General features: G+C 45.3%; 2 protein-coding genes and 1 long non-coding RNA gene across 3 annotated transcripts; 2 read left to right on the forward strand and 1 right to left on the reverse strand.

The window, feature by feature from the left end:
• Nucleotides 1–27,624: 27,624 nt before the first annotated feature.
• On the reverse strand, nucleotides 27,625–53,185 carry C3H18orf63 (chromosome 3 C18orf63 homolog). The gene is made up of 12 exons (XM_044244384.1): nucleotides 53,052–53,185; nucleotides 51,297–51,375; nucleotides 48,952–49,008; nucleotides 46,306–46,417; nucleotides 45,669–45,710; nucleotides 44,046–44,122; nucleotides 38,416–38,525; nucleotides 37,490–37,586; nucleotides 37,291–37,376; nucleotides 35,474–35,657; nucleotides 27,870–28,889; nucleotides 27,625–27,693 (listed from the first exon to the last, which is right to left on the reverse strand). Exons 1-12 carry the CDS (start codon nucleotides 53,183–53,185, stop codon nucleotides 27,625–27,627), a joined length of 2,067 nt encoding a protein of 688 aa, XP_044100319.1.
• A 10,927-nt stretch (nucleotides 53,186–64,112) lies between these two features.
• Nucleotides 64,113–101,044, forward strand: LOC122902810 (cytochrome b5). Its single transcript, XM_044242807.1, has 5 exons — nucleotides 64,113–64,357; nucleotides 92,357–92,485; nucleotides 94,909–94,938; nucleotides 98,980–99,014; nucleotides 100,677–101,044. Exons 1-5 carry the CDS (start codon nucleotides 64,229–64,231, stop codon nucleotides 100,756–100,758), a joined length of 405 nt encoding a protein of 134 aa, XP_044098742.1. The 5' UTR covers nucleotides 64,113–64,228; the 3' UTR covers nucleotides 100,759–101,044.
• Nucleotides 101,045–134,421: 33,377 nt separating this feature from the next.
• LOC122901891 lies at nucleotides 134,422–135,803 on the forward strand. Its single transcript, XR_006383702.1, has 3 exons — nucleotides 134,422–135,259; nucleotides 135,332–135,340; nucleotides 135,436–135,803. It is a non-coding gene; the product is annotated as an uncharacterized LOC122901891 (long non-coding RNA).
• The last annotated feature ends 8,070 nt before the right edge of the window (nucleotides 135,804–143,873 follow it).

Below are 143,873 nucleotides of genomic sequence, written 5' to 3' on the forward strand. Positions count from 1 at the left end.
GGGAGCTGATATGGGAGGACCACCTCCTGCCCCCCAGTCACAGGATGGCCCTGCTCCAAACACAGAAAAATGCTTGACACAATAATGACACATTTGGAAATGCAGCTCTAGGCTGACAATTCTCCAGGGCCAAAGAGAAGCGAACTCAAAGCTGCAGCTGAGAACCAGAGTGGAAACTCGGTGGCCTGACAGGCTCTCAGAACTCTGCCTCGTCTGCAGGAAGGAAGGAAGATGAGGCACGGACGCCCTCTCTCTGCTGCCCGGCACCCCCCCCCCCACTCAGCACTGAGTTGGAATTTGACATTCATGGGGAGCCAAAGGCCGTCTCACCTGTGAGTGGGGGTAGGAAACTTCTGCCCGTCTGCCTGGGGATACGGCTCGCAAGCACGCCTCTCCCTCTGGGTCATAGGTGGAAACAGAGTCAGCAGAGGTCTGGGGCACTTGCGGGGGCAGGATCTGAACCACACCATCTGCGAGCTGTGGCAACCCTGAGCTGAGACATTCACCTGTGAACCTGGTCCAGCAATGGTGAAGTCCAGGGAGCCCTGCACTTCTGTCCCTGCTGTGGGGACAGCCCAGGGCAGGTGCAGGGACTGCGTGTGGAAACAGTTCGTGCTGACGTTGACTTCACTGCCAAGCAGCACGCATCATGCAAAGAAACACGGCGCTGCAGGAGAGCAAACGGCTGTAGCGCGGGGGACAAAGCACCTCCCCGGAAGCACGGGGAAAGAACCCTCTGGAAGAGACGTCCGGGCACATATGCTCGAAATCTCAAAACTGAGGAGGCAACGAACGAGCACAGGAGGACCCAGAAAGGAATGAATAAAACTTCTGGGATAGGAAGTAAGGTTATTCTAAAGAGAGCTCAGTAGACGGCAGCACAGTAAGTTAGATGCCACTGAAGAGAGCGCTGCTGACTGGGAGAACATGCTGGGGACGTCCCCTTCCAGCACACACAGCCAGAGAGGCAAGACAGGACAGAGACTCGGAGCAACGTGACAGACCTAATGAAGACCTGCAGCGCACGCCGACAGGCCACGTGGAGGGGTCCTTCAGGAGGAGGGAGTGCACAGAACGGGGAAGGTGAGTTTGAAGAAACAAAGGCTGGGAGTCTTTAGAGTTTAGGGAACACAAGTCTTCAGGACGAAGAAGCCCACAACGTCCCAGCAGGAAAAATAAAAACAACTCCGGTTTTAGACTCACCGTGATGAAACAATGGGATATTAAAATAAAGACCAGCTTCAGAGAGAAGTAACATCCCTTTCAAAGGGGTGACAATTTGACTAAAAACACGTTTCTTGTCAGTAATAATAAATGTCAGTGAGTAATATTGAGAGAAAATCATTGTCAGCTTGGAGTTCTGTCCTCAGCTGTCTTATCGGTCAGGAACAATGGTGAAATAACACGTTCAGTCTGAGACATTGGCCAGGCTCAGCCCTTTCTGAAATAATTACTACAGGGTGTATCCAGCAAGAAGGAGATGGGACTCCTGCAAGACAATGGGACAATTTGTTAAAAAACACAAATTCGGGGAAACTTAAAAACAAGGTGGGACTAAAATAAATTAAAATAATGTGGAAAATGGGAGGCCGTGAGGAATGAACACATTCTGAAGGAGTGGTTTTGTTCCTGAAAATAATGGGAGTTTTAAATAAATTTAATTTTGAATGTGAAGAATGAATTGCAGAAGATTTCACGGAGAACCTTGCTGTGCAGGGAGAGAGAGAGAGTTGCTACTGCTGTGTAAAAAAGTTCCTTGAACGCAGTGGCATGAAAACCAGACATTTTTCTTTGCTCACAGACTCTGGGCATTATGGTCTGGAAAGGCCACAGCAGGCACTGCCCTCCTGCGAGGCAGGAAGACCCACTTCCAAGCTGGCTCCTTCCCTTGCAGTCTGGCGCCCAGTCTGAGCGTGGTCTGAGCCGCTGCACGTGTTCTGCTCGGGGCCTGGCCATCTCGGGGCTGTATCTGGCTCTGAGCAGGAGCGTGCAGATGGTATTTGATCCCAACGTAGAAAGTTCTTGGTCTTCATGGTGCAAGAACATTCTTGTTACTGGTATCCTTTCCATACTGTTCGAAGGAAAACAAAGCAGTCCTAGATAGCAAAACAGAATGTCCTGTTTATACTCACATACGAGTGAGGAGGGGTCGGTACCCTGGGGCTCAGTGCTGTCTCTGCCCTCTCTCCATTGTCTGATCTCAGTTTTCATTCTTGGTCTTCACCACGAGTAGATGCCTGTGCATTTTAAACTCAAGTGGTCTATTTATCTTCTTGATTTGCTCAGTTATTATTTAAGATAAAGCTGTGGATTTATTGCCTGCCTTGGAAAAGAGACAACATGCATGGATGGCATGAAGCCAGGACAGGGAAAATGATGGTGGCATTTCTAGAATGAGACTGTGACGACGTCCATGCATGCTAACTATAGGTTTATGGGTCTTCTGATTGCTCTCTTGGAGGGGAAGGTCCTACACAGAATGAAGCTGGAAAACATGCAGATAGAAGCAAGCCTTTCCACTCATTTTCTGGAAATTGAGAAAACGTGTAGTCAATTGTCTGTGTAATAAAGTGTCCGGGGTTGTTGCAAAATTGACTATTTCACGGTGGAGATCATTCTGTGACCATTCCTTCATGGTTATAATGTGTATTTGATGCGAGGAAAAAGTCCTCAACATGAGTGGACTTCACTTTCTACCTTTAGGAAAAAAATAGAGAAAAGAAAAAGAGGCACAAATTAAATTCTTCTCCAGTTGACTTTTGAATGTGATGATGCAGCAACGTTTAAAAATTGCTGATACAAATGGCCAACAATGTTCAGGTGCGGCTGAACATCCCTGACCACGAGGACGCCAGTGTCAAAACCACAGTGAGGGGGCCCGGCCGGTTCAGCCCGTGGAGCACGCGACTCAGTCTCAGGGGCGTGAGTTTGAGCCCCACGTTGGGCACGAAGCCTCCTTAAAATGCAAAGCCACGCGGTGAGACTCCACTCTACAGCCACTTGGGTGGCCGTCATGGAACACGGTGGAAACCAGCAAGTGTTGGCAGGGATCTGGAGACCCCGGTCGGGCTCACCTGCTGCCGGTGGGCATGCCGACGTGCAGCCGCTGTGGAAGATGGTCTGGCAGCTCCTCAGCGTGTTAGACAGAGTGACCAGATGCCCTGACAATTCCACTCCGGGGTACACACTGAAAAGAACTTATACACGTGTTCAAATACTTGCCCACAGATACTCGTAGCAGCGGGATTCACAATTGTCATGAGGCGGAAACAACGAAAAGGTCCATCAGCAGGTGAACAGATAGAACAGGATGGCTCCCCACACCATGCGGTGTCGCTCGGCCATCAAAGGGAACGAGGCACTGGCACATGCTACCATGAGGATGATCTTTGGAATGTGCTGCAACAAAGAAGCCAGATACCAAAGGCTGCGTGTCATAAAGATGCCTCTTATGGGATGTGTCCAGAGCCGGCAATCCAGGGGGACAGCAAGCGCATCAGTGGGGGGCGTGGGGCAGAGGGAGATGGAGAGTGACTGCTGAACGGGCAGGACTTTTATCCGGGGGTGATGAAAAAGTTTTGGAACTAGGGAGTGGTGACGTACAACGTTCTGAGTATACTGAATGCCAACTAGTTGTACACTCTGGTTCAAAAGGTAAATTTCATGTCATGTGTGTTTTACTATAATAAAAGAATTGCAGACCAGAAAGCAGAGATGCACTATTTTTCCATCACGCCATTCAGAGTAGACAGGCTTCTCAGTTCCCTAGAAGGACTTCTCTGGGGACCGTTGCCTTCCGGCTGGGCTTGGGACACTGCACTACATCGGAATCAGAGGCAGAGATAGTGCTGCTGTGCCTCGGGCCAAACAAAACAGAAAATACAGCCCCAAGTCTCAAAAACAAGAAAAAAAACCAAAGATTTATTTCCTACACATAGAGCCTAATTTTTGGAAGTGAGAGTCCTTTGGTAGCCAGGGTCTGTCACCTCCACTGAGAAGGCTGGTTCCATGTGGGGGCAGAATTTCCAGATGCAGCTGGGAGTGAAAAATGGAAGTTATCCCCTTTTCAGAAGAGCGGCAGCGGTGATGGAGGTGGGGAGAGGATGGGGCAGGCAGCGAGGGCTCCGGACCCTGCAGAGCTGAGCGGAGAAGGCTGCTGGTCACTTCTGACAACCCTGCTGCGGGGCTGGAGCGCTGTGGCAATGGGTCTCCCCTTCTAGGAATGTGCCCGGGAGGAATCACAGCCTGGGGGGTGCGAGTCTGAACAGTGTCGTCATCCTGTTTTCTCTGCTGCAATGCCCCCCCTTCACCTGCAGACTTTTGTTTATGCCTTAAGACTCAATTCCCATGGGAGACCCTGAGAACCCCCTCAGCACTTGCCCAGCCAGAATCCGCCCCACCCGTCCCTATGGCTCCTAGACCTTTCTGTATCTCCTCTCTGCAGCTTTGTGAGGTTGGTAACTCACAGCGATTCTTGCTTTCACTCCACTCCTCCCTTCCGGTCCGAATAAGCGCAGCAGAGACCGCTCCGCTGGTCTGCAGCGGCCATTCTCTTCTTCCTTACTAACAAAATTCTAGTTTTATTAAAAGAGTTGGTGCACTTTTTTGGCCCTTCCCACCATCCTGGTTCCAGCTGCCTACAAAGCTGATGTGACGACGGGCGCTCCAGCAGCTATCTTGGGTAATAAGGTGTTCTTGAGTATGGAAGCCACCGCTTGGAGAGTGAAGGAGAGAACTTCAAGGTCCCTGGATCTTGTCATCAGGGACCTGTCATGGACCATCACGGGCCAGCCTGGGGCTGCTGGTGGACTTCCTTTGCCTGAGAGGGAAATACATATACATGTCATTTAAGCCACTATTATTTTGAATGTTTCTGTTATATGCAGCCCAAATTGAACGCTAAGTGGTACACTTGCATATACTTGCACCCAAATTCTCCCGCATGTTCCAGAAGTGTAGATAAATAATGTTCATTTTACTGACCACTGGAGAAGGATGTTATATTGCAAATGACATGAATTCCTAAAATCCCCATTAAAACACGTCCTTTCTTTCTCCAAGATTCTTTTCCCTACAGCAGCAGTTTCCTCCCTCTTCTTCCCCACTCCCTCCAAATCTCTTAATCGTACCCAACCCTTCTCTTCCCCAACCCACCCTCAAAGTTTTGTCAACCTGCACCCTCTAGCCTAGGCATCTGCTGGGTAAGACAAGACACCACTTGCTCACCAAGAACATCTCCTGGGGCCTCGAGTCATTCTCCCATATTTGCGATGACAGTTACTTACTTCTATCTTTGTAGCCACGTCACTTCCTACCCCCCTTCCTGCTCACAGGGTGGGGTCCATCAGTGTGCAGAACCCCACAGATATCTGTATATCCACACTGCCAGGCAAAGCCCTCGGATGGCAGACTTCTACTCAGTCCACCTGCTCCCCTTTCTTGGGGCCACGCTCGCGACTACAGCCTCCACAGTCAGTAAGTCTGCTGTGTCTTCGTCACGGAAAGAATGGGCTGTTCCAAGTTACACCCTGAGCCACCGCGAGTTCTTCACTCCTCTTGACCCGCACTTGGGGGGCTGTATATCATCTCCTTTTTGGTGTCTTTCTAAATGGGGTGCAGGACAGAAGGACCAACTTCAATTGGCCTATAAGCTACAAATTTTGAAGCTAATGTCCGTCTAGGCTTCATGTGTTTTTGTGGGCTTTGCTCTGTGCTTTCATTGGCTTTATCCCAAGCCTCTTGGGCAATTATTTTTGGCTCATTCAGTGGATGGCTTTAAATCAACTTTTTCTGTTCCAAATGCTTAATATAGGGCTTGTCCACTGCAATGTTCATAGTATTATTGGAAAGTGTCTCTTGTACGTAAATCTTTCTGACCCGAGTCGGTTGCCTCCATGCAGGTGAATTACACACCCTATTTGCCTAGCTGGACAGACAACTCTTTTTAAAAAAATATTTATTTATTTGAGAGAGAGAGAGAGAGAGAGCGGGGAGAGAGGCAGCGGCAGAGGAAAAGAGAATCTCAAGCAGCCTCTCTAATGAGTGAGCAGCCCCGGTGCAGGGACCGACCTCACCGCCCACGGGATCGTGACCTGAGCCGAAACCGAGAGTTGAACACTTAACTGACTGAGCCACCCAGGCGCCCCTCCTCACCCCCGCCCCCCAGCAATTCTAAGTGAGTTCTCCACTGGAGGGGCTGTTTCTCACATCCCATGTTCACAAAGGGGGCAGGGACCAAGAACCTGTACTAGGATTTCCACAATATTCAATCTATCCAGATCTTCGGAGGCCTTCGGAGTCCCTAAAGACGTGTGGTCCACAACGGGAGTGAAGGGGCCCCCTGCACGCCTCGGGGTGGAGAAAACCCTCTGGCAGGGCTGCTCGTACTGCAGACGGGAGCCCTGCTTAATGACACGCCTGCTACGGGTCGGGAGAGACCATCGTGCCCAGGCGCTGACCAGAGTGAGGCTGTGGGGAGCTCGGGCTGCTGTCCCAGTCGGGGGCTGGGGATGAGGGTGTCAGACTGTCCTGGTCAGGGGGTGGGTGTGGGGGATTCAGGCTGCTGTCCCGGTAGGAGCCTGGGTGGGGGGCGACTCTGACTGTTTCACATTTTCTCTCTGATTCCTTCTTTTTCTGCTGCAGCAAATAACCACACACTCTTACACGCTTGAGATGACCCAGATTAACTATCTTACAGTTGTGGAGAAGTCTGACACGGGTCCAGTGTGCTACAAGCAAGGTGCTGGCAGGAATGTGTTCCCCCAGGGGCTCTGGGGGAGAACCCATTTCCTTGCTCTCTCCAGCTTCTAGAGGCCACTCAATTCCTTGGCTTATGGCTCCTTCCTCTTTCTTAAGCCAGAAACGTGCCATCTTCAAATCTCGATTTCCCTCCCCTCTGCCCCATCTCCACTCTCACTGTCCCGCCTCCCTCTTCCCACTAGAAGGACCTTGCACGGGGACCCACTGAATATTCCAAGATAATGTTCCCACCCAAGATTCTTAACTCAATCACGTCTGCAGAACATGCCACACAAGGTAACATACCATAGTTTCTGGGAGTTAGGACCATGGGGCCATCACTGTCTCTCACTCCTCCCTGTGCACTAAGGAGACCCTGGAGGCAATTCCTATGTTGCTTCTTCTAACTTCTGCCCCTTCCACCCCCAAATCCAACATAGGCATGACAGCCAGTGGCTAGATGACGGGTCAGGCCTTGATTGACTAAGTCCAATAAAGAGCTTCTCCTGGCCATTGACTTTCCCCTTACAGAACGAGAGCCCACATCCCTCCCTCTGGCTTATTTTTTAATCTCGATTTCTCTATGATCAACTTCCACCTAATTGTTATGCCTGTGGATTGCATGAGAAAGCTCCAGAGTTTCCAGAGAAAAGGGATGAGAAGGGCTGGTCCCCGAAGAGCCCCGATTCTTCTGACTCTGCTCCCTGAGTACAGCTGTGGGGAGGGAGTGAGGAGGCTCCGTGACGAGGCACGCAGTCGGGAACTGGGTGACTTTAGGCATGGAAATGTGCCCCAGTCTGCTGCCTTTCTCCTCTTTTAGGCTGGTTTCCTTAATAGTTCTCTGCTATTCCCTTGAAAAATAACCTTTACATAACTCTGTGGCTGGAAACACAAGATAAGCCCACTGGTTGTTTAGGAAATGTGAATTTTGAGACTAAAAAAAAAATGGCAACATGTTGCTTAGGGAGCTGGAGATTCTCAAAATGATGTATGTCGACACTATTCTGTCTGAAAGGTGACAGCTTTAAAGCTTAGGAATTTTCTTTAAAAACAAAATCCAACGTGGTTCGTAGTCCCTCTTTTTTACTTTAAAAGCCTCTCCCCCTCCAAATGATTCTGCTTAATCACTTTAAATACAATGAGCAGAGATAGGGGGGTGGGGGTGGGGAACGCCCCGCACCCTGTGGTGCGCAAGGAGCTGGGAGCCAGACATAGCCGGGAGCGAGGACAGAAGCCGGCCTGGGTCGCCGCCGCAGCTGCCTGAAGTTACCTGCGAGCGCCCTGGTCCTGCCCCAGACCCGTGGCATCCGGGGTCCCCACCCCAGCAGACAAGTCCCCACAGGACACGCATGGGCTCTGGCCTGCAGGGGCTGGTGTCATCTTCCGGGCCACCTCCCGGAGCTGAGCTGGAGCTTCAAGAACAGGATCCTTCCTCCTGCCTTTCCCCACCCATGTGGATACATCAAATCCCACAATTAGCAACGCATTCCTTTTACGTGAAGCATTACCTCCCCTTTTTAAAATAGAAGAGACTGAGAAACCCTGTCGCTTACGTGGTGCTCTTCTGGGGACCGGCCAGGGCATCCCTCAGACCAGCAGCTACTTTGACTGCACAACTGAGGAGACAGGGTCACGGCTCCCGCGCACGACACTCCGTGTCATTTGAAAGGATACAACCCTCTAAACAACACTGTCTGAATGTTCTGGAATGAGATGTCCAAGTATGGGGAAGATGGGATTTACCGTGTCCGAGGAAAAGAACACAAGAGATTTGCGCATTCTGCCTGTGCAAGGCTACCGGGGTGAAGGGCTGCCCTCTTCTGTCGCTAGTGGCGTGGACGGCCGCAGAATGTAACCACTTGATGCCGGGCTATAGCCCAGTTTTGTGCTGAGGAAGCACCCCCCCCCCCTAGATTTTACACAGAGGGATGAACCTGGACGGAAGGTCACGAGAATTCCGCTCTCCCTCACATACTCCAAACTCGCTTAACTTGTCTGGAACGGAGCCGCCTGCTCACGGAGAGGTGCTGAGAAATAAACACCTTAAAAACACTTAAACGTGCTTTTTGCAATTGCAGGGTGATCTAAGTCACAAACACTTGTTAATCACTATTTTCCCAGGCTCTTAATTTCTCCAGGTGCCAGAGAAATGCAAGATTAAACTAAACATTAGCAGATACCTTGAGTGCTGCGTTTTGAATGTTGACACATTAACTGTGGTATTTCAAGTTGGGAAATACGAGACCATAATATGTAAATTGGAATCCTAAGATCTCAACCACGCTCTCCCTGGGAACTCTTAAAATAGATGTGAGTAGCGATGTTTCTTGAGAATAAGCCCGGATATCTGGAACTGGGCAAATGTTTTGCAACTCTAACAAGAGAATATGGTGTATGTTAGAGACTTGAAGCATTTTCCTTTCCTGAGCGTTCTCATGGTGTTGGGATCTGTCCCTCATTTTCTGCCAGTGGAGGCTGGAGCCCTGCCCGTTGATCTAGAGGTGAGCGCAAGGTGCTCTGGGATTTAACAGGGCACCTGAGCAGGCCCCTCCCTCCCCAACACCAGCCTATCGTGACATTGTGTAGGTCAGTGTGTTATATTTACATTGTTTTGACTAAAGAATATTTATTCATCGATGAACCACGAGCAATTTGCTGTGCAAAGTTCTTTTCCTTGAACTTTAAAATCTTTTTTTTTTTTTTTTTGCTTACTTGGTTTCCATGTTTTTATTATGAATTCAGCTCAGAATGTTCTGCATCTGTCCAAATCTCCTCTCAAGACACGTGGAGGCACTGATTTCACTCTCTGAGCAGGTCTGAGACCTGTCTGCTCTGTCTAGGTCTGATGGGTGCCTGCAGACCATCAGACACACCTGGGAAGCCCCTTTGCTGGGATACTCCAGGCTCTCCTCATTGCCTTTCTGTCCTGGGTCCCTTATTTCCCGTGTTCCCCATCTTCCACTTTCTTGTTTGGGAGAAGCACATTTTCTAGTAGCTTTCCTAGAAAGCAGCATGGGAATTTAGACCTTGCATGTCTAAAATATCTTGATCTCTCTGAAACGTGGTTGACAGTTTGGCTGGACATAGACTCCTAAATCAGAAATTTAATTTTCCTTCAGAATACTAGTGAATTGATTCCATTGCCTTCTAGTTCCCATGGCTGGGGTGTGACGCTTTTTTTATTCCTGTTGGTGTGTATGTCACCCATTTTTTTTCCTCTGGACATTTGTAGGATTTTTGTTTTGTTTTGCGCTTCCAATATTGCAAAATTTCAGTCATCATGTTGGGTGCTCAGTGAGTCCTTCTAGTCAGGAAACTCATGTCTTGTACTTTCAGAAGTTTTCTTGAATTATTTCTTTGATGATTTCGTCTCTGAGGCCCTGGACAGCACCTCAGCTTCATTCGCACCTGAAATTTGACCCCCGGAGGAATCCGTGTTAGGAGCACCTTGTACACCAGAAGGCCCTCTATCAGTTCTCTGTTGAATGAATGAGTACGGGATAGTGGGGAGCAAGGTTTGAGGGGCTCCCGAGAGGCCCCATGACTGTGGGGGAGGAGGGACTGAGGTACGTGTCTTCCTTCTCCCCTTGCCCTTTCCTTCACAAAGTTACCAAGGGCCCACAAGTCAGCAGCCAGCCTCGAGTGAAGTCTGGAGCCCCGTTAGGGCCTCTCATTGGACCCCAACCTGCCTTCACACCTTCCCTCCCACAGCGTCTCCTCACCGGCCCCACTCGGGTCCGCAAGGGGCTGTCTGTGCCCAAACAGACCTGTAAGCTTCCAACACCCTTCCTCAGCCTGTGCCTCAGGTCTCCCCCAACCAGCCCGGGAGGGACAGTCGTCCCCTACCCTCCTTGAGCACCCCTGTCCGCACCCGCTCACAGGGCTCTGCTACGTGTGCTGTGAGGCAAAGCTGTTTTCCCCATACGGAGGAGGCCGCGTTTTCCTGGGCCTGGGTGACAGGAAACCTGACTCTCGCAGCACTGTCGCCCCAGGAGCTGATGGTCAGGAAGCCCCCGGCCAGGGTCTCTCCCCTCAACACCACCAGCATCTGGGGTGGATGCCTCTGCTGTCAGGGGCTGAGGGAACAGCCTCCACATCATGCCTCTCCAGGAATTTCCACCATTGCTTTCTTAAAAACACATTCTTTCCTGAATTTCTTCTATATAATCATCTTAGAAGAAACTGTGCAGGCTCCCACGATGCAAACTGCCAGATCCACTGAGGGAACAGGTCTGGGCTGCTCAACAGGCCAGTAGAAGCCTCTGGGCTACAAATGCAGACTACAATGAAGAAGTCTGCACTGTGATGTGTGGACAGGGACGTTCAGAGCACGACCTTATTGTAGAAGTCCCCTGTGACGATGGCTGGGGCCCTGATGACTGCAGACAGTTGCCAACTGCTCTGTCCTAATGTGACAGAAGCAAGGCCAGTGGCCTAAGGACAGACCGTCACTCACGGAGAAGCTGAACTGTTGCCCTGGCGCGGCAGCCTCATGGGACATGGAGGTTCCCAGTACTCCTTAGGGACACTTGAGAATGTATGACATCTTCTCTCATTAGGGCTGTGGTTGAGTCAGGACTTCTGGAATCCAAAACCAGAGCCTGGTGGAGAAGTGGAATAAAATGTGAGGGTTCGAACAGAGCTTCTCAAGATGTCCACAGAAACACATGTGATCTTCTCAGATGTGGGACGGATGTGGCTAGAAATTTCCAGTTAAGGAATGTGGGTAGACTTCATGGATTTTAAGACCCCCAAGAAGAAATAACCTTCAACAGAGAATAAAAAGTGCCCTCAAGCTGGTCTCCATTGAAGTTGCTGCAGGCTACCGCATGACTTCTTAACCCTCTTTATGGCCCCTGTTCTATCCCACTTCCGCTGTCCAAGGACAACATTCTGGATAACAGGAAAACAAAAACCAAACAGCTCCTTTTCTCTCTTTAAACACTACTACATTGCCTAGGAGGGGTGACTGAAAGAACTTAGAGGAATTTAAACTACCAACTTCATAATTTCTTCACTTAGTTCTATCAATTGCTCCTTTGTTAGGTCACAAGGCAGGGACCTGTACAGTGTTCCCTGAGGATGACTTTGATGTGATCAAAGAGGAACCCATCTCGGCCATGAGTTCTCTATGGAAACCAGTGTATCAAAACTTAGCAAAATTACAGTGTTGTGAGAACTAAGTTGAATAAGCACTTTCCAGGGCTGTTGTGGTTAGAGGAGCAGAAGATAAAGGCGTTAGGAGCTGGCCTTAGACATCAATAGGCACACCCTCCCCCGCGCCCCCCCACCCTCCCACCCCCCACCCCCGTGTTCAGAGGATGAATTTACATTCTAGCTCCTGAGGGCAGGTGAAGCAGAACCCACAATTCCCAGCTCATGTTCCAGCCCAACACCTGACTCTCTTCCTCACTGAACAATAGTAATAAAAGGTGATGCCCCTGGGGGAGACCAGCTTTCAGGTTGTATGTATATACCTTTATGGAGGAGAGATTGTAATTAAAATTCTAATGTTCCTGCAATATCTTAAGAGATAGGAGTTTGAACTGGTCTTTAAAGCCGAACGTCTATTTCTTCTGGGAAGCCACTCCTTATGGGTAGAGTCCCTCTTCTGGGAAAGAGATGTTTGCAACCCTATGGCTCTGGCTCCAGGGAGGCTAAACTCTGCATAATAATGCAAAGGTTGTAATCATTGTGGTCAGTGTCTCATTTCTGCAGACTGTGATTCTTTAGAGTAATTTTCTTTTCCAAATATGGATTTAGACTACAATGTGCCAATATTTTCTTGTTTGTTTTTGTGGAATTGGTGCATAGCTCTTCACAGGCATTGTTGAGAAAAAATCCACAGGCAAGAAGACATGCATGCCGGCCTGATCTTCTCTTCACTCCAATGTACTGGAGAGAAATCGCTGAAAAAGAAAAAGACAATGAAGTCAGGCAAGGCAAGATGAGGTCAGATAAAAAAGGCAAGGGAATCAACTGGCTTGGAGTGGCACAGTACACAGACTATATCCTGGGCTATAAAACAAGCCTTAGTAAATAAATTAAAAGTGAATGACCACAGTAGCATTAAACTAGAAAACAATGACAGAAAGAGATCTTCAAAAGCCACAAATATTTGGAAATTAAACAATGAGTTTCTAAATAGAATTTGTAAGTATTTTAAGCTGAATAAAGATGAAAACACAATAAGCCAAAATTGTGGGATGCAGCTAAAGCAGGGCTTAGAGCGACTTGCATAGCCCTAAAGGCTTCCACAAGGAGCTGACACCCGAGATCTCAGCTTCCATTAAGCAGTTAACCACTAAGTCCTGGCAGCTCTACTTTGGGGAGATTTCTTAACCAGCTTGTTTCTCCGCGTCATGCGACTGCAGCCCCTACAGGACCCCCATCTCCAGTCCAGCCTTCCTCTGGCCTCAGAATCCAGTCTCTCCTGCCCAGCTTCTCTCGCTGCCCTTTCTGTCTTGTGTTCCAGCCCTGCTCCTTGGAGCAGGTTCTCTGGCTCCTTGGAGTTCTCGTGCCTTCCTCTGGGTCTTCTCACACAGCTGTTTCTCCACCCGGACCACCCGGACCTCCAGTTTACCCCACTAATTCCCACCCACAGAAATACCCTAGCTTGAACTTCCTTTCCTTCCGGAAGCCATGCTCCTGCTATCCCTCCTGTGATGGCGCATAGAGCTTCCTTCGTGGTACGTTTAACGCATCCTCGAAATGGGTTGCCCTATCTCTCTTCCCCGTGGATGGGGGGCCAGCAACCAGCCCTTTATATTTGATATTGCATATCTGGCTTCCAGCATAACTTCTGTGCCTTGTAGATGCCAAAGAAATATTTGAAAATGAATGAAAGCCTACTTTACTGGAAATATGACCACTATGTTTGTGGTTACAGTCTGATGAGGTCCGGGTTTTGGGGTCACAGCTTGCGGTCCACATCAGTGGTTTCCAGGCATCCACTGGCTCTTCCAGCTTGACAACAGCCCTGAATTCTACCTGGGAATCTGCGTGGTTCCCAGGATCCAGATACTCACCCTGGCTCCAGTAATTACTTAAATACCATTAAGAAAGCCGATCTGCTTGTGGCTTCGACTGGTTGAAGCCGCAATTTCTCAATTAAATGAGTTATTGGGATTCCCTAAAAGGCTCCAGGGCCCTCCCGTTTCGTCATCTTCTCATCATGAGGTGACTGGGTGATTGCCCAGTGCTCTAGAAAGAGCAAAAGCAACAACTTGGCACATGTCGGAATGAAACATGCCTAAGGAGATGAAGAGATGAAACAGATACGAATAAAAAGGGAAAACTAATGTGGAATTCATCTAAATTTAAACAGTATCACTCCTTTAATATTTTTGCATGTATCAAGCAAAAGGAAATGGCTGTCTGGCCAAAGGAGAAAACGCTGTGTCCTGCCACGTCTGTTTTTCAAAGTAACGCGACTTACCTTCTTCCTGATGACACAGATAGTTCATGCTCGTCATTAACACTTGGGACATTTTTGAAAGGTATAGATAAAAGAGAGATCACCCAGAACAGGACACGGAGTAACCACCACCAGTAACTCCTTTCAGGAGTTTTTATACAAATGATACAGACGTATATGTTCCTTTTCAACATTCAAATGTAGATCTTTGTATCTCCGTGTGTACGTACATGACTCCAAGAAGCAGCCTGTGCAGCCTCCGTTTTACAGACGTGCTATCACTTACAAGAGACACTTCTATTGCACATGCGGGTGTTTAAGTTTCTGCTGTTGGAAATTGCTCGGCGCTGAGCACGCTGAATACTCCTCTTCACGAGAACCTCTGCTCAAAGCACTGGTCAGCCGGGGTGCCTGGATGGCTCCGTGGGTTAAGCCTCTGCCTTCGGCTTGGGTCATGATCTCAGGGTCCTGGGATCAAGTCCTGTATCGGGCTCTCTGCTCAGCGGGGAGCCTGCTTCCTCCTCTCTCTCTGCCTGCCTCTCTGCCTACTTGTGATCTCTGTCAAATAAATAAATAAAACATTTTTAAAAAATCACAGCTTGGCTTCTCCTGTGCTGGATCCTCTCTTCCCTTCTCAAGCAAGGACACTCCTGTTACCTCAGCGTGGCCGTGCGAACATTCTCTGGGGGCTTCCGTCTTGCGCGGAGTCTCCCTGGCCCCACGCGCTCCCCAGCTGCCCCCCCCTCCGTGCAGCCGCGGACGGTGCTGCCTTAATCCCATGCACCCCTGGGCCTCGCCTCCATCACCTGCCTCTGCTCTGGGCGGGGCGCGCTCCAGCCCTCAGGGAAAACAGCTTTTCAGTCTCTGCATGTTTCTCTGCCCTCTCTGTCCCTGACCTGCGGCACCGTCTCTCTGTCCTCCTCCGGGTGACCTGCGGCACCGTGCCGCAGCGCACGCCTTCCCTCCAGAGATGGTCCCTGCTCCTGGCGCACACCACACCCTGTGTCGGTCCTCCCACTGCCACACCCGTTGCTGGTCTTCTCCTTCGGCTTGTCCGAAACTCTTGGGGGTCACACCTCGGGCCTCTTCCCTTCTACACCTCGCCTGGGTAATCTTACTCTCTCCCAGGACTTTACCAGTGATCTGCTGATGACTGCAAACATGTCTTTCCGGACCAGAATGTTCTCCAGATGCACAGATTAACAGTCCCTGTGATACGTGCCCTGGATGTCCGTTAGGCATCTCAAGCCTAACTGCTAAAACAAAAACATGTATTTTCTCCGTCTCTGCAAAATACCTCCGTCCTTGCCCTCTCCTTCTGCGACTCAGAAACTCCCACAATGGGTCACTGGTTTTTAAAAGCAAAAATGTAGAATTCACGCTAATTTCTCTCTTTTTCTCACCTTCACATCCAACCCACTGTGAGGTTCCTCTGTCTACCTCCGTAATGTTTCTGAGTTCGGTCTGACTCTCCGTCTCTCCGGGTTCTCCGCTCATCCAAAGCCTTCACTGTGCCGTGCCTGCACGACCTGGCAGGCGCTTCACTGCGCTCCAGGCTTTAGGTCTCGTCCGCGTGTGACCCGCTCTCCACACACCCCGCAGCGCGGCCTCCTCGCCGGCCGCCCACCGCACCTGCCATCTGGCCTCTGCTCTCCGCTCCGTGTCCCTCCTCCGGCTCCCCCGCGGGCTCTCGAGCCACCTGGGCAGTCTTGCTTCTCCTCTCCCATGTGCCCTTTCTCACCCCAGGGCCTTTGTGCTTGCTGTTCCCCCTCCTTGGAACATTCTGCTCCCAGTCTCCACAGGACTGCTTCCTTCTTATCACCGGGACTCACCTCACATGTCACTTTACAAGTGAAAGTCGGCTCTCCTTTCACACACCAATTCCAGAGTCGGAGAAACTTGCCCACGTGCAAATCACACACAAAACAAGCGGAGAACAAAGAAAAATGCCAACTGGAAATAATCTGAAGTCCATCAACGGTGGGATGGATGAACTGTGGTATATCCCCACGATGGGATCGTACAGAAGGGAAAGGAATGAACAAGACAAGGGCGCCAGCGTGGCTGGACCTCAAGTCGTGACAGTGAATGAGAGAACAAGTCACAGAAGAATGCACGTGGTGTGGCGTTCACCGACACGACTTCAAATACATTGTGTGGGGATATAGCTACGTATGTGGTAAAACTATGAACAAAAGCAAGAGATTAAAGTAGTCAGGGGGATGGTGACTTTCCTTCCATGGGGGCAGCAAGGGGCACAGAGGGAGCCTCTGAAGTTCAGTAAGGCTGTCCCTTAACGTAGAGAGTAGGATAAGATATTTCATTGTTTATCTTTAATTTGTATATGCATAATTTCTAAGTGCTTTTGAATCCATGGCATTTTTTACAATAAAAAGTTTTTTTTTTTAAAGATGGGACTGTAAAGCAACAGAATCACTTTTCCCTTAGCATTATGATAATAATGCAAACAATGCTACTCTGTGTATCTTGGTTCCCTCACTGTTGAGTTGAAAGAACTGAACGCCTCAGCCAGCATGTCTTTCTGTTCTTACATTCTGTCGTTCAGCACAGAGCAGGCTGGTGGAAGAGACCTCGAGAGGACATCTGGTGTATCTCCATACTTTCCAGAAGAGTTGCCAGTTAATTAACACCAGTCCAGGCAAAAGTGAACAAGTTTGATTCGGAAATCCCACACTCTGTCTTCCCAGGAAGAAATGACACAGCCTTGTTATATAATTAAAAGTCTGAAAATTCGTCCTTCCGACTTACATAGCTGGTTTACACTTTGAGGCCTCGTTTCAAACAAGGGGACAATACAGCCAAAGTTGGAAAGTTTGGGGAGACTAAGTCCAGAAGGGGACGCCCATCGGCTGTGTCACGTGTCCGCACACCCAGACGAGCTCTAACCTCTCCTAGAGCACAGCCTGGTGGGCGCCCGTGAGGAGACCAACTCTGGGCACATGGGCTCTTGGGCCGAAGGACATCTCCGTCAAGCTGACGGCACACAGTGTTCGGTGATCTCTCAAAGGAGAGCCTGCCCGAGTGTCTCCGTGGTCCTGTGGCAGGGACCCCAAAGCCGGCGCGCCCACACAGCTACTTTCTGGCCCCGCGAAGTGCGCTTCTCAGAGCCCCGAGATCGACCCGCGCTGGAAACCAGGCTCGCCAGAGCTCAGTTTAGTCATCGCGTGGCCTGACGGGGTCTAGGCGACCGGGGGTATTGAATTTCCGTCTTCATGTTGTTTTTATTCTCCATTTCGTGTCGCGGTTTCCTTGGGGACCGCAGAGCCAGAGCGGGCAGCGGAGTGATGAAATGCGGTAAATGTGGTCAAGGAGAAGCAGGACGACAAACGGTTCCCCCCGCTTCGTCTCAGCGGCCCCTGGACAGCGAGGCTGACTCTGGTTTGCAAAGTCCCAGACGCGACCCCGGGAGGAGAGAGGCGAGCGGAGGTCCCTGCGGGGGGACACGCAGAGCTCGGTTTTGTGACCCACAAGCGCCGTTTTGCGGACACGCCGTGACCGTCCGGGTCATGACCTTCCGCTGCCACTGACACCAGGTGGCCGAGCTCGCGGGAGGTCGCGGCCGCTTCGGCGCGGCGCCCTGCGTGGGCAGCCCCGGGGCTCGCCAGCCGCTCGGAGGCCCCGCGTGGCCGGGGCGAGGTTGGCGGCAGCTCGGGGACGCCGGGAGGACTCGGGAGGCGTCGGTCATGGCGTCCGAGGGGACAGGCTTTGCGGGTCGCGGAGAGGAGCCCAGGCCGCCTCGGCCCGCGGGGCTCAGCGCCGCGCTGGGAGGGCGTCCGGGGCCCCGGCCGAGCGCGAGGCCCGGGGAGACGCGGGAGGGAAGGCCCGGCCCCCGCGCCGGCTCTCCGAGGGCGGCTCCCAGCGTCCGAGCTGCCCGCGCCGCGGCCGGCCTCCGACCCCCTGCAGACCCCCGAGGGCGGCGACACGCGTCTGCAGGCGGGGCTCGCCGGGAGCGGGAGGCGGAGGGGGGCGGAGAGCGGCTCGCCGAGGGGGCGCGGGGTCGCCAACACCCACGGGCCGGGCGGAGACCGCGTCTCCTAAAGACCCACACGCCACACCCGCACGACCTTGACGGTGGCGACGTGCGGTGTGGCCGGACCCGATGGCGCGCTGCGGGCTCGTCCGTCCCCGGCCAGGTGACCGGGCGCCTCGGCCTCGCTCGGCCCCACGTGGTTCCAAGTCAGGGACAGGGTGTCCTCGCGGACGCGCGGAGGGACGGGGAAGGGCCACGACGACGCTCACGGGTCCCCTGAGAGGAAAGGCCGCGTGCCGGGGTCGCAGGCTTCCCGGGGGGACCCAGGACCGTGAGAAACACGCGTGGTCGCCAACCAGGGACCAAGACCTGGCGCTGTCACCTGCAGCCGGGAGGTCGGGGGTGGCCGAGCCGCAGCCCGGGAAACAGCCGTCCCCACGCCCCGGCCCCGGCCCGCCAGCCCCGCGCCGGCCCCGCACAGCCGCAGACACGCAGCCAGCCCCGCGCCGGCCCCCGCCCGTCCTCCTCCTCCTGTCCCCGGGCCCGCCGCGGCGCAGCCACGTCCTTCGCGCCCGATCCCGCCCGGGGCCGCGGTCCTGGGCGCCCACGGCCGTGCACCAGGCAGACCCCGAAGCTCCGCAGCGTGCAGCGACCCTGAGCGCCGCTCTCTCGTGCTCTGAGTGCCCAGTGCCCAGGCCCCGAGCGGTTTGGCCACGGGAGAGGCCGCCGGGGCCCGAAGCAGCCGGACGGGAGCGTCGGGGCGCATCTCGCAGGTTCCTACGGCCGCTCCTGCGACTCCGCGAGCTGGACACACGCCGCCGACTCTCCCCTCCGACTTGGGAGAGTGACAGCAACTGTAAGTCCTGTCCCCTCAAACCCCATTCCCAAACAATTAGGTTTCTTTTGTTTTGGGGTTTTGGGGGGGCAGGGGTGGGGGCATTTCCCTCCTCTCTTTACAGTTTCCGTGATGCCTTAGGACTTGGCTGTTCCTTAAATAACTGTTCCTATATTCCACAGTGCGGGGACTTATACTGGCCTTTCCAGTTAATAAAGGAATGGTTTTCTAATGCACTGTTGTTCTTTGCATCAAACCCTCAAATACTACCTTAGACTCATATTGGTCACCTGTAGCTGCTATAGGACTTCCCAACCCGTGTTACTCAGCACAAGTCCTCAGCAACCTCATTATGTGAATAAGGCTTGAATAAAACTAAGTCGGAAGCAGAGATTATAGGGTTTTTCCCCCCAGAGCACAGATGAATTGATCTTAAAACTGGGATCCACAAAGTAAAAACCATGCGATATGACTGTAGACCAAAGGTCAATTCACTCTTTCACACTCACCATTTCTAGTTAAAACTCCTCAAAGCATCTGACCTGATTCGACCACTTAGTTGCATGCTATAGGGCCGCTGTTCTGTTGCCCTCTGCCCTTAACCACTCGACCCACGTGCCTCTGCTGGGACTTTGTTTTGAGCCTAGGGTCCTCCTTCTCTGCTGTTCTCTTGCAACCTGCCATCCCTGTATCTCCGCAAGTAGCTCATTCTGAGAGTGCGGGGCACACACCATCCTCGGGAGAATGGTCAGAACGCAGTCCTTACTGTCTACAGCCCCACTTGGCTATCTTACGGTCCCAAAGGAAAGCCCCTTCGGTATTCTACACTGTGTGAAGATAGTTTTCCATTTTTCTCTTTAAAAAACAAAACCCTGTGTAATATAACACACACACGGAAAAGCACATAAATATATAGCTACAGTTTAATGAATAAGTCAATGTCTGTATAACTACCACCAAGGACAAGAAATAGAACAGATATTGCTAGCATCCCGGGAGAACTGCCCTGCCATCTACCTGCCTCAACCATACTCCCTTCTCTCCCTCATGATGTACCATTATGCTGGATTTATAAATAATAATTTCCTTGATTTTCTTTATAATTTTTACATGGTTCTTTTGCTTGATCTGACTTGAGTTCACTGCTTTGATGATAGGTTCATTTACTATAAATTTTGGTAAGAAAACCATATTTTTAAAGCTCCAATTAAATTGTCAATACATTGCTTTTTCTTTTTTCTCCAAAAGGCATATGTAGAGGCATATGTAGGTTGCAGAAACTTTTATCTTGCTTATGTGATTTTTAAGGATTATACGGTTATCTGCAGGGAATTAACACTTATATTAGCAAAGATTTCTTTGTCTAATATATTGCAGCCTTTAAGCAACATTGAGAGGAAGAGTAAGATATTAATTATAGCAAAAATCCTTAAACAACATGGATGAATTTTTTCTGTTTTTGAACTTCACATCTCACTTATCATGTAAGATTCATAATGGTCATTTAGATTGCCTTTGAGCCATTATGAACAGTAGTAGTATAAAACTACTACTGCTGTATAGTATATATACATTATATACATAGTATTATACTACTACTGTATAGTATATATATATATGTATATACATAAATATATATTTTATACTACTACTGTTCATAAGAGCAGCCAGGAAGATCTTTGTAGAATACAATAAAATACTGATGCTTTTTTGGTGTGTGTGTATGTGACTACGAAAATTTTCTCTGGCAGAAAACAGAATAAAAGATACATGCAATATTAAGAAAAATCAATCACGAACATTCCTCCTAAACTCAAAGCTCCTAAACACAAAGCTAAGAAGCAGATGACCAACTGTTTATGAATTTTTCTATTATTGGCAGCAGGTTCTAAAATTTTAAAAAATCAGAGAGGAAAAGCTTAAGATAGAAAAATCCCATGCATCTGATACATTCTCGACAAGTATTTGTTCCTGAAGTGTTTCATCCTCTCGTTCCAGTTCACGAGTGTCCCTTGGATCTCGCCATCCCTCGAACCACAATGCATGGTCCTTCCTCCACAGCCAGACCTCCTGCGGGGACCCCAGCACGTGCTTCCCATGCACCTGACCGTCTCCCCTTTGAACTGGAGACCACAGCCTGCTGTCCCTCAAGTCTCCTCTTGGCCAGTGCGCTGATGCTGGCCTTGCCATCTCCATGCAGTCCTTTCCTTAGCTCTGGGATACCTCACCTCTCTTTCTGACCTTATCTTGGCTGCTCTTCTCTGCACCGTCTCCCTTTCCCCATTCCTTACACACCAATATTGCGTACTCGAAATTGTCATTCATCTTCTCTTCACTCCCTAATGCTCCCATGCATCTTCAACAGTTCTATGTGGATAATATCCCAAACTCAATTTCCCTGAGCTTTAATATAGTCGGTCTATTCTCTCTTTATGGTGGGTCTTTATCTTCTGCTAATGCCACTAACTCAGTTTACGATGGACTGAATCCACCATCTTCTGTTAGATTTTCCCCACCATGACTCCATTTTCTGTATTTTTGAAAGGTGACCTTCTTACAGTGGCTCAAGATTGAAAATCCGGCTTCACCTGTGGCCCTCCCTCCCCACCCAGTTTCCCTGATGGCCACTTCTAGGTCTGTCAGTACTTCTTATTTTCTATTCTCTGCTGCCTGGACTAGGTTTCTGGAAGAGTCTCCCCATGATTTTACTACCCAGCCTAAAACTCTTCTTTACCACTGTGGTCTGGTCTGAAGTCATTCTGGTCCCCATAGGAAGTTCACACTAACCACACGAGAACCCATGTTCACTGTTTCTAAACATGGGTACCTTTTCGTGCCTTTTCTCATTTGATTTCTCTTTGTATTGTCTTTCCACCCATTCCTCCTATGTCCCAAATGTGTCGGGCACAACTATTGTTCAGCCTTCAAAATCCTTGGGTACCCAGCGCCAGTCAGCAAGAGATACAGAAAATTTGTGTCCAGAGTTGTAAGATTACGGACACTGTAGGAAAATATGGTTTTAAGAAGGGGAAAATAAAAGGATAATATTGTTAATGGTGATTAACAACGATTCAGGGAAGTCCACTTATGACATTTCTCGAAAGAGCTGCCTACACTCGTGATTTCCAATTCTCCCTTCTCCCTTCACCCAGTCAGGCTTTTGCCTCCATCACTCCATAGATATGCTCATCATCAATGGCCCCCATGTTGTGAAATGCAACAATCAGTCCCCAGTCCTGCTCCTTTCCATCTTAAGTGAGATATGATCAAGCCAAACACGCTGGAGTCATCTTCAGCCCCTCTTTCTCTCAACCCCTAAGCCAGCGTACGGTGTCCTTCACAACCTGCACAGAATCGACCACTCCTCATCTCTTCCACAGCTGCCATGGCAGCACGCTACTTCCATCTTTGCCTGGATGACTGCACAGCCTCTGGGCTGGTCCCCCTTTTTCCTCTCTCATGCTCTCCTCTAGCCTCAGTCTATTCTCAATGCACCAGTCAGAATGAACCTGTTGAAAATCAAGTCAGACCATGTCACCCCTCTGATCCCAAACCCATCTCACTCAGTGTAAAAGTAACTGTCTTTGCCTTGGCTAACAGGCCCAACATCATCAGATCTGATCTTCTGGTCTCCCTGCTCTGGCTCTTTTTACTCTAGCCACTCCTGGACATACATAGCCTGTTCCTTATGCCTGGAGAGCTCACCTCCTTCACGTCTTTCTCAAGGAAGCCTACCTTAACCATCTCCTTTTCTTTTCTCTATTTTTCCTTTTCATGTACTTGCCATTTTCTAATACATTATATTGTCATGTTTATCATCTGTGTCTCTCAGTGTTCACTGATGTATCCAAGACTAGTGTTCAATGAGATATCTCAAGCACCTACAATGGTGCTCGGCATGTAGTAGATACTAAATAAATACCTGTTGAGCAAAATGAAGAAACTTTTGAGAACAGAAGTTCTGTGACGTGGTGATGACCTAACTAGTTTACATGGACCCAGAAGCAAATGCATGTGAAGAAATGGAACCATAAATGTGAAATAGTTTGGAATTTATCCAAGTCTTTCTATTCCTACAGAACATAAAAATACACCTATCTGAATACCTTTATTTTCATATTTAAAATAAGACACTATGTAGGATACAACATGGACATTTTAAATATCAATACATAATGACCATGACATCTTTAAACAGTTATAAGTACTGGCCATTCTTAAGTATTAGTAAATATAATATATTACCAATTCCAGCATAACACCAGATGATGTACAATTTGAAAAAAAGAGCAAAAACTGGTTAGTGAACTCATTAGTAATAACTGACAAACCCATATATTTCACCTATTTGATACAGTAAATAAATACAAAGAAAATAATATATAATAGTATATAATTTTAGTAAATATAGTAAACAAAAATACTGTGAAATTAAAAATATAAATAGTACACAAAAAGCATTTTTCTATTTCTATGAAGATGATTCTTAGAGCATTAATTCTGGCATATTGCCATAGGTTATTTTTATTTATTTATTTTAGATTTTTATTTATTTGACAGAGAGCTCACAAGTAGGCAGAGAGACAGGCAGAGAGAAAGAGAGAGAGAGAAAGAGAAGCAGGCTCCCTGCTTAGCAGAGAGCCCCATGTGGGGCTCTATCCTAAGACCCTGAGATCATGACCTAGGCCAAAGGCAGAGGCCTAACCCACTGAGCCACCCAGGGGCCCCTGCCATAGGTTTTTAAATGAAATGGCTAATCTTTTAAGGTTCTGCATATAAACAAACATAAAATTATTTATGGTTTAAAAACGTAATGGTTCCAAAACTAGCGTACAATTGGAATATGCAGAATGATTTTGAGGGCAGGGTGGGGGTGGTGTCCATATTGTATATAAATCAATAAAAATTTAAAGAAGTGCAGAATAATTATAATCTTTAAAATGAACCAAAATCTTCATTAATTTTTTCAGTGAGTCTGAGCACAGCAATTTGGCCTGGAACCTCTTCTACACATGAAATAGTAAATAATCAATCTATATGTTCATGTATCTCTATAGCAAATCATATATATATACACACACATATATAATATGTACATATATATCACACATACATATATATCAAAAATACACATGTTACATATATTTTGTGTTAAGCTTTCCTTAAGATAAATATTATAAGATGAAAAATAAACCTACTTTACACCAGAAAATAGACTGATCCTAATAACATAAGCAGGCTTTGCCATGTAGATTAACATTTATGTAACTGAAATATTATCTTATAAATTAGTTTTAGACACTAATGGAGTAGAGGAGGAGCTAGTGAGATTATTTATATAAAGAGTTGGAAGATGCTACACACTAAGCAGTAGATTTATCTTTTTAATTACTTTGCTTAGTCTTATAATAAAGTTAAATCTTTTATTACCAAGGGCATGATGACTGGTCAGTAGCAGGAAGGCAGCTAGGAATGCAGGGAGCAGAGGGAAAGGCTGGTTTCAAGGACATACATACTGTGACGACTGAGTAACCAAATATATCCTTATTCACAGTATTGTCACTGACAAATGTTGTCACCACAGCCTCAAAAACACAATGACATAAATTTTTTTTTACTGCCGTCTACTAGTTCTCTACCATACCAGTTTTAGTATGAGCAAGGCCCACTCAAAAATGGGCTTTAAACTAGCTGTGTTCCCTCTGAAAATGACAATATTTCAAAATAGAAATACTCTGGGAAAAAGAAATACTTACAATAAAAGACATACAGTAAATTAACCAGGTGCAACTTCAAGAGCAAGAATTATATTTACAGGTTTGAAGTGGAGTTTGTATTCACTTTTGCCTTGAATTGCAGTGATTTAGTGAAGTAGCAAAAACAGTGAATCACATTTCAAAAAAATCAAAGTTCAACTTACACTCAGCTCTCTGCTGGGTTTTTAAAAATTTAATGAAGAATTCTTTCAGTAGACGATTAATGAAGATTTTGTATTTCTTTTAAGTATCTTTCAAAAATTACATCACATTTTATAAATTAAACATATAAAAATGTTTTTTGAAAGCCAGAATTAGGTGGGAAACTCTATTTATGTTTCTCTCTTTTTAAAAGCTCAATAATAGGGGCACCTGGCTGGCTCAGTGGGTTCAGCCTCTGCCTTAGGCTTGGGGTCATGATCTCAGGGTCGTAGAATCGAGTCCCACATCGGGCTCTCGCTTGGAAGGGAGTCTGCTTCCTCCTCTCTCTCCCTCTCTGCCTGCCTCTCTGCCTACTTGTGATCTCTCTGTCAAATAAATAAAATCTTTTATAAAAAAAAGTAAAAGCTCAGTAATTCATTTGTAATATAGACCAAAACGTCATTGTTGGCATTTGCTTCACTGCACATATGCCCCTATGTCCTTGCTAGGAGCCCAGACTGGGCTGGCTGGGAACTAGACCACGCAGCCATTGGCAGTTTTGTTATTTCAGTAGCACAGAGCACATACATATGGCTAAACAAATAAATCTTCACGCCTCTATTTTAGTTGTATGACTGAAGGCTCTACGTGTCCTGTGAAATATGTTTTATGTTTACTGAGAGCTTTCTGTCAGTTTGCATGTTAGACTAAAGTAAAATTTAGTGAGTTAGTAAAGATACTATAAATAGGCCAAAAATGTAATGTATATACATACACATATTCTTTTTTTCTTTAAAATTATGCTATCCCTTGTTTGGTAGAGAGCTATACTGAAGTGTTTATGCGTGAGCTGTCTGATGTACTGAATTTGCTTTCAAATAGTATAGTAAAAAAAAGGTGCATCTGTGAGAAATAGAGGTGAAGTAGAGTGGCAAAATAATAATAATTGTTAAAGCTGGGTAATGGCTCCTTAGAGAATCTTTTTACTATCGTCTATATCTTCTAAAGCTTGAAATCTTCAATAATAAAAATAATACATTCAAATAAATCTCCATAAAAATAGTAAGGGCAAAATAAAGTTATTTTCAACTAACAAAACTACTGTATACTTAAGATATTTTTAAAAATGTCTCTTCAAAACCATTTTTTTGTTTTACTAAAAAAAATATTTTTTCATTTATTTATCTGACACAGACAGAGGGAGAGCACAGGCACGAGCAGGCGGATGGGCAGGCAGCAGAGAATCAGACCCCCAGCTGAGTAAGAAGCACAACATGTGGCTCCATCCCAGGACCCTGGGATCATGACCTAAGCTGAAGGCAGCCACTTAACTGAGCCACCCAGATACCCTGTTTAAAACCGTATATACAATATTGTTGCCATAGTGAAAAACTGGAAAGAACTTAAGTGTCAATCAGTAGTGGCAATGCATATAATATACCCACAAACCACGGAATAAATACTAGGCATCCATGAAAACAACAACTGTGAAGTGATAAAGGAGGTTCTACAGCAGGGATGGAGCCTGATGCCATGCTCACAGGTGTGTCTGAATGTCCATCCCTGTTCAGAGTGGTTATCTCTGCAAAGAGGAATTAAAGATTTGTTTTTTTATTTTTTTTACTTTTCTCCTGAAAGGGTTTGTATTACTCAATTTTTTTTACAAAGGTATATTCTAACTTTATATATGACGGAAATTATTTTCTATAACAACATCCATAAATTTTCTCATTATGCTATTCTTTCTAGGTGATGGAATGATATAAAAATTATCCTAAGTCTTAAGTAAATCAAAATGGGAAAGGGTTGTATTTCTAAAAAAACAAAACAAAATAAAACAAAACTATGAAATCTGGAATCAATTTTTAAAAATGAAAATGAGAAATTTTAAGGCAATCTAGCACACACTTTTTTCCTTAGTCACCTATTGAGTGCATAAAAATTTCCTTAGTCACCTATTGAGTGCATTAAAATATACATAAAACATAAGATGCTTAAAAAATAGGAACATAATTAAGTACCTTTTAGTTAACTGAAATCAGGCTGAAATTCTATTACAGAAAGAAACAACATTTATAAGAAAAAAGAAAATGTTTTCTAGTTTGTTCACAGGAATTTGAATTGAAAATAATCCAATAATTCCACACACAAAAAAGTATTTGTTGATATTTTAGTCTCAGAATAAAACAGATGGCAGAATGGAATAAAATGCAATTTCCAGATGCATGGTTTGTGAATTCAGTCCTTCAACTCAGCATTATCAGCTAAATCTCAAGTTTCACTTTAGCCAGCACCGCAGTTTTGTGGAGTAAATTTTAACTTAGTGATTAACCTTTGAAACATCATATAAGGTTAATTATCTTGGGGAGAAGTCCCAAAGGTGCATGTTCTGATGGTTGTGGAATCTTACATCTTTAGGCGGTCTGCTATTGCTATGCCCTCTTTTTAGTCTGACCACAGAGCAGTGTGGGAACCAGCAAGCAGTGGGACCTCTCACCACCTCATCCCTCTGTGGGGGCCTCTACTATATACGCAATTGATTTTGTGTACAGTCCTTATTCAAGTGCTTCACTGTTCCAATATTTCCTATTTCCTTGCTGATGATAAGGCTTCAAGGAATTTAAAAGTATCTCCTTCTTACCAAGAGGTCAGAAATCCCTAAACATGGCAATACCAATTCAGATAATGTAACAAAAAAATAAATCAAAAGGTATCACCTAACTTACCTGGTGGACATTTCCTCCCTTTACATCCATGTTCTAAGCTTTAGGGATGATGACAGCTTTCTGAGTTTTTGATTGTCCACATCAGGTATCTGTATTCAGAATGAAGAATCACACTTGGTTAAACTTAATACTTGCACTTGTGTTAGGGCAAGACCCTCTGGTTCTTATTGTTTCTAGATGATCTGGGGCAAATCATTTAAATATTTATTTAGGTGTCTGAAAGGCCTACAATATGATAAATACCCCAGATTTTTTTTTTTTTTACCTTGTTCCCAGAGAAACTGGACTGTCCATAATGCAGAGTATTGGAATAAAGTCTTTTTGAAGTTTTTGAAGATTCTTGACACAATTTTCTTTTAGACCTATGGGTTGTTTTGCTTATCAGTTTGTGATCATTTACATTAACTTTTATACTTTGATTTACTGATTGTTGCTGTAGTAGTTGGGGATCTTCCATTTCTGTATCTGATTCAAAAATGTGTGGTTGTTTCTTTATTTTTCGTGACTTGTGTCCTTCCCCTAAAATTTGTGTTATATATTTGTTTGTTAAATGTTCTTTTCCATTCACGTGGAACTCAACAGCTCTGTTTATTACACCTGAACTGTTATCTGACATCTGAAATGCTGAACTATCAGACAGGTATTTACTTTCATTTAAACTCACAGTTGATGATTCTTCATTAAGAGGGGGATATTTTACCATATTTTCACAGGACCCAGTGTTTTTTTCTTGTAGTCTAGAAGTATTCTGATTTAAATTTCTAGCATTCATCTGAATATGATGATTAGGTCTTTTTCTAACAGCTGGATCTAAGTTCAGTTTGTCATTTTGCATCATGCTACTTTTAAGTGAAAACAATTTAGATTCTGTAACAACATGCTGTTTTCTTTTCAGGTTGCCAGGTTCTAAGATAATTTTATTCGTTTGTAATGACTGATTCTTGAAAACTGGTATGAATTTTGGGGCAATATTATTCTGGGAGCTAAAATTTGTGCCTTGAACTCGAATCTTCTCTCTGTTGGGCTTTGGTACTTCCAAGTGTATTTGGGGTGCTTTGTCAGACTGGGATTTCTTTCTATTCTGGACAGCTTCTTGCCGGAGGTGCGGAGTTGAGGACACCCCCGGCTTCTCCAGGTGGCTGCCTGAAAGCTCCACCTTGTGGTGCGTGACTACTGAACACGGTCGAAGACGCTCAGCCACAGCAGGTCTTAGGGAAGGGGCCTGAGTCAGTGAGAACTTGAACATCTGTTTAGTGGTCAGATTAGGTGCCTTGACTTTGTTTTCCTGAAAGAACAGAGATTAGGAAATTTTTAAAATGTCAAAATGTTCTTAATGAAAAAGAAAAATATATATAAAATATAAAAATAAGAATATGAAGTAACACTACAATATATAATACAGAAAAAAACACACAAAAACCAATGAGCCTTCTTGAGGAAACATGTGCACTCCTAATGGTTTGCGTCCTTGTTAAGATACAAACCTTTCAAAATATTTTAGATGAAGATATGTTCTACGTCCTATATAAATCCTCTGAAAACTACAGTTAGCTATCCATTGTCATCCAAATAGATCCGTGCTGCTCTCATTCAGAATATCTTTCCCTTTTCTTTATATTCTTTCCCTCAACTTCCTAAGAATATGCTATCAGGTATTTGTCACCAAAAAAATAGTAGTAAAAGGTGGTGTTCTTACTAGCAGGCGTGTTCCACCACCTTACGGAGATACTAGATTCTTTGAGGGCAGGAACCATGATGTATTTATTCTTTTATCCTTCACATTTTTTAAGAGATTTTATTTATTATAGAGAGAGCTCATGAGAGCACAAGTGGGGGGAGGGGCAGAGGGCGAAGCTTCTAAGCAGACTCCCCACTGCCCAAGGCAGGGCTTCATCTCACGACCCTGAGATCATGACTCAGCTGAAACCAAGAGTTGGTTGGTCAACAACGAAGCCACCCAAGCACCCCTATACTTCACATTCTTAAATCGTTCACAATTACTAAAAAATGCTTGCTCCAAGAAATTAAATGAATGGAAGAAGTGGCTGCATCTATACTAGGCCTTTGAGAGTAAGTAGGAGTTTGACTAGAGGACACTGGCTGGCTATGTCTTGATCATTTGTGTTCTCATAGTCTAAAAAAGTGCTGGTACTTGGTAGCAATTCAACAAGAATCTGTCGTACTGACTCAAAGAGTCAGACAACTCAAAGACAGCCAAGTGTTTAGTCTTTTTTTAAAAATTGTGGTGATATAAATAAAACATAAAGTTCCAATTTTGATCATTTTTCAGTATACAATTCAGTGGCATTGAATAAATTCCTTATTGTACTCCTGTTGTGTAACCATCACCATTATAATTTCTACCACTTTTTTTTCATTCCAAACAAACTCTATAATCTTCAACAATTCTAGTTTTCTCTCCTTGCAGACCCTGGGGACCTCTATTCTACTCTCTAGGTCTATGAATTTGCCCTCTCTAGGGCAAGTGGAATTATACAATATTTGTCTTTTTGTGTCTGGCTTATTTCGCTCAGCATGTTTTCAAGGTTCATCCATACTGTAGCAAGGGACAAAATTTCCTTTCTATGCCTTAATAGTATTTCATGATATAGAAATCCTACATTTTTTTGATCCATTCACCCACTGATGGAAGTGTTTATAGTCTTGTAAAATACGTATCTATTGAGTCCTAGAGTCTGTAAAAAAGTGACATGTGACAATAATGTGAAACATGGGATGGAAAGTTCTTTTCTCATCCTCTGACATCAAAAACAGTCACAACTTGAAATAAAATTTTTAAAATTTCTAGAAATATTCTGCAAACCAGAACAATTGGCTTGCCCCTCTCCACTACGGGAGGTTCAGTTACTGAGCAGAGCTGAGAGGTGCAGAGTGTTAGGAGATATGAGTTGGAAATAGGCAAAGAAACAGTGAGTGAGTGATCCAGTTATTACGCAGAACAAATCACACTAAAACTTCGTGATTCAAAACAATAATTAAGTCCTCTCTCTCACAATTCTGGGAGATGATTTGGTTTAGTTCAGAGTCGCTCATGGAGTGGTAGTGAGAAGACCCTGGGGCTGACGTCATTTCCTCACTCATGTGTGATGCTAGATGCTGGTTGTAAACTGGACTAATTTTCGGCGGCCCCTCACGTGGTCTGGGATCCCACAGCATGTGTCCTGAAAAGACAGCTTCCACTTGACCTAGCCATGGAAGTCATGCAGCACCACCCTGTCACAGTCCTGCCCAGACCCAGGAGGAGGGAACACAGACCGTCTACCTTGAAACAGCATGAGTGTTGTCACTGGTCACAAGGGCATGTAGATGGATAATCTTGAAAAATGGGAGTACATGTCAGAAAGCATGCTGCCTCTAGCCAGAACTCACAGCATCTCTCACAATCCGCTGACTTTGCTGTTAGTGTGCAGGATGCAGTTTAGGATCAACTAATCAGACACATACATTATTTGGAAGGAAGAAGTAAGGTAAAGCCACGCTTCTCCAGTTTCTGCTCAAAAGTTCAATTATGAATGCTTTTGGTTTTTCAGTTGCAGAGTTAGCAGAAGCCAAGTATCCAACTCATTGTCTCTGTACGTGTCCAGAAACAGCTTAAGGCACTCATTCTCCTGGGCCAAATTAGGTAAATATACCAAATGCCCTCCCCCGACACAGCCTTTCCCTGCCCACAGATGTGACCATGGGGAGAAGAACAATTCTCAAATTTGAAAGAAATTCTATCTTGAAGAGATGTTTTATCAGAAGTAACTAGGCCATCTTAAAATATTTAGATAGATATTTTTTCCATTTGATGAAAAAAGCCTTCAAGAACTAATCCATTTTTTTGACTCCTGCATTTTACAAACTGTAGTAACTTTTAAATAATGTATCTACTACTTGAGATTCCAAAAGAAAAACTCATTCTAGGTAGATTCACATGAGACTAGAATCACTTGCATTCTGACATAAAACTTACGTAGAATATTGTCTGAAATATGTTTATATTCATACCCTGTTTCATCTTCATCTGTCTCAGAAACATACCTGATGAAAATAACTTCCAAGGGCTTGTTTGGCCCCTTAGCCTGTTGATGTATTATTTACTCATTCTTTCAACTGCTAAAATATAGTAAATAGCCCAAAGGGTGACACCTCTAGGTTTATATTCAAAATTTATAAAAAGACTACATAAAGGACAATGTAAACAGCAGATGAGATCATAAATAATTCATGGAACTTAAAATACTTAAATGGTCAACAAACCAGAGCTTTATGAAGTCATAAATCAACAAAAATCTTATTTTTTACTGTATTATTGCCATTATTCTGCCAGGCCACTGGCAACAGTGGCTAAGTACAAACATCTTACGTAACTTGGTACATTAATATAAATTGTAGAGGAAAACTAAAAGTCCTAACATATATTTAGATATGAATGGATGTCATTTAATGGAGTCCTTGAATTAAGGTAATGGTTAAATAAAACTTGATGACTGATCAAATGTGTTTTATCTATTAAAATCTGGTCCTGTGTATTGCATCACCTGAGTGTTTCTTGATTAAAGTTGAGCCAGAATTCAGTTAAACTTAGATCTAACCACAGGCTTGCAAGAAGTAGGAGGTTTAGAATATGTTAACTGCAAATGACACAACACAGGAAAGCAACAGTCAGATCCAAAATATGGGACATTCTCTAGGCAAAATGCTCTAGTTTTTCCAGCAAATAACAGACATAAATAAAAAAGGGAGGGGGTTGGAATTTTATACGTAAAAGAGACCTAAAAAGGTATAACAACTGAATGAAAATTTGTGAACCTTGCCTGGATTAGGATTTAAACAAATCCTCTAAAATAAATCTTTGAGATAAACTGGGAATTGGAATATGGACTGGTATTAGATGATACTAAGGAATTATGGTAAATAATTTTTAAAATTTACTGTCAGACATGTATACTAAAGTCTTCACAGATGAAAGAACATTGTATCTTGGGTTTCTTTTAAAATACTCCAGTTTACTCCCCACCCAAAAACTGTATCAAAGAAGAGCTAGATGATAGGCATATGAGAGCTTGTTATACGAATTTCTTTTTAATTTTTTAAAAAGTTGGTTAAGCTTTATTAAATAGTCTGTGATCAATTTGTTTTTCACTTTTTAAACTTACGCTTTTTAGACTGCATGAATCTTAGAGCTAACATGTGGTGTAGCAGTAATAGGAACTAACATTTACTGAGAGCTTAGTACTAAGAACCATTTTGGGCATTACCTAACCCTAAACAAAAAATAAAACACCCTGTGAAGCACGTGAAGGATGTGGTGACATGCTGCTCAGATCCCCTCCACAAAAGGGTTGCTGTCCCTACATTTGGGAGCTAGCCCTTGCAGAAACTTACCTTACCTAAGGACATGCCTATCCCTGGGTGGCCCAAATCCAATGACAGATGAAGAAGGGGGTATAAAGGCCTGGCTATTTGGACAATGCAAAACCACCAGGGTGGGCTGTTTTAGCCTTAGAGCTCCTGGGAAGATTGGCCAAAGCTACCTGGTACCTGATTTGCTAATGACTTCTTCTTTTACCCCATCTTCTTCCATCCTTGCCTTCCACAGGTATTCGAAATTCAGTCCCCAATAAACATCATGTGTGCTAGACTCCAGAGTCAGCTTCCTAGAGAGCCCAATTTGTAACAAATGTTATTACCACCACTACCATACCCTGTTTTACAAGGAAACTGAGGCATATGGGGATCAAATAACTTGCCTATGCCTGTGAACGTAGTATGGATTCCTAGAATCGGAGCTCTTACACACAGATCTAAACTTTTCCTAATTTCATGACTAAGAATTTTCCTTTGGGTTTCATTTCTAATTTTGCAATGTATTTAACTGTGTGGCTATGGTTAAATTACTTGGATGCTCTGAGCTTCAATTTCTTCTGCAAAAAGTGGGGAAAAATTCTTTATTCCAAAATGATGAAGATGAAATAATATACATAAAAGAAGCTGGCACCCAGAGGCACTCAATAAAACTGAGTAAGATAACTTCTTATTGTCAGGAGAAATACAAAGACCAGAATTTCCAATTAAGTGTGATTTTATTTTTTTAAAGCTTTTATTTATTAGAGAGAGAGAGGCAGCGAGAGAGTAAACACAAGCAGGAGGAGTGGGAAAGGGAGGCTTCCTGTTGAGCAGGGAGCCCGACATGGGACTCAATCCCATGACCCTGGGATCATGACCTGAGCCAAAGGCAGATGCTTAGCGACTGAGCTACCCAGGTGTCCCAAGTATTATTTTACTTTTAAGAAGCAAATTTGTACAAGTGTATTATCCAGATTCACTAATTCTAAAATGGACATGGGCTATAAATAATAAGTATTTGATAAGTATATCCAATAAAAATGCATTATGCAATGATGTATTTACTTCTAAACTCCTCAGATTTGGACTTGGCCCGTAACTACTAAAAATGTTGTGTCTGGGCAAAATTTTAAGATTCAGTATCATAAGGATATCGATTGGAATTTGTCCGCTCACATTTTTTTTTTTTTTAAGATTCATTTATTCCAGAGAGAGAAAGAGCTAGCGAGCAAGCAAGGGGGAGTGGCAGAGGGAGAGAGAACCTCAAGCAGACTCCTTGATGAGTGCCGAGCCTGATGTGGGGCTCCATCTCACAACGCTGAGATCATGACCTGAGCTGAAATCAAGAATCAGATGCTTAGCCGACTGACCCACCCAGGCACCCCTCACATTCTCTTCTTAGGAAATGGCCTTGCCTATTGGCCCTGATGTCTGTCTAGGCTGCCATGTTTTTACACCATTTAGATGAGGTGTCCTTGACTCAAGGATACCAAATCCACATACTAGCTGGTCAGAGATGATAGATCTAGCCTGGCTTGAAAAGATGAATGGGGCCTATCAGATCCTGGCTCTGGTGAATTTTAGTCGAGGATCATAAAGAGAATAAAGCAATTAGCATAGAAGTAAATGCTGAAAAACTGCCATGATTCATAGCAAGTCAATACCATATGAAAGCTGAAATCATTGGAGCAGTGGAAACTACAATAAACAGAGGACCCAGTCAAGAAAAAAGGTTAGGCAGACACAGAAATATTAATATAATTCATATTACAATTCAAACTGCTCAAATTGTTCAAACTTTTGTCTTTCTCTTTACAAAAACACACAACTATCATTTATAAGAAAGGACACTGTTGAAAATTTCAAATTAAATTCCTTATATTTGCTTCTTTAAAACTTCATGTCCAGTTTTATTATCTGTTCACAAAGAAATCTTATTCTAGTGAGTGTGAAGATACATCAGCATGTTTTCCTTGTCAGTATTGCTTAATTGCTCCTACTCCTTTTTCTAGTAAGATTTTACTTAGCATATCATCTTACAAGGAATAATGCTAATGAATTAATTCAGTTTCTATAAGTGGAACTATACAAAGGCTTTTTGATCAAGCAGACGCAAATGAAGTTGCAGTTCCAAGTTAACTTGGATTTGCACGAGACAAATATTCCCAAACTACTCTATAAGATCATTTATTCATTGAAAAAAATATAATTAACACCTATTTTGTACCAGGCACTTAGCATAAGAAAATGAATATGATCTGTGCCCTCCAGGAGCTCATGCTAAATTAGAAGAGACTAGTAAACTGCTGTAACTGTAATTCCATGATAAATACAAAAAAGACAACAAATGGCAATGATAAATAGTCAAGTTCAATAACAAACAGCATTAGGGAAACACTGAACTGAAAGAAAAGAATTCTCATACAGTGGGTTAGATAATCCCTCACAGAAAGTAAGAGATCCAAGATAAATTCATACTATGTCTTAGAGAGCTCAGTAGGGCATGAAATCTCTTACCTGTACATGCGGCTTCATTAGTTCTTGTGTGTAGTAGCATGGTTTAGTGGTCATCTTTATGGGGAAGCCACAGATATGAGGCAGTTTAGATTTTAAGTCTGAAACGAAACTTTTCAACACACCTTCCAAATCTACCCTTGGAAAGAATTGTATGGGCTGACTTCTGATGCAGCTCAGAGGGTATCTGAGAAATGTTAAAGAACAGTAGAACAGTTTTTGTACTCAAGAGATAGCAATTTCTTTTTTTCTTTCCAAGATTGATTGATTGATTTGAGAGAAAGCATGCACATGCACACACCAGTGTGCGTGCACGTACATGAGAGGGAGGAGCACAGGGAGAGAGAATCTCAAGCAGACTCTGATCTGAGTGCAGAGCCTGCCTCTGGGCTTGATCTCATGACTCAGATCATGACCTGAGCTGAAAGCGAGAGTCAGACGCTTAACCAACTGCACCATCCAGGTGCCCCAAGAGTTAGCAATTTCTATGGAATTAAAAAAGTATTACAATAGTAACTGTTAAAAAAGCACACACAAATAAATCCTATTTGATAAATTAGTTAATTCGTATTTTCCAAAACTTAAAAGTGTTTTATCACAGGGATCTTGATTCATTCTATTTTAACACTCAAAATCAAGACTGCTCATTGTGTCCTTATTATAGAGCTTTCTACATAGACTGGCAGACTAAGACATTCCAAAAATGATTTATAAGAAGGACACTACAACCTTTGGAGATTACAAAAATAAGTGTTGACACGAAACAATAAAGAGGTTGCATCTCCAAAAGCTGTAAAAAAAAATTAATACAAAGAAACAACATATATAGAGTGTATTCAAGCTCCAAAAGCAATCCTTTGAAAAGAGCAGTAAATTTTCTGATGAAAAAAAATTCTTGGAATAATGTCTCTGCATCTAATGAAAGGGAGTAGTTGATCCCTGTCAGCCTCAATTTTATATTAAGATTTGGGTTAGGAAGTGTAGAATGGAGAAAGAGAACACTATGACTCTTCCTTCTTCCAGTTTGAATCAGAGGTCAGAATACAGAGACAGGAATATGATATCAGTACCAGTTACAATCTAAGGGTTTCACCTGAACACTTTCAATTATCATTAACTTATTTAAAATAATAGTAAGACAGATATTTTTTAAAATCATTGGGGTGCATTAAGTACAAGTCAGATCCTCTAAATTTTGCCTGTAAAATTAAATAATCTTGCATAAACAAAAATCTTTGTTAAAAGATTAATTTTTTATATTTGCCCTTTCAATAATATCCAAAATACCACTGGAGGGAGCCCTTGGCTAAGGAGAATCCTAAGATTTTCTTACAGTCTACTAACAATGATGTGAACATGTTTTTTAAAATATTTTATTTATTTAACAGAGAGAGAGAGAGAGCGAGAGAAGGTGGGAGAGGGAGAAGTGGGCTTCCCGCTGAGCACAGAGTGGGACAGGGAGCTTGACCCCAGGATTATGGGATCAACAGAACCCTGGGATCAGGATCTGAGCTGAAGGCAGATAGATTAAGGACTGAGCCACCCAGGCACCCCAACATTTTTCTGTCTAAAGTTCAATTTGTTGCCTAAATTGTTGCAATGATGCTTAAGAGAAAAAAAATAATTATTAAGCTCATTTTCAAAAACAGAAAACGTCTACGGGAAACAAACATTCAAGCAGGGAAAAAAGAAGTAGGGGGAATGCAGTTGCATTCAGACACAGAGAAGGTCGAAAATGATGAGAACATCAAAGCCAGGAGTAAGACTGGATCATGAGGTTGGCAACGGGCTTCTCTTATAAGTGGCATGTAAAAGGATATGTGAAGATCTTTCCTCCTATCATTTTGAAGTAGATGCTGCAGTATATTTTAGTATTTCCACAATCTTCTGGAAGTTTATAGCCATACTAAAAATTAAGAACAAAGCTGAAATTTTCTTAAGAGAAACCTAAACTTAGGTTAAATTATAAGAAGCAAAAATCAAATAGCTTCTAACATAGCACACATTTCTTTTCCTTACCAGGTCATCCCAGTGCATCTGGAAATCTTCATATGAGTGAAAAGGGCAGTCAGGGGGTGTGGTGTGAAGAATACTTATTATTTGTCCCCTTTTCATACTATAAAAAATAAGAGTTGATAAAACATTATGAGCCAATGCTTGGATATAAATTTAACTATGTAATTTAATTTAGAAAATGCTAAAAAAGATTAAGCCACTATTAATACATAAGTAATAAACTAATCATTTGCTCCTAGTTCCAAGTAGGCCATCGTATTAAATCTTAACAGCCAGAATTATTAAGAAAAACTAAACTGAATTAATGCAATGAACCAGTAATAAACACAAAATAATGTTTAGTAAATGCTGCCATGTAGAAGCATGCCTAGTAACTCTTAGACTTTAAGGAAAAGTCTGTTAAGAGTTAAATGAATCAGTCAAATCTTTGTTCCCTACCTTCCTCGTCCCTGCTTTGATGATTAAATTATTGTGCATATTCTGTTAGTTAATTAAAGCTCTTTTTCCTAAGCAGGCTAAAGTTTCATCCCAATAGTCTATTTATATTAATAACAAGCTATTTTTCTCCTAAAGACAGTACAAACTTTAAAAAGTTCCTAAAAAATGATAATGAATCATTAATTATATGCACAAGTTATAAGATTTTACTGATACTATTATAATAGTTGTAATTTCATAATGAGATATCTGGAAATTTTACTTTTATAAAGACTATATTTAACAAAAATGTAAGTGTATAATAAAATTGTTTTAGTAATTTGATACAGGAAATTGATGGCTTTGTACATCTTTTTAAAGTCACAAACCACTTCCAAAAATTCAATTTCAAAAATACCTTCATATTTTTCTATACATCATTGCTGAAGCAAAATGAGACAGAACTAACTCTAACTTTGACCCACCTCAGATGACGCAAATTGAAATCTCACCTTGGCAAAACATAGCACCAGTTGCTCAAAATTGAATGTCCTTCAATGACAGCATTCTTATTACTATCAAAATCCTTTATAATACTCTGAGAAATACCAAATTCTCTCAGCTTTTAATAGAAATAAGATGTAATGTATAAGTAAGACATCAAAAGAATTTGCCAAACAAAAAGAAACACATAAACAGTCAATTACAAAGTAGTTTTAAAGGCTTACTTTAAGTAGGAGGTGCATAACACTTTACATAATGTAATCAATGCTTCAACTTTTCCTGTTTCTCTCTGTACAATATAGCAAGTATTTCATGCTTTCTCTCATTTTCCAACCCTGAACCGCTCTCATACTTTTCAACTGGTTTTCAACTTTTTGATTATGTTTGTAGGAAGCTGAATTCCTTCTAAAGGAAGGTATTTACATTTTGTGACAATAGTGCCTTAATTTTTCTTTAACTGGACAATGATTTTGGGAATTGTTCTTCTATTTGCTCTTTGGAAGTGAGAGCACAGAGCCAATATTCCCCTTCTGTATTCGTTTTCCTTCTCATTGAATGCTTTTCCTCTGGTCCTCAGGTGCCCTATCTGCAGGGTACTTAAGCTTATAGTTTAACAATCCTTTTCCACTTACTGTTTCCTTACCCTGTGGGGCATTTTAATACAGTGAATCAAATATAAAGAGAGACTTCAAGTGAAGTATTAATGTCCTCCCAAGAAGACACTGTGTTACGATCAGAAAGAATGCTCCATAATCCCTCAACCCCTTTTTAACCTATCATCATATGGCTTTTGGGAAATAATGTTCTAACTTCATTCTCTAGTACTGCTTTTCAACAAAACTCCAACTAAGCTGGCCATTTTTTTTAATTGCCTAGACAAGTCATAAATAACAAAACATTTGCTCTAAGCACTGCTCTTACTGTGATTTATCTGAGTTCTATCAATAAGAGCCTTACAGACGTAGAGTTAGACCCATCTCCTCTATGTTCAGTGACTGATCCTTCCCTGAATTCTTACAGCATTTATTGAAACTAATGGAAATGAGGGAGCAAGGCAGAGCAGAAAAACACGAATGCAGAAATAAGAAGATAAGAACTGCTGGCTATGTTTTAAGGTAAGAAAGCTAAGACAGTAAGCGTGAGAAAGGATGCATGACTGTCCGTGCACACGAGATAAATCTTGCCCTGTGATATACTGTGCTTGAGAACAAAGTTGTCCAATGTATGACCTAAGAAAAGGATGGTCATGAAGTGTCGGGTGGCTCAGTCATTTCTTTGGCTGTAGTCATGATCCCAGGGTCTTGGGATCCAGCCCTATCCACGTTGGGCTCTTTGCTCAGTGGGGAGCCTGCTTCTCTCTCTCCCTTTGCCTACAAATCTCCCTGCTTGTGTGCATATGAGCTCTCTCCTCTCTGTCAAATAAAAAAAAAATAAAACCTAAAAAAAGAAAAGGATGGTCAGTGCTGGGAAGGCTGTGAATGTCAGGAAAGACTGACTGCAGGTGAGTGAATAGATTGAGGGAAAACAGAACCTAAAATTGAATTCAGAGAGGGTAGGTATCATGTCCAAATATTCAGTTTGTGGGTTCTCATATACACCCACTTACATAGCTTGAGTTTATATCCTTCTGGATATTTTCAACACTATTCAGAGACTCAAATTGCTGCAGAGATTTTCATCTTAAGTACTAGCACTTAATGTCTATATTGGCTTTCCTCAACATAGATTTTTCTGAAGACTGGCTAACTATCCATACGCCTCAAAAGAAAGTTAACCTCTTACATATATTTACTTAACAAATGTTTATAGTGTGCCCTTTCTGAACAGATCTGCACTAACAAGTTACTCAGTAAATATCCCTTCTTCCTTATAATATCAAGCTAAAGAATTTGGACTTTATTTGCTCTAGGCAATGTTGAGATTAACTAGGGATATTTAGGTTGGGGTCATCTGTTTTAGAAAGAGAACTCTGTTGATACTGTGAAGAAGAATTAGAGAAAAAATAAGGGAAAAAAAGAAGACCAATATGAAAATCATTTTAATAGTTCAGGCAATAGAAGAGACTTTAATAAGAGCAGCAGAAATGGAGAGGAGGAAGATATTTCAGAGACCGAGATAGGCTATTAATGGCTGATTGGATATAGGAGGTAAGATCCAAGGATAACTCTGATATCTGTAGCTAGTTAACTTATTGGTTATTGATACCAGTAACCAAGAGCAAATACAAGGAAGAACCTAGCTGGTACTACTGAGGGTGACAAATAATTCAGTTTCAGGCATAGCTGAGACTGAGCATCATTAGTACATGCATGTGAAAATATCTGAGAAAGGACAAATTGCAACCATATGAGAATATTTGGGAGATAAGCGTATAGGGTTACCACTGGAAGAGTTGAACCTGCTAAGGAAAAGAAAGGTGGGCTGAAAATGGGACTCTAGGGAACAGCAACATTTAAAGCACAGTAAGAGAAGAGAGAATCACTAGTAAGTGGTAGGAAATTCTGATAAAGCAGTTTCAGAGAAATCAAAAAAGGATATGATTTCAAGAAGAAAAGGGTAGAAAATTATGCCACAGTTTCAAATATGAATTCCCTCAAATATCTCCTTTTTTCCTGAACTCCTAAAGTCATGTAATTCTTATGATACTTAGTTTGGTACTATATTGCCAACCACTGTTATCTGAGTTTTTAAAAATACGTAATAAATATCCTCTCCTGTCAGGCTCTATGGGACATATGAATTTGAGTCAAGACACCTAAGACTAGGTGAAGGAAGTATAATGTAACAGAAAGAACAGAGTCAAAAGAAATTTCTTAAATCCTAAATCACTTTCTTAATACATTTATGACCTAGAGCAAGTTACTTAGCTTCTGTCCCAGCTCAGTTACTTAAGGGGAATGAAAGTGTAAAAGATAAACTGCAAAGAAGAGGAATGGTCAACATCTTCCTCCTCACCTTTATTCCCCTCACCAGACCTATACCCAATACTGGATTTTGATAAAAGGAAGACTCAATCCCAGTATCCTTTAGTCCATATGGGGAAAAAGGATAAATAAGGCAAAACCTAGACTCTCAAAGAGATCACAACTTAGTAGGAACACAGACATGTATGGAACTAATTTTTATAACTAATTTTAGTGGGTAAAATGCCATATCAAAAATTTACGTAAAGTGAGGTTTGGAGGAACTGACAGTCGATTATAATTTAGGCAATCAATTTAAATGAACAGAGCCAGTGTACACTGAGTATATAATGTTGAGTAGAAGAGAGGATTACATCTTCCATTTTGGGTGTTTACTTCCATGTTGAGAAAGCTTTAACACATATTCCTGATGTCTCTCTGTCCATTCATTTTTCCCCAGGGAAGATCAGGTGACTTATCTGGTTGATAAAACCGGGACAATTCCTTCTTCTTTCTCTTGGGGACTGGCCTGTTAGCACAAAGTAGTGTACTGCATTCTGTCATATGGGGAATGGTGCCTGATCTCCCAGTGGAGCCTGGGAGTCTCCATTACTCCCACAAGTAGGAGGGGAATCTGCCTAATTCTAGGGTTCGGATAGGACACATTCTCTAATAACTGTTTTTTTTTTTTCAATAATAAACAGTGTGACCAAATATCTATTAAAATAAATAAAATGGAGACCAAACTTGAAAATTCCTTAAGCAGACAAAACCAGTTAAGCCACATAAAACCTAATCTAGCTCATTCTATAACACAACTGAAATTTAACATCAATTATTTCTTGTAAATGCCTCTAAAAATCATAAATAAAACTTAAATTGTTTTCCAAAACAGAGTAACATAATCACTTTTAACCAATCCCCTGTCATTTGGAACACACCATTACTATAACCAATCATTATGAAGATAAACTACCTTCTACATTTCCATTATAGAAGCTATCCTGCAACAACACCCTCTGAGTCTCATTCATTACACTCTTAGTTTGAAGACTCGGTTCACAAACTATTCTTTTATGTATAATGAACTTAATAAATTTAATTTTAGTTGCTTTGATTTTATTTTTAACATACCCCAATTCATATATGTTGGACCAGTATCTCCTTAGGTTAGTGTCCCTTTCACTCTCAAAAGTATCCATTTGGGACCATAAATTACATTCTCATCCTAGTAATAAAGACAGTATTCTGATCTCTATATGTCTTATTCTCCTTTTCAATCTCTAATTTATTCAAAACTCAAATATACAAAGCACAAGTCTCATCTGTAGAAAACCCAAAGGGCAGTAAGACATGATATTAGTGTTTAAGAAGATTATTATGAAGTAAATTGGGAATATAAAATGAGTACAATTCTAAACATACAATGTTGTATGTGAGCATGGTGCAGAATAGAAGGAAGGTTCAAAGAAGGAAGGTCCAAAAGAGGCTGGGAGGTCACGGTGGGTCCAAGCCTTGGAAAGGTTCCTCATCAGTACAAGATATTCATGTCATGTGGCCCATTCCACTTGTTTTTATACAGGTCATTTTCCCTACTGGCTTACACAATTCCTGAGTAATTGTAATTGAGACAGTAGATCCTATTTATTTTTGACTTGTCTCTTGCCTCAACATAGCAGGTAATCAAAGAATTAAAGGTAAAGAGAAATATGAATGGAATAGCACTGGAGCTGGCCCTTAAAGGATGGGCAGGATGAACAGCTAATAAAAGGGTCACTCTAAGCAAAGGTCACTCTAAGCCTCATATGGACACTACTGAAATTTGGGGCTGGAAACTCTTTGCTGGGTGGAGATGGGGTTGCTGTCCTGTGACTATAGGATTTTTTTAGCAACATCCCTAGCCTCAAACCATTAAATGCCCCTCTCCCTTTGTCATAACCAAATTTTTCTTCAGACATTACCAAATGGGGAACAAAGTCATTCATTTCCTTCTCTACCCCCATCCACTGAGAACCACTGTCACAGAAGAAGGAAAACAATATTTATTGAGTTACTATTGATGTTCAAGTTTCTATGCTGGGTGCTATGGGAATTAGTAAAAGACATATCCTTCTAAGAAGGCAAACTGCATTACATATTTTTTTTACAAGTATAAAAATGCTAGCAGAATGCTAATGAGGGTATGTTACATTTAGTATGAACTGAAACAGTGTTTTTAATATTTGGAGATGAGAAAAGAGGCAAGAAGTGAGTGCTGCGGCAGCACAGGTTTGTGGAGAGTCTCCATCGCCATCTATAAAGATTTTTGAGCAAAAGAATGATATGATTAAATCTGTGTCAGGGGCCCAGGGTAGCTCAGTTGGCTAAATATCTGCCTTCAGCACAGGTCATGATCTTGGGGTTCTGTGATGGAGCTCAGAGTCAGGCTCCCTGCTCAGTGGGGACTCTGCTTCTCCCTCTCTGTCTGCCCCTCCCCTCTGCTCATGCTCTATCTCTTTCAAATAAATATAATCTTTAAAAAAATTTTTTTTTTAAAAATCTGTGTTAAACTGACAGAATGTTTTCTTTGAGTAAACAGATTTAGAACAATTTCAACATATCAAACATTTAATAATATGGATTTTGATAATAAAAACTCTTATCACTTGTTAAAAATTAAAACCTACTAGTATGTTGGTAATGAAGTATATAGTAAATATAGCAAAGTTAATTATAGAAATAAAAATACATGGTACCTCAGGTAAAGGCAGTCTGATTGTGTAAGCTTCTATACTTAGACAAACTTGAGTTTCGCTTACATTGATGTCTAATACTGAAAATAAAATATTTAACTGTGAATTTCCTGGAATTATTACTCCATTTTATTAAGTTAAATATTTTAATAAAAAGTAACTTTAAGTTAATTTATTCACATTAGAAACTCAATTAAGAATATGTAATTTTTCCTCACATGGTAAAATCCAAAAAAAATCACCAAGTAATGTTTGAGAGTCTGCAGATGAGAAAGAGGTCTGAAACAAAATGGAAATATGGGCATGTATGTGTTGGGGAGGTCACAGGGCAGGGTTACGATAAGAACAATGAGACATCCCACTGTTAGAAAAATTCAACAAGTAATTTTACAAGCTTGATTTCTATTACATGTGAAAAATTGACATTGTCTTCTTAAATTGGGAGAGGTGACATGCCCAGCTCCTAACTTTATAGTCTTTTCCCAACAAATGCCCATCAATAAACCAGGAGATACAATACAGATCTCATAGAGCACGAAGGCTCCTACTTGCTTTCTCATAATTAGAATTACTTATATAAGTCAGATAGTGGTCATCTTGGCAAAAGGTAGTACCTGAAAGAAAGCATGAGGGGATTCCTGGGGTACTGGTAATGTAGTTCTTGATTTGAGAACTGGTTATGAGGATATGTTCAGTCTGTGAAAATCCAATGAGCTATATACACTTATAATTTATCAATTCTGCTATAAATGTTATATTTGGCAAAACTAAAAGAAAAGTTCTAACACAAGAGTGAAGAATTTTGCTCTTCTCAACTTTTATCTTAAACCTCTGACATCTATAGTCTCTTGACAGTGTCTGAGGATGAAACTGAATTTCTATAATGAACCCATTTGCCTGGAGCAAGAGCACAGTGACTGTCACTCCAGTTTAAACACAAAAGTAGAGGAAGGAGGGCAAATAAACTTCAGCCTGAAAGTCAACTCAAATTAAATAGTTGTGGATTATGGGTGATAGCTCAGGATTTAAGGCTATGCCCAAATTGTGGTGAAAGCTAGCATGATTGATTAATGTCTGCTGGGGCTTAGTATTTCCACGTGTCTGCTATCTGTGGACTAGTGTTTAGGAACAGGTCTACTTGAACAGCCATGCTTATCAATGAAGAATTAGACCATACTATAAAGTGTGTATTTTAGATCATCTTTGTCTCTTTAGACAATCTTTTTTTCTCTTTTAAGAAAAAGAAGAACTATGTTCTCATAAGAAATACATCTTTTACTTACAACAGTACTAAAGAGTTTTCAATGATATGACTCTGGAAACTATACATTACAAATTCTGCTTGCAGAATTTAACTTCTTCAGAGTAATAATTTGAATTAGGTAAGATACTAAAAATATAGATTTTGCTTCCAATTAAGATAAGTGATTTTTTTTCTTTTATAAATAAGAACATATACTGTGGCCCAGAGAGGATGTCCTGGATAAAACTGTGATTATAATAATATATGATTATATTCTCATAATCATCAAAATTGTAACAACCCACCAATATGTAACATTGTTTTCTTTAATGACTGTTAACCATATTAATTTTTTATCTATTTATTTACGCATTTTTACTTACCAACAGCACTTTGCTTTCCCATCTGAGAAAGAAATTCTCTTCCTTAAAAAATTCATAAGGTAGTCCATATTATTATAACTTATAAATCATGCTTAATAAATAAAACCTTTTATGCTTAATTATCAAAGCCAAGGGAAATACCTTAAAATGTAGTTTTACACAAAGGAATAACCTAGAGACAGTTCAGAGAAAAAATATAACCACTTGAAAATTATCTTTTCAATTTAAAGGACAAATACCTAATTCTTCCTTCTAATATTTATTTCCTGGCATCAAATTCTTAGAAAATGGTCAGACCTCAACACAAAATTCAGAATAGCCTTTTGGTTCCAACAGTTTTTGGTAATTTGTATTCGTTGTATTATAATGCACCATAACTTATATTTATTCCTTTCTAAATATCAAGTATTATATAATGTTAAAAAATTCTTTGAAAAAACATCAGCAGGCCTTTCAATATCATCCTAGGTAAGAAGATGACATTTATGTTGTTGTGGACTTGCCTGAGAAGGCTTAGTGGTGGCTATGCTTTAAAAACTATTCCCTAAAAATAGTATATCCTGAAATTTAAAACAGATGTACAGAATAGAAGTAATCTAATTCAGAAACCCCGAATGACTGAAAGAGATATAGTCACCTTGCACCAAGAGATGGCCAATTTTATTCCAGGCTGGAGCAAGTCTAGCTGTGAGTGAATATGAAAGGCAGTTTTGAAGAATTACAGGAATTACTCTTTGTGGAGCCTCTACCTAAACATATTAAAGAACAAAACATAGGCAAATTTATAGCAGTTGGTATGTCCTATAAACTCAAGGAAAATGTGTATTTAGATCACCATCCAAAAACATGGGTTATTTTGGATATGAGTTATAGTCATCACTACAGCTAATCTTTTCTGGTTCTAAAGTTAATTAGTGTTAAAACATAGTCGCTTTGAAACCATGAAGACTATCATGCTACAGTGGCAGTATTCTTCCTCCTTATCCTGGTCCAATAAGCCTAAAGTTTTAGAGCTCCTGTGCTAGAATATTAAACTTCATATTCAGCTCTGCAAAGAACTGTATTATGGTTTTCATTGTTGTTCACTCTATTTTAACATCAGAAAACAATTACTTACATGAGCACACATGAAACCAGCAGACTATCTCTACCTGTATAGTATTTTTTAAAATCAAGACTTTAACTTCTGACTAATAAAAAGTAATAGGATCCAGATTTATCCTCCCACTTTGGGTAACTAAGCAATAACTGAGCAAGTTACATGAAACTGTGGTTCACAAGACACTGGACATCTAGCAAGAAGTAATAGCAATCCTTAAGAGATGGGAAACCTATAATTAGACCCCAATATATCGATTACAGAGGGTTTTAGGCTGTGGTGCAGGGAGGTAGAACCCTGGAAAACCCAGTGGTCTACCTTAGTTGACAGAATAGCCGAGAGTTCAGGAGGGCTAGGGAGCTAGTTTTGGGGGCAAAACATTACAGAGGGGAGAGAGGTGCACAGAGAGCAAACTCTGAGATCAGTAGAGTCCCTCTTGAGTCATCAGCGGAGTATGGATCAGCCACACACATATAAGAAAATACACAGAGCTAGGAAAAGAACCAAGGTTTTCTTCTATTCAAATATCCTTGTAGATATAGTCCAAAAGAAAATGCAGCCATTGCCACTCTTAATAATATATGCATAAAAAATGAGAGAGCCAAGGAGAACTGTTTTCTAATATCATTCACCCCTCATTTTTGTACTATTTTAGTTTCTGGTAAATTTTCCCAGGATAACTACTTTGCTGGCAGTGAAGAAGACAAATCTGTTCAATCTGTTTCATAGATATTTTATTAAGGATGCTCTCTATCAATAGGAGTTCAGGCAGCAGGATGAAGCCAACCTGTAACACTAACCTCAAACATGAACCCAAGGTCTCAGGCCTAAATGTCTGAATGAACCCCATAAACTATCGGGATCTTTCTTAGAAAGCCAAATGGCTTTCTCCTTGATTCTGTACTGACCTTTCTGCTTGGATGGAGGTATTAACCCAAATACAGTGGAATGTATCAACATACATTCAGCCTTGGTGTACAAGGAGGAAATGTAGGGCAATTCTGTCATCAATAACCATCCTGATTCATGACCTGGAGGCCTTTCAGGACAAAGATGGTGTCATTGACCACTGCAGCTAAAGTCAGTGCCAAATTTTGTACCATGTTTTCTCAATAATTTATACAACAGGTAGAAAATAAGAAAAATATTGTAGCTTAATAACACTATCAACTGCTGTGACCCAATTAACATTTCTAGACTACCTGACACAGCAGCAGAATACACATTGTTTTTAAGTAGACAAGGAATATTTACTAAGGAAGACCATATTCTGGGCCATAAAACAAGTCTCAATAAATTTTAAAAAGTTCAAGCTATATAAAACATGTTCTCTAGTCACAATCAAATTAGAAAACAATAGAAGGATCCTTGGAAAATCCTTGGATATGTGGAAACTACATAATATACTTCTAACTAATTCACAGTTTGAAGAGGAAATCAAAGGGGAGTTAGAAAGCATTTTGAACTGAAGAAGATCAAAACAAAACACATAGGAGGAAATTTAGAGCACTAAATATTTCTATATTAGAAAGGAATGTTGTCTAATCAATGATCTCAGTTTCCACCTTAAGAAACTAAAAAAAGAAGAGCAAAATAAACCCAAAGTAAGCATAAGAAAGTAAATAATAAAAACAAAAAGAAAAACAATGAGATACAAAATAGTAAGACAACAGAGAAAATCTACCAAACTAAACTCTTGTTTTTTGCGATCAGTAAGCTTGCTAAGCCTCTAGTCAGACTGATTAGGGAGGAAAAAGAAAGACAAGACACATTAACATTATCAGGAATGAGACAGGAGACATAACTACAGACTCTACAGCAAAGGAAATTAAGGGTGTATTATAAGTAATTTTATGTCAGTAAATGTAACAAGTTAGGTGAAATGGACACATTCCTTGAAATAGATAATTTTAATAGTACTATAATCTATTAAAGCCATTGAAATTGTAGTCAAAAACCTTCCCACAAGGAAAATGCCAGGCCCAGATAATTTGGTGAATTTTACTAAGTTTTTATGGAAGAAATAAAAATTCTATACAAACTCTAAAAACTAAAAAGGTGGTTCTTTCACAGAAAGCAGTATCATATGAGAAAAACATTTTAATTTTTGTTTTCTGATGAAAAAATTGAATACATAATTAATATAAATAGCATTTGGAATTATTAAACTTCTAAAAAACTTACTTTAGCTCCATATTTTTCAATATAGGCATTAAGTTTCCCAGCTTTATAAAATGGTATCTATAACAATAAAACAACAAAAAATCCACATTTATAAAAATTACTTAACACAAATACATTGTTAAACAATGCAATACATAACGAATTTAAACATTCTACAGCAGCTGACCCATCATCAGGCTATCATCCTAACAGCTTCTATGCCTTGGAGAAGCAAGTGATAATTGTTCTCTCCCTAAAAAAGAACATGTGGGTACATTCTCAAAATGAAGAAAAGCCTATCTGAAAGTGACATGAACCTAGAAAAGGAAAAGGCTAATAGATTTCATATAATATCTAACACCTTTCTTAATAAGTTTCTAGGCATGGATAAGGAAAAGGGACACAAATGTGAACTCAAAAGAGAGTTCAAAAGGCCAAAGTGTTTCAACTAACCAATGAAAGAAATAGAAATCAAAGAAGGTATTATTTTTAACGTAACCGATTGGCAGATGTGTAAAGGTTGTTAATATCTAGTGTTCTTGAGAATGTGGAAATACTGTCTCTCTCAATACACTATTAAGATGCCATCTAGTACAAGCTTTTCAGAGAATAGCATCACTTAGATTTTAGTTTAAAATGTACTGCAATTGCACTTCTAGAAAGTTAACCCACAGAAACTACCAAATAAAGACTATATAATTTTAATGATGTTTTCTGAAGTGTTGTAGAAGTACCACTAGAAATTCAGATGCGCATTAGAAAATATTAACTAAATTATTATACACCCATACAATGAAACATTAGACAGCTTTAATAATGGATAAGATGTATGTACTGAAACAGAACAACATCCAGGAGAGGATGTTCAAGGAGAAATGAAAGGGAAGTTTCAAAATAGTATGTATAAAAATCCAATTTTCTACTTTAAATATTTTCGCACAAGATGTATGTACTGAAACAGAACATCATCCAGGAGAGTATGTTCAAGGAGAAATGAAAGGGAAGTTTCAAAATAGTATGTATAAAAATCCAATTTTCTACTTTAAATATTTTCAAAAAACTTATGGTATGTAATATCTTTGTAAGAAAGCAAAATACATTTTTATGTATTTTTATGTATTTTATGGCTACTTTTCATTTAATATTCTTGCTAAGATTAGGATGCTTGAATTTACAAGAACTCTGAAACAATGTTCCCCCAGTTCCATAAAGATTTGCAGGTAGAGAGGAACACAAGTAAGAGGTAGTAGTGTTTACTTGTCCATCAACAGCTTATCTTTCTTAAAAATGATATAAAAATGAGAAAATAAAAGATGAATATGTAACGATATAACTTAGAAGAAAAATAAAGGAACTAAAGATTTTTTGATGGATTGTTAGTATTAATAAATGTTCATTTCCCTGGATTCTGAAGAACTAAAATCTCAGAATATGAGGATTTTCAGAAAGATTTTTGATAAAAATCTGAGGATAATATAATTTTTATAAAGATTTTTGGCTTTTCATTATCATTTCCAGTGATTTATGTGTAAATTTTTAAAAATTTTTAAAGACTATTTATTTGTCAGAAAAAGAAAGCACATGCAGGGGCAGGAGGAGCAGCAGGCAACTGGAGAAGCAGGTTCTCTGCTGAGCAAGGAGTCCAGTGTGGGACTGGGATTCCAGGATCATGACCTGGGCCAAAGGTAGAGGCTTAACTGACTGAGCCAGCCATCCCTAAAAATTTTGTTTTAAATAAAATTTCAAATAAAAATAAAAACTGTTGGGGAGTCTGGGTGGTTCAGTCAGTTAATCATTGCCTTCAGTTCAGGTCATGATCCCAGAGTCCCAGAATCAAGCCCCATGTTGGGCTGTTTGCTTGGTAAGGAGTCTGCTTCTCCTTTTCCCTCTGTGTGTGCATGCAAGCAGGAGCACAATCTCTCTCTCTTAAACAGATAAACAAATATGGGGGGGGGGAGAAGAAGAAATATCAAATTTAACATAAATAAACTGTTGATCTAAGTTCTTTAAAACAATTGGAGATGTATTGGAATAGGATATTTCTTCCTTTATATTAAGTAGAATTCTAAAGAATAAAATTTTTAAAAAGATTAAGGCCATGCTCTTAAAATTGTTAGATTTTATTCATTAATAGTCTTTATCTTAGTGCTTGTGACAAACTAAATATTAAATTAGAACCACAAAAATGAATTCTAAACATCAGGTATACCAGTTAAAGTCTATAAATGGTTCAAACAAACTATAACACGTAATTTGGTTTCATAAACCACCTTCAATTTGAGCTAAAATTAGTACCTGAATTATTGCTTATCAGCATTGCTCCCAATAATTAGTAATAACACTTCGTAAAATTTTAAAATACTAACCGCCATCACTACCCAAATTTGGCTTAATGTTCCAGGCACAGGTGATGTAAGAATATCTTGATGCAAAAACAGCAATTGTCTGTAGAGATGAAACATACAATTTTAAGTGGACTTGCCTTCTGTCTGATTTTACTTATCAGAACATTTTGAAAATTGCTTAGTTCAAAAGTTTACATTTTTCCTAGGGTAGGATTGTGTTATAAAGACTTCTGTATCTCTCCTCACACTTAACATGGTAACTTGAACATTTAGTCACTCAGCAAAGACTTAAGAATGTTATAAACTTTCAGATATTGATATGAATATTGTCCTTGCATCTAATTTTCCCAGTCTCTTTCATCTGTGAACCTAGATTTCTCATTTAAAACTCCATTTCTGTCCAAAGAGAGACTTGAAGATATCTTAATGTTGTTAAGAATCCAGCTCTTCTACTCCTGTTTTCCTTTTTTAAGTGGTAGTCAGGAGGCAAGAGTCTAAGGATTTATCTATCAGTGATATTATCAACTACTTCAATGTTAGAACTACTAACTAGATGCTTTTCCTTCAAAAAAGAAATTTTTTCCAAGCCTAAATGAAGTAGGTAGTGGTTTCATTTCAGTATTCAACAGCCAAATGAACTCACAACAAAAATCACAATTCAAATTATCATCAAGAATTTTGTTTCAAAGATCAAGGAAAAGGTGGATAAAACACATGAAAAATTTCAGAATTAGTATCAAGGAAACAAACTTTAAAAAAATAAGAGTGTGTAGTGGGGAGGGGTTACCTCAAAAAGTTAGATGGGCACTTCTGTTTCTGTTAAGACCCCTGGTGCAGAACCAGATGCAGCAGATACTTGGTTTTGCAAGGCCTGCCTTTGTTTGACATAGCTAAGCCTACAATGCCTACAATGAATCAAGACACCTCCCTCTGTGGGCATGGCCACCTTCAATTTGAGGGTAAACAGGAGAAAATCTCAGGTTTCCCACCCATTTGTTTCCCAAAGGAGTCACAGGTAAATGTCCAGTAAGTATCAAATTATACCTTAGCACAAAGGGTACAGGCTCCTGGATGTACTTTACTGAAAAACTATATATTGGGGAGAAGAAAACTTTTGTAAATGAGAGCAAAATGGGAGGACACCCCCAAAAGCATCTTCTTTATTTCTGGCTCCTAGCAATCTTGCATTTGTTCCTCTCCAAGAAATTCAGTTACGGATATTATCTGTATTCTAAGTGTCCTTCTTTGACTCAAACAACTTAAGGGACTAATAAATGGTGGGTTCTTAGCAATCATGGAGTTATACTTTAGGCTTCAACCAATCTTGGGTCAGTCATTTCAAAATAATTCTTGGAGAAATACTCTACAGAAATTATCTTATGTTGACCTGCAAATTAAGAAACTGCATTAATCAAAAATGCTTATAGTATCTCCTAAAGTATTCATAAACACCAGGTACTCTGTAAATATTTATTAATTTCTACCTCTAAGTTTTTGAGAAACTAATTTATCAACGTCCATAAAAAATTTAAAAAGATCACATGAGAAGTCACAAATATAAAAATTCAATAATGTGACACTCAATCACAGATACTTTAAGTCCTTCCCTAAATGTAATCCAATCTATCTGGTCAGAACAAAACTGAATTCCTTTATTTAAAGCTATATACACAGATTAAATAAAAAAGTATTTTGTTTTAAAGGAGATACTTCCAAAACAGCTCTAATAGGTCTCAAAAAATTTAGAAAGCCTTACTTATAAAACGGATTTTTTACCTGCATATCTTCATTTGTGTACTTCTAATCTCAGTATCAGCCACCTCATGACTCAATATTATCCTGACAGCACAGAGTTTGTGTAAATCTGGAGATGTGATGAAGAACAGTGATTGCTGCCTAGAATCATTCATATTTTCCTGTTGACCGAATGTCTCAGCTGTCAGGCCTTTAAAAATAAACAAACAGCAATAAAATAGCAGTGAACTATCTTATCAAAGGGTTTTAATATGAACCCATCACAGAATATTTGATGTTGTATTGGAATAAGGCAATAAAAACAAATTAGCAGATTTTAGCATTTAAATATCATTACCATTTTACCCTTAAGAATTGTTTATCCTGGGTGGCTCAGCTGGTTGAGCAAATGCCTCTTAATTTTGGCTCAGATCATGATCTCAGGGTTGTGAGATTGAGCTCAAGCCTGGCTCCACACTCAGTGGGGCATCTGCTTGAGGTGCTCTCTCCCTCTGCCCCTCTCTCCCATGCACACACACTCTCTCTCAATAAATAAAATCTTCAACCTGCTAGAACTTGTCACAAACATCATTAAGATGTAATACAAATAACCTCCAATTTACCTTTTTATATTATCAATTTCAATGGTTTTTAGTATCACAGTTATGCAACATCACAATACATACTGGAAATTTTTCATCATTCCAAAAAGATAATATAGAATTACAAGGCTGAAGTTCTACACCATAAGTAAAATAACTTGAGTGTAATAACACAAAAATGAGCTACTGTTTATCAAATGCCTACTCTGATCTAGATACTAGATATATTTCTATCCCATTGTCTTCATTTAAGAAAGTTAAAGTTCCTGGCTATTTTTAAGTTTCATTTTGTTTTCAGAAAAAAAAGTATCTCCTATGACAGTAATAATTTTTTGAAAATCTAAATGTATAGTGAAGTCTTCTGTTGCTTCAGGTTATCTTTAAAGCATTTCGAGTTTGAATACATTTTTCATCTTTTTACATGAAAAGAAATATTTACTAAGATGTCTAATTTTTGTTATCCAGTTTCCTTTTCCACAATTAATTAGCTTTAAAACTTCTATCTGGGCCAAGTTTCACAGTTGGTAATTCACAGAGCATACCTCCGAAGTCTGTGCTGGGCATTAGAGAAAACTGGCATGTGCAAGTGGCGGAGTTAAGCTCAGCTCCTCTCACTTGCACGCACACAGCACGGGGAGGTAACTGAGTCTAACACTTCGGATTTTGAAACAGCAACACATTTTCTCCCTTTAAGAAGAAACGTAATCACGTATCAGCCCGAGAATCGGGAATACGACCAGTCTTACGCATGACCTCAGGAACCACACGTGTTGGGGTCTAAGGCGATGGCGGACAGTGCCCTTCTGGCTGGCTCCCATGCAGCTTCCTCATTCAAGAAGGAGTGTTTCAAAGTTCGGTCTCTAGAGGGGCACTTGGTTCTCTTACGGACACTACTCTTAGGTTAACACAAATTCCCACACGTTGTTAATGACCTCATCAATGGGATTTCCCATAGCGCTAAAAGTAGAAACTGTCCTTCCTTCCGCTTTCCTGCTCTATTTTAACGTTTACTGTTATGAAAAGGTTTTTTAAAAAGTACAGGTTCCAAGACAAAGACAACCTCCTTCGCAGTTTCGCCTAAAACCCACTTTCTCTGGAGCTCTGTGATAAAGGGCATCAAAGCGCACCAGGCAGAGCATCAGGCGACCAGCTCACGCCGGCGCGGCCGAGCACACGCTGCGCGAGCCCGGAGCAACGGCGGTCAGAGCCGCAGGCCCGCGGCCGCCGCCCAGTTTCACGTCTGACCTATTTCCCCCTAAGATGACTCTTGCGGATTTTAACACCTTCCCGCGGAGGAGGCGCCGCGAGGTTGCGCCGGCCTTCGGCGGCGGTCAGGGAGCCGCGCGGGAGCACCAGGGCCCCGCTGAGGAGCACTCCGGGCGCGGTTCCCGTTGTTCGGCGCTGCAGTGGGCGCGTTCTGAGTTCAGGAGCGGTAAACGGGCGGCGCTCAGGGCACGTCCCCCTTCCGGGCTTGCCCCGGCAGCCGCGCAGAGCGCCGCACGCCTCAGCCTCAGCCCGGGATGAGGTGCCCGCGACACGTGCGGTCAGCAAGCCACAGGGGCCCGCGGGGGCCCCAGAACCTACCCCGCCCCCCGCGGGCCTCGTGTTCTCTGGGCGGGGACGGGCCGCGCAGGAAGCCCCTTCCAGGACTTTCTTCAGCTTGACGACGCTGTCTGAGCGCGGCCTCCAGGAATTAGCGGGGCGCGCTGGAGTCCGGGCCGCGTCCCACCCAAGCGCCAGCAGCACGCCCCGCAGAGATGCGCCGCGCTTCTCGGGGCGCTGGGACGGGCCCCCCGCCGACGCTCCCTGCCGGTCACAGAGAACCAGCAGCGCCTTCAGAGCCGTCGCCTCGTGAGGTGAGCCCACAGGCCTTCACACTGGCGTGAGGAAGGGATGCGGCAGATGGCAAGGGCCTCCGTGCTGCCTCTTTGCATCCCTCACGCGGACATCTCCACAGGGACGTTCGCCCTTTGCTCTGAGGGCTCGCAGTCCTCCTCACCTGCCGCCTCTGCGATCTCCTCCTGGCTCTTGGCTGTACTCCCAGCACGCCCCGCGCGCCCTCCCAGCAGGCCATGCGCCCCAGCACGCCCCGTGCGCCACGTGCTCCCAGCATGCCACGCGCTCCTCAGGTGCTCTCTGGCACACCCACGATCCTCAGCCGCCACCTTTGCGCTGTCCTGGCAGCTCTCGGCGGTGCTCCCAGCACGCCCTACGCACCCTCCCAGCAGGCCCATGCGCCCCGGCATGCTCTGTGCGCCACGTGCTCCCAGCGTGCCCCACGCGCCTCAGGTGCCCTCTTGGGATACCCATATTCCTCAGCCGCCTCTTTTGCCCTCCCTTTGCTGTTGTTGGCGCCGCAGGAATTCCTGCAAGCCCCACGCACGTGCGGCACGTGTGCTCTCCCAGCATGCCCCACATCCCCACCCCCAACACGCCCCATGGGCCTCGTGCTTCCCCGGCATGCGTGCGCACCTCAGCTTTTTCCACCAACGCTGGTGACTGGTGACGCCGGCTCGCGTTCATTTAGAGAAGAGCTGGGGTTGGCCCCAGCGGGAAAGCGGAGTTCCGGGCGCGAGAGGCCTTCCAGCTGTGGAGGGAGAGCACAGTGTGTCTCCTGGGGAGCTGTAGGCGTCGGCCTGCTTTCAGCGCTCACCTAGGTAAGTGCGCCCTTTCCCTCCCATGAAGGGCCCGCCGAGTCCGAACCGTCCCTGACTGGAAGGTTGTGCAGCGCTCCGTGGAGCAGCAGCTGGCCGCAGGCCCATCCCTGGCACCTCCTCCATTTGACGGGTATTTATGAGGCGCCTACTGTGTCCCTGGAGCTTTTCCAGGAGCGCTGAGAAGGGACAGACCGGCACCGAGGAACGGACGGGAGCGGGAGGGGGAGCCTCCTAAGGAGGCCAGGGGGTGTTTCAGGAGAGCAGTGGCGCGGCCTGAATCAGGGGAGGGCTGGGCAGGGGGCACTGGGTCAGGAACGTGCTTTGAATTACATCGAGTACGTTTCAGACACGGATTGGCCTAGGGTGTCGGAGGAGCCAGGTAGAGCCGCACGGTGTTTGTCTAAGGACTGGGAAGGACGGGGTTGCCATTGGCTGAGAAGGGGAAGGCCCCGGAGGAAGGAGTGCGTTTGGGGATGAAGGTGAGGAGGGGTGCGGTTCCGGGCACGTGGCTGTTGGGACGTGAAGAGGAGCTGCGTGTAACGGTTTAAAACCACGCGGCCGCATCACCAAGAGGGCGTGTAGGAAGAACAGAAACCCTTACGCGGGGGCCTGGGACACTCCAGTTAAGTTCCTGGAGGTGAGGGGCGACCGCATAGATGAGGGCCGGGGAATGTTTATGCAGAGAAGAGCCATTTCTGAACCTCGTATTTCAGCAGTCTGCGGAAGGTGTACTGTGAAAGGATGGGATCTGGTATTGTGTTTGGCCCACTACGCCAGTTCACTTGTTCTGTGTTTGCAAAATAAGCTTTGGCCAAGAGGAGTGCGTTTAGGTATCTTCCTTACTCAGGAGGAAGTGCTCGGTAGGCGTTTGCTTACTCATCACCAGCCGGGAGGTCATCGTAAGTGATTATCACAAGAATGACCACCAAAATCAGCCTATGACCGACTGTAATGTTCTTTTGAAAGAAATATACCAGCAAATAAACTTTTTGACCTTTTTAATGTTTTTTTTTTTCTTATTTGAGGGAAAGAGAGACTCCCTGTGCCCAAGGCCTGGAGAGGGGAAGCAGACTCCCTTCTGAATGTGGAGTGGAAGGCGGGGCTAGATCTCTTGACCCTGAGATCATGACCTGACGCAAAATCAAGAGTCCTTCAGTTAATGGATTGAGGCACCCTATAGTAAATTTTTATAGTCTGGTTTTATGTCAGCAGTCATTGGAATTATTAAAACAAATCTTTGAAGACAGGAAGGTCTCTATCCTACCTGGCATAGGCACATAGGAAGAAAAAAAATTGCATTAGGACAAGGTGAAAAATTAATACAGATTCACTTTAAATAAATGTATATATTCACTAGCTTTTTTTTTTTTTTATCTGTTTAAGTACAGGTAAAGTCTAGTGTTTTTCATTTGCAAAACACACCTGTCAGCACTTCATGTTCTTAATACCTCTGCTATTGAATTTATGGTCTCTGGCTTCAACAGTTTCAACAAGGCAGAATTAAAGATTTGCAATTTTCAGATAGGCCCACATCACCAAACACCCAAGTACTATGTCCAGTTCTAGTCCATTAAAATGAAACGTTGCCTTATGGAACAAAATAGATAAATCTTTTAAAATGTGAATAAATCATAAGTAGATATTTGTATGGTTTTTCAAAAAAGACTGTCATTGTTTATCAACCAGTCAGACCTAAAAGTAGAATATTACCTGCATCTCCAGCATTCCTTCGTTTTCTCTCCCAGACACTTCCTCACTTACCCCAAGGTAATCACTATTTCGACTGCTAATGTCTGGCTTCTTTTGAAAATTTATATTAATGGAAGCGTACAACATGAATTCTTTTATGTCTAGCTTTTTTGTTTTTGTAAACATGATTGTGAAATTCATATTATTGAGGGTAGCCGCATCTCATTCATTTTCATTACTGGATAGAGTTACATTGTGTATATATATTTCAATTTGTCTTTTTTTTTTTAAAAGATTTTATTTATGTATTTGACAGAGAGAGAGATATCACAAGTAGGCAGAGAGGCAGGCAGAGAGAGAGAGGAAGCAGGCTCCCTGCCAAGCAGAGAGCCTGATCCGGGGCTTAATCCCAGGACCCTGAGATCATGACCTGAGCTGAAGGCAGAGGGTTAACCCACTGAACCACCCAGGTGACCCCAATTTGTTCTTTCGGTGGTTAAATGGACAATTAGATTCCTGCCAGTTTGGGATTATTATGAAGAATGCAGTGAAGAGCATTCTGGTTCAGAAAAAAGTCAGAGAGTGCTAAATAGTTGTATAATTCTATTTTTATAAAGCTCAGTAGTTCTCCAAGAAAACCTGAACAATAAATTGTTTCTTGATATATTTATAGGTGCATAAATTTTTTTATAAGCAAGGAAATAACAAGCGCAATTCAGGATCATAATGAATGATTTTTAGGTGGCAGAAGGATGGGATGTAGGAGGAGCCCATAGTCCCCAAGTCAAGTAAAGCGTTCATTGATGCTCATTTATATTATTTTACTTCAAAATATTTATGTGCATTCACTTATATGAACATTACATCATTGTTTTTAGTTAATAAAACACAAAATGTCATAGCACCAGAATTTTTATCTAGGGAAAAACTTTACTGACAGGATACATTTTGATGACAACCTTGTGGACATGCTTATTCAATTTACCAGGTATATGAGTCACTTATTGTTTTTCCTTTTATTTCACAGGCATTCAGGATGGGAAAGAATCCTCTTAAAGATTCCACCTATGAAGGTCAAGGTTGTTGCATTATGTTAAATGACGTTTAAACTGAGCACACAAAGATTGGGCGGGCCATATTTTGTGGTTAGGCAGGTACCACGTTAAAATGAAGATTATTTCTGAGAAAGATTAGCTGGGGAAGAGTCAAATCTTTATTCAGAGCTGGAACTAGGATGCTAAGCTCCTGATGGGGACTGAGGCTGTGTTCAGCATGCATCTTGACCTGGAATTTGAAGAGTTTGGATGTCTAAGAGCATATTTGTGGTAGAGCATAATCAGCTGTCCTCAAACATAGAGAGGGAGACTGGGACCCTGTATGATTTGTCCCTAGGAAGGGTTCCCACTGGGTGTGTGCCTCATGGTCACAGGAGAATTGACAATCTAATGAACTGATTCAATTGACATCACTGCTGCATTTATTAAAGATGAATTGACTCTCTCAGGCTCTAGCATCATTGTATGTGGTGGAAAATTATTTTTGCTTCCTTTAGCAAAGTTCATTTGAATATTCTGGCCCTGCTGTAAGAAAGCAAAGAGAGAGCTATATCTTCATACTTAAACCAGAGTGCCAAGGAGGAGTGGTGGGTGACAGGGAGTGATATCTGTAATCAGTAAGAGGATTAGGGAAATAAAGATATCCAGAGACTAATATTTACTTCTTTGCAGCATCAGCTTTAGAGATCGGAAGTGATATTTTTATTCAGGTAAATAACTGCTTCTGGCATGGCGCTTCCAGTTTGCAAGAACTCCCCTGCCCTCTCCATCATTCACATTGTACACTTATGCAGATGCATTGAGCACTTTGGATTGCTCCTAGGTGCGCACATTGTTCATTTTAAACTATTTTCATGCTATTGCTGCATTTAGCCTCTCTTTTTTGTGTGTGTCCTACCCTGGGAAAGAAAGAAAACAGCTTTATCTTTAGTATGTGTCTTGGGAAAAATTAGAAAACTTAGCTAGTCCTCTTGCTAGTGACAGATAAATTAATCCACTTTTTTTTCAGTATGGCTAAAGTAAAATTGTGACATTTCCAAGTACTTACATGCAATCTTCTATGTAAGTTTATACCCGTATTCATCCAAAAACATTTATTGAGCATACACTGAGTTCTGGGCGCTCTGCTGAAGACACAGCTGTGACCAATTATCCCTGCCCTTGAGGAGCTCTTGGCCCAGTGAGAAGGGCAGATGTGTAGACTGATGACTTAGTGAGTGTGTGATAATCAGAGAATCAAGGAATATTGAGTGGGCATTAGTGAGAGGGGAAGAGTGTGATCAGCACTCTTCCCCTCTCAATCCAGTGTTGACTACTAAGCTGAGTCAAAAAGGGCCCTGAGTTCTAGGGCAAGAGAAAGGGATGAAGAGAGTCCTCTGGTGAAAGGAGACTTGAACAAGGGTATGGAAGTAAGGATAGGATGCTGTGTCTCCAGCGACAGATCTCACTGTTGCTAGCTTAGGCTATAGGTTTGGGCTGGAAATGACAAAAGATGGAGCAGGAATGAGGCAGATTTTGAATGATCTTGGATGCTCTGGTAAGGAATGGGAACTTTAGTTACTGGGAGACCTTGGAAAGTCTTAGGCAAGTAGCGAGTGATCAGATTTTAATTTAGATTCATTATTCTATGGAAGATGGACCTGAGGAACTGAAGACTAGAAGGAGAACCTGTCAGGGTATTGTAAGCAGGTCGGCAGGTAATCATGAAAGGCAGATCTGGCAGAATGGTACTAGGGATAAAAGAGGAGAACACTCATTAGATATTTAAGGGGGAAAATCTCTGGGACTTGGTGATGATATCAATTCTGAGGGTGACTTGGATAATTTGCAAGCTTCTTACTTGGGAAATACACCATCAGCTGTTTCATAGAACTGTCTGGAACCCTAAACCCTTTACAAAGTTAAATAGGATACCTGGAATTTTCATTATATATACCATTTTGCTCTTGTTCTGTTTATTTGTGCTATAGACAAAAAGATTTTTAAAAATATAATATTGCAGCCATGTCCTACTATCAAACATTCTCCTTATTTGCCTGCTTCTAAAAAAGGACATACAAGGAAAATGTGCCTAAGAATGTATTTACAATAAGATATATAATTATTGTTGTTTGAAGTTAGGAAAATTGCCCTACTTCAGCAATGAACTTCAGACATTTGATGAGCTTTGTGATCAGATAATACCCATTGCTCTCTCCTCCTCATTTCTGCTTCTGCAGTCCAATTGAACAGAGATTCTCAACTGACATTTGGTATTATACATGGATAGAAACAGCCTCAAGCCATACGTACTTTATTTGAAAATGAATAAAAATGTAAAATATTTAGAAAATTTTGGAAATTATTGCTAATAGGAAACTATTTAGAAATCAACAAAATAGGCTATATAGATGAGAAATTAAGATATTTTTTGAAGGAGAAAGTTAAAGTTTGCTAATATAGTACTTAAAAGACCTGGATATAATGCAAATTATCTGTAGATATTTGAATTGGGAGTCCCATCTTTGTTGAAGGGCCCATTTGTTTGAGGGAACCAGTTCTCTATGGTTTACCTGTATAATGGAGAATTTAACTATCAATGGGCAAGGAAAGGCTGTTCAAGCACATCTTGTGCATGATTGACAGAAGTAGAAAATGAATAAAAAATGTAATTATGTTTGCTTATTTTTGGCTTATAGTGGAAGAGAAACAGTGCTTTTTACAGTACATTTTTTACCTGAGGAATTTTAGAAATGGTGTTGGTTTTCCAAATGTTTATAAAAATGTCTTTGCTGGAGGGGAAGTCAGGAGTTTATAAGTATTTGTGTTCTTTAATCTCTCAGGTTTGTTTCCAAATTTGCCTAGATTTACTTCACCTTGGAGCACCTGCCATATAGGATGTTTCCTCATACCTGTGTTTTAGAAAAAGGAAGCCCTGTAGAGTAATAGTAGCAGCACTAGCTGAAAGCTATTGAATGCTGTCTATGTGCCAGACCTTGTCCTAAGCATATTATAAGTGATATGCCTAGAATAGGTAACTGACAAGCTCATAGCTATGCATCTCTGAATAAATCATCACTAAACCAGGGGCAGGATCCAGGTCACTAGTGCCAAAGTTTTGCTTTTAACCACTTCTGGATTTGGAACTGAGACTGAAATCTGGAACAATATTGATGGTGGATTATAGATATAGCCATGATCTTAAGAGAGTCAGTGCTCTGCTAGAAGTCATGGGAAGATTTAGCTGTTCTAAAAACTGTTTAGGGAAGTAGTGTAATCTGGTTTACTATTTTTAAAATATATAGGAGCATTATAACATGAAATGTAAACATTTGAAAAGAGAAAAAGTGTCAAGTCAATAATTTAAACTCCTGCTTGGAGCAACTAGAAAAAAGAAAAATAAACATAAGGTAAACGGATGGAACTAATACAGAAATTAATGAAGTTGAAAAAAAATAGAGAAAAACAAAAAGAAATCTGGCTCTTTGAAGAGAACAGTAAAACTGACAAACCTCTAGCAATGCTGACAACCAAAAAATGAGAGAAGTCACAAATTACTATTATCAGGAATTAAACATGGGATATCAATATAAACCTTACAGACATCAAATGGTTAATAAAGGAGTATTATGAATGGATGAAATGGATCAATTCCTCAAAGAGTATGAAATACTGCAACTCTCCCAGTATGAAACAGATAATTTGAATAGTCCTGTATCTGTGATGGAGATTAAATTCATGGTTTAACTTCCTGAAAAATCTGCAAGCCCGTAGTATGGCTTTCTTGGAGAACTCTACCTATTCTACTTTTAAAGAATAGTAAAACCAATTCTACAAACCTCTAAAGAAAAATAGAAAAATAGAGAATACTTTTCAATTCATTCTCTGAAGCCAGTGTTACTCTGATACCCAGACCAGATAAATACCATGTGTGAAAGAAAACCGCACACCAATTTCTCCCACAAACACAGATAAAAAATTCTTTAACAGAATATAATTTAGCAATAAACAAGTGGGGTGTATTCAGAAATGCAAGGCTGGTTCAATATATGAAGACCAGTGTATTCCATCATCTGTAAAGGCTATTTAGAAAGCTTGGAAAAAATGTTTCCTTCTCCATGGCCATGCATTCCTTTGGAGGAGGTAAGCAGTGGGGGAGGGAACTAACATTTATGAGGCTTCTAACATGGACGAGCTGTGTTGAGTGTCTAGGAGGATGACCTACATGTGTAACCTGCTGTGTAGGCCCTTTTTTAGAATTCACTACCGTTGGTGAAAAGGACCTTAACAGATGACTTGATAATAACTCCCCAAGCATTTGCAAATCTTCCTATGAGTGCTCCCTAAGCTGGGGAGTTGCTGTTCTGGAGTCCTAGTGCTGTTGATCCTTCGGGATTTATGTAAACAACACACCGTTTAGAAGAGACAGAGGGGACCCTAACGCAAGTACTGCCCAGTCAGTGTCAACAGCGGAGAAGCGCTTCAGAGCTTGAGGAGTAACTAGGACTTTTTTCTTTGTACCGCACAAATAATTTCCCTGGGTTTTCTTCCTGTGAGAATTGGATACGCCTGGGGAGGGGAATGTCCAGCACAATTCCCGAGTGACGATTCTGGGCAGCACACTTTCTCTGACGCCGAGTGATGGCACTGCGTGTTTTAAGTCCCCGAGGCTCGGGACTCTCCCATCACGTTAACAGATTTTAATAGTTAACAGATTCGCAGCGGAGCGACTTGGTTACACAGTGACTTCCAGGGTTGGCCAGTCTGACCCGATTGCGAAACCGAGGCGACGGTGGCGAGCGATCGCTGGCCCCCGCCGACCACCCTAGGACCGCCGCCGCACGCAGATACCCCACGTCGGGGGCTCTCCGCCCCCTGCCCCTCAACCTTCTGCGCAGACGCAACGGAAGCCCCGCCCCAGCTCGCCACGCCCTCCGCGCGCTCCAACTACCGAGTCCTGAAGGGCACCTTCGGCAGCCAGTGCACGCCCGCGCGCTGGGCGGGGGCGCACTCGGGTTGGCGGACGGTGTCGGCCGAGGGCGGGCCCCTTGAGTGACACGCGTTCCGTCCACTCATCGGAGGCCGTGCGCCACCGCCCCCTCCGCGGCGCGGGCCGCCCTGCTCTGGGCGCCGAGCCGGGGCCCGGGAATGTCCCGGGCCCAGCAAGCTGAGACGCGCGCTCCGCTCCTCCCGGCTCCGCTGGTGTCTACACGGCCCGAGGCTCTCCGCGTTCCGAAATGGCCGAGCAGTCGGACCAGACTGTCAAGTACTACACCCTGGAAGAGATTCAGAAGCACAACCACAGCAAGAGCACCTGGTTGATTCTGCACCACAAGGTGTACGATTTGACCAAGTTCTTGGAGGAGGTGAGTTGGAGAGACGCGACGCCGGCTGGGTTTGGGGTTTCCGGGCGGCGAACCGTGTGTAGCTCGCGGCGTGGCGCGGTCGAGGTGTGCGGCTGTGTGGAACGCGCTCGCCCGTGCGTGCACACCTGAGCGCGTTCCTTCCGTCTGCACCTGTGGGTGCACACCTGTGCTCACACACGTGGGGGTGCCCCCTGAATCCGCACACCTGAGTGGCACCCGGCTCCGCACCCCTGGGAGCGGCCTCGGGGTCTGCACACCTGGGCGTGCACCCCCGGGAGTGTCCCGCCGCGCGTCGGCCGGCGTCGCTGCCCCGCGAGCCATCTCAGCAGCCCGCGGGTGCGGGCGCCCGGCGGAAGCTGCCTCCCTCCGCGCGCCGGAGAGCACCGCTTAGAGCGGGGTGGGGAGCACCATCGCGTCCGGAGCTGCCTTCCTGGGAGGGGGCGCTGCTGCGGAAGGGTTTGGAATAACCCTTTATGGGTTTACACGGGGGCTGAGGGCTCCATCGGAGACCAGGATCCTCGAACTTGGATTCCCAGTAGAAGCCGGTTGGAGACCACCCGCCCTGAGAACTGTGAGATCCCGCAAGAGAGGACCCCGAGTCCCGAGGTCTGGGGGTAGTCCGCCCCCGCTGTCCCCGGCGGCCGCAGGCCCGTCCGCACCACCCACGCGCAGCCTGTTCTCGGGGAAGGAGTGCGGGGATTGTTAACCGCACCCAGTGAGGACCGCGCGGCGAGGTGCGGTGCTGGACTCTCGGGACTAGGGAATCAACCCCGCCTGCGTGAGGCTCTGCTGCGGAAGGAAGGATGGGTGGTGAGAACCGCCAGTGGGACTTGAGCTTGAGCTTGGGGAGTTGTAGACTAACTTTGCCTATCTTAAAGGAGAACATTGCTTTGATGAGGTTCTTTGCATTAGTTTACAATGTTTGCAGTGAATTCTAGGGTGTTGTTCTTTGCTACTTCTGGATTTGTTTTATCACTGTGGGCGAGCTTGAACCATAAATCCGAATGCAACCTTACCCTCCTTCGCCGCCCCCCACTCCGGCGCCTCCCCCCAAACAAAGGAGAATGTTTAGTGATGCTAAATTTTTTACATAGTTGGAGGGGAAATGGAAGTCAAAGCCTGGTCTCACCTGAATTACAATTTACCTCAAGGGACTTTTGCTGAGAACTTTTTTTAAAAGCTCTGTCTTAAAAAAGCTGAAAGTGATGTTTATTAATAAGATATTTTACTCCTAAATTGCCAGTTGGTGGTGTGCCAGAAGATAAAATAGTGTTCCGATTGAGGAGTGGTTTATAGCAGGAAGGCGCACCTGATCTGTCCCTCCTATCTAGTCACAGGCCATAAAGCATCAGGAGTTCATAACCTGGCACCCTTACATCAGGGCTAACTGATGCCAAAGGTCTACTTTCACCTGTTCCTTTTTCCTCTCCCATGGTATGTGTAATTCTAGAATTTTAAGATTCAGCGTGTGCTTTCTTTGTTTCTATCTGTAGGAAAGAACAGCATTTATGAAATAGTAATAGGATATTTTTGGGAAAAAAAAGATTTTTTCCTTCTTTTGTGGGTTCTATTCTGTCCATTGTGTTATACAGGCGTCTGCCCTGGCCTCTCCCCCACCAGATGTCAGCACTCCCTCCCTGATTGTGACAGTCAAATTGTCTCCAGATACTGCCAAGTGTCCAAAAATCACTCCTAGTGGAGAATCACTGTCCTAAAAATGTATATTGCATAACTTTTAAAGGTAAATTTCTCAGAAGGAGATAACAAGGAAGAGAAGATTACTAAACTTTAAGCCATTTACATTTCATTTTTATGAAGCAGGAAAGAGAATTGCACAGAATTTTCTGAGTAAAATTGTAAAAGGTGCGAACAAGCTGTTGGGTGGGTAAATTAGCCGAGGACCAGTTCTTTCGTTTAATCGTTTTCAGTACTCTGAAAGTAGCTTGAGAAGAATGTGCTAGGTAATAAGTAAAATGCAGTGAAATGAGTTTCTCACTAATATTTGATAACCATCACAGTGAGATAACTAAAAACTATTTATAGTGAGATAAATAAAAACAAGTTTACGGTGGTTCCTGTTTCCTTTTCTCAACTGGTACTTGGTAAAATGCTCCCCGTTATAGCCTGCCTGTGACTTGAGTTTGGGGCATCACTGCTGTCTGGGCGTTGTGCCCTTCCTTTTGATCAGTAAGTTCAGTATCTTCTGAACTCTTTCGAGGTCGTCTCCCTAAGGAGATTACAACCCGAGAGGAAGATGCATCATTTCTGTTCCCAGAAGCTTCTGTTGGAGGAAGCAGGACTAGCACTGGAAACAGTGCTGTGCTGGGGTCGGCGGAGTTTAGTTGAGTAGGGAGCAGACCCAGGAGGGCGGTGTGAAGCCTCCGGCCTGAGCTCTGTAAAGAGGTCCTGAAGCCCACAGTGGCAGGCTGGAAAGGACAACGCAGGTGCGCAGAGTGGGGACTGGATTAAGGTAGCGGAGCAAAGTGGCTGACATTTTGCAGTTGGACCCACTGGCAGGAGTGGAGGCCTCTCTGGAATGAGACCCCATCCTAGGGTTCCTGCCTGTGGCTTCTTGCATCTTAAACACAAATCCTCTCCGCTTCTGCCAGGTGTAAAATTCTTCCTAGATCTGTCCTGTTTCCATTCCTTTATTCTGCCAGTACTGTTTATCTCTTAACTTCTTTTGAAACAGAGAAAGGGCCCCAGGTTATCTGTCTCTTCCTTCCTCCCCTGCTGATTTCTTCTGTATTTTAAAAGCTCCAGGATTTCATGAAACTTTTCTGTGTTCACTAAAGAATGTTCTGCTTTCCCTAATTTACCTAAGTAGGAAAGGTTTTTCTTCTTTTCTTTTGGAGTGAGGGACTTCCTACCTCTAAAGTGGACTTTCAGTCATTATGGACTCTAGGTCTTCCTCTACTATGAGTTCACCCGTCTGTATGGACAATTAGACTTTTCATGGCAGAGTATTTTTTTCCTGCATTCGTGTTGAGAAAATGCATGGTGTGATGGGTGGAAGGGGGTACTCCTCTGCTACCTACTCTCTCCATGTCTCAGATGCCTTATTTTAACGTAAATTGGAGGATGGTAGTAGTGTCTACGTCACAGGGTTTATTATAAGAATTAAAATAATGCTGGTTAAACACATGACACAATACCAGACACATGGGTACACGAAAACCCCTGCTCTAGTTTGGTGCAGGGGGGGCTGGTGGCTGGTTTTCTGTAGTATCTTATGTAGCTGAGTGTTAATGGGAGATTTTAGGTAAAGGTGTAAATCTGGCAGGCGATGTTGAAATGAGAAAGGATTATAAAAATTATATGCTTCCAGTCAAGAGCACAGGTGAAGTTTCTAAGTTGTGCAATGAGCTCTATCTCTTGAAATAATAGCCTTAAAAAACTGGTTTGTTGTTCAAGAGGACCGTAGATACCTGAGCGGGCAGGCTGGCTCATGGTTAATGGCGAGCTAAGGACCAGCAGGTATTTAGTTACTATCTATGTTGACCTACAGGATTTTATTGCTTGCAGTTTTTAGAGTAGATTTTCTTTTTTTCAGTCCTCAGTTCTAGTCTTTAAATTTATTTTCGTGAAGCTTGGTTTTGTCTCATCTGATGGTATTATTAGCAGAACTAATGACTATAGAGCTTTGAGGGACAGTTACTTGAAATGAAAACGTAGGCCTTTGGGGCCAGGAGGAAAAAAAAAATGGTTTTCTTTTCCCTTTCTGTGATTTAGGCATCAGTGTGTATTCAGTTTTTAAGAGTTGTGGGAGGCAAGAAGAAAGCATTTTATAAGTGACGAAGTTATGTTAACTTGCTTTCAGTTCCAGCCAGTAGATGTTTGATTTATAAAATTGGTATCTTCCTAAAAACTGTGGTAGAGGAGAATGCCTTTTTTGTAAAGTTGGTGCCTCCTTGTTTCTGTAGCACATTTTTTTGTCATCCTGGATTTCCTTTAACAGCATTCTGCTTCACAGAGCTGTTGGATCCTGGTTCATTTTTGCTTTCAGAGACTGTGTTCGTACTAGCAAGTTTTGATGTAGAGATTTATTTTTTGTTATTTTCCTTGAACATGGTTGCCTACTTTTCAGAAACCAGTGGTTCCTATCCTGGGGCCCTCAGTTCTCCTGGACCCAGGAAGAAAGTGGGTGCTTAAAACTTAAGCCCTTAATTCTGAAAAACACAAGGACAGTATAGCTTGATAAGGGGGTGACATATTTAGGGCTAAATCCTAAGTGCCTTTGCTTTTTTCGAGGAAAACTAATAACACTCTGAATCTGATAGTACTAAAGAGCTATGGTTGCAAATATGTCTTTGATGACTATAAAGTAGGAATGTTATTATTTCACATTCATAGTTTGGTAAATAAAACTTCAGAAAATAATGAAGCCTGGAGGAGGAAAATATAATATAATAGGGGTAAATGTGGAAAATATAATATAATAGGGGTAAATGTGGCTCAGGTGTCTTGGGTAAACAGGCGGCAGAGCCATAAGTCTACTTGGGGAATGTGAGCCTGTGGGCAGGGTCTTTTATATTTCTGCATTTTTTTCCCCCTTGGTAACTTTCTGCTACTTTTGAGAGGAGGTTTCAAGAGTGCTTGTGAGCTACTACTCTGTTTTGAAACATTAAAAACTTAACAATAAAAAGCAACACTTGAGATTGTTAACTTTTGACTTTTGTTTATCTTTAAGGTGGATGGAAATTCCAAAGGAAGGGAGAGTAGATTATGCAGGCCAATTTGGCTAAATCAAGGAGTAAATAATGCTCATTGAATGCAGGTGTCTTTATTCCAAAGACATTGGAATTCAGGTGTCTTTATTCCAAAAGTCCTCCAGAACCATAGAAGACAAGCAATGGGTACCTTTTTATTTTTCTTTTTTAAGATTTTATTTATTTGAGAGAGAGAGAGGGAGAGAGATACTATGTGCACATGCACAAGCTGGGGGAGAAACAGAGGGAAAGGTACAAGGTGACTTCCTGCGGAGTGAGAACCTGACAGGACAAGGGGAGGGGGCACTCCATCCCATGACCCTGCCTTTTTTTTTTTTTTTTTTAGATTTTATTTATTTATTTGACAGTGATCACAAGTAGGCAGAGAGGCAGGCAGAGAAAGAGAGGGGGAAGCAGGCCCCCTGTGAGCAGAGAGCCCGATGCGGGGCTCCATCCCAGGACCCTGACGATTATGACCTGAGCCAAAGGCAGAGGCTTAATCCACTGAGCCACCCAGGCACCCTTGACCCTGCGATCTTGACCTGAGTGGAAATCGCGAATCGGAGGCTTAAACCATTGAACCACCCAGGTGCCCTGCAGTGGGTGCCTTTTGGATATAATGAAGTTTGAACAAGCCAGTTCCTGCTAGACATTCTAAGTGTTGGATGGGGGTTAAGAAAACTATGTCTCATCTTAGACCCGTTTTGTGGTGAGTCAGGTAGAATCTGTAGATCATTTTCTTCATTCTTTTTTTTTTTTTTTTAATTTATTTATTTGACAGAGAGAGATATCACAAGTAGGCAGAGAGGCAGGCAGAGAGAGAGAGAGGAGGAAGCAGGCTCCCTGCTGAGCAGAGAGCCTGATGCGGGACTCGATCCCAGGACCCTGAGATCATGACCTGAGCCGAAGGCAGCGGCTTAACCCACTGAGCCACCCAGGCGCCCCATTTTCTTCATTCTTAAATGGAAACTATTCTGTCCCTTGTATCAAGTTTGTGAACATTAGAACAATATGTGTATAAGCACTTGGAAAATATATAAATATCTTGATTAAGATAAAGTTTTCTTCCCAAGTAAGTTAAAATTTTGTTGTATGGAAGGTTCAATATTTATTTAGTAGGAACACATATCAAATTATAATGTTAAAAGCAAAAATGGTTCAAAATACAAATATTCACTTGAAATATAATTTTTGAGAAATATGAGCTGTGCATTATGGGTATCCTCTCTTTTCTGGCGTCTTTAAAAATACAACTTTAATTTTTTCTAAAAACATTTTTATTTATTTTAGAAAAAGAGCATGAGCAGGGGTAGAGACAAGGGGAGAAGCAGACCCCCCCAATGAGCAGAGGGTCTGACGCAGCCCAGTGTGGGGCTCAATCCCAGGACCCCTGAGATCATGACCTGAGCCGAAGGCAGACATTTAACTGACTGAGCCACCCAGGTACCCTAAAAATACAACTTTATTGCTGTGGGGGAAGGAATACATGTTACTCTAAGGAATTGGACTGTGTGGGAAAGAACAAGGGAAAAGTCAAAGCCGAGTTCCACTGCCCAAGGTGACCGCCGTGAATGTCTCGATGAACACCTTTCCAGGAGCTTTACACACATCCACCCTTGTACAGGGATTTGCTGTACATAAATGATAAAATACTCTGCATGCTATTTGGTAATCTATCTTGTCCCCCTATACGTGGAGGACACCATTCTGTGTCAGTAAATTGTATTCTTCTGGCCACTTTCTTATTGGGTAGATGTGTCATAATTTCTGTAACCAAACCTTTTTTTTGCACATTTCATTGTGCTGTTTGCCACCAGTGATGTCTCCCTAGGTGAGTCTTTGTAAACTAGATTGCTGGGTGGGAAGTTACACGTGTTTTGCATTTTGTCACATATTCCCAGAGTGCCCGTGGTGATCACAGGCGTGGCCACAGCCCCGGCTGACACGCTAGTGAGACTTTGCTCTCCCAGACCTTTGTTTTCTTTAGTAACTGAGAGAATCGATTACCCTCCTTCTCTCTGGAATTACTTGGATGCGTATTTTTCTCAGCAGGGCAACATATGAAACATTTTTTTCTCCTTTAGCATATACATTTTCTTAAAAATGCAGCTGTGGCAAGTAACACCTTTTTTATCCTAAAACTTCCAGGGCTGGTCCAGTTTGGAGCACTCAGGAAAAGTGGCCCGAGGTAGCAGCAGAGCGATGAGGTTGGACGTAGCAGTGGCTCAGGGCTCTTCTCTGTGTCTTGCTGAAGTGTGCCGCTCTTTCCTGTTAGCTTTGAACCTGGGTTTCCTGGGGACTGCTATTTATGTGCACATATTTATTAACTGGCTGCTTGTGTCTTAGACCAGACCAGGAGAGTGAAGTGAAGATGTGGGTTCACTCTGGGTGCGTAGAATGTGGTACGAGCAGCCTGTTGGAAAGGGATCTCCGGTCAGGGGGAGCTGACGGCTCGGGAATGACAGCGAGATGTCACGTCCTTGCGTGCCGAGTTGTGTCTCTAGTCAGGCCCATGAGGTCTCCGTGTCCGGAAGGGTGGCCCGGCCCTGAGCCAGCACTGCTGCTGGGGAGGGGCGGGATGCTGGGTGGCTGTGGGAGAGCCGGCGGTGGGGGCATTCATGGCCCCAGGCACGGTCAAGGGCCTTCTGTGCTGGCTTTCTAGGGGTGGCAACCTTTTGCTCCTGGATGTCTAGAGTGTCCTTTTCCACCTGTTTCTTGCAGTTCCTGCCGCTGGTTATCACGGGAAGGCTGTTCAGTGAGTTTTGCACAACTGTGTGGAAAATTCCCCTGGACACACAGAACACCCAGCCTGCTTTCCCTTCTTCTGTCTTCAGAAAGTGTTAACTAAATGTCATGTGTACCCCTCCCTTGGTGGAGATCCCCAGCGGACTAGTGGTAAAAGTGATAGCAGGGGACACTCTCTGAATATTGATTGGCGTTGAAAATGTGCCAGATAGTATGCTGAGTGCTTTTTTGTGCACAAAGCCCTCCTTTGCATTTATACTTTTAATCCCCGAAATGATCCTCCTAGGTTGGAGTTGGTATTCTCCTCTTAAACGTAAGAGAAATGTGGCTGGGAAGGTCAGGGACTTGCTCTAGTCACACGGCCGGTGAGGACAAAGCCAGGATTTAAGTCCGTGTTGCAGGACTCCCAGCCCACGTTGTTGAGCGGACGCTGTGGCCAGGGCGGGAGACCCGCGAGAGCTCGGAGAGCTTTAGAAGACATCCGTGTGGTACATAGTTGATGGTACTTGCTTTGAGTTTTCCGCCTCATGTCCAGGGGTCACTGCAGGAACCAGGGAGAAAGCAAAGGGAAGCTGAGAATGGAAATATTTGAACAAAAAGAAAACCCTGCGAAGGTCAACGAGTAAAAATGTGCCTGCCTTTCTGTCTGTTGTTATTTTACTGTGTTGCGTTACAGAAGGTGAAGGATATGACCAGCCGTTCCAGTTTCTCACGGGAGGTTTTTCACGCAGAGTGTCTTGGGGGAGTCTTCAAGGACTCTGTTCCTAACACGAGTGACACGTAGGTGGTCTTAAGAATCAGTGTCCTGTTGTTAAAGGAAGAGATTGTGTACGTAAATGTTAGGTATGTGTGAAGAGTTAATTGCTGTTCTGGACAGGCTTCTTAAGTGCGTGCTCTGGGAGGGCTTGTTCTGAATGGAAATCTGAGGAGGTTTCTGCTCCGATAAAATCCCCGCGTGGGTTCAGCTAATCCCCGCCTGCCCCTTCCACCCCCTCACCGATCGTGGGTCCTCAGCCCCGGTGCTGTGTGTGACACCCTGCCTTGCCTTGTCTGCCGGTGTCACCATTCCGCTTAACGTTGCAGCCTCAGGAGCCCCCCGGGAGGTCTCCCCCCTTTCTTGCTGCTTCCCTCCTGTCTTCTCACTGCTCTGTGAGTGTGTCTGCCGTGCCCTTGCGGTGCTCTGTCCTCTGGACTCAGAGCAGGACCTCACCCAGTCTCCAGGATTTCACGGGTTCCGCCAAATTGGTGGCTGCTTTGAGTTTTCGGTTTGAGGAACGTATGTTGTTATTCTATTAGAGAATGGAACTTCTTGGAGAAAATCAAAGAACTTCATTTTGTGGAAACAGATTGCCATTTCCCTGCTTAACTCTTTTCAATGACTTTCTGTTGCGTTTATAATGAAATCCCATCTCTGTGTCCTGGTTTAATAAGAGCTGCATGATCTGGCCCCCGCTGCAGGCAGTAATACTATCGCCCTGTCCTCCACCCCTCGCTCAGGCCCTCTCTGTTTCTCGGACACGTCCGGCTTGTTTCTGCCATAAACCTTTGTACTGGTTCCCGCTTTGCATGGTGTGTGTTCCCTGATCACTGCCCTCTTGAGCTCCCAGCTCGGGATCTTTTCCCAGGACGGGGATCTTGTGTCCCATCGTCCTGCTTTGCTTCTCTGTTAATACATCATTCAGTACCTGCTGTTTGTCCTATTCGCCAGCTTGCGGCCTTGCCACCAGGCAGTGGGGCCCCTGTCCATCACTGCTGTGTATCCTGGACGTAGTAAGTGCTCAGTAAATGTGTCTGCCTGATGGAGGGACACAGACACATTCTCTATACTGTCTTACGTCTTTTTTTTTTCCCTTTCCACACAAATGTTATCTTCTAGTTTTATTATGACATGATCCTTTCTTAGTCTGTAGACGTTTGCATGGAATTCCGTCCCAGAGACTTAATTAACACTTAGAGACGGGAGAGACTTGATTAGGAGAGCTCAGATTACGGCATAGCCTCAGAGTGTGGATTGGAAGAAGGACACCGAGCCTGGCTCCCAGGAAGTAAGGAGAAGGAAGTGGAGAGTCAAAGGCCGGGGTTTCCAGTACATTCTGCCAAAAGCCAGTGATCCCCCTTCCTTCTGCTCACCCAGAGTCCCTTCGTCCTGCTGCATCAGCAAGCGCCTCCTCAGCCCTCACCTCACCGGGTCGTTCTTGCTCCTGTTCAAGCTGTTCCTGGTGCTGTCCTCAAACACACTCACACGTAGCCCCTCACTTCCCCCCTCCTGGTGCTGGTTTTCTGCTCCCTTATGTAGTAAAATCCTCGAGAAGGTTGTTAAGCCTCCTGCCTTCAGTCTGTCTTTGCTGTTCTCTCACCCAGACGGCTCTTGCTAAGGTCTGCAGTAATGCCACTGCTCCGCTCTCAAGGCTCCTCTGTTTGATTTTCCTGCACCCCGTGACCTAGTGTTCCCCTCTCTTGGAGACATTTTTTGCGTGTGGCTCCCAGTGCCCTTCTCTCCTGCCTCCCGGGTTAGGGTTCAGCAGGGGAGTGCCCTCTGGCCCTGTGCTTTGTACTTTGCCTGGGCCATCTCTTTCAATGTCCTGACTTTGAATATGCTGGCCGCTTCTGAATTTGTATATCCAGGGTGGAAAGACTTCTTCTCTAGCCTTGGGACTGTTGTATCCACAGTCCGCTGCTTCACATCTCTACTTGAATGTCTGCTAGACCCCTTAACATCTAACATATTAAAAATTGAGCTGACCTTCCCTTGTAAAACTGTCCCCATTGTCACACTTACCCACTTCAGTTGATGACAGGTCTTTCCATTGGCTCAGGTCAAGAACCTTGAGGTCATATGTGACCCTTCTCTTACCTCTCAGTCCACATGAGTCCAGGAGGACATTCTGTGGTCTCCACTTTTATAATAGAGTCAGATTCTGACTAATTCTTCCCACCTTTCCTGCTGTCTCCTTGGTCTGATCAACATTGCTCCTCACCTAGTATCCCTTGCCTGGGACAGCAGCCTCTCACTACAGTAGAGTAGTCCCTGCTGAGCAGAGAGCCTGATGTGGGGCTCGATCCCAGGACCCTGGGATCATGACCTGAGCTGAAGGCAGAGGCTTTAACCCACTGAGCCACCCAGGTGCCCCTAGAGCAGTCTTTTAAAAGGTACATCAGAATGCATCACTTTCCTGTGTAAACTTTTTCATGACTAATTACACCACCTAATTTAAGATTTGGGTGATGGCTATAGCAATCAAGAAAAGTGCATTCCTTGGCAGAGAAACATACACATAGTTCAGGGGACAGAGTAGTGAACCCAGAGGTAGACCCATGCAAATACTTCCAACTGGTTTTTGACAAAGATGCAGAAGCAATTTGATCAAGGAAGGGCAGCCTTTTGAACAAATGGTTCAGGAACAATTGGACATTAGTAGTTGAAAAATAAATCCTGAACTAAACCTCACAGTTGATTAAAAAAAAAAAGTAACGCAACTATAGGTCATAGATATAAATATAAAATGCAAAATATTTTGAAGAGACTTAGGCAGAAGTCGTAGACATGACAGTGCAAGTGTGGTCCATATAAAAAGCAAATGGATAAATTAGACTTCCTAGAAATGAAAAACATTTGCTTTTTAAAAGATCCTCTTCGAGGAATGAAGTGATAAGCCACTGACCAACAGAAAATTTGTTTCTAATCTCATATCTGACAAAGGACTTATATCCAAAATATGTAAAGAATTCTCTAAATTCAACGAGGTCACAATCTCAATAGAAAACGGGTGAAAGACTTGAATACACATTTCTTTCAAAAAGATACATGGATAACATATAATCACATGAAGGATGTCTAGCAGTATTAGCCACTAGGGAAACACAAGTCAAAGCCACCGTGAGATACCTCTACAAACCTCATAGAAAGGCTGTGAAGGGGGTGCCTTAGTGCTTCAGTTGGTTAAGTGTCTCATTTAGGCTCAGGTCATGATATCAGGGTCACGGGATCAGCCATGTGGCCCATGTGGGGCTCCGAGTTCAGCAGGGAATCTGCTCGAGACTCTTCTGTCTCCCTCTGTCCTTACCTCCACTTGTGCATGCGCTCTCGTGCTCTCTTTCCTCTCTGACTTAAATAAATAAATCTTTTTTTAAAGGGGGCCTGTGATTAAAAAAACAAACAAACTGGTAACCCAAATGCTAGCAAGGATGTGGAAATACTGACTCCAGCATGCATTGCTGGTGAGAATGGAGAAAGGTACAGATGCTCTGGAAATCAGCCTGCTTTTGGAAAGTTAACCATACATTACCGCATGAGCTAGAAATCACACCCTTAGCTATTTGTCCTAGAGGGATGATAAATGTGACCATATGAAAGCCTGTACACAAGTACCAGCAACTGGAGCAATGCTGGTGCACAGAGAGGACCCAGTATTTATTGGCTGAACAATTAAGTTTGTGAAATGTTAGAGAATCGATACAAGATGGCTGTTGGCTAGTGGCTTTATGGATCATATCCCTGAACTGCAAACAGCTCAAGTGCTCTTCGGGGCATCGGTGGTTAGGGCGGGAAGTGCACAGAGCAGAGGATGACTTGGCACTGAAAAGGAACAGAGCAACCTGAACGAGCGTCAGGGGCATTACGCCCGGTGAGAAAAGAGAATCGCCCAAGATTGCATGTGGTGTGATTCCATTATGGGACCTGCTCAGAATGGCGAGAGGACAGTGAGGAGCAGATGAGAGGTTGTGGGGGTGAATAAACAGGCAGTGGGGAGCCCCTTGTGGTGAGAGGGCTGTGGCGTATGACGTACGTGCGGGTGCTGCAGGCCAGGACGCACCGGGCAGACGCTGTGCGCGCCCACAGCAGCTCCCTGAGAAAGTCATCCCTCCTTATGCCAGGGCAGTGCTCTGCACTGCTGTTAAGATGTCATCCGCTGAGGAAGTCTGGTGCGTGGCATCTGTCTGTACTATTTTTACAACTTGTGAGTAGCTGTGTCAATATAATTAAAACAGAAAAGGCCTTCAGTGGCTCGCTCTCTCTTTCTGCTTCAAGCCAGAGTCTGATAGCTGTGAGGTCCCGTGTCGCTTGGTGCCAGGTTCCATCTCTGATATTCCATTCTGCCACCTTCTTCCTGTCATGTCCCGCTTCAGACATACGCATGCCCTCATTCTTGCCTGGACCTCTCCCACCTTAAGTACTTTGTAATGGAATTTATTCCCCCAAATACCTGCATAGCTTTCCTGTTCATCTTCTCAGTAAGGCTTGCCCTGCCCCCTCCCCCTGTTTTAAAGGGGGAAGTTCTTCCAACCCCATGCCTCCCAACTGCATTACTTTGCTCTGTTTCTCCTTTTTTCTACGGCAGCCACCTTCTAACATGCTGTGTAGTTGACCTATTGGACTTAGCGCTTGTCTGTCTCCCACCGCGAATGCAGGAGCTTACATTTTCTAGCATTTTGGGGGATCTGTTTCCTCCTCTATTCCCTGACGTTTCCCAGCAACCAGAACAATGCTGGCACATAGAAAGGACTCGACAAGTAGTTGCTGGATGAAAAATGAAAAGTTTTTCAGTGTTAACGAAAGTGTTAACTATTGGAAAATTGATTCAGAATGGCTGCTGGGCTAGGTTGAATAATTTCCCCACAGCTTGTTTTATTTCTGTCTTGCCCTTGGCTCAGGTTTGAGCCAAATTTATTATTCTCAACACTAGATATAAAAGGAAAAATAGGCCGAAGGTTAGAGGGGAAAAGTGAGAAAAGACAGACCAGTGCCACCATCGGTCCTCTCTCCTTCCCCCGTCATTGTCAACACAGGCCCTCCTGTTGTCTCGTCATCTGGCCATTCTGACCCAAGGTGCGACTAACAGTGCCTCACGGATCACCGCCTGCCTGTCGCTGGGTCTTCAGGTTTGGTGGCTTTGCTTATTCTCCTGAGAAACATCTTGAGCGGCATCTCAAGGCTTATAGTGTGTTCTCCCCGCTCCTCTCCTGGCCTCTGTGTGCCCTGTGCTCTTCCCTAGAAGCAGGCCTGTCCCTGTCCCTTCCCTCTGCCCGAAGTCTCTTCTTCTTACTTCAGAATCGAGACTTCTGCTCATTTCAGAGATCAGAGGAATAGTTCTGTCCGTAATTACCACACTTGCTTTATCGTATCTACTGAGAGGTGATTAGTACCAGTAGAATTAATAGTTTTGGCCAAGGCATACTCACTAAAAGCAAAATTACCTTTGATTCATGGCACATTTTAAGCCAAACATTTACTATCTCAACCCTAAAAATAACCAAGAAGAATTTTGCTTCTCTCTTTTCAAGGAGAGAAAATCTTAACAGCGTTCCTTGGGATAATCACCAGCTCACAGCTGCCTCACGTTATCTGTTCTCATCCCCCATGACCTTTAGGAATCTCTCGTGTAGGCAATGCGTATTGTCCTTGCAAACTTTTTGCAGTTTCTGTTAGTTCTCGTCATTGGGTTCTGTGGCTTTGTATAATCAGGCTTAGTAATGTGATTGAATCCACAGAAATCTCCTGAAAGGCAGGGTAGAAAGAAGTGGGGGGGTCTTTTGGCTTTGGTGCTGGACTTGGCCTTCAGCAGTTCATGGGGGCCAGTGCTGTTTAACTTCTGGGCAAGTTCTCTGTGGCAACAGCAGATGCGGGTGTTGGGGAAAGGGAGCTAAACCGATGTTACGGGAATACCTGTTACAGGCCAGGCATTCTGCTGTGCTGTTTGCTGTCTTCGGCAGGCATTTATGACGTGGAAACGGAAGCTCAGATAGATCTGGCACCTTCCTGGGTCACCTCACTAAGATGTGGCAGAGCTGGACCTTGTTCATCTTAAAAAGTCCTGCCGAGACAGGGATGCTGGCACAGCTGGCGTACAGATCGCGGCTTCTGGAATAACCATGACACAGGGACCCGAGGAGTGTAAGAAGGTGGAGGAGTTAGAGCCCATTGAGAGGTCACAAAGGTTAAGGGGCTTGAAGTGACTAGTGAGGGGTCTGATACCACACTTTGATCACTGACAATGGAAAGGGCTGTCTATAAAGCTGGTGGGAGGTGATATGTGCTTAATTCTTCTTTCTAATTGCCTCCCCGAGTCCAGTAACAAAAGCAGGTGAAAAAAAATATTCCTGCAGTGCATCTTCATACCTGTGAAATCAGGTTATGAATAGTGCCTCAGGGTCCTCCAGGAAGCCCTTGTGTTAACTTTGCATTGACCGTCTCTCCCTTGTTCACATGGGGAAAGGCTGGTGAACCTCTCATGCCACAGTTCGGGCATCTCCCCTTAGTGCCGTTCCCTGGCCCCTCTCGGCCTCCACCTCCACCTCCCGGGAGTTGATCCCGCCACCTGCTGGGCTGGAGCTCCCCTATCTGCTTCTTACTGTGTGGCCATTGTCTGTCTCCTTCTCTTTGCTCACCAGACGGTAGCTCCCGGAGGATGGGGGCCAGTACTTAGCCATCTTGCAAGCAGAAGAGCTTGGCTTGGGACTTAGCAGATGTGTGAGTGAGTGGATGGCTCTCAGGCTAGTGCGGAGACTGCATAGGTAGCCCTTGTTTTAAGTTTCTTCCTGTGATGTTCAAGGGAAACAGGGAGAAGTCATTCAGATGACGCTGTGAGCCTCTGGTCCTGAGCTTTGAGGATACAGTGAGAGACGGTGCGTGCAAAGCCGTAGGCAGTGCAGAAAAACCGTCTCTGAAAATTATAAGAAAACATTTGGTTGGGCCTCTTATTATTTTTTTCTAAATCTTGTGTAAATTGTTTATGTTTCACACTCCTTTGAATTGTTTTCGTTTTTGGCTTAAGTATTGTAGATAATCTCTTTAAATAAATTTTTTGCTTAGTCATTGTTTCTGGACAATATGTTTACTTGACCCTTTTTTTGGCAGTGTTAAGTGTTTGGATTGAAAGAGCCTATTTAAAACTTTAGAACTGGTAGACTTTGGGTCCACATAACATTACATTTAAGTGGAAAGGGGTTTTTCGTTGTCCTTTGGCTTGTTTAAATAGCCCCTTGGAGGGAATGACTTTGACCTGACACTGTAGTGTAGTTTAGCATACCCCTCTGGATTTTTAATAGCGATAACCTCGTAGCCATAGAAAACCCTGTAATAGAAGTGTGTGTATGTATATGTTTGTGTGTGTGTTTCCTAAGAATCCTTCTTAGTTGGCAAGACCCCCCAAATTTATGGAGGAACTTTATTTTTAGGGCATCTTATTCAAAGTTATTTTGATTAAAAACATAAACATGGTCATTGAATTTGTCTGTTCAAATAGGGGAGGCTGAACTACAAGTTGGCCCCCTGGATTCTGGTCCTGCCTCCTCCATGAACTACAGTGTGCCATTGAACTTAGTTTCTCCGGGTTCCAGTTCCTCCATTTGTGAACTTGAGGATGTTGAGTCTCTGAAGTTCTTTCAGACTCTGCCATTCCGGGATTTTTAACCTTCAGCCCACTTTTTGGAGTCAGGATCATCAGCTCAGTTTGATGCTTTGGATGCCAGGCTCACGATTGGGGTGGAAGACAGGAGGACTTGGAGAAAGCGGAGAGTGGTTTATGATTAAGGCTGGAGCCTTTGGTGGTTTGGAGGGGAAGTGGGAGGCTGGAAAGGCTCAAGTCTGAGGGCCTGAGATAAGATGGCATGTCCCAGCCCAGTCAGTAAGGCCAGAGAAGGGGGCACATTCCTCCTTCCTCTGTGTTTTGTTCTACTCAAGCCCTCCATGGATTGGAGGGAAGGCAGTCCGCTCTGCTGAGTCCGCTGGTGTGAACGCTCATTTGACGCAGAAACACCCCGAAATAGTGTTTACTCTGGGCATCCCTGGATCCAGTCAGGCTGACACACAAAGCGTGTCACACAGTCTTACTTGTTGTGCTTCATGCAAGCTTACGTCTTCACTAACCCCAAGCACTCATGTGCGTTTCGGTCAGTGAGCCTCCCTCGGGGCTCGGCCTTCCTCGGGGCTCGGCCTTCCTAGGGGCTCAGCCTCTTCTTGAGCCTGTTCATCTGAATCTCTGTTTCCCCAAATTCTAGTTCTCCTGAGGGGACCTCGATAATCTTTTAATAGCCCCTCTTTTCTAGACTTCTCTGTTCAGTCAGCAATTAATATTGTTAATCCTTTAACATTGCCCTAGTTGTTTAATGTGTGTGAAGACCATTGTCCTAATACGGTTTTAGGTGTCCTGACCCTGGGAATAATGTTTATTCACATCTTTTAAATGCTTTAGGACTTTAGTGCCTGGTGCACAGTATTGGTAAAATGATAGATGCAGCGTTAGAATTAAGCTCAGAAGAACTCCAAATAACTGTGCTTAAATAAGTTTCCTTGTTTGTGGTAAAGAAACAAGCCAGGTTGCCCAGGCCGGGTGTGCTGGCTGCGCTCCACCAGACCTCGGAGAGCTTCTGGCTTACTTCCGCACCATCCCTAGGGTCTGGTCCTCATCCCACTGTTCAGAGGCAGCATCTCCATGCCAGGAAGCAGGATGAAGAGAAAAGGAAAAGGGGTCATACCGTTCTAAAGAAAAGACTTCTAGAAGGTTCTTCGGATGCTTCACTTTATTCTCTTAGCCAGAATTTAATCACATGGCTGAAAGGGAGGCTGGGAAAGTCTCTATTCCAGGTAGCTGTTTCCTAGCTAAAAGTTGAAGTGTGTGCGGGGTAAGGGGAAGAGAGCGCAGTGAGCAGTGAGCAGCCTTTGCCACTTTGGGCCGCGGAGGCGGTTCCCTGGGCTGTGCAGTTGTTGAGGCTTTCTTTGTCGAGATACTCAGGAGACATTTGATTGGCATGCAGAAGTTCACCGCTGTCCATTTTTGAGTGGGAGACACTAAACGGTATTTAAGGATGAACATTCTAGCAGCAATTCGGAAGACGAGTAAGAACGGGAGAGGAGTTGGGGAGAAGAGGAGCAGTGCAGCGGCCGGAGCCGTGACTCCGTGAGAAGTCCTCTCCGGGCTCATGGACAAAGTGCAAGGCCTTCTGTCGGTGAACAGCACCTAGAAGTCCTCTCCGGGCTCATGGACAAGAGTGCAAGGCCTTCTGTTGGTGAACAGCGTCTAATGCTGACTCGGAAATTTTACCGTTTGTTTTTCCAGTGTCACTAAAATGTCGGAATTCTAGGAGTTAAGGTCAGAGACTAAACAAAAATGTTATTCTGTATCAAGCCTAAGACTGTCTCATTTGTGAAATTGTTTACATTAAAGGGGAGTATAACTAGCACAAATAATTCAAAAAATATAATTTGTACCCATCTTTATTTTCTGGCTAGAGAATCTGAGGAACTGTAGCTGTCACAGCCGCAAACAGCAGGGATGCGGAGTGGGGGGACATGAAAAGTATTTTCGCTCAGGGATTAGTTTCGGAATTAATAGTAGTTGCAGGCACCATTTGAATCTAGAGTGACTTGGATTTTACATTTTCTTTCTCATTAAGATTATTGCCTTCCTAGGGGAGGTGGGCAGGGCATGGGTTAAATAAGTGATAAGGACCAAGGGAGGACACTTGTGATATGAGCACTGCCGTGTGCAAGTGTTGAATCACTGTATTGTGCTCCTGAAGCTAATATTACACTGCATGCCAACTAACTAGAATTTAAATATAAACTAAAAAAATAAAAAAGAGAAGTTCTCATATCATGTTATGGCATAGTAAGGAGATAACAGAATCTCTGTAGCTTCATGGTGTTTAACAACAAAAGGATAACTAATAATAATCTAGTCATTTGAAAAATATGAACTATTTCTAAAAATGTTTCTATTGCATGTGATAAAAGTGGGAATTAAAATTTTTTAAAAAGTACTCTTGAGGAAAAAAAAGAAAAAATTTTAAAATAAAAAAGATTATTGCACTCCTAAAGTTTCTTGCTTAATGAAAACATCTGTATCAGGCGAGGCATCTAAGTTTATCTTTTATATCTTGCCAGTTTTTACAGATCCACTTTCTACTGTATTATTAGCATTATTTATTGTTATTTTGTATACTACTAAATATGAAGTAGAATTTTATTGCCATTTTAAAAATCCTGTTATTATGCATTTATTCCTTTACTTAGCATTTCTCTTTGGCCTCATTTGAAAAAGGGTTTGAGGCCTCACTTTCGTTATGTTGATGTTATTATTCTTGACCTCTTAACACACAAAAATAATCCAAGGCTTTGCCTTCATTGACTGTACTTGTTCTGTACCTGATCCCCTGATATGTTTGCACTGTTGTGCTCTGGTAAAGCGCCTTGTAGTTTATTCTGATACTTTTTTTTTTCTGTGTATGGGAAATTGGACATATTTTCATTTGAAAAAATTTTATAGGGGCGCCTGGGTGGCTCATTGGGTTAAGCCACTGCCCTCGGCTTGGTCATGATCTCAGGATCCTGGGATCGAGCCCCACATCGGGCTCTCTGCTCAGCAGGGAGCCTGCTTCCTCCTCTCTCTCTCTCTCTGCCTGCCTCTCTGCCTACTTGTGATCTCTCTCTGTCAAATAAATAAATAAGATCTTAAAAAAAAAAAGTTACATGTTGTATGTGGCATTGCATGTTCTATGTGGTGTCTCTTGCTACTGGTTATTACTGCAGCAGAGACTATCTTAGGGCTTGAGCTCTAAAAAGCAGCGGTCCTGGGACTGGGCTTCACCCCTTAGGCAGTGCTGCTGTGACCTCAGCGGACCTGGAGAGTCTTGCCATCAGGTTCGGGTCATGTGCTTTTTTGTAATGCTCTAGGGTGGAAACCATTGAGCTCTTAGTGTTAAACAGACCACCGTCCTCTCAGTGAGATTAGATTTTGGTTATAAATGAAGCTTATCGTCTGGTTTCTGAGTGGAGGCTGTGAGTGTGGGCTTAACCCTGATAACACGTGTCCTCCCGAACCGAGCTGTCCCGAGAGCACCTGAGCTGTACCTCTCCTGAGTGTTTTTCAGATTAAAACAAATTCTTACCAGGAGGATGTTTTTGGGTAGGACCATGACTAGGCTGGGCTCTGTAGGTGAAAAGTGACAAGCTGGTTATTGGTTTTAAGCGTGGGGATTTTTCTTTTTCCTTCTTTTTTTTTTTCTAAGTAAACTTTACCCCCAGTGTTCGGCCCAGACTCACACCCTCAGGAACAACAGTCATATGCTCGTGGACTGAGCCTTCCGGGCACCCCAAGCGTGTGGATTTTTCACAGCACGTAACCCATCAGTGTTTACCTCATAATCCGAGCATGATTTAAGAGAAAGTGAAAATCTGAATTTGTTTCTATTTCAGTATTGTCCAGAGGACCGTAAGTACTGGTGAATTCATTATGGATATTTGATGCCCAGGAAAGAAATATTGATCAAGTTCGTAATATTTTCTTTCTTTCTTTCTTTCTTTCTTTTTTTTGAGCTATTATTTAGAAAGCAGGTTATATACCTATTAGATCATGGAGTACCATAGAGACTCAGTGAGTGCCGTTAACGAGGTCGGGGTGATCTCACCCTCCCTATCAGTCATTGGGCATGTGGAGGGTGCCATTGTGGCCTGTCCTCCATCTGGAATGACCTAATTCTTTCCTTGCATTTTGATAGTCATGTAACACTTCTTATTTTCTACCTTATTAGTATTACTCTCTGCCTTATTAGTATTACTCTCATTTTTGTATGCATTTGGGAGTCCCTTGACTTTGAAAAATCCTTTAATTCACAATTACAACTGCATTGCTCACATGAAGTAGAGTGTAACTGTAAAGCCTAAGAGACCACTTCAGACCTGTAGTGACTGAAAGAGGACTAGAGCCACAAAGTAATAATTTGTTAACTTAGTATGAATGAACTGCTCTGTCTTTACTGCATTGTCATTATGTATTACGAGGATTTCAACAGCCTTACCCTCTAATGCCTTAGGGTTGGTAAAACAAGTCAGGCTTGATCCTACAACCTGCCGGAACCACAGAGGAGTCATTTGGCCCTTGGCCATCACCAGCTTTTATCTTGGCCTCTCCTTCTGGGATTAGTTAGTTGACAAAAGCTTTTTTTTTTTTTTCCCAAGGCAGTTTGGTTCGTGCTGAGCCTGTCTAGCTGTTAGCCCTTGTCTCTCAGTCTCCTCACCTTGTGAGGCAGTGCACTACCAAAGCTGTGGGGTTGCCTGTGTTGTGTGGGGTCTCTCTCTCTCTCACACACACACAATATACATATCTTTCAGGGCAAATGAAATGCTTTTTCAGTTTTCACTTAGGTTGGCTATATATAGGTCTTGAAAAAGGCTTGTGTTCTCTATAGCTACAGTATCCAGTGTGGTAGCTAATGGGTGTACATGGCTTATTTACATTTAAATAAGTAAAATCAGTTTCTCACCCCCACTTCAAGTGTTCTGTAGCTGTTTGTGACTAGCGGTTGCTATCTTGGAACAGTTTTATAAACTTGGACAGTTTAGATATAAGAATATCCATCATTACAGAAAATTCTGTTGGACCGTACTGGACTAGACACTCACTAAAGCAGCTTTAGGAGCCACTTGGTTTCCATGTAGATAGAGTATTTGGTGGGACCATTTGTATCACAGTTTGAAGCCATTTTTGAATTCACATGTTTACATATTGCTCCAAACCCCATTTCTGATGTCTGGCAACAAAACCATTGCTTTAGTGTACTTCTTGATTTTTCTCTTCACTTCCTTCAGCATCATTAGCAGGTGACTTTTTTTCAGAGCCATCTGTCACAAAGAAAGCTTTTATTACACAAGTCACAGTATTGAAAATAAGTTGCGAATCATTGAATCGCACTGTGCTACGGATGCTGGCGGTAGATCCCGGCCTCATTCGCTCCTGACTCTCAGGAAGAGGGATTCAGATCCATGCTCAGCAATGTTGCATATTACTACATGTTTAGGACCTATCGGGTCATTCATGATAAGGCATAACTGTGAGGCTGTACCAGTGAAGGCCCAGGGGTTTTTCTCTGTTATTTAACCTCAGTGTAAGCACATGGTTCTTCAGGATTGAGCCATGCTGAGTTTTTCATGAACTTTTGTGTGTCCCACACAATGTCTTACTCAGAGTAGACAGTAAATATTTTGATTAAATAAATTAGACAGCAGTTAAACATGAAATTATATGGTTTCTGAATGGTAAGAACTATTATAGTTCGGGAAAAAGAGAGTGGTATGAGCTAGAATAGTTGAAATGAGAAAGTTGTCATCAGTCACATAACTGGTTAGATGTTATGGTTCCAAAGCCAGTGCACAGTGACCTGTGTTTATCTCCTTTATTTATCCAATAATTACTTTTAAATATTTCTTCATCCCTACCATGTTCCAGGCATTGAACTAGGTATTGGGGCAGTAGTGATGAGTAGGACAAACAAAAGTCTCTGTCCTCATGACTCTTACCAACAAATTGATATAAATTTCGGTAGTAATGAGTGCTGTGAAGGCAAACAAAACAGGAAGTGGGTAGGGAACCTGGTTGGGGCGGGGCTCTGTAGATGGGGAAATCCTTGAAGGGCTCTGAAAAGCCGACCTGAGTGTGAATGAAGGGTAGACGGGATCACAGAAACGTTGGGAGAGGAACATTCCAAGCAGAAGCAAATGGGAGGGTTCGGCCGTGGAGAACAAGTTCGGCAGGACTGAGGACTTGCCCCACTGGCTAGAACTGAGCAAGGGAGGATTCACTTTGCCCTCTTAGAAAGCTGGAATATTGGATGTTTGCAAGTGTGGGCAGAATCTGTGGGCATGTCTGTTTTCCTTTTCTACTTCCCTTTTACCTCTTCTCCCCTCCACTATGACCAGCTGCCCTGGACGAGGCTAACATAAGCCCTTCCCTAGATTACCTTAATCATCTTCTAAAGGTCCCCATTACGTGACGATGCGAGGCTGCTAATTGTAGAAGGGGCAAGAGGAAGCAGACCGGTTAGGAGACGATTGTGGTCGTCTGTGCTTGGTGTTGGTAGCTTGGTCTAGAGTGACAGTGTTGAAAGTGGGGAGAGGCAGTTGGATTCTGAGGATATTTTGAAGGTCGTCCCCTTCACCAGTCACCTGCTGGTGGATTGGAGTGGGAGGGAGAGAGGAATACAGTTTGACTTCTGTTTGGGACCATAGCAACTGGATATGTGGTGGCACTGTTTCCTGAGAATGGAAATTCTAGAAAGCGGCGCCTTTTTTTTTTTTTTTAATTAAAGATTTATTTCTTTATTTTAGAGGAAGAGCATGATCAGGAGAGGCAGAGGGAGGAGAGAGAGCATCTCAAGCAGATTCCTCACTGAGCCCAGAGCCTCACATGGGGCTGGATCCCATGGCCCTGAGATCCTGACCTGAGCCGAAATCAGGAGTCGGTTGCTCGGGCGCCCTTGGAAAGCAGTGCATTTTGAAGGAAATAAAACATTTGGTTTGGGTTATGTTATGTTGTGCTCGGACCATGCGTTAGATGCTGAGTGAACGCGGGAGGCCGGCTGCTGCGGGTGGGAGGCCTCGCGCTCCGGGAGGTTGGGGATTACTCACCCGCGCTCACTAGGGAGCAGTGACGTTCTGGGTCGGAGGCCGGGTGGAATCACTGGGAGAGCTGGTGTAGGTAGAGTGTGAAGGAATGCCAGGGCCTGAGCCCTGGGGTGCGCCGGTGGTAGGACTTGGTGATGAACAGATTAGTAGTGGCCAGTGAGGCTGAAGGGGAACCAGAAGGGTGCACTGTCCCAGCAGCTACGAGAGGCCAGCATTTCCAGAAGAGACCTGCTGTTGCAAGGTTGCTGAGGGCTTTTATGCTGCAGTTATTTCCGGCCCTGGTGGCCGGTGTTACCGTTGATACTGCAGGATTCACCGTGTCTTCCTGCAAGTGTCCTTAGGAGGGGGGCTGTGGCAGTTCGTGTCTTCTGAGTTATGGACTGTGCTAATCTTTTATCTTACAAATATATTTTCCTAGAAATAACACTTAACTATGGATGTCAAGAGTGAAAGCTGTTTCCAGTTATTTGATTGGTATTCCCTTGTTTGTACCTGGGGGTTCTCATACGGTGTCGGAGCGGGGCGCGTTTGGAAGCCTGGTGGACTGGAGAAACCGCAGAGGCAGACGGAGGGAACTGCTGGATCAGCAGGTGATCGCACCGGTGAGCGCGCAGAGCCCTGCTGGGCCAGACTGCCTCACCCGGTCGGCTTCCGGTTCCCGTTCCGGCAGGTGGCACCGTCATCCGTTCGCCTGGGCAAGCCGTAAACCTGCGTCCTGTCTCTCATCCACCGTCTTCACACGCTCACGACGTCCTTCCTCTCCTGCCTTTTGTCTTCGTCTTCATCGCTTCATCTCCGTGGCCGCCAGCAGCCTGCCTTAGGCTCTCTGGCCTTAGTGAATTGTCTTCCTGGATCTTTTCCCGTCCTTTTATCTGTTGTTCCCTCGGAAGACCAGGGTCAACGAAGTCTGCTTTCATCTCCTTCCATTCTTAGATCTTCTCAGAGGCTTCTCCTCGCCTACAGGAGAGAGCTCAGAATCCTCGAAGGGGCCTAGAGCCCTTTGTGGCCCGCCGGGCCTTCCGCGGCTTGCCCTTTCTTTCTCCCCTGCCCCAGCCTCTCCCTACGCCGTGGGACATTCATCCCCTTTCTCTGCCCCTTGACCCTGACTCCTGCCCGCTTTGTACCTCAGCCCGGCGAGGCCCCTCCCGAGTCCTTTGTGTTGCGGCTTGCACGGCGCTGTGCTCTTCTGCTTCAGAACATTGGTTGTCACTGGCGGTTACTTGTACGATTACAGATGCTTCCTGTAGGATCCCTGTTAGTTTGTCAGCCCCCGAGGGCAGGGGCTGGGACCTGCTCTGTTCTGTGTGTCTGGCACACCTTGGTGTCTGGCACATGGAGACACTTGGTATGTGTTTCTTGTGTGAATTGACTTTAAGACATAGTAACACAAATGGAAAACAAAATTTTCCTTTGGAAAAATGGGAGACTTAATGTTAGAAGGACAACTGTAGTGGAAATGGCTAGTTTTCCCACAGCTGCACCCACTTCTGTCCTTCCTGGGTCCTCCTTACTGTCACCCCTGCCGTTCCTGCCCATCTCGCTCTCTTCGGGCTTTAGAGCTGCCGACTGCTGCCTCATGGTGGGACGAGTGGGGGCCCTCGAGAGTGCTGCTTTATGAGGACAGAATTCTGTTACAGCTTCACCAGGGCTTGGCTCAGACTCTTGAGGAGAGTCTCCCCTCTTTTGTTAGCTCTGATCTTGCCTGTGTGTGACTAGGCACTTCGGTCTTTCCCTTAAATCTTTCAGAAAATCTCCAGATAATTTTAGTCACCTCTTAACTCGACTGCTTTCCTCTTGCCTTGCCTTTTCTTTGTCTGTCTCAAATTCTAGAAGCTGCCCAACAGATCGTAAGTTTTCTCAGAGTTTCTGGGCATAAACTGTAGACCTACACCTTCTCTAGGAGTAACCAAGATGGCGCCAACACCAGTGCGCCTGTCTCTTAAGAGAGCTGACAGGTAAGGAAAAGTTTCCTTCGGGCTCAAAATGAGATGTGTGCAGGGACGCCTGGGTGGCTCAGTTGGTTAAGCAGCTGCCTTCGGCTCAGGTCATGATCCCAGCGTCCTGGGATCGAGTCCCACATCGGGCTCCTTGCTTGGCGGGGAGCCTGCTTCTCCCTCTGCCTCTGCCTGCCACTCTGTCTGCCTGTGCTCGCTCTCGCTTCTCTCTCTATGACAAATAAATAAATAAAATCTTTTAAAAAAAAGAGATGTGTGCATACTAAGCTGACAGCATGAATCTGCTCACAAGAGTGAAGAGAGTGACAAGGTGAACCACCAAGTTTCAAACCATCATGAATAGCCTTGATTTACTTCACAAAGTGTATGTCTCTATCTCTCCCCACATCATAAATGTATTTCAAGGAAAATACCTGGTATTATAATAAGCTCGTCCCATATCTTTTGCTGTTTTGCCAAGATTTGAGTTATTTTATTCTGGGAAAAAGAAACAAACTTTTAGTTTGTTTATTCGTTTGGGTTTTTTTTTGTTTTTGTTTTGGTTTTGGTTTTGCTGTTTAAAAAAATCCCTAGTGTGGGGCAAGGGTATTTTAGTGTCAATTCATTCATTTTATAATTTTTCTTTTTTTTTTTTTTAAGTTTTTTTTTTTTTTTAAAGATTTTTATTTGACAGACAGAGATCATAAGTAGTCAGAGAGGCAGGCAGAGAAAGAGAGGAGGAAGCAGGCTCCCTGCTGAGCAGAGAGCCCGACGTGGGGCTTGATCCCAGGACCCTGAGATCATGACCCGAGCTGAAAGCAGAGGCTTAACCCACTGAGCCACCCAGGCGCCCCACTTTATAATTTTTCTTAAATAGCAGTCATTGGAGCCAGTGGAAGCCAAGATGTCTTTCCTTTTTTTCCCCTGAAAAAAACTGTCTCACAGATATGGTTTAGGCAAAGTCTAAATCATAGCTAGATACACACATATGTACATGTAGAGACATATTCTCCTGTTTTCCTTCCTTGGTCAAAAATTAAATTGGGAAGTTGCCCTTTTGTTTCAGGTTAAGACTGTTGTGTTATTCTCTGTGAAGCAGAATGTTTACCTTCTATGTTTTAGCATTTTAAAAATCAAAATTATCTATTTTAAAAACTTGTCTAGTTTTATGATGCTTTATGAAATGCCAGTCTATGTTTTTAACCTTATTTGAAAACTTCCTTGGAAGATAGACTGTAACTGGAAACTAATGATTTGCTGTGAGAGATTTTGTTTATATTCACATTTCCTTAATAGGAACCAAAAGTTAAAAAGAACACATGAGTTCAGCCACCCACACGAAAGGAAAACAGTCTGTGAACTTACATAATTTCTGGGTGTTGAGTAAGTTGTCATTTTATATCTCTTGTGTTTTGCTTCGGTACTCCACAGTCCATACCCAACAGTAAATTGACTGTTCCAGAATCAACAAATCATGGTTTCCATTGCCCTAGCCTTGGGGGTGCACCAGGAAGCTTCAGACTGGCTTTCAGAGTGAGCCACTCAACCACGTACACCACTGGTGTGGCTTCTCATGTTTGTCCAAAGTGGACTTCCGATTTTCTGTGCGCCCAGTAGAAGACATCTAAATAAGTTTGGAAATTCCTGCAGTATGCAGCATTAGGCGGCTGCTTAAAAAGTCATGCTGAGGAAAGATGCTTTATGACATTGGGAAATATTTAATGAAAATGCTGGACAATGTTTATCGGTCATTATGTTATGTGTCAGACACCTATATTAACACATTTAGTCTTAAAAAATTATATGAGATAAATGCCATTATTTTCCTGAGTTCACATAGTAGTAGTAAGTAACTACTAGGCAGTACTGTCTCTGTATCATGTATTATAACCTGCTTTTAATCTAACAAAACCATATGCAAAAGATAATGATCTCCATTTTCTTTAAAAAATTACTGACATGGGTACATGTGTGTATATTTAGCACCATTAAGATGTCAGGACCATAGCTGGTTTCGGTGATTTTTATTTTCTTCTTTGTGTTTTCCAGTTTTACTATAATTTAGATGGATAACTTTTACAATAGTAGCGGGAAAAAACAAGTAGATTTCTATAGCAGTAGATATATTTAAACAAAGTAGGAGGAGAAATGGATTTCAAAACAGAAATTGTCCACCATTCTCTGTTAGGTGCCTTTGTGTTTTCCATCACTGGGAGCAATTAGGAATGGAGCGCTGTGAGTTATGCAGACGAGGACTGTTTTGTTTAGTTATTGGATTCCTGCCTACAGGTGCTTTGCTCAAGGGCAGGGTAAATCTGATCTAAGAAAATGGTGAGGCTCAATTTAAGAAGGTTTCTTTCTCCCATAAAAGTGTTCAGGCACTTACTCTTTTTACTTGACTGAGACAGCATTTCCTTGCCTGAGCCTCTCTCGACTTCAACTGTGTCAGTGCTTGGGCCACTTGGTCACCCCCTCCCTGCACTGTGACCGTCTCTTTCACTAATTGAAGCAGCTAAGCAGAGGCTGAGATCTCTAAAATACTTGGGTTGCACAAGGCCTTCCCTCCAGCCCCAGTGGAGTGGTACTCTTTGCCTCCCTTGTCCCCATCAGTAATTTGTCCATACGGCAGCAGCTTAGACAAGTTCCTGCTGCACCTGCTTGCTTTCCTTTTTCTTCCTACTAGAAAGTGAGTTCTGCTAGATGCAGGGGACATGCTTACCTGCCCAGCAGGCTCTACACTTCCTGTACTTGGCCGACGGACCGGGTGCTTTTCAAAGATGAGTTACCACACAGCTACCATCTGAGGTGTACTAGTATGAGTCCACACCTAGAACAAAGAAGTCAGAGGGGAGGGTATAGGACTCCAGAAAGAAATAGATTGGGTAAAGGTCAAGAAGAACAATTTGGAGAGCTTTAGGGAAAAGCAAAGAGGACATTCCCAAAGGATTAAAAATGCATGTCTAAAAGTTCTGTAGCTGTAAGAGTGATCTGGGGAAATGAACGTCTTGACTACTGGAGAAAGATTCTAATGAATTTTCAAGAGGGAAATTAAATACAGAAAAGTATGCTCTTCCACATATTGGATGAATCGTACTCACGCATTGACATCTGAGACTTCTAGAGTAGCCTGTTTGGTTAAGAAAACTGGCCACTTCCTTTTAACTTATTTACCTGGAAAAAAATACTTATTTTTTTGTATCTGTCCTTCAAACAGCATCCTGGTGGGGAAGAAGTGTTAAGGGAACAAGCTGGAGGGGATGCTACTGAGAGTTTTGAGGACGTGGGACACTCTACAGACGCTAGAGAACTGTCTCAAACATACATCATTGGGGAGCTCCATCCGGTGAGTACCTTACTGGGGACCCCACTTCTTGAAGGCTGTGGCTTGACCTCTCTCAAAACTGTGGACTTGCATCTTACAAAACTGAAGAAGTAGTAAAGCAAAAACAATTCCTCCTGATTATATAATACCATTCTCATCATAAATAATCGACCAGAAATTTCTTTGTATTTCCCTGGTTGCAATTTCCACTGTCACTTACAGTCGGGACCCTCTAACCCAAGGCTAGGGGCCAGTGCCTCTCATACTGTGACGTGTCATGGAGCAACATATTTTAGAAGGTGGGGGTCATTGACCCTGCACGGTTTCTTTCTTTTTTTTCCTTTTGTAACTAAAATATTTTAAGAAATTTTTCTTTTTCTTTTCTTTTCTTTTTTTTTTTTTTTAAGATTTTATTTATTTGACCGAGACACAGCAAGAAAAGGAGCACAAGCAGGGGGTGGGAGAGAGAGAGAAGCAGGCTTCCGGCTGAGCAGGGAGCCCGAGGCGGGGCTCGCTCCCAAGACCCTGTGATCATGATCCGAGCCAAAGGCAGGCATTTAACAGCTGAACCACCCAGGCGCCCCTTAAGAAATATTTCTTAAGAAACTCCCTTCTGCTGTCATAATTTGAGAATATTTCAATTCTAAAAAAAAGATTAAAAAATTTTAAACCCCTTCTGTTAAATGAATAAACTCTGTCTTCTATAAAAGCCACACATTCTCCTCACTCTTCCCACATGACCCCAGATCTTTGAGAACATCAGCTTTGGTGCCAGTCCCTGAACTGACTTGGGGAAAATGCTGCCTAATGTAGCTTTTATATAAACCCGGGGCTGTAATATGAATTTAGGTCCTTCTGTGACAATTTTGAACGACATTATGAAACTTTGCTAATCTGTCAACCGAAGTTATCTGGAATGTAGCTGAACTCTTGGGAAGAGGTGGTGGAGTTCTCTAAGCACATAGTGAACCCGTTGCCTGACATTCAGCTGTTCTTACCTCTAGAGAGCACCTGGGTCCCTCAGCACGGTTACGCGGTCTCCTCTCTGCTCCCCTGCCAATGCTGCTTCACCGGAGCCAGCCAGAGGCAGGAGGAGGTGCTGTTAGAAAGGGGCTAATGACTCTACCTTCGGCTCAGGTCATGATCCCAGGGTCCTGGGATCGAGCCCCGCATCGGGCTCTCTGCTCAGCCGGAAGCCTGCTTCCTCCTCTCTCCCTGCCTGCCCCTCCGCCTACTTGTGATCTCTGTCTGTCAAATAAATAAATAAAATCTTTAAAAAAAAAAAAAAAAAAAAAAAGAAAGGGGCTAATGAGGGCATGTGGCCTTAGCCTAAGTATGCATGCTGAGAAACCACTGAAAAGCAAAACCCATATGAAAAGTTTTGTCATTATAATAAAACTCACATATAATTGCCAAATATATTTGCCAATAATTATAACGTTGTCATTTATTATAAAACATTTGTAAATACAAATCAACAGGTGTGTCATATAAAATACTAATCAAATAACCTCCCATATAGCAATTAGCAAGCTAAGAAATTTAACATTGCTCCCCCACAAAGAAAAGTTTTGTTTCTTGCAATATCCATGAAGGAACGAAAGCTTACAGGCTCTTTATGGAAGGTCTGAAAGTAGGAAATCTGTTCTAGAGCAATCTCCATTGAATGGGGAGGTGGGTCTTTGTTTGTTTGGTGGTGGAAGGGGTAACAGTACCCCCTAAGGAAAGAATGAGCTTTCCTTAGTTGGAGAGTTTATTCACCCACTTATTTTCATCTTCATCTTCGTACTTTACCGAAGTTGAGGTAGTTTTATGGTAACCAGAGGGGGTTTCCTTTAAAATGTTTGATTCCATCCTTATTCTTCCCTTTCTAAGCGGGCGGGTGTAGAGGAGGTGGGTCGTGGCTGTGATTATAGCGTTTCTGCCCCTTCTGCCTCCTGGGATCTTCTGGAGTCACCTCTAGGTGACTTTAGTTTGGACTACTTCAGTCAGAGGTTTAAGAAAAGTATAACCCTGCAGGGGGAGAGTGCAGGGATTCACCGAGGATGCCACACCCAGTCCCACGCGCGGGTACACACACCTGCGCTCATTTCCGAGGGTAGTGGGTGAGGATCCAGTTCGGTCTGCCCCCAAACTGAAGATCAGAATCCAAGTCTAGTAAATGTGTATGTGCACAAGTGCATAAATGTGATCATCATGGGTGATGTTCTAAACTTGGAACTTTAGACTGAAAATTAATCACTTAATCAGCTATTAACTTTCGCGGTCAAGTCAGATGGATTAGACTTCGTCATGAACAATCTAGATAGAAGGTCCTAAAGTGCTAGTTACTGAATTGCAATGGTTTTTTTAAAAATCTCAATAAAAGTGACTTACTTTTGGATATGGTACTTTTGTAAATGTCCTTTCATTCCACAATGTGCCTTTTTTTTTTTTAACTGCAGGATGACAGAGCAAAGTTAGCCAAGCCTTCGGTAAGTGTGTCATCTCCAGTGTCTCCGTGGCTGTGCCTGTCTTCACTGTATTTCATACCTGTCAAACTGCAGGACAAGCATTTTTTAGCTATCTGAATGAGACCAGCATAGGTCTCTCTAGGCTAGATGAACATGTAACCTGTTGACTTAGCAAAATACTTTGTGCATAGATGAGCCATCCTGTTTCATTAGGACTGCTTGTGTGTTCTCTTTGTAAGACTCTCAGTACACCATTTTTTCATCTAAGTATCGGTAGATACCTCTTCAAGGGGTATTTTTATAAGTAAGCACTATGCTTCTGATCTCAAAAATTTGACACAAGCCTTATTTTCAGAGAACTTAAAATCTGAGCAGAGGTCTTACTACTTGAGCCTTGGAGGACACTACCCATGTTTTCTTCATCTTGTCCCTGGGACATAATAGGTGTTAAATAAGTATTTATTGGATGAATTTAATGTTAATCAAATGAAATAATAACTTTTTGATGCATTTTTCCTTAGGAAAGGAAAATATATTCTAGGGGATATTAATTTTATACCCTGGTTCACTAGCCCTTCTCTCTGAGCTGCTCTTCTCACTTAACGTTTGAAGATAAATCCATAGTAAGAATTGATGACAACAACCAGAGTCCCTGACAAGTACAAGCAGACAGAATAGTTGTTGGCCTATAATTAAAGGACCATGGAGGAACATTTTGCTTAAACCATAGAATAAGAGAATAATTTTTCTTTTTTGGTTTCTGTCCTTGCTTTTATTAGAGCCCAACAGTGGGAGTCCACAGGGCCTGTATGAAGAACTGGTGAACTCATTTACTAGCTGCTGTTGACAAGACGTTGTCTTTAATCTACAGCAAAATCAGAGCAGTAAATCCAATAGAGCATAAAGGCCATATTTACCTTCATACCCCAAATGGTGCAATATAAGTCTTGATTAATGCTATTTCCTGCAAAGCAATTTCATTTATATCCTCTCCTTTCCCTATTCAACAAGTTCAGTGTTGGTGATCTGAGTACTTTGGGAAGATAAAAAATGGACTTCAGAGTTCGAATTGCCTCTAACAGTTGCTGAGTCCTTGCTGTTGGGTCATGTGACATTAGCACCTTTTTTGAGGCTACTTTTGGGGTAACAGATCCTGTGATGTGGGTAGATTTTGCTTTTTCTGCACAGTCAGGTCAGGGAAAAATTATGTATTTTTTTTTCTGTTCAGTGTGTTAATAATCTTAGTGCAAATCATTTAGCTATAATAAAACAAGGATTTGATCAGGCTCATTACATTAACTTAGATTTACTGTAGATCCAGTCATATCCCAAACAGTGATGCCCACAAACAGAAATTAGCTGAGCTGGTAAACAGGCCCCCTCCCATGCTGCTGTATTTCTTAAAGACAGACTCATTCCTCTTTTTGAACATACGTGACTTTGCTTGTATCAGCAGAAGTAGGACAAGAACTTGCTGTCTTTTTTAGAGGACATAAGTAAATACAATGGAAAAAAAATACATGACCACTTTTTGGGGTTTATCTTTCTTATACTTCTAGTTTGCCAGAAGAGTGTGCCCTTAGGTATTTCTTTTGGTGTGTGTGTCTCTGTATAACCATCGGTCTATGTGCAGGCTGAGACATGTAAGCTGTGGTCTGAATTTGTTCATTGCTGCCCCTGAAAATACCTATTTGAACTATGTAATAAGAAGCAACAAAGATTATTAGCTTGACCCTGCCCCAAAGAAAACATGGTGTTTAGTTGCCAAAATAAGGTATTTTGTGGAGTTAGAAATGATCCATGTTTAAACAAATTTATATCTTTTAAATTTGCTTACATGGAGGATATCAGTAGTATCAATACCTTCTTTGGGTTGTAGTTTTCAAATCATTGCAGTTTAAGTGACTTTATTTGGGCCTTATGCTCTCCCTGTGGGATCCATAGACCTTCCAGGGAAGGTAACAGTAAAGCTCAGGTCTTGCTGCAAGCTTTGACCTTGTTCAGGTCGCACCGCAGAACCACGGCTAGCGCCTGTCCCAGGTACAGCTGGTGCAGTTTCTTAAGCGTCTTCTGTAGGCTCTGTACTCCAAGGCGTCAGTGTCCCTGATATTTTTAGGAAAGCTTCCAATTAAGGAATAGGCTGAAGTAGATGAATGTATAAATGAGATGATTTTGCTTTACAAAAACTTGATGAACTTTGCATGATTTTATATATAGCTTCTCATGTACTGATGGAATTATTAATTTTTGCTATGTGAAATTGAGCCCCTCACGGTCATAAGTGAACAAGTGGCAGAGCCTGTAATAAAAAAACATGGTCTTTTCTGCCTTTTGGTTGTTGACATATTTGTTAGTTACACACAGAGGCCCAGCTTGGGCCCCTCAGACCATTGGACGGGCAGGACAGTTTCAGTTTCCTTTTTCATCAGTGTGGTAAGTGGTAATTCAACTTGCTTTAACTCTCAGGCATCTCTGGGTTAAGAGCCTAACAGATAATAAACACTCAGAAATGTATATAATCTTTGTTGTCGCTGGCAGTGATGGTGCCCTCACAGTTTCAGCATTAATGCTAAGGGCAGTGATGGAAGCGGGGGGAAGGCTAGGCCAGCCTGGTTTCCATAGAGTTGTCGCATGTTTGGTAAAATGCACGTGCTTGGTATAACAAAATAACAGATCTGTGTTTGCGTTGTTTACTATTCTGGGCTTAACTTTCTATTGTGACAATAATGTTTCACTCTCAGTGAGCCTTTGTGCTCCAGTTTCAGAACTTCCTGCGTCTTCTAGTAGCGGAGTAACCATTTCGCGTGGTCCGGTGACTTCTGGTGATCCTCGTTACTGTTACTCATCCACGCAAAGTGTGAAAAATACTCTTGCAGTAGCTATGAATACTTTTGTAGTCACTAAGATTTAACATTGCTTAGAAAGATAATAAATGTGTGAAGTTTTCTTTTTAAATGACTTATTTTTCCCCCCTACTGTGTCAGGAATCTTAAAGGCCGTATGTCCAGGTTTGTGGGTCTCCTAACTGATTTGCTTGCTCCTAACAGTTTTGTGCCTTTTCACGGGGTTTCTCTAACGCGCTGGCTCGCTGTGTATAGCTTTGCCTCACTGCGGAGTGTGGGTTGTTTTGCTAATGGCTTATCTTGTGCTTCGGGAAACTGCAGAGATGAACTCTCAGATGAGGCTACCTTGCTTACGGCTACCTTCCTCTGAGGCACTAATACTTTTTGCTGGTGTGAAATTTCTAAAGAGTGCTTCTTAGCTTTTAAGTCCAGAAAAGTGTATTTTTCCTCAGGCCTTAGTTATTCATCTGTTTGGGGAAGTGTGTATTTTTTTTTGAGCCAAAATTAGTTCACTTTTATGGTACTGATAGTACTTCTCTCAGAAAGTTCTGGAAGGCAAAATAAGCCAACTGTGAAAGACCCCAGGACACAAAAAGGCCGTCCTTATTTGGAGGTTCCTTGGCCGGTGACCTTGTGAGGTCAGTTCCCGAGGCCTCCACTTTTTAGAGCTGTCTGGTCAGTGTTAGAGAAGGCCAGCAAAGGTGGTGGTCCACAGTGTGGTGATCTAAATGACAGTTCTTATTTTTCTCTTTTTGGTTGACATGCCTTTTAATACAACTTGGGTACATTTTTACTTCAGATAAAATTCAAATGAAATAACTGATTTTACTGAAGGTTTCATTCATGCTTTTAAAGAATTAAACTTCTCTTCCTCAAGGTAGTCATGGGGTTATGTGCCCATGTACATGATATCTGTTTTCAATTTTACATTATTCAGATGTGTACTGTGTAGAAGATATTTTATGTCACCTATTTTTAAATTTTTTCAAATTATCTAGGTTATGTTTGTAAGTAATTTAAATACACATGACTTTTAAATCTTTTTCTTCTAAAAATGGTGAAATTAGGCCTTTTAGTGAAAAGTTTGTTATAATTTTCCCTTTCAATGCGTTTTGAAGAATGTACTGAATATTGTGATCTTATTTTAAAAGAAGTTCTTAATCAGTTGAATAAATGTTCAGATGTTCCCTTTAAGTTCACTTTTTCTCTTGTGTTTCAGGAAACTCTCATTACTACTGTTGATTCTAATTCCAGGTATGTCGTAGTTTTCTCTTAAACTGATCAGAAGGCCAGTGGAATCAGGGTGTGATTAGGGCTCTTCCCCACCTGAGGACTCTGGGTCCCACTGCACCCCCTCTCAGTGGACAGCCCAGGGTCTTCTCCACTTGGCTCCCAGATGACTGAGGACATCCCCTCCTCAACTGTCAGAGAGCTCAGCCTCTGGACATTCTTTAGAACAACCCCAAATCTCTCCCTCCAGCTGCGGACTGAATAGATTAGGTTTCCTTTCCTCCAGGGTCGTCCTCTGGCCTACACAGTCTTTTACTGTTAGGCAAACGTGCTCTCTCATTCAGTATATGGTCCGTTTCTTAAATTGTAGTGATTATTTCTCCCTGACCCTCAGCTCAGCCTTCCTTTAAGTATAACATGAACTCTTGGTCTAGGGACTGAATTTCTGTGTCACAGTCCAAGATCCTGTTAACATTTGTGACAGCTCTACCATATCATCTTGCATAACCGCATATATCTCTCTGGTGGACAGAGAGATTGGGCCCCAAGCTCAAAACCACACATTTGTGCCAATTTTATTTCACCCTGTCAGATGTAACTGCGCCAGTCTGCTGGGGTTCTGGTACGTTCCCTGCATTCAGGCAGTAGTCCTTCACCATACGTTTGTTGGCAGGTCAGTTTCTGAAAACCCCAGCAAGATGAAAGTGATTTTTGTAATCCTTTTGCAGTTTAGATCTTTTTATTGAACTCAGTCTTTGTAGGGGTTGATGTTTGAAGAGTATTAAAAGATAGTAAGTTTATGACAGAAAATATATTTATAGGCATTATCTGGCTTAATTCACATTCTACAGCTTGTATTGTTTTCTAAGAAACTATAGGTTCATATCTAAATTGAAGATCATTCTAGTTTTGTCTCTGGTTTGATCTGTTATCTGTCATTTATAATCAATCAAAAATTCTAGGCACCAGGACTGAAACAGTGTGTAAGTTAGGGATTTTTCTGCATTTACACCTATGAACCATAGATTAAGTAGTTTGGGCACGCGGTTTCTTAATGTGGTAAATCTACTATGCGTGGGTAAATATTAGATTTTCAAAACAGAATCACGGAACATAGCGCTGTGGTGCTCATAGCGTCATAGCGGCCTTAATAAAATCCTACGACTCAAACTCCTTAACTTCACAGTCCGGGAGATGTGCTTTTTCTCTTGGTTGTAAAGCTTGCTGATGGCTCTCCTAAGATGAGAACCTTGATTTTCTTGTTCTCGGTTTAGCTATTTTAAATTCTTAACATATGTAAGTAGAATAAAACCTGTAAGGAATATTTGCTTTTGTGAACCTGTGATACATAACCCAGAGTTGGTGTCCTTAGGTAAGTCGCTATTTGTAGGGAGCATCTGTTGGGGGAGCGATTGATAGCTCTTTGTGTAAGTTTAGAGAAATAGATTTAAGTGGCCTGGGGATGGGGATCATTAATTTTCTTACAAAGCTAGAACCCTTGCTGGTATAGTAGGGCATGTGTTGCACTCACGTTGCTTTTAGCAACTCAGAGTTGACGTTTCATCCAGGCAGATTACAGAGGTAGTACAGACATGCCACAGTGATTTTCATGGTAATTAGAAGGAGCAAAGGTTTTGAGTCCCGTGCGTCAAACGTCATGCAAGCATTATTGCCGTTTCTTTCCAGCTGGTGGACCAACTGGGTGATCCCAGCCATCTCGGCGCTTGTGGTGGCTCTGATGTATCACCTCTATACCGCGGAAGATTAAACACATTCTCAGAAGCCAAGGAAAGAGGAGACTGCTTTGGACCAGGGAGAAAGAAGCCATTAACTGCTTCAACTGACAGAAACCTTCACCTGAAAAATAATTTTAACATGCCTGTTTCCCTTTTCTCCTACTTCGAACCAAACCAAAAAGAACTCTTCTGTTCTTTCTACTCCTGAACTCTTAGAATGTGCCTTTTGTTCATCAACTTTTTTTGATGTTTCATCACTACATAATTTACTTATTGTAAGCATGATCTTTTAAAAATATATCTGGCTTTTAAAATATACCACCATGTTTGCCTGTCTATTTGGTATATAACTGTTCCAACATTTAGAATCTCATTATTTAGCAGACTCATTTAATGTGCTAATCGTTCAGACTCAAGTAGTCTCTATGAAGTGAGATGGACAGTGTCCTTAGATCTCTCCTTGGGCGGCTTTCTGTCTCCCTCAAGCCAGTACTGCCTGCTCCAGCATAGTTCCTTTCCCAGGGAATTAAGAAAAGCTCGGAAATGAAGATTTCTAATTGTTCTACTTGAAATAGATGATAAAATGAGAAGGTGACGTGTAGGACCTATGAAAAAGACTCTCATCTCTTTGATTAAAAACTACAGTCAACGTAAAAGGAAACCTGTGAACCATGAGAGGACATTTTAACTGTTCCCTCTCACAGACTAAAAATTTACTAAAGAGATTCTCAGTCATATAGGTTCTAAAGTTTAAAAAAAAAAATCCTCATTCAGAGGCAAAAACTTGATATACTCATTAAGGAAATGTTGATTTCCTACTTCACAAAAGCAAAATTTGAAAGAGAATATGGGACATTTGGAATCCAATTTTTGAAGAAATGTAGCTGGTGGCGGTGAGCCCAGAGGAAGTCTGGTACGGCTCCATTCATTTTCTCATTCGAGTTCCAGTAGACTAATTCTGTCATCTTTATTCTCTTACTCATGCCTTTTTTCCCTTTAAATGTGGAAGCTTAAAGGATGAATTCGATTCTAAGTACTTTGTAGTTATGTATGACTGTGCAAGTTTCTGTTGGCATGCTAACCAACTGATAAGCACTGGAGTTCTTCAGAAGTAACTGAAACACCTTAGAAAGGAATTTTTTAATTACAGAGTATTGTTTAAAAAGAGGCAACAGGCCCCAAATTGAGTCACCTGTGCTAAACCCATGTCACCTCACCAAGACTTGATACCTAAACTGTTGGGCAGTTTCAGCCTCTCTCAGGAGTGGCATCTTAGGCCAGCCAGTCTAGAATTAATTTGGTCAGCACTAGCAAGATAATCCCCGGTGGACACCCACCCCCACGTGCCAACCCCTCAAACTCAGGTGACTGCTTGAAACGGTCAGCTCTGCTCAGTCTCCATTTGGTACAGCTCTTGGAGGTTCTTTCTATTTGCCAGACAGGATATTGCCCGGTTGATAAATTATTGAATAAAACTAAGATCTTTATATTTTATTCAGATGAATTTTGGATTTTAACAGATTGGGTGGCAGTGATGGGATCTGAAGGGCACTTCTGACAACTTCGGGGGCCATGAGAAACACAGGCATGGCACCCACAAACTGCATTCTCTTTCTTGTTGTTCCCAAGGGCCGTGGGTAAGTTCCTCTTTGTTCTGAGCTCTACGTTCTTTGTGTCAAGCTCCTGACCTAACTGGCTTCCCAAGCTCACATTAGATGACTGTCACTGACTTCATGTTGAAAACTGCTGGCAGTCCAGTCCGAAGTCCCATCAGATCAAGATCCTTAGCCCTTGGTTAAGTCTCGGATTCCATGTTGCTGGTGGTTCACGTAAGCTGGCCTGGATCCAGTGTGTTTTGTGTAGTTAAAGGCTATTGCTAATGGGAATCTTGGACGCCCAAAGCTGCATGATTGGTGGGCATGGGCTGAGCATCTAATAGCTGTTGGAAAGCTTGCCACCCAACTTCACCCAGAAGTTGGTCACGGAACAGGTTAGATTGACACTAGGTTACCCGCCAACCTCTGGAAGGTCTCCACGTGGTGAGATACACTAGAGAACACCACACAGTCCCCACCCCAACAGCACATCCCTTTGGATATTACTTGAGCCCCAGAAAACCCAAAGCCTTAGTTCCAAGAGTTGAGCACGCCGCCTTTTTGGCGCAACTTCTTATTTGTTGTCTAAGAACTGTGGTCCAGAAGCTGTAGATATTTACAACAATGACAGAGTTTTACTGAATACAACCTAGAATTACGATGGCCATTATGAGGAATGTTCCCATTGGGCAAGATTTTGAAGGCCAGGGCTCCCAAACCAAACAGAATGGGTTCCCCCGGGCTGCAGGAGATCCTCCTCAGATATCTTAAACTCCTTGGTCAAAGACTGAACTAAGAGGCCATAGTCAAAGAATTTCCTCAGAACAGGGAGGATTCCCAAAAGTTTTCCTGAAGAATTCAGTCATTAGCAGGTCCAGGGACCCAGGCTTCCAGATCTCTGTGGGCTTATGCGTGTGCTGGTTAGCCCCAAGGAAGCCCCAAAATGGATGCCTGAAGCAGATTGGTATAAACCTGAGGACATTTAGGGTTCTTGCTCTTAATTACAATTCCCTCAGGGCCCAGAAAATGCTTGCAAGAATGGTGATTGACCTTTTAAAAGCCATTGTCAGAAGGAGTTTTTCCTGACTGCCCCATTTGGTTTATTCAAATAAGCAAACAAACAAGATGAACCTTTGCCAACTTTCCAGTTCGTCTGGAAGCTCTCTTCCTGTGGTACCCCGGTTGCGTATAATAAGCGAGGTCACTCAGCCTTGCTCTTGCTGCCCTGTTGGTAAATGGACTAATTCCTGAGACCAGTAGACTAGTTAAAAAAAGCAAACCACGATGGAACTGAGTTCCCATCCCTCTGATAGAACTCATGACTGCAGCTGAGTACTTTGAAAGGAACTGAGGAACCAGACTACAAACAAAGTTTGCCAGCTGGTGTGGTCTTATGGATGCCTTCGTATCTACTCTCAAAGGAGAACTCCCATCTGGGCCCCTCCCAGAGTTGATGGGACTTCAGGGGTTTTTTGGTAAGTGACTGTTAGTCCCTTAAATAGCCCAGGGAAACTGAAAATGAATGGGAAACCTTGCCAGGTTCTGGTGGACACTGAAGCTGCACTAAGTCCGCTTGGAGCCTGTGGGTGAGGTCTTGGGGAAGCTGGCAGAGGCAGGCTAAGGGTGAGGGTCCTTACCAGAGCCAGCTCTCCTGGATCTCTGTCTGCCCTGCCCAGTCAAGAGGGGAAAATAAAATTTCTTGAGTTGTCTCTTCTTTTCCAAAACCCATTGCTTATCGACTCACTCTCCCCACAGGGATAGGTCTTGCCCTTTCGCTTGTCTCATTTTGTGTCCTAAGAACTTGGCTTGGCTTTCCGCATGCCTTGGACGTGACAGTTGTCACTTCTTTGTTTTGGCTGTCTTTGGGAGTTACTCCCTGGATCTTGGGAAGGTAGTCATCTTTGTATCTCTTTGGGGGGGGGGCCCTCTTACATCCAAGAGGGGATGTTCACTCCTGCCAAAAATATTTGTTTGTCCCAGCTAAAAACTAACAAAATATTTAAAAGATTTTTGTAAAGTAGCTCTGTGATCAAAAGATGGCCAGACCAGAAGCTGATATTCAGTGCCTAATCTCATTTTATTGTAGGCCTTCTCCCCTAAGCTAAAATCAAACTGTGCATCCAGAAGGAAAGAAAAACCTTCTGAAGGCTTTGTAAAAAGGATTTACTTAAAACTTCCCAAAGACAAGCAGGTCTAAATACAGAATATAGAAATCTTTGATTTTCCTCTTAGCTGGAAATCTCCCTGAAACATAACAAATCAAAGATAATGTGGTTAGATGGACAGATCAACCCTTTGCAACTCTGGGATCAATTCAAAGTTCACCTATTGTTGTTACTAATCCTAAAACCACCTCTATCTCCCAAATGGCTGGTCAGTATTGTAAAAACTCTTGTCTTAGGAAACAAAGTTTCTTCTGGGGGGAACTTACGTGCCCCCACCCCGCCTTGCCTTTGGGGTGTAAATGCTCTACCTGGTCTTTTCCCCACACCCTTAGCTAGGCCTTGTCTTTGAATACACACTTCAGGGAAGTCATTCTTACAGAAGAAAAACAAAAGGGGGAAAGGGTTATATGAAACTTAGGCAATTGAAAAATCCTCAGTGTCTTCTCAACAAATACCAGTAAAAAGCTTTAGTCACCTGAGCAGGTAACATTTACTTATTTCTTCTTCCAGACATACAGTTTGGATCCAGGTAGTGAGTTCTGCATTATTCTACCTGTCTCATGGCTAAAGTTTTCAAACAAAAGCTATAAGGTCTCTGTTGACGTCTATGTGTATAGGTGTTTATACATACATATTGTACTTGTGAGGTATTTTCCACCTCCATATGGCTTGCCAAAGTTTGTAAAAGAGCTCTATCCAGGTGACTTAAAATTAGGTGCTGAAATGAATTAAATGTTCATAAAATTCTCACAAATAGCATAAAGGCCTAAATGCTTTTCAGGTTCATGTGATCTGAGAAAATATTCAGTATTAAAGCTGATTAGAATTTGTTGGTTTAATTGAGATAGACATGTCTATAGAATTATAACATTAAATATGCACACTTATATCTTTTATTCTGCCTGGATTTATTAGTTGAATAAGCTCATGTTTCGGTTTATAAAATTTGTCATCAGGAAAAATAACCTGGTATAATGGAATTTTCATAAGTAAATTGTTGAGAGAATGAGTAACCAGTTATAAGTGGGTCAGAAGTTTTTAGCTTTTTTTTCTTTTTTTAAAAATTTTTAACTTTTTAAATAGTTTCCCAAATGCTTTATAACCTGAAACCTTAAAGTTTTGTTAAGTTAAATTAGTCATGGAATACCTAGGCCATTTCTGAATAAAATACTGAAACATTGATTACTGAGTATGGATAGCTTTGTCTACTTTCTGGCTTCGCTTTACAGAGTAGCTAAAGCTATTTGAGTCTATGACTGAGTACGTGTTGTGTCATACTGAGAAAGCATGTTCGAGGAACTATAACATATATTTATGAATTTGCCAAGCCAGAGAATTCAAAAGTAAAAGACGGCTCACAATTGTTAACTTCCTTATTTTCCTCAGAAATTAAGATATTTGAAGCATTAAAAATTAGAACTTGGTGTAAGGTACTAGAAATAATAAGGGAAAGATTTGCAAGGAACATAAGATGCGTGTTTTTGGTAAGAGAAGGTGTGGGGAATGAAGATACATTTTTGTTGAGAGAAAAGAGAGTGATTTTGTTCTAAAGTGAGACTGGTTATTTCAGAATGGGAAAAAGGAAAAACAGCAAAAAATTTAAAGGGATATTTAAAAAGTTGTAGAGGTTTGTGGAAAAGGAATCTTTGCCAAAGAATTTTGTGTATGGTCAAGCTGGCTTAGAACAAATTTAAGATTTTTTTTCAATGAATAAATTTAATGTCAAAAGTAATCTGCAGGGCCATCTGGGTGGCTCAGTTGGTTAAGCGTCTGACTCTTGATTTCAGCTCAGGTCATGATCTCAAGGTTATGAGTTCAAGCTCTGAGTTGTCTCCATGCTGGGCTCTGTGCTGGGTGTGGAACCTGCTTAAGATTCTCTTTCTTTGGGAAGCCTGGGTGGCACAGTCAGTGAAGTGCTGGACTGTTGGTTTCAGCTCAGGTCATGATCTCAGGGTCATGAGACAAGCCCCACCTTGGGCTCTGTGCTCAGTCCATAGGCCGCTTAAGACTCTCTCTCCCTCTGTCTTTCCTCCCCCCCCACCAAATAATAGATAAAATCTTTAAGAAATGATTTTCTCCCTCTGTATCCCCATCCATGTGTGAATGATCTCTTAAAAAAGAAAGATCTCTTAGAAAGAAAGAAAGAAAGAAAAGTAATTTGCAAAATTAGATTTGGGTGTTCTCTCTTTTAAAAGGGCAAAGGGTTCTTGGACTTTGGTCTGCTTTTGGTAAGAGGTTGTGAAAAGGTTGTCCTTCACTTTTTAAGTAATCTAGAAATCAAAGATTCTGTGCTTGCCTAAAAAACAAAGGTCATGGTCAGATCATGATTTCAGGGTTCTGGGATTGAGCCCCATGTCAGGCTCCCTGCTTAGCAGGGAGTCTGTTTCTCTCTCTCCCTCTCCCCCTCCTCCCTCCTCATGCATACGCTTTCTCTTAAGTAAATAAAATCTTAAAAAATATAATAATTTCCTGGTTTCATAATGTGTTTTTCATGGCTTTGATTACTAAAGAAAACTGAGTCTTCTCTGTTGATAGAGCTAAGTTTTTTATGCAACTGTTTAACTGTCCGCATTTGCTGAAGTCTTTGTCATTATGATTAAATGGAGAACTAAGTATCATTTCACCGTGGCCTGTGATCCTATTTGACCAAGTGCTTTAAAACCTTGTGATATTTTTTATAAACTTCCCCCAAAACCAAATTCTAATTGATGTCTTTTTGAGCTGGAGATAACTTTGGGATTTTCCAGAGACCCTACTGCATCTCAGAAAGTTTGTAAAATCACCTTATCTTTTTAGAAAGATGTTAAACTAATTAGCCTTATTTGTTATGTTAGGTTACATGGGAAGTATTGTCAAATAAGTCATACTAAGCCTTCTTTGTGTTGTGTAAGTATATGTTGCAAGTATTCTAGAAATTGTATAAAATTTCTAGAAATCTGATATGTCCTACTATAATGTTAATTAACATATAATGTATTATTTGTTTCAGGGGTACAGGTCTCTGATTCATCAGGCTTACACAATTCACAGCACTCCCCGTAGCACATACCCTCCCCAGTGTCCATCACCCAGCTACCCTATCCATCCTACTCCCTTGCTTTCCTCCCCTCCAGCAACCCTCCGTTTGTTTCCTGAGATTAAGAGTCTCTTATATGGTTTGTCTCCCTCTCTGCTTTCATCTTGTTTCATTTTTCCCTCCCTTCCTGTATGATCTTCTATCTTGTTTCTCAAATTCTTCATATCAGTGAGATCATATGATAACAGTCTTTCTCTGATTGACTTATTTCACTTAGAATAATACCCTCTAGTTCCAACCACGTTGTTGTAAATGGCAAGATTTCGGGGATTTGACGGCTGCGTAGTATTCCATTGTGTATCTATACCACATCTTCTTTATCCATTCATCTGTTGATGGACGTGTAGGTTCTTTCCATAGTTTGGCTATTGCGGGCATTGCTGCTATAAACACCGGGGTGCAGGTGCCCCTTCAGTTCGCTACATTTTTATATTTGGGGTAAGTACCCAGTAGTGCAATTGCCGGGTGGTAGGGTAGCTCTATTTTCAACTTTTTGAGGAACCTCCATGCTGTTTTTGAGAGTGGCTGCACCAGCTTGCCTTCCCACCAACAGTGTAGGAGTGTTCCCCTTTCTCCGCATCCTCGCCAGCATCTGTCATTTCCTGACTAGTTAATTTTAGCCATTCTGACTGGTGTGAGGTGGTATTTCACTGTGCTTTTGATTTGTGTTTCCCTGATTCCGAGTGATGTGGAGCACTTTTTCACGTGTCTGTTGGCCATTTGGATGTCTTCTTTGCAGAAACGTCTGTTCATGTCTTCTGCCCATTTCTTGATTGGATTATTTGTTCTTTGGGTGTTGAGTTTGCGGAGTTCTTTATAGATTTTGGATACCAGACATTTATCTGTTATGTCATCTGCAAATATCTTCTCCCATTCTGTCAATTGTCTTTTGGTTTTGTTGACTGTTTCCTTTGCTGTGAAAAAGCATTGTATCTTGATGAAGTCCCAGTAGTTCATTTTTGCCCTTGCTTCCCTTGCCTTTGGCGATGTTTCTAGGAAGAAGCGACTGCGGCTACGGCCAAAGTGGAAGAGGTTGCCGCCTGTGTTCTTAGTAATAGTTTCAGTTATTAAAGTGTTGTGTATCACAGAAATAACTACATTTCCTTTTTAAATGAACTCTCATCAGATTTAACAGTGGACATTTTACAGTCTTTTATCATTTAGAGACAGTTACCATTTTACTCTGATGAGTAAGATGGTGAGACTGATGGAAAGGACCCAGTAGGAATTCTTGATCACTGACACTGTCATTTGGTACTGTCACTTGGGCACATGCATCACAACTGAAGAACGTGCCACCAGTCATCTGGTCCCAGTCATCTGGTGCAAACACCAGACACCTCAAAATCAAACTGACAAGATAATCAACATCAGAGCAGACTGCTTTCACACAAGATGCCAGATCAAGACTTCATACTTTACCTAGCCATGAATCCCTCTCCTCTCTCCCCTTCACTGCGACATTTTCCTGGAAAGATGACACCACCATCTGTCTTTCTCAGGCCATTGCTAAGGTGGGGGGTGGAGGAGGTAACCTTTCAGACTGTTGGATTTGACATCAAAAACTGATCTGTCCATGATGCTGGAGACCCCTGGTCTTCCCTGGACCAATTTCTCTTCCATTCCCAATGCTACCGTAAACCGCAGTTGGACTCCCCGCAGAAGTCACAGACTCTGACTTTCATGGCTAGAACATCCAGTGCCTTGTTTTTGCCTTTTTCGGTTATAACTGTACTTGTACAATGAGACACAAATATCTACTCATCCCCACGTTCTCATAAATATCTAAATCTGATCTGTCCAGTCATGAAAAGATCGTACCAGCAGTGTCCATCTTTGCCAGGAATTTAGAATGACTCTATTTCAGGCCAGGAGATTTACTTTCCAAATGTGCTGAAATGACCCCTGGCTTGAATGGGCAAATGTGACAGTCCTTGGGAATGAATCCATTAACAGCCCTGCCTTAGCAGGAATGTTTTGTACCCTGACAGGATTTACCTTTGTCTGTGGTGGTTATCATCATCCTTGGGTCTATGAATGTGGACATGGCTGGCACATCACCAGGGCTGGGGCTGGTTCTCCTCGTGCTGCCACCTTCTGCCATAGAACTTGGAGGAATCTGAAAGTCCTAAATTCAAACCTCGTGTTTTAGGCCATTAGCTAGTAGATGATAGCAGATTTGAAAATACTCAGACCTACTATGTGTGTTTCCTGTGTTTGTACTACCCCGCCACATACATGTGAATGGACTCCGGTCTTGTGAGGATCAGAATGAAATGACTGGGGCCCCTGGGTGGCTCAGTCAGTTAAGTGCCTGGCTCTTGGCTTTGGGTCAGATCATGATCCCAGGATTGTGAGATCAACCCCTCCATTGGACTCTGCGCTCAGGGTGGAATCAGCTTGAAATTCTCTCTCCCTTTCCCTGTGCCCCTCCCACTCATGTGCTCGCACACACTCTCTCTCGCAAATAAAATTTTTTAAAATATTTTATTTATTTATTTGACAGAGCTCACAAGTAGGCAGAGAGGCAGGCAGAGAGAGAGCGGGGGGAAGCAGGCTCCCTGCTGAGCAGAGAGCCTGATGTGGTACTCGATCCCAGGACCCTGGAATCATGACCTGAGCTGAAAGCAGAGGCTTTAACCCACTGAGCCACCCAGGCGCCCCCTCAAATAAAATTTCTTAAAAAAGAGAAACAAAAAGACCATCAAGCTTGTAGCCCTTTGCTTGGTGCACAGTGTTTTGAATGTTTGCACTTCCCCCATCTGGATCGCTTTAGAGGAAAGATTGCTTTTAGTTAGGATGAGGTATTTGGTATGCGAAATTCCAGAAAAACAAACTGTAATTGTGATGCTTACAGCACACAGACACATGACATCCACATACAGAGTCTGTGAGGCTGGGCTGAGATCCAGTGTCTAAACTCCTCTCTATGTTCCTCTCTGACTGTATTTGTGTTCACTCTCTCTCTGGAGGTGCAGTTTGGATTGGCCCCAGGGTGGGGAACTCTCGTACTTTCCAAAGTAGTAGAGTGCCCCTTGAGAGATCAGGATCCATTCCTGTGGCATCATCGTTTGCAACACATGCTTGCAAATAAGATGACAGGGAATGAGATGGTCCCTGTTCTCGGCGAGCCTTGCGGTCCTCCAGGAAGGAGTGAAGACATGATGGCAGGCTCTGGGCTAGACTTAGACATGTGCTGTGTTCAGCTGCTCAGAAGCAGGGACAGACTGAGGGAGGGGCAACAGCAGGTGAGGAAGATGTTTCATGCAGGAAACCTGGGTATCAAACTCCAAAACAATAAGAAAGGATACGAAGTGTTTCCATCATGACGGTTGAGGAGGGGAGGGTTCTATTAGAAGGTATATCCTGCAGTCAGTCAACAAATGTTTGAGAATTTGAGACAAAATTACATAAATTCTGAAATCTAAATCCACTTGTTTTTTGATTGTCAAACATGAACATGTCCATCGAGATTGAAAACAAATGCCAAGTTGTTGGTGGGAACGATGCATCTGTTAAGGAAAGTCCTAAAAATGGAGAAAGAGGCAAGTCTTGTTTTCCTGCTTCTCTACTCTTGCCTCAGCCTGGTATCTTCCTGGTCACAGTCCTTTTGTTCCTGTGACGCAAAGAATCCAATGAGTCATGAAATTCAGTATGAACCAAAGCCTACACAAGGTGTACCATTTCTGACACATTAAAGGAGTGGCTTTAGGGAGGGTGAGTGCACAGCAGGTCCTTCCGATCCCACAGGTGGTCTCTGCCTCTGAGGGCATTTGGAGTCTCTCCAGGACCAGGTTGATGTTTGCTAGAAGCACACATGTCCTGCTGTGAGGCAGTTGTATACTCCATCAGCACTTAAAGAAGCAAGTGAAATTTGCTTTTGTCGACAGCTTAGGTCCCTCAGAAAAACAACTCAAAATATGCAATTGCAAGCATTTCACCTTCAGTCCACATAATATAAGGAACCATTCAAATGGTATTGTTGTCACTTTTAGATGATGAAATTTAAGTCCTGAAGCCATGGAGGATTCTGGAAGTAACTGAACAATTAAAAGTTCTTGTAGAAAGAATTCACAATTCCCATCATTTTAAGTGACATGTATCCTATGACGAACACTCAATAATTTTGAAAACTCCTGTTTTGTTATCCTATTATTATCCTGAGCTGAATTTCAGTTTCATGATTATGCTTTTCATGTCAATAGCTCTTTAGGAACTAAAGCAATTAGCAATTGCTTTAGGAAGAAATCAATTGAGAATGGACAAATGGAAAAAAATTAATATTGTAACAAAGAAGAGTAGCGTTACCTTCACATTCATTACTTAGTTCACTAGTTCAAGGGTAAATGGGGAGTCGTGGCTAATGTGTGCTGGGTCTCTTTTTGGTGTGATGAAAACGTCCTAAAGTTGCCTGGGGTGACGGTTGCGCGTGGTGAACATATGAACGCCCAGTGGAATTGTGCAGCTTAGGCAGGTGAGCTGTCTTGTATGGGAATTACATTTCAACACAGCTGTTATTTAAGAAATTCAAGATCCAAGCACACTCATCTTTTAAGAAATAGTTCTCTGGTTTGTTATCTCAGAAGTGTCTGCCCAGGTCACACCAGAAATGGGGGTGGGGGGACATCCTGCTCTCCCTTAGTGTCCCTTCCTAAAATCAAACATCTGTTAAAAGTGGTCTCCTGTGATGTGTGGTGTGTGAAGCCAGAGAAGGGGCTCTTTATATTTTGTCCTTATTTATACAGTTTGAATGAAAATGTTCGGCTTTTGCAATCAAAGAAAGAAAGTAAGAAACAGCTGGAAGGACGATGGGCTCTAATACCCATCTCTTTTCTCCACCTTCCGTGTCCCTGCCTTAGTGCACACGTTCACTCTTCTCTGGACTGTGGCTGCCAGCACCCCCGGCTCCTCCCACCCGGATCTGGCCATGCCACTATGTTGTCCCATGCTGTCCATGCTCCTCCAACTCCTGGAGCATGGGAGGTGTTTGTTGACTGAATAACTAAACTAATGATGAAGTCCCATAGCTGCTGCCCCACCCCCATCTCGACTCCTAACGTGGAATTCCCCCACACACACACCCCCACCCCCCGCCATCAGAGGGTTCACACAAAGACGCCACTTCGGTGTCACTCTCGCCACGAAGCCTCGGTGGCGTCACGAAGTCCGAGGCAGTACTGAAGACACTTGAGCAAGTCCTCCTCAGCCTTCGAAGGTGGTGGTTTGTAAGAATTGCAGTCCGGAGAAGGAGCGTTGTGTACTGGAGCGAGGGTGCAGACTCCGGAAGGTTCTCCCGCGGCCTGAGGCAGACAAAGGGTTCGCTGACAGAGCTCGGACCCTCTCCACCGGCTGGATCCTGTCAGCTGACGAAACCCTCCGAAAGGCTACGTGGGCGCCTCGGCCTCGGAGCCCGTCCAGGAGATGGAGGACGGGGAGAGAGGAAGGTTATCAGCCGCGAGCAGGAGGGCGGGCAAGGCCGGCGGCGTGGCCGAGGTCAGGCAGCTCTGTGCTCTCGGCCGAGGCCGGGTTTGATTAGCTCCTGCTGCCGCGCCGTTATCTCCGCCCGAGGCGCTATCTCCGGGCTCCAGCTCGGCCCGGCGGCCCAGTCTGCGGACCCCCCGGGCCGGCGCAGCTCCCTTGGCAGCCAGCCCGGGTACCTGCGAGCCTTTCCGCTGCGGCCCCTGCTGCGGGGCCGAGCGGCGCGCGGCTCCTCGGACACCCGTGCTTTCCGCCTCCCAGACGGAGTGGGGAGGCTCGGCGGTCGCCACGGGAGCATTTTCCCTGTCGCGCGGAGCCGGTCACGGACCCTCTTTCCTCTCAGGGGGAGCCGGTCACCGACCCCCTTTCCTCTCGGGGGGAGCCGGTCACCGACCCCATTTCCTCTGGGGGTGAGGCGGTCACGGACCCCGAGACCCTGACTACCCGTTCAAGCGACTCCGGGGCTTGGCTGACGCGCTCGTGGACTCGAGGAGCCCTTCAGGGCGGCCGCGGGGCAGGTCTTCGCTCTTGCGCCCAGCGGCCCCGCGAGCGCCCTTCCGGGGTCAGCCCGGCTGAGCACGTGCCCCTGCTCGGCCGCTTCCGGGGGCGCGTCGGCCGAGAGCGGAGCCCACAGCCCTTCCTCCCACAGCCCGCGTCGCGTCGGCTCTGCTCGCGTCCGCGCTCAGCGCCCCCTGCAGGGCCGGAGCCCCCCCTCGGGTTCCGGAAGGCGCGCGGCGGCCTCTCGGCGGAGCCAGGCCCAGACGGAAGACGCGGGGCTCCCGGGAGGGAATCCCCTGGCGCCTGCAGGGTTTGTCGGGTGCGGGGTCGCTGCCGTCCTGCTTTCACAGGGCAGCCGAGGCCCCTTGAGCGGTGCGTTTGGGTGGCGGTTGCTCAGAGTCGGGGAACGCGGGAAACCGTTTGATTTAACGTGTTCTCGTGTGCTCGGGCGTCGTCTCCTCGGCGGCAGCCGCGCGGGGGGCGCCCCGGATGGCGTCAGGCGCGTCGTCCAGAGGCTCTTGCTGTCGCCGAGAGCCCGACTTCGGGGCCGCGGCCCTGCTGGGGCGTTAGTCCTCTGCGTGGCCATCGTCGTGTCCCGCCGGCTCGTGACCAGCCCCGTGCGAACAGCTTCTTGACCAAAGCGTCCCACCGCGTCCGGCTTCCTCTGCGGCCTTCCCGGGACCCTCGTCCTCGGCGCCGCGCTCGTGGCAGCTGCCGGACGTGCGGGCCGACGCCTGCGGACACCACCCACGGCGGGGAGCGCGGCGGGGACGGACCGGACGGAGCCGGTCAGCGCCGCCCCGGGGGGAGGGGCGCGGGGCCCCGGAAGGCGGCCCCTCGGGGGAGCGCGGCAGCGCCCGTGGGAGCCGGTGTCCCCGCGCTCAGAGACGCCGAGGGAGACCGCTAATCCCGCGACGACACTAAGCGGGGCGGACGGCAGAGCTCCGGCGGCGGTTCGCTGTGCGGACGCCGGGCTGCGGACGCGTCCTCCCCCGCGGCGAGCTCGGGCCGTGGGGGGGAAGGTCTCCTTGGTGCGGTGCTTGCGCCGCCCCTCTCGGTCGGACGAACCCGAAGGAAAGATCGTTCTGGTCACTTACTCGCCAATTAGGCTCGGAAGACGGACACCTGTGGTTCAGGGCAGTGGATTTCAGCTTCGTGAGGCCGCTCCACAAGGGCCTCAGAGCCCCGGAAACTACGTGGAACATTTCGTTCATGCTTGTTCTGCGACAGGTATTAGGAACTTCCCTTAAATTCTTAGGGGGCCTGTTATTCCCTAAAGATCAAGGACCACTAGTGTCCGTGTAAGAAAGAAGGAAACATCATCCCTCTTCAGGTCACAACCGTTCCCAAAATTTACCCTCCCGCTATGCGCTGAGTTAGGAACCACCTTGGCCTGGGCCACAGGTCTAAACAGCCCCTACCCTCCGGAAGCGACATCCGCGGGACCTGCAAATAAGACACATGCGTGGAACACCAGCCAGTGAGCGGTGTAATGAAGTGGAGGAGGAGGAAGTGTCCAGGGCTGGGGGTGCGATTCTAGGGGGATTAGGAGATCCTCCATGAATGGGAGACCTCTGGGTGCAGATCGGCATGAAGTGAGGGAACCAGTCATCCAGGTGTCTGTTGGAAAGCATGCCCTGAGCTAGACAGCAAGTGCAAAGGACCTGTGGCAGCAGTGTGCCAGGCGTATTTGAAGAGGAACAAGGAGGCAAGCCTGGCTTCAACAGCCATCACCCGATTTGCATGTAGAGGGAGCTCTCTGCAGATTATAGACTACGGGTGGCCAAGAGCAGGAACGCAAGCCTAGGAATGAGTATGTGTCTTTATAAATACGTTTTCATGTATTTAGACTTCTCAAAGTGGGCATTTTTAAAGTTACAGTTATTACCTTTGCACATATTTATAGAAAAAAGAAAACACCTGCAAATATGAAAATAAAATTTAAATTGGTGACCCCTTAAAAATAACTACAATTAGCCTCTCAATATACGTATTCTTCCAGAACTGCTTCTCAAGTTCCTTTGGAAAAGTGGAATCAACATTGGAAAGATAGTTTTTCACTTTATAATGAATAGCAGGAATCTGTCTAGATCAAAACGCAAAAGGCTGCATCTTTACTGAGTGTAGTTCGTTAGGTACTGTTAGTACCTAAAATGTTTGTAGTAAAACATTCATGAACTCACTTTTAAAGGAAGTCCACAAGGCCTCCACCCAGGCTACCCCATGTCCGTTGTGAAGCCCAGCAGCATCCTTGAGTTCGTCAAACGAAGGATCTCGGCCCACCGCAGCAGGATTACTCTGGAGGCCTTTGGAGGAATACCCCTGAATGGGTTGTTCCCTGAGGCTCTGTCTGCACTCCTCTATTTGTCCGACCTGGAGGAAGGCAACTTCTGTCATGACCTCAAGTATGACCTTGTCACTCCACACTCCCCTTCTGAACCCCTTGACCAGAGACCTTCCATCTACCCATTCAGCCCAGTGAGAAGTTTCCATATGTCAGTTTTCGTAGAAAGCCCTGGAGGTACAAACCCGCTAAGACATGAGCAAGCCGGAGAAGGTTCCAGGAGACTGGCTTGGGCATCTGGGAGTTGGTGGTGCCCTATCATACAGGCTGGAGACAAAAGCTGTCAGCTCTCCATCTAGGGGACAGGGAGGCCTGGGAGGAGGCTGAGCACAGAGGTCGCAGGGAGGCCAGGGGCGTGCAGGGCTCTGAGCCGAAGGGAGAGGCTGCCACAGAGATGTCCCTGGGGGGACAGAAGAGCAGGTGCTGGTCCACAGCCCTGGCAGCTTTTCCACGGGCCAGGCACACTTTGGAGGGTGTCACGTTAGGACCTCACCCAATCCTCACATGCACAGGAGGTAGGAACCTGCTATAATCTCCGTGTTAAAGATGAAGCCGCAGAGGCTGAGGGAGAGAACTCCCCCAAGGTCACTAGCAAGTGACAGCTGGGACCCAATTCCTGTCAGGCTGGCTCTGAAGCCACATGCCAGGATTGAGACTGCAATCATGCCCTAGGAGAGCGGCAGGACAGTCCTGGCCGGCCTTTTCGGGGGAGACTGCTTTGTCCAAAACGCTGGTATGATGGGGCTGGAGGGTGTGGGAGAATGGGGCTGCCTCGGGGCCACAGGTCCCTGGGCTGGAAGGGGCAAGGAGGCCAGAATGTTCCAGAAGAGTCAGAAAGAGGAGAAAGGGAAATGGGAGTCCACGCCTCTCATCTTCCGTGATGGGAGGCGGCAGAGGACGGAATGAGGAGTGCCGTGCGAACAGGATGGAGGGTTGCCCAGGCAGCACCTAGACGCCAGCGGGGTCAGAGACCATGCATGTGGCGGGGTTTGGTGTCCCCAGCTGGGTTCAGATGCACTGTCCAGTGTTCTCTCAAAGTGAGGCCCCATGTGGCCCCACAGGCAGGATGTAAGGTCCCTTGGCCCCGTGGCCTTCCTCCCGCAAGGCGGCTGCTACCACTCAGGGCACTTCCTGAGTGTAAAGGCTTGTTCTGGTCACACTCACCGAAATGGTAGCAACCTGTGCTGGGCATCTCCTCTCTGCCACCAGTGCCCTTTCCCACTTGCTCGCAGCACCCCGTTTGACTGGCAGGAGATCACCTTCCCTCGCTCTCAGCTCTGTGTTGTGGGTGGGATTGACCCGCCTCCTACCTCCAGGGTGAGTCGAGATGAGCTTGAGCTAAAAATAACCCATCTCCTGACCGTTGTGAAAAAAGTATTTCACTCTGTCAGAACCAAGGAGGTGGAGAGCTGTTTGCCAGTGTTTGTGGGAAGGTGGTGCCTCTTCCCTCTGTGTGTGCTTCTGAAGAGGCCGTTTCTCCTCTCCTGGGTGATAGGGTGTAGGGATATATGACTTGGCTTGTTGCGGCCATTTTGACATCATGAGATACTTTGGGTCCTGCTGGGGTGTGGACTCGAGGTCTGAGATGAGCCTGTCCCTATGGAAGGCAGACTAGAAAGATGGGGAAATCTGAGTCACTAAGCTGCTGGGTCAGGCCTGTCCTGACCTAACATGATCTAACGTGGGGCTTTTTATAACACTGGAAGCATAGTATGCTGCTGACAATTTGACAAGTATTGCCCTACAAGAAGGGCAGTTTCTGTCAGTTCAACCTGAGAGTTGAAATTCATAAATCCCCTTGCTTATCTAAGCCAGTTTTAGGTTGTTTTTGTCATTTGCTCCTCAAAAGACGGGCAGTGAACACAAGCTGGACCTTAGACCCATGCCCCAAGGAGGGGGAAGCTCCCGCACTGAACCCCTGGGGCTGATGGCTCCGAACCACCTCTGCGCTGCTCTTGCTGCATCCCAGCTGGTAGCAGAGATGCGTTTGCGCCTGTGGCCATCCTGCAGGTGGCCAGCCCATGGGAGACAGGTGTGGGCACTCTGGGCCTCCCCGACCACCACGTCTGTCAGTCCCAGCCTGGAAGAGTTATGATTCAGAGCAAATCCGAGGTCAGGTCGGCAAAAGGGAGCAGGTTAGCGCTCAGGAGCCACCTTCACGTGGGTGCCGGCGGCAGGCAGGGGGTCGGGGGCAGACGCTTTTCTTTGGAGGGCACTCTCCATTCCTGTCATGGATGTTCCCTCAAACACTGGCTTGGCCCCAAACAAGGGCCGTCCCATAAATACTGAGAATGCATCGAGGGGCCCTCAGGGCACTCGCGATTGTCTGAATTTTTGAACTTGGAGTGAATATTTGGAAACGGCCAGAGGGATTTGTGCGTGGTGGGGTAAGTCAGACCCGCGCCTGTTCTCGGGCTGCAGGCAGTGCTTCTGGATTAGAACATGTGCTCTGTGGCTTGCTGAGCTTTCCTGCGAACACCGATGTCGCTCGGATGGCCCACAGGCTCAATTGGGAGCCATAATTCATTACCACTGGGTCATTGAGTTTCATCAGGTAACAGGCACTGGCTTGTGTGGGGAGAGAGAAATCCTAAGTCCGACTGCACATGTGTGGGTCTAACTGAACTGTGTTTATCAGTGAAACACGCCCCTCCCTCCTCCCGCCCCTGATTTGTCAGTTTCAAACCCTGTCCCCAGAGAGAAGGGGACGTGCCCCTTCCTGAGCCCAAACGTCTACAGGTTAACCCCATGGTTGCTACAGCTAGTGAGGTCTTCACTTCCACTGTCAGGGTTCAAGGTCAAGGAGCTATTAAAACCCATACACCTTCTTTCTAAGGGGTGTAAAGTGAAGGATTGCATGAGATGTTAATAGGGAAAGTCAGATTCTGAGCATCTCTTGGCTCTTGCCTTTCTGGTGTGAGAATGTGTCCCCATTGTTGTGCAGGGCGTGCTATTTGGGTGAGAAAAGTATTCTTGTTGTAATTGCTTCCCCATAGAGGCTAAAGGCTGCACTAGGGCCTTGCCTCACACGGCCCCCACTACCTTGAACTCTTGTGTGGGCAGGAGAAAAGAAAGAAGATATGTTTAGTATCTTCTGTGTCTGCCTGCCTTTAAGTATTGGTCTTAAGTTTAGCCCAACAATTAAATGATGGACAAGATTCATGTTCTCATTTTGCATGTGGTGCATCAAAGCATTATTATATTTTCATGTGACCTAAACTTCTTGGCTTTTACTTTCAGGAAATAATTGAGTTCTCTTTGGAGAAAGCATGCCAAGGAGCCCTTCTGGAAACCCTTCCTAAGATCATGAAAGCTAGACTAGCAAACTGGCAACTAATTTCCTAACCACCACGAGTCAATTATCACCGTATGTTTTATTATATTTTTATCAGTTATATATAATTGATAATCTAATCGATTGACTAATCAGTAACAAAACCCGTGCTAGAAACCAAAAGTTCAGAGGTAGGTTATCTGGGGGCAGATCTGAGGCTGACTCACCTGTCAGTTAACTCTCCTGGAAAAGTCCAGGAGCGGAGGATGGGGATGAGGGAAGCATCTCCCGTTGTCTTGACTGACTTGGGCACAACTAGTTAGTTAGCAATTAGTCTGTTGCATAGGTTTTTCTGGGTCGTAGTAGGAGGTGGGTGTTTCTAACACTACAACTTTTTCTTTTTTAAAGATTTATTTATTTATTTGAGAGAGAGTAGGGGGAAGGGGCAGAGGGCAAGAGAAACAAACTTAAGCAGATTCTGCACTGAGCTCAGAGCCCCACAGGGGGCTCGATCTCACGACCCTGAGATCAGGACCTGAGCTGAAACCAACAGTCAGACGCTCCACCGACTGAGCCCCCTAGATGCCCCTGTTTATAGTCCACCTTCTGTTGGACCTCTTCTTCGTCATTTCTGCTCAAAATGTACCACATGGGCCTCCTGGGAATGCCAGGGATTTTCCTGAGAAAGAATCGGGTTTTGATGAACAGAGTCCACACGGGGAGTTTCTGATAGACAATACATTTTCTATTCTTTGTAAATAAAACTCTAACTGTTGGGCCCATTGTTTAATTCATTAGGTTGTAAAGCAGAAAAATACCGTGCAAGCAATCAGTGATCCCATCTCCTTGGTGGAAAGGAAAACATGAACAGTGAAGGAGACCCAGATTTTTATCCTGGAAAAATGGTGTTGTGACCCGTCCAGTGCTCCTGGAAACTTCGGTGGCCTGAATGGTATCTGCGGAGCTCCTTGGGCCCCAGCTGGGTCTAGCTGTCCCCGCAAGCCCAGGCGAGCAAGAGCAAGGCGGCAGGAAGGAAAAGCACGTCGCACAGACCCTGCTGGGATGGAGAACTCAGCCGCCCCACATGCTCCGCAAATCCAAGGGCTGCTGGACGGGGCGGAGCCGAGCCCAGAACAAAGTCCTACCTGTCTGCGTTGACAAATCTGTTCATCACAGGCACTCGGGGCAACAGGTGGTTTCACCGCCCTGCTGTTCCTTCTGGGTTGAAAACCTGACCCGCCTGGCAGTGCCCATGCCAATGACTCAGCACCTAGCTGGGCGTGGAGCTTTGCCAGAAGGTGCTGTGAGGCTGATGGGCGGAAGCAAGCCAGGCCTTCCTGGGGCACCTTCTGCCCTGTGCACGCATGGGTGCGTGTCAAGGTCACTAGGAGTCGGCGGAGTTCAGATTTCCAGTCTTCTGCTCGGAGGAAGGAGCATTTGCTGCATATTTTTGCCTGAAGCTCTGTATTGAATTTGTGACTGGTGAAGAACTAAAAATTACACCTCCTCACAGCTGCTCACGTCCCTGGTAGCATCACGCTTCCCGCCAGCAACAGGGTAGAATTTCTATTAGCTTAAAAAAATAAAAAGTCTCATTAAAACTTCCTGTTCACTGCATTATTAGGACCGTGTTCATTTTCAGGCACGAAGTAGGGTTAGAGCGTCTTAAAGCAAAGGCGGGGCAGCGTGAGGAGCTCAGGGATGACATTGAACCTGGAACCCCACACAGGCAGAGCCATCTCCAGGGGCGAGTGTCTGCCTCGTTCTCTGCCTTAGTCTCTTCCTTCCCACGTCACTTCCCCACTGAGTCTGCTTTGTTCTTTCTTCCTTTACTTCTGGCTGGCCCGTATGTTCTGCGTCTTCTGGCGCACACGCAGGGAGGGGTTGGCTTTCCCGCCCGGCAGAGGATCGCCAGAGACTTTGGCACCCCACAGACGGGTCTGCTGGGCTCGGGGATCTCTGTGGTGCAGCCAGTGACCCTGGTCACAGAGCACAGCCCCAGGGCTTCTCGGGGCAGATGGTCCTGTGGGGAGTTTGGAAATGTGCAGAGACCTTTTTGTCTTCTGTCGTAACTGTATGCACCAAGCACTTACAGATTGAAATAGATATTAACTATGGGTTCCTTTCATCTTATTTTTCTTTCTATGAGACTTTGGTCGTCATGATTATTCTTTCTGAATGTATGTAGAAGTTACATCATCTAGGAGTCGTCAGATGACGATGGCATCTCCAAATACTGGTGCTGAGCTGGTCGCTAGGGGCTCTGACAGGCTGAGAACCTGGAAATGCCGGGTCTCGTATATACGGATGTGAGTTACTTTCTTCCAAGGAATGACATCTTTTCTCACGTTTCAGATGTTGATCCCTCACTCTTTAAAAACCTCCAGAATTTGGGGCAGGCGGCAATACCTACCACTTCCTGAGCAGTGCCCCGTCATGGACCCTGGCTCCCTCTCCGAAGGAGGGCGCTGGCCGCCGGCCACCCGCCACGCTCGGGACCGCGCGAGGCCGCCCAGCGGGGCATGTGGGCGCAGTGGGCCCGTGAGTCTCCGAGTCTCTCAGTTCTGCTGAGTCTTGGCCCTGCTTCTTGCTCGTTTTCCCCTCAGATGCCAGCATTTCATGCTTCCACCTGTCCCGCCCGACTGGTGGGAGGTCCTGAATTATTCTGCACCCGCAACTGAAGGGCGATGGGCTACTTTCTCTTTTAGTGACGTCACACACAGCCTCGAGGTATTGGTGGCCTATAGAATTTCCTCTGTCAGTTGGGATAAGACAGATTATTTTACGTTGAGGGGAGGGTGGGACTCATGGATACCCCATTCAGTTGAGCATCCGACTCTTGATTTCAGCTCAGGTCATGATCTCAGGGTTGTGAGATCAAGCCTCATGTCCGGCTCTGCACTCAGCAAGGAGGCTGCTTGAGACCCTTTGTCTCTCTCGCTTCCTCTGCACCCCTGCCCTACTCGTTCGCTCTAAAATAAATAAACTAATCTTTAAGTTGAGGAGAGATTGGTAGTTGGCACTTTATTGAGAGCTCCATATGTATGCTTAAGTTACGCTGAACTCGTGTGTGGGAGAAGAATGTCAAGGGTTGAATGATGGGTCCCCCAAAAGCCACGTAGAAGTCCAAGTGACTGGTCACCAAGGATGGGGTTGTTCAGAAATCGGGCTGTTACGGATGTGATTTGTTATGATGAGGTCCATTGGAGTGGGGTGGACCCCTGGTTCAGTCAGTCCTCTTGAGCAGACGGCTGTGTGAGGACAGGGACACAGCAGGGATGGCCACGATGAAGGGTGAGATCTGAGTGATCCAGCCAGAAGCCCAGGAACGGCACGGACTGCCCACAGCCAGCAGGAGCTGGAAGAGGCAGGAAGGCTCCCTAGCCCCGCAGGTTTCCGAAGGAGCACAGCCCCGTCCACACCTGGATTTTGCATTTCTGGCCCGCAGCACTATGAGAGAATACGTTGCTGTTGTCTGCTGTGGACTCCTGTGACGGCGGCCCCAGCAAACAAGTCCAGGAAGAAGAGGGGATGTGTCGGGGGGACCTGAGTGGCCAGCATCTTCCTGCGTGATAACCAGTGCTGCATCTCTCTGTACCCCCGGATCTTGACCTCCTAACACACAGACAGATATTTAAACAAACAAAACAAGACCAAGATCAAGTTGTCAAGTAAGTAAAAATAAACATAAGAAGATAAGTGATTTCGAGGCACGTTTTGTTTATTTTGGAGGGCTGTGAGATGCCATGAGATGGGTTTTCGGTTTTCATGTGAACGATGCTCGCGGGGGGCCTTCTGGTGGTGGGAACCCCAGTGCATCAGCCATGAGGGCTGGCAGCACACGCAGAAGCCTGGGGTGGGTTTGGCGACCTCCTTCCAGAACTCTGAAAGGGAAGACTGCTTTTCCTGTGATCCCTGCGCACCAGCTTCTGGGCGCGGGCGCACTAGCTCCCCGCGGGGCCGGCTTCTTCCGGCTGCTCTGCGCCTGATTCCCGGAGGGGTTCCGTTAGTGAGCGAAGCCGTCTGCCTTGTCTCTTTCTGTCTCTTCAAACCGTGTCACCCCCTCAGTGGCACCTGGGGAACGTGCCCTTTTCTCTCTTCTTAGCACCTCGTCACCCACCAGGTCTGCCTCTCCCTGGGTTCCCCGGATCATTTCTCTTCATATATTAGGGGCTGACTTGACACTCGGCCACACCCAGGACATGGGAAACTCTATCAGAACTCCCGAGTCTTCACCCAGTGAGTGGCATTAAAAAGAGGAGGAAGCTCTTCAGGGCAAAATCCATGGCGTAAAGGGTGTTGGCCTTGTTGGCTTAGATCGTCATTTAAACAGTGTAACAGGACATGGTGGAGAGAACTGGGGAGCAGGGCGCCCGGACTGGGGCAGCCTCCCCCATGATACTGGGTAAGCAGGTTATTACTGTAGCTTTTGCGGGAGATGATGAGGGTATTGCTCTTAACCGTGAGAGAGGTAGCCTCGAGTTTGTTTACAATTTGCTCTCGTATTTTCTTGCCAAAAGCTACGGGGAGCTGGGGTGCGGCGCGAGGTCGCCCGGGCTCTTTCCTGTATGTGCGTGTTGTAGACTTTCCACAATACGACGTTTAAAGAAGAAAGAGTACACGGGCTGTGAGCTCTCCAGGGCCGGTGCTGTCGCCAGATTCATGATTGGGGCCCTAAGGAATTCATTTATTATTTATTGCTTTAGGATTTATTTATTTGGGAGAGGGAGCGTGCGCACTCGGGGAGGAGCGGAGAGGAGCCAGGGATCCCCCAGCAGCCTCTCCACAGAGCTTGGGGAACGGATGCGGGACTCGATCCTGGGCCCTGAGATCATGACCTGAACCGAAATCAGGAGTCGGCTGCTTGACCGACTGAGCCACTCAGGCGCCCCATCACCGAATTCATTTCATCACCACGATGACAAAGGATGAATTCAAGTCACGTCCCCACGGGTTTCCACGGGCGTCTCAGCAAGGGCGCTGCTCCATTTTCTAGTTTCCACAGCCCGGCAGCTTTCTTTCCAGAACCGCGAACATGAACATCCAGGTGACCAGTGGCAGAGGGCAGGTCGTGGGACCCCTGTCCCGCGGGGGTGGCTTCTCCGGTGGGGCAGCCCCCAGCACTACCGGTCTGCCCTGTCCGAGTGTCTGTGCTGTTTGCCTGCTCCTAGCCTGAGCTCTGGGACTCTTTGTTCCAGACAGAACAGAGGGAGAGTCTTGTTGCATCATGCCGCTTCAGGTAAAACCGCCTCTTGGAAAGGACACCCTGGCACAGAAGCTAGCACACTTGGCCAGGCCTTTGTCAAGGACTCTCCCCTCAGAAGGAGCCAGGGCTCCTCAGGGAAATGGCTAATGTCAGGGCCAGGAAACTCTGTGTGGGTCCGTGAGCCTGGGGTGCCTTATGCCACAAAAAGCAGAGTGACTTTAAAAGACAGGACTAGGGGCGCCTGTGTGGCTCAGTCCTTAAGCGTCAGCCTTCGGCTCCGGTCATGATCCCAGGGTCCTGGGATCGAGCCCCGCATCGGGCTCTCTGCTCGGCGGGGAGCCTGCTTCCTCCTCTCCCACTCCTCCTGCTTGTGTGCCCTCTCTCACTATGTCTCTCTCTGTCAAATAAATAAATAAAATCTTTAAATAAAATAAAATAAAATAAAAGACGGGACTGGTGAGAAGGACCCAGGAGCCACTTCGGCAGGGCTCCCTTTAGCCAATCCAGCCAGACTGGGCAGGCACGCAGCTGCGTACAGTAATGACTTACAAACCGCTGCAAAAAATAGGGATCAGTGAGTCCATAATGATAATGAAAGAATAAATAAATGGGAGGGTGAGGAGGCCTTTCATGGGACATAGGGTTCAGCGATTTCTTGACTGACTGGACAGATGAGTGTGTTTCTATCATGGAGGTGTCCTTCCCAAGGGTGAGTTTTTACCTGGACCCGCATTATGAAAACGCCTCTGCTGGGTGGTGACTGTGACGTGGGGACCGTCTGCAGTCCTCACGGGGAACGCTGGCTCGGTCGAGACTCACCATGAATGCCGAGTCTAAGCGGAATATTTCGTGAGGGTCAGCATCTGTGCTGGCCATTGTGTGTCCCCTCTTGGAGCGGGTGCTCATCGAAAGGGAAGCCATAGCATCTGCGGGGTAGGAAGCTGGTGATGCCTCGATGGGGTGCTCGTTTGCATTCCTAGTGAGTAGCCAATGGACAGGGCATTCCTCCAGGCAGGATGCCCAGATTGGGACCCAGCATTGCGTAGGTGGGTCACTAGCCAGGAATGCATCAAACCCTAAATGAGGACAGTGCCACTGGGAGGGAGAGGAGACTGTTCTTCAGAAATGTAATGTCCTAAGAGGTAAACACAAGCTGTAGGAGCATTCCAGAGTGAACATGACTACAGATGTGACGAAGGGAGGCGGATGCTGGGCGGCGTGCTGAGCTGGAGGAAAAAGTGCTACACGGAGTATCGGCTGGCCAGTCGGCAGAATTGGAATATAGATGGGACCCTCACCAGGTAGGGTGAGGGAAAGGGACTGGGGTGGGGGCTCCATGGCTGCCGTGTGTCCTGCGAGCCCCGGGCAGCGCAGGGTGGGCTGGACTGCGTTCAGTGTGCTGCTCCCTGTGTTTCTAGGAGCCGCCCCTCGGGAACCAGGACACACCTGCCCTGGGCAGTTCTGGCTCTCGACCCTTCCTCCTGCCTCTCTTCTTTCTCATCCGGCACAGGTGAGGCCTTCTCTGCTCCGTCTAAGATTCCCTAAAGTGCCAAAAGGTGCAAACTGCTCATTCTTCCTTTGTAGGTGGGCTGCCAATTGGTGAGCTAAAAGATATATTTGACATTTTTTAAGCAAGTACTTAATGAATAGCTTCTTTGTTTTTTTATGAGTGAGCCTCTTATGTGGAGAGGGGAACCCTCCTACACTGTGGTGGGAATGCAAGCCAGTGCAGCCACTCCGGAAAACTGTATGGAGGCTCCTCAGAAAGTTAAAAATAGAGCTACCTACAACCCAGCAGGCGCACTACTGGGTGTTTATGCAAAGGATACAAATGTAGTGAACCGTGCCCCAATGTTTGTAGTAGCAATGTCCATAATAAGCAAAATATGGAAAAAAACAAGATATCCATCACCAAATGAATGGATAAAGAAGTGCGTGTGTGTGTGTATGGTGTGTACACACACACACACACACACAGGAATATTACTCAGCCATCAAAAAGAATGAAATCTTAACCAATGACATAGATAGAACTAGAAGGTATTATATGCGAAGTGAAGTAAATCAATCAGAGAAAGACAATTATATGATCTCACTCATATGTGGAGTTTAAGAAGCAAAACAGAGGATCACATGGGAAGGGAGAGAAAAAGAAAACAAGATGAAAGCAGAGAGGGAGACAAACCATAAGAAACTCTTAACCGTAGGAAACAAACTGAGGGTTGCTGAAGGGGAGAGGGGTGGAGGGATGGGGTAAGTGGGGGGTGGGCGTTCAGGAGGGCACGTGGTGGGCGTTCAGGAGGGCACGTGGTGGGATGAACACTGGGTGTTACACGCAACTGATGACTGACTGAATTCTGCCTCAGAAACTAAAAGAATGAAAGAAGAAAGAAAGGGAAAGAAAAGAAAACAAAGGAGAAAAAAAGAAAGGAAGAAAGTCCTAATGAGTCAAAGGGAAAAAAAAAGAGTGAGTGTCTTCTGGTGTCTTGGGTTCTCAATATATTCGTTTCTGAAGTGGCATTTCTGGTAAAGAAGCGTATACAGCTGGAACGCATGGTTTTCATTAATAAACGTATGGCATTTCAAAACCACGTCATTACGGGATCCTGGCACACCCCACCCCACCTTGGTGCTTCTCTAGGCTCTGGAGCATGACCCAGTGCTGCCGCAGATTTTCACCTGTCAGGAGGGCTCGGTGGTACCTAAGTAGGTGCACTGGGAGTCCCAAGCCTCGCTTTCTGGGGCAGCTCTCACGGGGCCACAGGCTTCCCATGTCTCTGCCTGAGGCGTTCTCCGGCTCTGCTGGGGACCACGGCTGGCTGGCTAGTGGGCAGGCGTGATGTGCTAGGGAGGTAATATCCCGGGAGTGACTCAGTTCGTGGGCACAGCCATGGGTGGGTGGTAGATAGCCTGCTTCCTCCCGTCTCTGGGGCAACATGGAGACAGACTCCTTGCCCTCTCCGAAGTCCCTGTTGCCTGTGACTATATCCCTACCATGACCTTCCTTGTGTTTCCTCCCTTCCCTGTGTCACTCCCACACTCTGGGGTCACCTCTCCCATGAACTCTTTGAACTTGTAGGCTTGTCCTAGGGTCAACTATTAGGGGACACCCATCTGAGACATGCAGGCTTTTCATCTTTATTGCTGTAGAAATTGGCTATTTCCAGAAAGCACGACGATTGCTTTTTACTCATTCATGCGCTCATTTTTTGAGTCCTACAGTGTGCTAGAATCCTTATAGAGACACAGACCTGTGGGCACCAACCGGGCGGACGGCCATGGCCTGGAGGAAGCCACGGGGGAGGGCATGTGCTGGGACAGAGGTGGGGAGAGCCCAGAAGGACAGGCAGACAAAATATAAAGCAAATGTGCTTGGAAGGTGCTCTTAGAAGTAGAAAGAGCTTTTTTTCCAAATGAGCACTGGAGTTGAGCCAAGTCTGGCTTTCTCGCGAACAAAATTGGACTTTGCAGTACAATCTGTTGCAATTTGAATTGTTGCAACGCAGGTTGGGTTGGTACCATCGTGGCCGCACTGGCTGACCTGACCGTTTTGGAAGCAGCTCGCTGTTGCCTCATCTCAGTTCCCGGCGCCGCGAGTGAGAGCGTAGTCCTCGAGCTTCACGGGGCCTCTGGCCGGAACAGAAGGAGCGCAGAGCTGGCAGCGGGAGAGGTGGGTCTGAAGTTCACGTGTCGCCTTTCATGGACTGTGACCTCGGGCAGCAAGTCCTGCGACCTCTTTGAGTCCAGATTCCTTGTAAATTATCAACGATAAAATTGCGAAACAATGGGCCAGGGACGGGCAGGGTTTGGGCTGCAGAAGCCAGGGGAGGAAGCCCATGTGGACGGTTCCATTTAAACACGAGAGCAGGGTCACTTGGAGGCTCAGGAGTCCGCAAGCCTGTGTCTGCCTTCGTGTGTAGTGTTCGTGATCTCTTCTTCCTAAAAGGAGGTAGTGTGCTGCCCCCGGTGTCCTCGAAGACCTCTTGTGGCTTAGAGGCTTGGCGATCACTGTTCGAGCCTCAGGTAATAGCTGGGGTTTAATCTGACATCTTTTGAGATACCTGATATGTCTTGAAAATGATACATACAGGGTTATAAAAGAGATGTTTTTCTAAAAAGAGTTTATTTGAGGGAGAGCGAGAGGGAAACGGAAGGAGCACACACAAGGGGGGTGGGGAGGGGAGGACCAGAGGAAGAGTGGGAAGCAGGCTTCCCGCTGAGCAGGGAGCCTGATGCAGAACTCGATCCCAGGACCCTGGGATCATGACCTGAGCTGAAAGCAGACACTTCACTGACTGAGCCATCCAGGCGCCCCAAAAGAGGTGTTTTTAAACTGTGATCTGTGTGTACCTTTGTACAGTTCTGAATACACCTGTGAGCTTGGAGATGTCTTGGGAAGGTGTGAGGTGCGTGGGCCATTCTCCCGGCCCCTGTTCCAAGTACACAGAGAAGTGATGCTCGTCTCCATTATGTCTTACAGGGATCCACTGTGCCCACGACATCCCAGGGGGAGTGATAAACTCCTTATCAGATGGAAATATTTGCTTGTTTGACTTTTCCTACATCATACTTTCTTTCCTCTGGTTGTTTATTCCCAGTCGGTCCTATTTATAAGTCACAAGAGTTCACTCCACAGCATCGCTCCAAGTCCCAAGGACCCATGCGCACCACAGCTCACCCGTTTTGTTTTGTTTTTTAAGATTGATTTATTAATTTTGAGAGATATAGAGAGAGAGCACAAGGAGTGTGGGTGCAGAGGGAGAGAATTCCAAGCAGACTCCCTGCTGAGCACAGAGTCCAACTTGGGGCTCAGTCTCCCCACCCAGGGATCACGACCTGAGCCAAGCCCAGGAGTCGGGGTTTCACTGACCATGCCACCCAGTGCCCTGAGAGCTCACTGTTTGGAGCACAACCTGCTTTAGGAAAGTCAGTTCAAGTCGTTCCCAGTCTGCCATGCAGGGTGCTGGTCCTCAACAATTACGCACGCGAATCTATCCCTCCCTGCCCGCTGCCTGGCCCGCGCCGGTTCAGAAGAGCACCCACGCTGCCAGTGCCTCCCTAGCTCCTGAGGCCCCGGCCGTGGGTGAACTCCGTTAGCAGCAGCACCTGGCAGCCGGCAGGGGAGGAGCAGGGCGTGTGGCCTCCGTTCTGCCTCACCAAGGACTGCAGGGCCGCAACTCCGCTGACGAGGCCTTCCATCATCCCAGGGAGAGGCCTATGACCACCGCCCTTCCCTGTGTCCATCTGTCTTTCCCTCTGCTGCAGGGCACGCTCTGCCTTGCCTCCATGAGCCCCGTGTAGCTTCTTGGTTCTTGGATCAGCAGCTTAGCAAATGCGGCAGCACTGAGATGGATCTCAGACCCTCGGCGTGGTTTCAGTTCTCCTGGTCAGATCCTGACTGATGCCCCGAGGTTGATGGCTTCATTCCACCCTGGAAGCAACAAAGACAGAGATCACAGAGCTAATTAAGGGGCAAAGAAGGTCAGTCCCAGGTCTTCAAACCACACTGCTGGGGATAGCCTGTAGGCCAGATCACCTCGAGTCCAAAAGGCCTGAAAGCTGGACAGGAACCATTCGATGTCACGTTGTCCCATGATATTAGAGCTCCAAATGTATTGGTTTAGACACCCAGAATGATCTTTTTAAAGTCAAAGAGAAGCAGAAAGCACGTGGTTTTAGATACCTAGTTTATACTTCTCATTCTCAGCAAAATCTAGCTTTGAGTGTGAATTTCTGAAAAGGTCACGAGGGATGATGAAATGCGTATGGGCTGTGACATACAGTTCCTGAGGCAGAAATGTAACTTTCGAGCATTTCCTCTCATCCCATCCTCCATCCCGGGGGCAAGGCCTTGACTACCGGCCCCCATACCCAACCTTGGGAGCTTCCTGTCCAGGGCCGGGCTGTCCCACATCTGGTGGCCAGTATTTTCAAAAATTATCCTTTTTTCACGGACTAGGACTTTCAGCAATACCACTAGCAAGAACCAAGGTGCTCCTTTTAAATGTTTTGTTATTCTTTTTGCTCACTATTTGATCAAGATACTAGAGAACAGGGCAGCTGGCCGGCTTAGTTGGACGAGTATGTGACTCTTGATCTTGGGGTCGTGAATTTGAACCCCACATGAGGTGTAGAAATAACTTAAATTAAAAAAAATTTTTTTAAAAGAAAAGAGAAAGGAACTAAAAATCAATTTAAATGGCCAAAGAGTATTTGTAAGTTAAGTATTAACAATTGCATCACTCTCTATATAAAGAGAAAAGAGTTCTATCAAATGGAAGTTTCAGAGCAAGAGATCGAGAGTGGACCCAGAAGAGGGGGTTTCATTTTGGGGTGTGTGTGTGTGTCTGTGTCTGTGTGTGCTTTAAATACAGCCTGTAGAAGGAGGAAGAAGACCAGTGTCTGGTCAAATTCTGCAGACCAGAAAGTTGATTTTGTGCGCTGTTTTTGTTGTATTGGCAGACTTCTGGATTGGCAGTGGAGTAGTTTCTGTGTGCGTGGATGAGATTACAGAAGCATTCAATGTGTTCCGAAGTTCAGGGCTTGTTAGTTCATTACGTTGTTTTTAGAAACCTTTTATTTTACAAGGCAGTATTTCAAATTTTGTTTTTGGCAACTAAGAAGCTTTGAAGTTGGGGTAATGCTACGTTCTGACCACTGAGGAAAAGGTTGAAGTTAGGTAAGCTATTACTAAATCTTAGCATGAGAACATTTGAAGGTGGAAGAAAACTGTAATTTGGTGCAGAGGCTGGACATTTAGGGCAGAAGGGGGCGTGGATTTTTTTTTTTTTTTAATTGATTTCGGTTGCTTTACGTTATGATTTTGAAAGAGGCTCAGACTAGTTAGGGATCTCTCTAATGGCTAAATCTCTCTCTATTAGGCCTAGCCCAATAGCCTTTGTACAAAGTTTTCACCCCTCACAGAGACACGCAGCAGGACCACGTGACTGACCCCATCTCCAGGGTGGAGTGCCCCCGGAGAAGACTGCATGGACAACTTCTCGAATCACTCTCTGGGGTCTGGGAAAGGGAGGGAGCCGCCCTGCTTCCATCGTCCAGGCCCCACGAGACCGTTTGGTGGGGACGCATGGGGGACAGCTGGAGGCCCTCCGATCCAGGCCACCTGTGGAAGGGCCCCTGTGACCCCTGCCGTCAGCGGTGAATTTGAACCCCACATGAGGTGTAGAAATAACTTGAGTCTTGGAGACTCTTGGTATATAATCTGCTCTTGGTATATAATCAGTATACCATCTTACTGATGAAGCCTGAGCTAGGATGCTGGCCCACCCCCCACCAACAGGGCGAATTTTGGCAATTTGTACAAACTCTTCGTGTCTTCGTTTCCTCTTTCATGTAAGAAAGTCATGGCACCTACATTGTAAGGTCATTGTGAGAAATCAGTGAGTGTGTGAAAAGTGTTTGTAAGCATTTCATGGTGTTTAGTAAGTGTTCAATAAAGGCTAGCTCTTCTCAGGGATTTGATAGGATGTCCAGGAACATGTGCTGTGCTAGAATTTTAACATATTTATACTGTAAAGCCTGAATAATGAGCCGTGGCTTCGGGACCCACCTAGAAAGCGTCCAAGCCGTATCTGCAAATGTACATGCCTATGCTGTTGTCAAACAGCTTTATTGAGATATAGTTCATGTACCCATACGTGCTTCTATTTTGAGAGTGGAAAATATTCTAAATCTGGAATTCTGGCCAAGACTGAAATAATATGACCATTATCGGACATGCAAATCTATAAATAGGATTTCTTTTATGTATTATTTCCCACAGCTAGAACTATGTCTGGTTATCTTGACACAGAATTGCATTTTCAAAAGCAATATGAATTACATAGCTCAAATTAAACATTTTGTAATAATTCTGTTACCTTGACCTAAGTCTCTTCTTGGCAGATCATGAATTCTGAATGTATGCAGCGTGATGCGATTATACCACCTTACTGATGAGTGTCTACAAGGAACTAAGTAAGATCGTGGGGAAGCATCCAGCATTTTTATTATCGAATGTGGGTGTTTATTTTCATAAGCTGCTTTGGTTTCTAGCACTGGCTTGAACTGAGCAGGCATGAACAGAAGCAATTCCGTGGCCCCTGTTTACTGAATCAACAGATGGGCCTTGTCTCTTCCAGACTTTGACATTTCTACATTTGACATGGTATTCTCTTTTGGTTATGTGTCATGGGCTTAGAAATAATATTTCCACATCATGCACATAGTAAGCTTTATCTGGAAAAATGCCATTTCTCATTCTTCCATGCTGATTTATTTTTGGTTGACAGCCCTCAAGATCTTCAAGTATTTGCTCTTTGGAAGAGAAGAACTAAATGTCTCACAACTCGACACTCGCGGGTATTGCCCTGGTGTAAATGTTTGCACACAACACCGCAGTCAGCTGCATTCTACTCCCACCCCCCATCATTGCTGCCTGTATGAGGTAGAATTTTCTAGAAGGGATTCCTGAGTGCTCAGGCATAGTCAATGAAAAGTGAAATTCCTACTAATTTCATGGTTCTGAAAGTGAGTTGCTCACTCCCAGGTCACATAAGTATGTCAGCTTTTCATCTCTAAGAAATTCAAAAAATGCTCTAGAAACCTGAGAACCATGACCAATTACCTCTTATTAAGTTTTGACTAAAAAATAACATATCAATAAGATTACTGCAATACCTCACTGCACCTCATGCGGAGTTTCTTATACATGAATGACATTATTAACATTTTAAAAAGCTCGACAATATTTAAATCTTTCTTTAATTTTGTTTCCAAAAGGTTTAATTTTTCTTGTCCTGCTATTTTTACTAGAAGCCTCTAATTATTGGAAATGCTTGAGGCATGGGATTTTTGATTAACTATTAACCAGTTTTTTTTTTAAAGATTTTATTTATTTATTTGACAGACAGAGATACAAGTAGGCAGAGAGGTAGGCAGAGAGAGAGGAGGAAGCAGGCTCCCCGCTGAGCAGAGAGCCCCATGCAGGACTCGATCCCAGGACCCTGGGATCATGACCTGAGCCGAAGGCAGAGGCTTAACCCACTGAGCCACCCAGGCGCCCCCATTAACCAAATTAGAACTGAGACTGTCCCAAACCGTCAAACATATTTCAATTGTTGCTTGAATGGATAACAACTATTATTATTATAAACTTAATACGGTAGAAAACTGACAGTAAACGATACTTCCCATAATTGGGTTTCCGAAATGAGAATAAGTCAGGGTAATACCTGTTTCACATCAGAAAGTTAATAGACCGTGATGAATCTTGGATGTCCTACAGTGCGATGGGCGCTATCTGGTGGGTCTCCTTACAGCCATGGGGACGGTAGGTGTTCATTGTCTCAGTTACTCTGATGAAAAGACTCGGGTTCTCAGAAGGCTCCCGAGGAAGGACCAGGTCGCTCTGATCACTGGGGCACGTGTCACAGCACCTGCAGTAAAGCTGGGCGCGCCTGTCAGCAGCCGTCGAGGGAAAGGTGTTTCCGCATGGCTGACGTCAAGCCCGAGTCCTCTAGATTAAACAGCGAGGAAGACTGAGGTATGTATGTTCTGACCCCAGGATGTTGTCTTAAAGAAACACACACCTCCCCAGGCCGCTTACTTGTCATCTGGATACTGGCCGGATGCGGATTCAACACTGAGGTTCTGTTACTTCCAGTGCTGCAGTGAAATGGGGAGAAGGCGATCCCGTCTTGGTCTTGATGTGATGGGCAAGACTCGGAGCTGTTGCAGACAGACTGGGTGTGAAGACTTCTTGACATTTTAGCCTAGTCCAGGGTCTAAAGGAGCTGATCACACCTTGGGGAGGTGACTCCTGCCACCGGCTCCGGCTGTGACGGATGTCTGTGTGTTGCTTGGTGAGAACCGTGTCACCTCCTCTTGGCCCCCCACCCGCTGACTTGCCCCTGACCTCGGGCATGGCTCCCCCTGGCCCTGGCAATCCCAACTCCCGTCACAGAGCTCTGGGGTGACATTGGATTTCTGCTCAGACCCCAGCAGATGGTCTGGGGGTGGTTATCTCCAGGGACTTTCTGCGGTCGAGCTGAGGGGAGCCCGGCCCTGAGCACAGAGGCCGTGGGCTGAGACGCCAGAGAGCTGCTGCCGTTTCTGAGAAGGGAAGGGAGCCAGCTGCTTCGAGAGAACAGAGAGAACTACAGAGGGAAGATTGCTGCAGGTGTCAAGGCCGCCTCTGCGCATTCTTGAGGCCCAGCTGCATCGGCGGCCGTCCTCACATTTGGCTCCTGAAACCTCTTTTGGATTCCAGGGGCAGTTAATTTTTTTTTTTTTTTTACGTTTAAACTTGATTTCTGACGTTGGATGCTCAGTAAAAGGTCTGACCCACACGAGATTAATTTCTCAAGTACAAGGTCAGTTTATTCCCGAGTAGCATCCTGACTTAGCCGATAGAAGGTGAGTAGGGGGCCCGAGAAGGGAGGGCAGCAGCCGAGTTTCTAAGACGCGTCCTCTGGCAGCCGTGCTCCTCACACCTGCAGCACCCGGACCACGGAGCCGCACCTCCTGGTTCTCCTTCCTCTTGGATCCGCGCAGCTAACTTTCTCCCCGCCCTGACACATCTCCTAGTGTAAAAAATCCTTCTTCATGTAGACCAAGAACATTTTAAAAACAACTTTTTTCAACTTCAGCTATATCGAGGTAAAAATCGACATATAAAATTCTAAGATGTTTGAAGTGTGCATTGTGGTGATTTGATGTACACACACAGTGCGAAAGGGGCCCCATCTGGTTGGCCATCCCACGTGTACCTTCTGTGTTTCTGCAGAGAACACTGAAGTCTCACCCTCTTAGCAAATTCCGATCATGCAGTACCACGTTATCAACTATAGTCACCGCGTTGTACATGAGATCCTCAGGCCTTCTCCATCTAGTGGGGGTAAGTTTGGACCCCCCCCCAGCCATAGCCCCTTTTCTGCCCTCTGTTCCTTTAAGTCTAATTTTTTTGTAGATTCCACAGGTAAGTAACTCTCTACGGCATCCGTCTCCCTCCGTCCGACTTAGTCCACTCAGCAGAATGCGCTCAATGTCCGCCCATGTTACTGTTGACATAAGACAGGAAAGGATGCCCCCCGCATCACTCGCCATCGGCGAAACGCACCTCAGAGCCACGGCGAGTCATCCCCTCGCGCCTGTCACAGCGGCCAAACTCAAAAACACAAGAAGCCACCAGCGTCCGCGAGGATGTGGAGAAATGAGAAGGCTTGTGCCCCGTTGGTGGGAACATTAATTGGTGCAGCTGCTGTGGAAAACAGTATGGAGTTTCCTCAAAAAATTAAAAATTAGAAATACGGTGTGATCTAGCGATCCCACTTCTGGTACATACTCAAAGGAAATGAAATCAGGGCATGGAAGGATCATCCGTGCCCCGCCGCCCCCCCACCCCGCGCACCGTGGTCAAGACACGAAGCAGCTAATGTCCATCAGCGGGTGAGTAGATAAGGAAAATGGGGTAACTGTACGGTGGAGAGTTATTCAGCCATGAGAAAGAAGGAAATCCTGCCATTGGCAGGAAACTATTTCCATATTCGTCAACTATCCAATTACATTTTAAATACACTGTTTTCTGAAGTGACATAAGGAGTTTAAACTTCTCCTTCTTGAACCTGTCACTTTCAGAAATATTCTCAGAATGTACTTGATTTTTTTTCCTGGTACATAGATTGATGCGAACATTCTTCTCAGGCTGATATTTGATTCAACCATTTCAAAACTTAGAGGGACCTGAGGCATGTGGCTGGCTCCGTCAGAAAAGCATGCAACTCTTAATCTCAGGGTTATGAGTTCAAGCCCCACATTGGGTATAGAGCCTACGTTTAAAAAAAAAAAGAAGAGTCCCTATCAGTTTTTCAAAGGTTAGAGGGACATAGATGTCCAAGTCATTTGGGTATATTTTTTATTTTTTTAATAAAAACTCAGCAGTGCATGGAGTCCAGAAAGCAAAGGCATCCTCTGCAGGAACGGGTCTGTTGCCTGAATCTCAGTAACTGAATTGTGCAACAACTCTCATGACTTGTTCATGAGAGAAACTTTTGGGGAGCGTTTCACCATTTTAAGTGATTTAATGGTTCAGTGACAACAAACTACAATTATTTCCTGATACATGAGTTGATTTCACTAGTACCTTCTACAGTCGGGCATGTTTGCATTTGAACATAAGTTGGGCACTTCTATCTTCAGCCTTCGGGGTCAGTGCAGATGGTCCCTGAGCATCCTGTCATCGAATGACTGATGTTTGTGTCATCCTATTTCTCTCTGCGTTCTGAAGCAGAGCTTGCAATGGGGAGCTCTCCCTGCACCCCACATTTGCCCTGCTGCCCCCGCCATGGCAGTCAGCTCCTCTGGGGGCTGTGCCCCCCACATCCTCTGGCCCCTCTTTTTACACAGGGCCACTCCCTTCCGCTAACTCAGATTCCTGCGCCACAGGTCACAGGGCTCCCACGCGGGGCCCCCCTGCACCCTTGGCTTTCCCTTTTGGAGAGGGGTGTGGGGAACATACAGTGCGTGGCCGGGCGCAGGGGACTCAGCACCGCGGCGGCCAGCTCTTGCTGTCTTAGGCCGATCACCCTGAGGATCCCTTCCACGGCTGCTGGAGCCCCCAAGCTTGGCTTTGCCACAGAGACCACAACTGTGTGGCGCTTGTGGGGACTTGACGGAGAAGGCGGGGCCTCCTCCAGCCGCACCGCAGCGAGTGTGCCGGAGTCTGCGGGTCACTGGCTGCCCCGTCCGCCACCCTCCTGTCTTCCCGGTAGCCCTGCGGGGCTGCATCTCCTGCTCCGTGGCTGGGATGACCCCGCACTGGCTTCCTGGTGTCGCTGGGCCGCGGGATCTCGGACTGCACAGCTCGAACCACAGGAATCTCTTTGCCAGTCCAGGAGGCCAGAGCTGCGAGAGAAAGGGGTCCGCATGACTGGTTCCTTCCAAGCATGGGGTGGGAGGGGGGACACGACTCTGTCCCTGGGCTCTTCCCAGCCTCACGGCTTCCCTCACAGTGTCTGTGGTTCCTCAGTTCCAGCATCTCCCTGATCCCGGCCTCCGTGTTCACATGCGTTCTCCCTGGTGCGTGCATGGACTTGCGTCCAAATGTTTCTGTTTTATCAGGACACTCATGTTGAATTACAGGCCACCCCACTGCAGCGTGACCTCACCGTAGTTCATTATGTCTCACCAACCAGATTTCTAACTATAGTCACATTCTGGGTCCCCCCCAATGAATTTGGGGGACATACAATTCAAGCCCTAACGGGTTTCCTGGCCCTGGGACCGCACCCGAGGTCAGAGGCAGGCTACTCATCCGGCTTCTCTCCACAGTGACCTGTCAACTTTGCGCTGATTTCACTGCCTCTGCCCTTCCCTCTCAGAGGACGGTCTTCTGTGCCCCCTCCGGCCAGATCCCCCTTCAGGTCAGGGCTGTGCTCCCCTGGGCTCTCCGCTAGAGGGACACGGACAGGTCACCACCCCTCGTCTTGTAGTGCCCGCAGGAAGGCACGTGGGCGCTCTGGAAAGGCCTTCTCTCTCTGTCTCCTCAGACCTTGACTTCGTTCCTGGGACCGGAGCCTTGCTGAACCCACGACAAACAGCGTACACGATCTCCGGCAGATGCCGAGCTCTCGCAAGCACAGAGGGTTCACTAGAATGAGGCGTCAAATATTAACCTGATTGCGAGAAGTTTTTGTGGAAACAACACAACCCTTGAGCTGCTAGCACCTTGGGGTTCCTGGACCCTGTGTCATGAAATTTAGGAGGACAGAGCTCAGGGGGTGTTTGGAGATCGTCTGGCCTGTGTGAGTCACCGGAGGGCTGGGGGGAGGCTGGCCGCAGGTCCCTTTGCCATCCCTGATGGGGACACTCAGCTGGGGCCACAGCCTTCTGCTCCTGCCCAGACTTTGGGGCCACGCTGGCTGGGACTTGGGCCAGTGGAGGCATCCGGCCCCCAGCGGGGACCTAGACTCTTCCCGGTAAGGCCAGGCACAAGGGAGACGTAGGCTGCAGCCTGTGAACTGGGCCGTGCATTGAAAAGCCGACTGAGCAACAATCCCAGTACCGCTCCCCCTTGGGTTCTCAGATGACAGCAGGGCCCTCAAGCTCCTTCCTGAACGCACTGACCCTGCCACTCCCCCGGGGAAGAGGAAGGAAAGGGACAGACGATATCCGACACATTTTAATAAACATTTTGTTACACAATCTCACTCAATCCCCGTGAGCAGCTCGCGGACCAGGACACACTACTGTAGCGTTTCTCAGGGCCGCCGTCACAGAATGTCCCAGGCGGGTGTGTAAGCAGCAGACGCTCGTTCTTGCCTGGTTCCGGAGGACACAATCCCCGCATCAGGGCATTAGCAGGGAGGCTCTGGGCGGTGGGCGGGAGGGTCCTTCCTTGTCTCTTCGAGCTCCTGGCCTTGCGGGAGTCTCTGAGTGTTTCCTGCCGTGTGGACACAGCCCTCCAAGCTCGACCTTCTCTGCCCACGGGGCCGGGAGGCCCCCCGAACCCCGCGTGCGTGTCGTCCTTTCCATACGGATCCAGCTGCAAGGACTCCGCGTCCAAACGACGCCCCAACCGCGAGTCTGTCGCGGGGACGGAACTAACGCCCAACGACGACCATCGTTTTACAGACGCGGAGGCAGCGAAGTCCGGCTTCGGGCTTTAGTTTGCGCCGCGGCAGAAGCAGGACTCAGAGCCAGTTCGGCCCGTCCGCGAGGGCGTCCTCCCCCCGCGCCAGGCTGGAGCCTGGCCTCGCCCGCCCGCACCCCTGCGCCCTGCCTCCGCCCGCGCGGCGCGGCCCCGCGCGATGCCCCACGGCAGACTCAGCGCGGCCCCCGCGGCGTTCGTGGCACCGAAGACGCCGTACGTCCTCCCGGGCAAGCCGAGCCCGAGGGCCCTCCTAGGACGCCTGGCTGGTGAGAGCCGCCCGCCCCGCGGTGCCCCGGCCACACGCGCGGAGCGCGGTCCGCGGGGAGACGCAGCCCCGGACCCCGCAGGCTCGCGGGCCACGGAGTAAGCGGGCCCTAGTCCCCGGGTCCGGCGCTCAGCCCGGCGTCCCAGTTCACACTGGGGCGGATTCCAGATTCTTGGAAGAGAAAGAGAAATCGTGCGAGAGTTGGGAGACAAAGGGAGACTTAAACCCAAGAGCCTTTCACGCTGTGTCCGCGCTGTTGAGCCCGCGGGGGACAGGAAGCGGCGCGGCCCATCGGACTCACTCAGCAAACCGCACTCTGACCTCCTGGCCCCTGGGGCCCGCCGCGCGGGTTTCGTTCTAAACGACAGAAGTGGGGATTTTTTCCTGATGAACTTCCCATTCTCCTTCCCTGTTCCTCGTGTCAGTAACCGGGATAATGCATCAACCCCCAAGTTTTAATTTTTCTAAAGTTCCCCGCCCCCCCCCATGGACCCCTCATGGACTTCGGCTAAACCGAGCACCCCCTAACAGCAGGCACTCAAGGAGGAAACAGGGAGATCAGCGCTTTGAATTCTGTTGACAGAGATAGTAGCGGCACTTTCCACCCCTGCCCCCCGGCCCCCGCCCCCGGCCCCCGCCCCCCGCCCCCGCCCCCGGCCCCCGGCCGCAGGGAAGACCACGCAAGCATCGTGCTCCTGTGGGGAGAAGGTGGCTGGTGGCCCGCGTGGTGCAGGCGTGGCCGCTGGACCAGGGCAGAAGGCGGCAGCCGGACGGAGCCCCACCCCGTCTGCCGAGTGCCCCCCACATCTGTGAGCCCCCTCCTTGCTCCCGTCCTGCAGGGCAGGCAGGACCCGCTTCTTTCTGATCTTCTTCCCACACCACGGGCTTGTGCTCTGAGCCCAGGTACCAGTACCACAAGGCGTGATGGTTGTGGAAGAAGGCTGTTGTCCCCAAACAGGCCTTTCTCACCTACTCATGCTGACTGTCGCAAAGTCCTTCTTAATTGCACGTAGCATGTGACGGGTTGGGTCTCCCTTCTCTTCCCTGGGAGCAGATAATAATCACAGTCGTCAGCCTTCAGGGAGCTCTGCCTGCCTGCGGGGCACCTGGAGGCCGGTGTGTCTCGCCCCCACATCTTTATCCTTCCCACGAGACTTCCCACGAGGATCTGAGGACGGCGCCGTGGTACCCCCGGCTTACAGGCCGGCAGCAGGGCGAGCCGGAGATCGGGGAACTCACTCCAGGGCTCACAGCTGAGAACTGCAGGGCTGCTGCTCCCCACAGCCACGAGGCTGCATATGGACAGAGCTTGGCACACGAGCCCACTTCTGTTTCCTTCTCCTCGTCCAAGCTAACTACTCACAGTGGAATCTTCAGGTTTCTGTAACTCCGGTTGTCTGACGGCCTCCAGACCCGCGGGTCGGCCTTCCCCCCTCTGCTTGGACCTCGGGATTCCCTCTCCCGTCGGTAGAAACCTTCACTCACACACTCTGAAAGGAGCGGCATAGAGAAAGGATGACTGGTCCCCCTCCCTCGTCATTCGGACCTTACAGAGGCCTCTTGTCGATGGCTCACCGGCTCTGACATCGGTGGTGGCCGTCACTTTGTGTCTGGCGTGCAGAGCACGGGGGACCGGCATTTGGAAGCGAGAGCTCTGCGTCCTGGTTTTGTCAGTTATGGACCCTTCGCCTCCACGACAGACCGGCGATCTCCGAGCTCCATATACAGAAGGCTGTTCCGATTCTGCCGTGTCCTTCTTAATATTTGAAATATTTTTGGAGGTTGTGAGCCTCTTCTTGGGACTTGGTTGCACCAAAATGAAGACAAATAGATGAAATTCAAAATTAAAGAGAAAAATATCCCAGGAGAAAAGATCTCACCTTTAAAAGAATAAGGATGCTATTTTCCCCCCGAGATTTTATTTATTTGTCAGAGAGAGAGAGAGAGAGAGCAAAAGCAGGGGGAGCAGCAGCAGGGCAGGGAGAAGCAGGCTGCTGACTGAGCAAGGAGCCCAATGCAGGACTCGGTCCCAGGACCCTAGGATCATGACCTGAGCCAAAGCAGAAGATTCACCGACTGAGCCATCCGGATGCCCCAAGGATGCTATTTTTAACCTTGGCATGTAAACTCTATGCAAGTCCATCTCCACCTCTCGTTGTGAGCACCAAGTTTTCCTCGCTGGCAGCCGTTTGCTTCCCCTCTCATAAGATGCCCGTCAAGTATTAGCCAAGTCTCAGCCGTCGTGAACGTGGCCAGAGGGGGGCGAGCCAAACTCAGCTTTCTGCAGCCCAACTTCTCTCTGTCAAGAGCAGGGTAGAGGCGTAAGCGAGATTTGATGTCTCTAAGTGTGGAGGTGGCAGACTGCCGGTTTGCAGAGCCCTGCACGTGTGCGACTGTCGTTCCCAGCTGGTGTGCGGCTCACCGGCCGTGCCTGTGGGCTCAGCAGCTCAACCCCGGCTCTCCCGGGATGGAGCCTCAGCATAGACCTATCCAGCCGGCGGGGCCCCAGCCGATGTGTGCCGGGCAGACATGCGTCATCTTCAAGCCTTTTACTCCGTCGTATTCGCTTCTTTCCGACGCCCCCACCTTCCGTCGCTTCCAGATCGAGCTCTTCTGTGACAGCTGGCCCCGTGCCGTCCAGGTTCGCAAACCTGCCGCTGTTTCCAGATCTGCTTCCACCCTAACCGTCCTGGTCATTTGAAGCCGCAGCCCACTGATGTTACTCCTGGGACGTGTCTTCTCTCCGGGCGGGATGTCCAGGCTGTGGCCTTAGTTCAGCCTCTGCTCCTCACCTGGACCTTGGCCACCTTGTCCCAGCCGGCCTCCTGCTCCAGCCCTGCCTGAAGCGCGGCATCCCTTTCCCTTTGGTGCCAGGCCCTGCGCTGACTGTGGAGGGTCAGAAGGACACACCGGGCTCAGGTGGGGACAGCCTTTAAGGGACTTACGGCGTCAGCTCATCCTTTGCGCGGCGGTCAGAGAACTCTCCCTACGATGAGTCAGCTGGGCCTCGCTCACCCTCTTCCTGCCCCCTGGCCCCCTCTTGGGGACTCCAGCTCCCATCAGAACTCCCGTCATTCTGTCCGCAAGCCCCAGCGGGCACGGAGGGTCTCAGAGACAGTCTGGGGTACCACAGGGGAACCCGCTGTTGACTTCCTTTCTGGGGCCTCCCCTCTTGGCAGGGTCTGTGGGCAGGAGGCCCCACCTGCAGCCCCAGCGCCCGCTCAGGTGCCCCTTCCTGCCAGGCCCATGACTCCACTGTCGGAGGCAGGGGGAGGAGGCCATGGCCTCTGAGCCTGTGCCCCGCAGCTGGGCCGGGTTCCCACAGGGTGGGGGTGCGTCCCTCCATGTCCCTGTCACTGCCATTATCTGAGCACGAGCGCTGCCTGCTCATCTGTGTGAATGAACACGCTCCCCCAGGCCTGGCTCCTGGAGACCCTTGGTCTGGGCCTCACCACAAGGGCTGGAGGCGGCCCACGGAGCCATCTGGGTCCTCCAAGCCGCCTTCCTGTCGTGGTGGGCCCTCGTCCCCGTCTCCTCTCTCCTCCTCCTCATCCTCTTCCACGTGCCCTTCCACGGGAACCTGCTGCTCCGATCGCGGGCCCTTCCCGCCCACGGGCCGAGCCCCAGAGTGCAGCCCCACTCAGGGTACTACTGCAGGGTGCCCCCGCGCCGTCTGGCCCCCACACTCCCGGCCCCACTTGGCTTCATCAGCCTTTCCTAAGCATGATGCCCACGGTCCCCCTCTGGGCCTGGCTTTTCTCCTCTCCCTTTGCTGGGGGTCTGCGTTGTCCCAGGCAAGGGGTTTGGAGCTGCGGTGTGTCCCCTGTCGTGCCCACCACCTCAGCCCCTCCGCTCCGACAGGTGACAGGGAGTGTCAGCGGGTGTCAGACACTTGTCTTCAGGCGGATGCTACATCCAGTGGATTTATGCCTGGTTTGCGATCTGGGGAGCTGGCCCATGGGGCTCAGATGTCCCTGGACTGCTTGCTCTCTGCTCAAGGGACAAAGGGTAGTGTTCAGAACTTTGGACTGGCAAGAACTTTCGGGCTCACACTCTGCCCTTATTTGGTGACTCCTTCACGTCCCCTTCGTACAAAATGGAAAAGACAGATCCTGCTTCACCAGGTAGGAGGAGGCCTAGGGACACACCTCCTCAAAGCAGGCGGCCAGGAGTGTTCCCTGACCAGGCGACACAGCATGGCTTTTGGAGAAGATAGATTTTTTTCACCCTTCCTAAAATTAAAAATATCTTTAAAGGGGTGCCTGGGTGGCTCAGTAGGTTAAGCGTCTGCCTTTGGCCAAGTCATGATCTCAGGGTCCTGGGATTGAGCCCCGTATTGGGCTCTCTGCTCAGCGGGAAATCACTTCTCTCTCTGCTTGTTGCTCCCCCAATTTGTGCTCTCTCTCTCAATCTATCAAATAAATAAGTATATAAAATCTTTCAAAAAATATCTTTTAAAGGGTTTTAAAGAAATTAAGTTCCTCGGGGGAAAAACATCACAGTGACCTTTGGTAGGTAACTTTAGATTTCAAAGGTGGTCAGGTTTGGGGGGTTTCCCCTGTTTCTTTGTTTTCTCTGATGAATCCAACAGTGAAC

Source organism: Neovison vison, chromosome 3 (genome assembly GCF_020171115.1).
Source record: "Neovison vison isolate M4711 chromosome 3, ASM_NN_V1, whole genome shotgun sequence".
Lineage (NCBI taxonomy): Eukaryota > Metazoa > Chordata > Mammalia > Carnivora > Mustelidae > Neogale > Neogale vison.

Excerpts from the sequence above, each read along its gene's own strand:
- C3H18orf63 (XM_044244384.1), bottom strand. The coding sequence starts at position 53,185 with ATGAATGATTCTAGGCAGCAATCACTGTTCTTCATCACATCTCCAGAT. Across the intron at positions 45,711-46,305 it reads TGGCCATCTCTTGGTGCAAG|GAAGAGAATTTCTTTCTCAG; the intron begins GTGACTATATCT and ends GAATTTTTTAAG. Across the intron at positions 37,377-37,489 it reads AGATGCACTGGGATGACCTG|TATGGCTATAAACTTCCAGA; the intron begins GTAAGGAAAAGA and ends CTTAATTTTTAG.
- LOC122902810 (XM_044242807.1), top strand. The coding sequence starts at position 64,229 with ATGGCCGAGCAGTCGGACCAGACTGTCAAGTACTACACCCTGGAAGAG. Across the intron at positions 92,486-94,908 it reads TCATTGGGGAGCTCCATCCG|GATGACAGAGCAAAGTTAGC; the intron begins GTGAGTACCTTA and ends TTTTAACTGCAG. Across the intron at positions 99,015-100,676 it reads ACTGTTGATTCTAATTCCAG|CTGGTGGACCAACTGGGTGA; the intron begins GTATGTCGTAGT and ends GTTTCTTTCCAG.